At 40.3% G+C, this 126,989-nt stretch overlaps 8 protein-coding genes across 14 annotated transcripts; 3 read left to right on the top strand and 5 right to left on the bottom strand.

The window, feature by feature from the left end:
* Positions 1 to 14,779: 14,779 nt before the first annotated feature.
* ethe1 (ETHE1 persulfide dioxygenase) lies at positions 14,780 to 19,489 on the top strand. Its single transcript, XM_040118819.1, has 7 exons — positions 14,780 to 15,387; positions 16,496 to 16,640; positions 17,400 to 17,548; positions 17,893 to 18,022; positions 18,245 to 18,334; positions 18,896 to 19,012; positions 19,208 to 19,489. Exons 1-7 carry the CDS (start codon positions 15,178 to 15,180, stop codon positions 19,252 to 19,254), a joined length of 888 nt encoding a protein of 295 aa, XP_039974753.1. The 5' UTR covers positions 14,780 to 15,177; the 3' UTR covers positions 19,255 to 19,489.
* A 4,089-nt stretch (positions 19,490 to 23,578) lies between these two features.
* On the top strand, positions 23,579 to 49,365 carry phldb3 (pleckstrin homology-like domain, family B, member 3). 2 transcript variants are annotated; one of them, XM_040118811.1, is made up of 15 exons: positions 23,580 to 23,896; positions 32,534 to 32,683; positions 32,916 to 33,026; positions 33,735 to 33,872; positions 34,322 to 34,450; positions 36,383 to 36,565; positions 39,652 to 39,762; positions 43,156 to 43,257; positions 43,673 to 43,760; positions 44,307 to 44,472; positions 45,343 to 45,424; positions 45,801 to 45,950; positions 46,850 to 47,060; positions 47,397 to 47,482; positions 48,615 to 49,365. In XM_040118811.1, exons 2-15 carry the CDS (start codon positions 32,537 to 32,539, stop codon positions 48,747 to 48,749), a joined length of 1,839 nt encoding a protein of 612 aa, XP_039974745.1. In that variant the 5' UTR covers positions 23,580 to 23,896; positions 32,534 to 32,536; the 3' UTR covers positions 48,750 to 49,365. The 2 variants fall into 2 exon arrangements, 1 of the variants encoding a protein (XP_039974745.1); XR_005706491.1 differs by lacking the exon at positions 48,615 to 49,365 and having other exon boundaries at positions 23,579 to 23,896; positions 46,850 to 47,116.
* Positions 49,366 to 52,160: 2,795 nt separating this feature from the next.
* On the top strand, positions 52,161 to 58,032 carry LOC120784010 (myelin-associated glycoprotein-like). The gene is made up of 10 exons (XM_040117416.1): positions 52,161 to 52,206; positions 52,326 to 52,694; positions 52,784 to 53,080; positions 54,018 to 54,275; positions 54,361 to 54,621; positions 55,613 to 55,879; positions 55,973 to 56,269; positions 56,364 to 56,451; positions 56,684 to 56,753; positions 57,706 to 58,032. Exons 1-10 carry the CDS (start codon positions 52,161 to 52,163, stop codon positions 58,021 to 58,023), a joined length of 2,271 nt encoding a protein of 756 aa, XP_039973350.1. The 3' UTR covers positions 58,024 to 58,032.
* Positions 58,033 to 58,070: 38 nt separating this feature from the next.
* Positions 58,071 to 77,624, bottom strand: si:dkey-24p1.1 (uncharacterized protein LOC556718 homolog). Of its 4 annotated transcripts, none has more exons than XM_040118454.1 (18): positions 77,519 to 77,624; positions 71,773 to 71,847; positions 71,266 to 71,676; positions 69,290 to 69,568; positions 68,105 to 68,353; positions 67,626 to 67,886; positions 67,200 to 67,496; positions 66,014 to 66,304; positions 64,684 to 64,959; positions 62,885 to 63,145; positions 62,615 to 62,696; positions 62,451 to 62,514; positions 62,172 to 62,311; positions 61,901 to 61,958; positions 60,509 to 60,603; positions 60,354 to 60,423; positions 59,922 to 60,044; positions 58,071 to 58,178 (listed from the first exon to the last, which is right to left on the bottom strand). In XM_040118454.1, the coding sequence occupies exons 2-18, from the start codon at positions 71,819 to 71,821 to the stop codon at positions 58,170 to 58,172; spliced, it is 3,015 nt and encodes a 1,004-aa protein (XP_039974388.1). In that variant the 5' UTR covers positions 71,822 to 71,847; positions 77,519 to 77,624; the 3' UTR covers positions 58,071 to 58,169. The 4 variants fall into 4 exon arrangements, with proteins under 4 accessions (XP_039974388.1, XP_039974387.1, XP_039974385.1 ...); XM_040118453.1 differs by lacking the exons at positions 58,071 to 58,178; positions 77,519 to 77,624 and adding exons at positions 71,968 to 72,063; positions 72,826 to 73,007 and having other exon boundaries at positions 59,320 to 60,044; XM_040118451.1 differs by lacking the exon at positions 58,071 to 58,178 and having other exon boundaries at positions 59,320 to 60,044.
* Positions 73,310 to 76,474, bottom strand: irgq2 (immunity-related GTPase family, q2). The gene is made up of 2 exons (XM_040118455.1): positions 75,665 to 76,474; positions 73,310 to 74,445 (listed from the first exon to the last, which is right to left on the bottom strand). The coding sequence occupies exon 2, from the start codon at positions 74,441 to 74,443 to the stop codon at positions 73,310 to 73,312; it is 1,134 nt and encodes a 377-aa protein (XP_039974389.1). The 5' UTR covers positions 74,444 to 74,445; positions 75,665 to 76,474.
* An 874-nt stretch (positions 77,625 to 78,498) lies between the features above and the next one.
* Positions 78,499 to 96,711, bottom strand: LOC120784011 (hemicentin-1-like). The gene is given in 20 exon segments (XM_040117417.1): positions 78,499 to 80,112; positions 80,649 to 80,718; positions 81,386 to 81,494; positions 81,594 to 81,875; positions 81,987 to 82,314; positions 82,454 to 82,472; positions 85,830 to 86,215; positions 87,166 to 87,235; positions 87,340 to 87,451; positions 87,629 to 87,910; positions 88,013 to 88,288; positions 88,644 to 88,964; positions 89,162 to 89,455; positions 89,726 to 90,136; positions 91,185 to 91,263; positions 94,610 to 94,712; positions 94,801 to 94,906; positions 95,520 to 95,936; positions 96,269 to 96,376; positions 96,681 to 96,711. Coding segments are annotated over 19 exon segments (4,122 nt in total). The 5' UTR covers positions 96,330 to 96,376; positions 96,681 to 96,711; the 3' UTR covers positions 78,499 to 79,716.
* A 4,231-nt stretch (positions 96,712 to 100,942) lies between these two features.
* Positions 100,943 to 104,495, bottom strand: LOC120784591 (sialic acid-binding Ig-like lectin 14). Of its 2 annotated transcripts, none has more exons than XM_040118513.1 (5): positions 104,381 to 104,495; positions 102,722 to 103,132; positions 102,158 to 102,451; positions 101,542 to 101,641; positions 100,943 to 101,445 (listed from the first exon to the last, which is right to left on the bottom strand). In XM_040118513.1, the coding sequence occupies exons 1-5, from the start codon at positions 104,466 to 104,468 to the stop codon at positions 101,337 to 101,339; spliced, it is 1,002 nt and encodes a 333-aa protein (XP_039974447.1). In that variant the 5' UTR covers positions 104,469 to 104,495; the 3' UTR covers positions 100,943 to 101,336. The 2 variants fall into 2 exon arrangements, with proteins under 2 accessions (XP_039974447.1, XP_039974445.1); XM_040118511.1 differs by having other exon boundaries at positions 101,542 to 101,644.
* Positions 104,496 to 109,430: 4,935 nt separating this feature from the next.
* On the bottom strand, positions 109,431 to 117,169 carry LOC120784449 (myelin-associated glycoprotein-like). 2 transcript variants are annotated; one of them, XM_040118291.1, is made up of 10 exons: positions 117,124 to 117,169; positions 116,597 to 116,965; positions 115,672 to 115,968; positions 114,395 to 114,652; positions 113,185 to 113,445; positions 112,516 to 112,824; positions 110,989 to 111,088; positions 110,269 to 110,365; positions 109,945 to 109,998; positions 109,431 to 109,645 (listed from the first exon to the last, which is right to left on the bottom strand). In XM_040118291.1, exons 1-10 carry the CDS (start codon positions 117,167 to 117,169, stop codon positions 109,487 to 109,489), a joined length of 1,950 nt encoding a protein of 649 aa, XP_039974225.1. In that variant the 3' UTR covers positions 109,431 to 109,486. The 2 variants fall into 2 exon arrangements, with proteins under 2 accessions (XP_039974225.1, XP_039974226.1); XM_040118292.1 differs by lacking the exon at positions 109,945 to 109,998.
* Positions 117,170 to 126,989: the final 9,820 nt, after the last annotated feature.

The raw sequence follows: 126,989 nt of genomic DNA on the forward strand, positions 1-126,989 counted from the left end.
TAACGTGCATTTTACTCACCCTCTGCAGTGGCACAGGGGGTCGTAAAAAGCACCAAGCTCCCCAGTGACTGTGTAAAGTTATGCAGCTGTCGGGCACATTTGAGCCGTCGGTATTCAGACAGGACTCCATGTGAGGATTTCAGATGAGCCTTGTTGAAACCTGCTCCATCCTTTCTATCAGAATGGTGCAAAATATTACTTACTACTAAATAAATACCGAGATTTGAAGATGTGAGGTGCGTGCATATATGTGAGTGTTTCTACTTGTCTTGTTACCTGACTTACAACTCGAAGGCAAATGAATTGCTTGCAATTACCAAACAATAAGACACAAATGCGGCAGTGAACCCCCCTAAAACCTCATCATGCTGTTTTTACACTGAGGTTTTTGTCCAATTTAACAATTGAGATTTGATGTGTTAACTATTGAGCTGATTTTTTATTTCTGTATGACAGAGATAGACTGGCTGTTTCCCCTCGCTTCCAGTCTTTATGCTAAGCTAAGCTAACAGTCGTCTGACTCCAGCTTCATATTTAACAAATAATCTTCCCATCTAACTCTTGGCAGGAATGGAAATAAGCGTATTTCCCAAATTGTCAAACTACTGCTTTAAATCCCATTACAATCATTTTTACACTATAATACCATTCAATGCTATTAGTAGAATTTCAAGTAGCCAAATCGCAGCCTGTGGTGAAAACTTTAAGAAAAAGAAGCAGAGGTCATCGCAGGACTTTGAATGTAGAGATAGTTTTAGGTACCTGATGTAGGAAGTTGAGAAGAAAACCTACAACCTATATCATTCCATTTACTAGCTTTAGTTAGCTTGAGCTTTCGACCACAACTGACAGTAACGAAAGATTCATCCCCCCAAGCGCCAGAAAGTTTGACTGTCACAGGAGAGAATATAAATGTCTGGCTTATTGTCTGTGACTGGCAGCTTCCTGACAGTAGCTCTGCTGTCCCGTCAGTAAACCCCACGGATGTGCCTCTGCACAGAATAAAACAAGTGCTATTAAGTTGCAAATGCTGCTGCACCCCGAGGGCTGCTGCGGAGAAGCTGAGCTAGAGGTCCTCCTCTCCTCCCTTGTCTGATACCACGAGGAGGAGAAGCTGTCGGAGCCGTGTGTATCTGAGGGATTCAGATCCGTGCAAGTTGCCAGTCAGCCTGACAGGGGTAAACTAGGACTCCGACACCGGCACAGGCTCAAATGAAGCCTGCACACTCTCTTATTCATCAATTCGGTCAGTGTAATGGGCAGGTGGGGGGGATAATACAACTCGCTCCCCTTGTGAACAACAAGCAAGCAATGCAGACATTTTTCAGATGTCAGCACATGTTAGTGTTTGGTTGTATTAAAGGTCCTTTATCTGGGGTGGCCCCAAAGTACACAAAAAAAAAAAAAAATTGACAGTAAAAAACATAATCAAAACAACAGCAGCTCAGGAGATGTTTTAGCAAGACTGAAAAGATAGTGACTACAAGAAAATAGAAAACTGAGATTTTACAGAACAAAATATTAACAAAGACATTTCACTAAACAAATATAAAAAACAGAATTACAGAATATTGTAATGCTCGCGACATGGATTTATCACATCACTGCTAGATTGAAATCCACCAATCAGCTACAATATTAAAACCAGTTACCGGTTTCAGTGTTGTGGCTGATCGGTGTATCTCAACAACTCTTGGATGGACTGGCACAAAATTTTGCACAGACATTCATTGTCCCCCGAGGATGAATCCTACTGACTTTCCCTCCATGGCCACAAGGGTTTTCAGTTAAACGACCGAACAACTATTGGATGGATTGCCCTGAAATTTTGTTTCAGACATTCATGTTCCCCTCGGGATGAACTATAAAAACTTTGCCGATACCCTGACTTTTTCATCTAGTGTCATCATCAGGTCAAAATGCCAGTTTGTCAAAACCAGTGATATTCACGGCAGCTTCAGCTGTACTTTGTGTTTATTGCTAACCAGCAAATGCTGGAATGCTAGCCCGCTGAACTAAGATGGGGAACCTGCTAAACATCAGCATTTTAGCATTATTGTCAATGTTAGCATGTTAGCATGCTGACATTAGCATTTAGCTTGAAGCACTGCTGTCCGACATACAGCTTCACAGAGCTGTTATAGCATGGCTGTAGACTCTTAGTGTTGTTTTGTTTGGTTGGTTGAGCAAGTTTTAGGTGTTTGCTTTGTGAATTTTCTTTTCTGTTTTCTGTCTCGTGTTATGTACATAATTTGTTTTACATAAAATATGTTTCAGTCTCTCTTGTCTGTTTGTGATGTAAAAAGGCATATTTTGTTGTCGGTTTTGTTGTTGTTCTAGGAAAACATGAGTTTCTGTCTTGACTTATGCATTTTTCAAAACTCTTTCAGCTCTTGTGTGTTTATTTCTTGTTTTTTTGTTTTGTTTTGTTTTTTTTTACACTCACAGCCCCCAGGTTGATCATTCTGTAGACATACCTGTCCACAGGGGATGCAGTCTCGTCTCCTGCACCACGCTTGATCTCTGAAGTGAACTCAGCAAAGTGACCTAGAAGATGCTGAGTAACACCTTGACTGGGGTTCCTTGTCACTGCTAGCACCTTGCACTACGCAGTAACATGATAAGACACACAAAATACCCCTGATGGATGCGCACACACAAAGACTCATACACATAATTATGCCTCTTCAGATTCATTATAGGACTATAATTGTTGGATACCTATCTTTCAACTATGTGTCTGTCTGTGCTGCCATTATGCTCCTCAGTGCTTGTGAGTGGGAGCAACTCAGCGGTGCGGTGTACATTACCCTCTGTTGTTAAACTCTGACCCAAGATCACAATTGTCCCCATGCATATTTCATAGACGCCCGATGACAAGAGTGCACATATCCATTACTGACCTGACTGCTGTGGAGCCTCACCTGTTCTGACCAGAGGAGAAAGATTAAGTTGGAGAGGGAAGAAGAGTAGCCTGGAAGGAGAAAGAGGACAGTGATGAAGGGTGTGACACAATGAAAGGATTAAGTGGTAACTGAGGAGAGGAGGAGGAGAACTGCTGAATCGCAAGAGAAGACATGATAAACTCTTAAAAACCACTGCAAGCTGTAGATGATGGATTGACAGTACCAGGCCAGATATCTCAGGATAAGAGATGCAACAGAGCAAGCGGGCATCTTCAGAATCTCGTCACTGATGGTGCAGCGGTGATGTATTTGTTTTCCCCGCCGTGGTGCACGCCGGTTTAATAAGTGGAGGAGACACACTGGGATGAATCCCACGCATACAAATGAGGTCGACTCATGCAAATCTATACAGCTGACATTCAGGTGAGAGCTCTTGAAAACTTGTTTAGAGTTGGGAAAAGATGCGGTGAGATGGGAAGACGTGATACTGTCATGGAGGGTGTAGTATATCGAACACTGTGTCATCAATCACAGATGTCCTTTCTCGCTAAGTTATTAGAAAAAGAGGTTAAACAACTTTAGTTCTATAACTCAATTCTTAAGTGAGTACTGTCTGTGGCTTTGTTTTGCATTTGCTCATGAGTTTTTTGGCGGGGGTTTCTTTTTAGATTTATTAGTATTTTCTTCAGAGAAAGCTTGTATTTGGATGTTATTCGAGTCATCCTTTTAATTTCTTTTGGAAAATCAGTTTGTCTACATCTCATAATTAAATTAATAATTTAATTATCAAGATCAAATCTTACATTTGTTTAAAAAGAAGTCATTAAAAAAAACTGAGTAATGTGAGTTAATGAAATGCAATTTAAAAGGCAATATTAGACTTATTGGATGTTATGTGAGACTGGCAGCACTCAATATATCAAAGTTACTCACAGATGCATTATACCAGGCTTATGTTTGGTTGTCGCTTTTGTTTCTTTTGCAGGATTCAGCTGAAGTTTCAAGGTTTCCTTCCATTTCTGTGTTTCTCCTCTCAGCTCAGTCATGTCTGAAATCCAGCTGATCTTACCCTGACAAAAACGTGTGTACAGTTAGTCATCATCCACAAGCTACACAATATCACCCTGCGGACCATCAACCCTGACTGTAAACACACTCTACATTTCACGACTTCTACCAGCGACGCTACAAGCATGGATTTGCAGGTCCAGACCGGCAGCACCAGCACTTCTGATGCACAGCATCCAGTTGTTCTGTCAATCTATCCCTCCCCTGAGCACTGGTCATCAACATCTTTTCAAAGTCCAGCCAGTCATGAATTATTGAGCATATCATCTCTGGTCCCTTCTACAGTCCTCACATTCATGCCCCACTATAAACCCACAACTAATGGAAATTTATACCCAGAGTTTGCATCCTTTTCTGAAGTAACATCAGAGCCTCAACTTCCAGGGACTTCATCCTCTCCCACTGGTTCCTCAGAGACCCAGGATCAAAAAACCCTGACTCCCGAGGAAGTTAAGCAGAGGAAACCATCAGATGGGGGACCCCTTGAGGAGGGATCCGTAGGTCTAATGTTAGCCAAAGATCTCCCCGATGCAGAGCCAGGTATGGTAATGATTAAGGGCATTTGTTCAAAGAGGAGTTTTGATGTGGCCCAAAAAAAGCCAGGCCCTACAGCGATTCTGTTTTAAACCAACCCAGGCCCAAAGCACAGCAGCATATAACAAACTCGTATGTAATTAAAACACAATTAACATAGAAGAAAAACCACTACATGGCCAAAGATTTGTGGACCCCCAAACATTACACCCAACCAGTATGTGTATCTGTATTTTGAACATGTAATTCCATAACCATGGACATTAATCACCTGCTCTTCTGGTAAAGATTTCCACAAGGCTTTGGAGGAGGCTGCAGCAATTTGCTCCCGTTCAGCCACATGAGCTAAAGTGAGGTCAGCCACTGATGCTGGAAGTGATGGCAGGGCTGATTAATTACTTTAACTTCGCCCTTGGATCAAGACACAGGAAATTAATGCCTGGATCCATTGGGTTTGCTTGGGACCAACTGACCGCTCTGAGAATTAGGGCTGCATTCTCAATTTATTCCATGATATATTTCATTTGCACCTTTAATTAAAAGCAAAGGTTTATGTGAAGGTGGCAACGCAACATCCAACTGCACAGTTTGGTCCGAAAAATGACTTCATTTTTACATTTGACATACAATTCATGGAGATGCTTTACACTTTGATTACTGTTCTTTTCTTTTTCCATGTTGCTTTTAAATGAAACTGATCATCAGCTGCTACATCTCAAATAGTCAGTTAGCTGCTAAATACTTTAGTCTTCTCAGAGTTGAGTGATAGCAGCCACTTGATTGATTTACACTCATCAGCCTTGCACCACGAAAATCTGATCTGTGCCTACAGATAACTAGTCCCTGTGGATGAACTGCTCAACCTCTATATTAAAACAAAAACATATAGTCGACGGCCTATATGTAAAAAGTTAAATATTCTCTCAAATCATAAAGTAAAAAATGTCAGTGGCTATTTTGTTTGATGCACTGAACACACACCCAGGTTCTTCTTCTGCACAGACAGGCCGGTGCATCCTTTTCCCCTGGCTGTTGTTGTCTTTTCAAGTGATGACATACAGGGCTTTTATCCTTTATAGTATAATAATAAACAGAGAAGATCTGGCCCAAGATTTCATCACCTAGGATATAATGTAGGTAATTTTCTCCCGCTCGCCAGTTCTTCAAAGGTGTTAGAGAAACTTCTGCTCCATCTTCTTTCAAGATCCTATTGATACAGTGTCCCACTGTCAAGCCTCATTTCTCACACAAGCATTTTCCCTTAAAGATAAATCACTGGTACTTATTGCGTCCTGTTCTTTTACTACTTGCAGTCTGTGATTTCTTCATGCTTGGTATTTCCTGACTCCAGTTCCCCTTCTATCCAAAGTCCTGTCAGAACGGTTTCTTATCAGCTCTTAGATGAGATAAATACAATAACATTTCTCAGAGTTTCTCCAAAACTCAGAGTGCTGGAGCAGCTGTTTCATTTTTAATAACACCGTAATGTGGCATAGTGCCGGTGTGCAGTCTATTTTATTGCTATTTGACCTTGAAGTGGCCAATACTATTGGTCATAATATATTTTCAAAGGCCAAGTACATGGTGTCTGGGATGTCTTGCACCACTGTAAATTGGATTGCTTCATAATTAACTAATAGAAAAAAACAAGATTAATCTACTGGCGAAATTGTTTCATCATTCCCCAGAGGTCTATTCTCAGACCTAGAGTATAAATTATCCCCCTCAGGTGTGTCATTTGCTATTTTAATTGTGCTTTGTACTACCTGTACTAAAAAACTCTTCCCTAATCTGATCTTTTACCTCTTGGTTATTTGGAAAGAATGATAAAGAATTAAATGCTTGCATTTCATTGTCTCTGATTTGTTTTAGCCAATCCACTCTGTCTCAGCTTAACACACATAGTGGAGGATAAACCTAGTTTATCAGCTTATGCTCTGATTTCATTTAAGGAACCGTTTTTGTGATGATTTTAAGTTTTGTTTTTGTTCATATATTATTATAGTGTACGTTTATAGTGTAGGTCACATTATGTAGCATCGAACCGATTCACTCACCTTAATATTAACAAAAAAACATCACTGTCAGTCTCCCTGCTGCTGTAGAATGTAGCCGTCAGGCTTTTATCATTAACTCCTGAGAGGTTCCACCTCACACCAGAGCTAATCCACCTCAGGTGGCTGTCAGTCATGCATAAAACTGATATCAAAATTTTTTACCTACAAGGCATCGTATGCCGTTCATGCTTTACCTCATATTATGGATGTATTGTGTCCTCAGTTCATTCAGGCTGCGTATTTATATATTTGAAGTTCTTTTATATGTGCTTTTGCTTGTACATGCTATACAAATTATGTTTACTTACTTCCATGGATAATAAATTCTCATTTTATGGTGGAGCATTTAGCAGATACAGCTCTCCAGAGTCAGTGGACAAGTAGACCAAAAATAGAGCTAAAACGGATTGAAAACTGGACTACTGGATGTATGAATGTTTATAAATTGTTTATTTACATAATCTCCGTGTCAACTTAAAAGGTGTTTATATGTCAAAAATCAGTTATTGCTTTGCAAGTCCAATCTGTACATCTGGAGCTGTTTGCGCCAGCTGTTCGTAAGTTAAAACGTTGCTCAGTTGTAACGTTAAGTGTTTACTACAGTACGTGGAAATGTGCACACCTTAAAACACTCAAACCAACTGGTTAAGTTACGTATAAAGAGATTAGCTTTCATTATATCTTCCCACTTACACCCAGTAACTACCGGGTTTAACTGTTCTGTAGCTAGCTAACTGAACCAGCTGTTAGCCTGGCTTGCTAACCTGTGCCCCCTATAGACTGCAGAGTGAAACAGATTAGAGTATTGCCGACACAACCGAACCGACACTGGATAAAATGCTGGTTAACAACGATGTAAACTGGGAAGATATTAAGTAAATTAATAACATAACTCAGATTGCAAAACATTTAGCCGATGACGTTAGGTTAAATGACATCAGTTAGGTTTCCAAATTTTCCCACTCATTCCAAGCGCACATTTCAAATATTTGTCCCTGCATAAAGATGCAAGTAAAACAAAATAATACCTACATTTACAAAAGATGGGCTGTTCAGTTTAACCTATTTTTTGCCACCCTTAAATTGTAATTTTTGTGACTTGTGTGACTGTTTAAATAACGTTAGTTGATTGGACAACATCCTAACAATCCATTTATACATGGCTTAGGTCTTCACTAGCTAGGACACTTAAGTTTTAACAGTGCAACCTGATTTGAATTGCTAGTTGGAAAGTAGCTAGTAATTACTAAGAATTCATAAGGGACTTTATGCAAAAACTGGATTCACGAATAGCTGGTGACACCGAATCCTGGGCCTAAAAATGAATGAAGATGATGAGTTGTCTTGCAGCTCAAGGCCTCCTATACATTTATTCATAACAATTTATTTATTGGATTGTTAATTTTTTTTTTTTTTTTTTGTTGTTGTAGATGCACAGTCTCAAGCCTGTTCACCTCGTGACTTGTTACTGATTGTGAGCTTCCCTGTCATCGTCATCCCTATCATCACCTCTGCTCTATTAGGTAAGCCGCTGTGCCCGTCTCCATCAGTGGCCAGATTTTACTTGTACACAGGCTCTAATGTATTGACCCAATTAAGAATGCGCTAGCTGCTCTATTAATGCACCATTACTACACTGAGTTCTGCAGGTAAAAACCGTAATTGTAGACCTCATCTCATGTCATCACATGGTTGCCACTCCTATTACAAACGGACAGAAGGTTTATAGTATACCAAACAACATACAGTAAATGCACAGTACTTGCACCAAGGTCATAGAGTTTAATTTCTTATGTCGTACATTAGAATACATCACCTGAGTATAACAGGTTGAAAAATAATCTAATCTAATAATCCTACTTTAATCATTTCAGTTCATATTAGTTTATTTTGGTGCTGACTGAGTTTTAGATAACACCTCAGTTAGCATGCATATTAAAAGGATAAAATTTAAATGAAATAAGGAGAGATTCAAACTTAATTAGTTTTGCGAATTCAATACGATAGTTATTACGTCCCCAATGAAGCGTTTCAATGATTTGTCAGTAAATCTGAGCCAGGGGGCAAAAAAACTAAAAAATTTGCATTCTGTATTTTGCAATTTTTCACTTTGCAATTTTGCACTCTTCAGAAGTTGTTGTGTGATCAAAATCATCTGTTGAGGTTCAAATTTAACCAGTCATGTCCTTATTTATAGAAACAACATTTATTTCAAGATTAAGGACAGAAAATAAATGTGTGGGGCGTTACTAGCTTTGGTAATTTTACGCCTGTGAAGTTTAAATATTCACTGTCTCGCTAAGTTAACTTACTGTGTCATCTCACCGTTCTTCCTGTCTCTTCCTTATTAGTCAAATTCCTGGTATTCCCCTCTGAGTCGGGTGAATCTCCTCCGGCCTGTGGGGTGAAAGGGAACTGCAGTGTCCCAACTCAAGTGTCTTTTCTGTCTAAGAATCCAGTGAACCAGACAGGGAACATCACTGCAGGTGAAAGAATAAATAAATAAATAAAAATCCGACATATTAATGTGTGGGTATGCGCAGGGAATGGGGGGATGTAATATTAATCATTACTCATTCTAATTCACTACCTATCTTGTCTCGGACAGAAGATGATAATTACATATCCATCAACTGCCTGGCAGTTATGGCCCTAAGTTTAATAACCTCACCGTGGAAAAAGTTTTAATGGAATATTACCAATAATCATTCTTTATACTAAACTGCTTATATACTTTTACTCAATTCAAAAATCTTTGTGGATAGCTATAAAGGTACATCTTACAAGTGTTATCGCATGTTTCTGTGTTTTCTGTCTTTAGCTATTTTCTCCTAGCATTCTCGCCGCCTTTGTCATTATTTTCTCACACCCAGACTGCACAGTTCTGGTCAGCGATGGCCGACGTATTGTTGGGGGGACGTTGGCGGCCAATGACAAGTGGGGCTGGCAGGTCAGCATGCACTGGAGAGGGAAGCACGTCTGTGGGGGTGCCATCATCTCCCCCCGCTGGGTCATCACTGCAGCTCACTGCTTTGTTGAGTAAGAGGTGGACATGGGGAATGAAAGTAAGGAGTTAAGGTAGAAAACAAAGTGTACGATACTCAGGGAGCGCGACGTTGGATGCACCCAGTTCATACCACAGCCGCGTATCCATAGTTCTCAGTAGGAAATAAAGACCAAATTAGTCAAGTTCAAGATAATTCCATATTCTGATCTTTTGGGGTTCAAGTCAAGTGCAGGTCAAAAAAGAAGCTGAAGCCAAGTCAATACCTGCATCGGTGCATTTTGAATCTAGAACCGCACAATTTCTTGAATCTCTGCAGGGACTCTCTATTACGGTGGAACAGTTAATTTGGATTTTGAGCAATCAGTCCAGAGACATTTTGAGTGATACTTTTAGCAGCTCAATAAATTGTTTGTGGTGCTGAAGCAAAAAAAAAAAAAAAAATCATTGTTGTCCAGAAAAAAAGTTAGGTGAACTATGATTTACTTGCATTTATTACGCAATTATATAAAGTATTTGAAACTACAGGCCATACATCATTTTTCCCTTCTGAGAACTCACAACACTGTCAGGGGCTCTGTTTTTTCACACCTCTGTACCTGACGAAGAGGCACTTAGAGATGGAGTAAATGCCCTTTTGCTCATGTAATAAAATCATCATTTAACAACATTTAAAAGGGGGGGGGGGGTCAACAATCTGTGCTTGGCACGCGGTATTACGATTACATATGGGGTTCGGGGCTCAACATTTGGACGCATTTGTGCGTGTGTTTTTCGCACTGGTTTATTTTCAAATAATTCATGCCAATAACACATACAGTACACATGACAATCAGCAGTACACATATCAAGACCAGACATCATCAGAGTAATAACATCATCAGCATTGTAGACAAATCACACAGGATAAAACCTCAGTGCACACTGGGGCTACCTGAGCTGAACTCAGACCACAAACGTCTGTGTAACGCTGCTGTTTCCGCAGGAACGACATGCTTGAAGTGGCTGACTGGCTGGTGGTGGTGGCCACAGTCAGCATCGCAGACAGCTCTCTGGGGAAGCGTTACAGAGCACTGCAGGTCCTCTACCACCCCCGCTTCAACACGTACAACAACGACTATGACGTGGGCCTGCTGCGCACCATAACTGACATCGACATGAGAGGTAAGAGTCTTGAATTCGTCTTTTCAAGACACAAATCTATCAAGACGAATGAGTTCTAATATGATTAGAAAAAGTTTTTTTTTATTTTTTATTTTAAAAACACAGCGTAATGGTGCAAATTAATTGTAAATAAAATTTCGGTGGTCAGTCAGGTACCTGCAGCAAATGCCAAGTAACTATGCAATTTACTCATTGTTTTCAATATCTGTTATTATTTTTTATCCTCCTATATTTTCCATATTTATAGTACTTCCAGACAGGGACGGTGTTTGCCATCACTGTAGTATTGCCAAAGTACATATATTTTACAGAAATTGGAAACATCATGGATTAATTTGAAATACAGATTTCTCCAAAAAGTACCCTGATGCAAATTAAAATTACACAATTAAACCCAAGACAGCCAGATGTAAACCAATAAGTGAGTATGCAGTTTAAAATAAACATCTATTTCAGATACATGTTTAAATACAGCTGATTTGTGTGGAATATCAATAATTAACTTCTTTCAATAGCGCTATTCAAAGCACGTTCAAGACAAAATCAGCTGTAAAAATGTTAATTACTAGTAAGTAAAGCAAGATAAGTGACACATACTTTCTAAGTGTGTAGAAGAACTTGGAACCTGTGTGATAACTTTTATCTCTTCATTGCTTGGCTTATAAATGTAAGATTATGATTCAGACTAATTAATGTGTGCTGTTTGTAGGTAGTGTCCGACCGGTCTGTTTACCCGGTCCAAGTGAGTCCTTTCCTCCTGGAGCGCCCTGTTGGATCACAGGCTGGGGATATATTAATGAAGGAGGTGTGTTACACTGACACAAACCCTCTCAAATTGTGCTTTTTGTACATGACAGCAACTCCTTTGGTCCCAGTTCTTCCGCCTTCTTAGTTCTTCCCTTTCACTGAAATACTTTACAATAAAGGTAAGTTCTCAACTGTTTGTACATCCCATGATCTTTATGGCTGACCAAAGTTCAAGACCTTCAAGTCATTGCTTTTTTCCAAGAAATTATACGCAATAGTTTCACAGGCTGCAAATATTAGGAGCAAGAGTCAGCTATGATTGAAATCAGTGAAGAGGACAAATGGCACACTGGTTATTTTTAAAAAGATATACTTCTAATACCGTTTCCTTCTTGCAAATGAGAAGCTCTGAGAGAAAAGTATTTCATAAGCATAATTTTAAAAATGTACATGTGTGAAAAGAAAAGTGAAAAGACTTCCTTCCTGCCCCCTGGCAGCTACAAGGCCTGAAGCAGCCTCTTCCTTTGCGAGGGCGCTGTTAAACTTTTTGGCCGTGCACTTTAATCTATTTTACTCCATTTGATTTATACACCTAGATCACAGTTCCTGCCTCGTCTTTCGTTACTCATTTATTTCCTTTTTTTTTCTTCAGGCTTTGTGTCAAATGAGCTAAGGCAGGCACAGGTCAAGGTGATAGCTCAATCCATCTGCTCCCGCCCGAGCGTCTACGGCGGCCACCTAACTCCTCGGATGATTTGTGCTGGCACGATGGACGGAGGGGTCGACTCCTGCCAGGTATACACCCAACGACATAAAGTCTCCTCATAGACCTAACTAAAACACCGGTTTATGAAGAATATTTTTTTGACTTCACAATAGACCACCAGCTAGAAACTTACAATTTCAGTTCAAGTGGGCACACATTTGATGTGCGATCTAAAATGTTTACTAAATGATTTGTTTCTGTTTTAAGGGAGACAGTGGTGGACCTCTGGTCTGTGAGACAGCCAGTGGGGACTGGAGGCTGGCAGGGGTGGTGAGCTGGGGAGAGGGCTGTGGACGGCAAAATAAACCAGGCGTGTACAGCAGAGTAACCCAACTGATCCGCTGGGTTGAAAGATATACAGAGGTACAGTATTAAGTAATATCCCAGTCTGCCCCTGTCTTGTCTTTCCTCATATGAATGCATCATGACCACAGTCAGTCAAGCTTCATTTTAGGGCTGCAACTATCGATTACTTTAAGGATCTGCTGTTTTCCTCGATTAATCAGTTAGTTGTTTGGTTTTCTAAATTGTCAGAAAATAGCACAAAAAAAAATGCCCCCCCAAAATTTTCCAGTCTAAGGTGATGCCTTCAAATGTTTTGTTTTACTTATTTGTTTAACCGTCTAAAACCAAAACACATTCAGAGTGTGATGAAATAAAACAGGGAAAAACTGAAAGTCCTCATGTTGGAGAAGCTTGAAAAATTTCGCTTGAAAAATTCCTCAAAACCCAGCAGTGTCAAACACATTGGATTTGTTTATTTGCTTTCAAAAATCAAAAGAAAGTGATATCAGCTTATATAGAAGCTGTGTCAAAATTGCGTTATATTTATACCCTGAACTGTGAACTCAGGAGAGGGAACAATTTGTCATCTGTCACGTGTACTCCTATAAAGTAGCAACAGAGATGGCTTAAAAAAAAAAAGAGAGTAAGTACTATCTTTTATGTGTCCATCCCTCGCAGTACCTGCTGTCCGAACCGGGTTATGCACGCCGCAATGTTGACACATTTCAAGAAAACCGTTCAGTGAGTGCAAAAATAGCTGCGTTAGTAATAAATAAGGGGAATACAAATCAGTTAATACAGTAAATACACTCATTGGATCAGTAAGGTGTGCTGAATGGGAGCACTGAGAGTCATGTGTTGTTCAGACAGAAGTCCTAGTGTAACTTTTTATACCTTGGATTTCTTAATTGGCAGAACGCACTCAAACAATACGATACATTTAAATCCATTTCCTTCATGGAAATATGAAAAACCGTATTTTAATGTTGATGCTCGAATTTTCACTTTTCTACTTTTTGCTGCAGGAGAAACCAGAGGAATTGGAGGAGACCACCACAGCCATCACAGAGACTTAACAGCTACGACAAGTGACAATAAGACAGCAATCACCTGTAGCTGCTTGTTTTTGTTGCTGGTTATAGAATGAACAAAAATCACTATAATATTATGGTAGCAGGCTTATATAAGTATAAATCGACCAGGCTGATATCTGACAACTATTTTCTCTAATAACTGATTGATTATTTCTATAAAACGTAAGAAAATAGTGAAAAATGCTCACCATTATTCCTCGAAGCCCGAGCGGACAGATTGTAATTAGTTTTGTTGTCTGAGCATGAGTCGGAAACACAGAATTGCTGAGTGAATGTCATAGAAAGCTGGGAAAGTAGCAAATCTTCCCATTTGAGAACCTGGTACCGGTGAATTTTTGTCATTTTTGCTTAAATTAATCGTTTATCAAAATTGTTGCCAGTTAAATTTCTGTGAGTTGACCCACCGATTAATCAACTGATCATTTCAGCTAAAGAGTAGTGGTTGGTTTCTGGGTGCCAGGGGAAATACTGAAACTGCCATGCTCAGAGATGGTCAACAGGCGACCAACAACAATTTTTTTTTTCCTGGGGCCCCTCAGGATGTTATTCCGCCCGTGAGAGTCGCCAGTCGTTTGTCCACCGAAGAGCACCGACAAGTGTGTCTTTCAGTTGTAGTGTCCCAGTCAGTGCACATCTCTGTTACAATTTAAAAGTAAGAAAAACATATCTACGTAATAAAATGAAATAAAGAAGTAAATAAATAAATTCAAGGGAACCTTGAATATCAGCATTGGTATTGGCACCAAAGTAACATACTATATAGTCCTCAGTGAAGAGAAAAAAAATATTTTCTTCTTTTCTTCTACGTTTTGTTTTATGGATTTGTTCACTCTTGACACTGAATATGTCTACTTCTATATATTTGTTTAATTACTTAATATTATTTCCCAACGAAGGAGTTTTTATATGTTAGGTGACCGGACTTTTTTTTTTCTTTTTTCTTTTTTGGCATTGTAACGTGGTTTTACTTTGCTTGGTCTGGTTACGCGGCTTGTCAGCAGTCACGTAGGCCACCGCTGTGGTGTGTGTGTGTGTGTGTGTGTGTGTGTGTGTGTGTGTGTGTGTGTGTGTGTGTGTGTGTGTGTGTGTGTGTGTGTGTGTGTGTGTGTGTGTGTGTGTGTGTGTGTGTGTGTGTGTGTGTGTGTGTGTGTCATGACCAACGGACGGCGTTAGGGCGTCTGTGCAGCATTGACCTGCCTTGTACTCCGGAAGGAGGACTGACCTGCGGGACTCGGGTGGAGTAACCAACATTTCTGTTGCTCAACAACTCAAACATTGGCAATGGCACGAGTTACAGCCGCAGTAAAAGCGAGTGACACCGGGACATAGTTGTAGTCTCGAAGTTCACACAAGGTGAGAGTCTGGGATTCCAAACAAAGCTAAACTCTTGAGTTTACCTGTACGAAACTGCCCCGAGGAAAAGCGCGGCTGCATACCGTTACCTGCTCATCGCTGCGGCCACTCGGGTGCCTTACGTGCGGCTGTTGGTTGTCCGCGCATTCGTCCCGCTTCAGGTAACTGTCTGGTTGTGCAATCAGGGGAGAAATAGACAATGTGCTCGGCTGTAACCAGAGTGAAACCAGTCCAGGGGGTTTTGGCTCTCACGCTTCGCCTCAGAACAAACACCGAGGGCTCGAGTTACGCAGCAGCCGGGAGCAGGCGCTTCTGTCCCGGCGTAAGTACCGGCGTTGACCCGCTACGAGCTACCACTGGAAGGTATTGCTCCGGGATGGCGCAAACCAAAGGACTTATCTTCAGACAGGTACGTTCACATACATTTGTTTGTTGTTTTGCTTCAGTTAAGGTTATTTTATCAGGGCTGACACATGACGAAAAAGCTGTAATGTTTCTAAATAGTTTCGCTTCTAGCTAATGCTAGTAGGAAGTGAGCTAGGTGGAGTTAGCCGTTAGCTTAATTATCACTGTTGCTACGTTCAAAGTTGTAGTTTGTTTAAATTTAAAACTAAGATAAACTAAGGTATCGGATTCATCTTTGTGAGTTTGGGGCAGAGTTTCTCAGGCAAACAGATCCCTTACTCTTCTCAGTCCGCTCAATGTTTTTGCAGTAACGTTGAAAACGTGTTAACATATGTAAAGCAGTGTTGTGGCTGTTATCACGGTGACACTGTAGTGGAAGACGAGGTGTGTGTGTGTGTGTGTGTGTGTGTGTGTGTGTGTGTCTAGTCTGAAAATAGCGTTACAGCAGAAGACAGATGTGTTGGGAGTGTTTTTTAGCTTGACAATTCACTCTTGACTTTGGCAGCAGCAGCAGCTGACAAACCCAACTCAACTCAAGGTGCACTTACTCTACCATGTCACACGGTCGTCATCGAAAGTTTGAACATCTGCATTTCCTGTGACAGCTGAGCAAAATGAACCCGCTTGTTGTGACCGTGTGATAGGTTCAAAAGCTCCTGAACAATTGAGTTGAGGTTGTTCTGTTAACTGTATAGTTTTTAAGTAAAGTTGCCCTCACAAGTAGGTATTAAACACCAATACTTTGGTTGTAAACACTCAGTATACATTACTTTGAAAAAAGTGAGGAAGATGCTTTAAAAAATACTCGAATGAATAGTTTTTTTTTAATTTATCAGTTAAGTTCATACTAAATGCAGTAAACAGAAAAAAACCTAAATGAAATCAATATTTGGCGTGACCAGCCAAGATACCCAGAGTGTAGGTTTTTCCAGGTATTTTGGACAAGTTGTATCTTCAAATCCTAATCTGTTCAATCTCTATCTTACTTTATTACTCCCTCTCTAGCTATCTCACAAACACACAGACGTACATCATTACCACCTGTTGCCACCCTTTGTAATTTATTGCTAAGTCATTCCAATGACCTTGCCTTTTTTTTTTTTTCTGTTCAGCTGTTTGAGTCGCAGAGCAGCACGTACACCTACCTGCTAGCAGACACAGAGACCAAGGAGGCTGTCCTCATCGATCCTGTGCTGGAGACTATCAACAGGGACCTGAAGCTCATACACGAACTGGGGCTCAATCTAAAACTGGCAGGTATCTAACCTCTTGTGGCTGGGCTAAACATGTGATTTTATTCCATAAATTCAGACAACTTGAGAAAATCTTTGTCCCATCCTCTTCATTGTCAAATACATTTACAAGCAAATTGCACACTAGTGTATTAACTGTAATAGGTTGACTCAAGGTCAGTGTAGCCCTCATACTGCAACAAGTAGCTTTGGGCAACCTTCTCAGATTCTGTTGCTAATTCTGTTTAGTACAGTATCAACTATGACAACTTGTTGTCACAAGTTTGCTCCGGAGCTATTATTATATCCCCAAAATAAACTCACATCTATATTTTGTGTGCCTATGTGACACTTATTTGTTCCCAGGACTAAGAACTCAGTCAGGCCAGGCTCATAGACTACTGTACATTGTTGCTTACTCATGTCAAAAGACTCCCAGGGCTGGCCAGTTTGTTTTGAAATCAATATCACAATATTATTAAGAAAACTTTTCCACTATTGCCATTACTATATGGGAAATGTATGCAAGATTACCTATAAGATAGTAAAAGTGATCTTCAATACAGTGACATGTTCCATGGTTATCCATTACAACAGACAAAACAAAAACCTTAATTATTATTTTTCTTGAATTAGAATTAACTTGGAATCATTCATATGGACAGCAAAACAATAACATGATATGCACGTCATTACGAAAACCACCAACTTTTAGGCTGTATATGATAAAATGAAATTATTGTCAGACTCTATGGTGAACCCCAGTACCCTAAACCTCTGACAGTAAACACCCACTGCCATGCGGACCACATCACGAGCACTGGGCTGATGAAGAAAAGGCTGGTTGGCCTGAAGAGCGCTATCTCCAAATTCAGTGGTGCGTCTGCAGATATACTCCTGTCGGAGGGAGACAAGATCACCTTTGGAAAACATGTAAGAAGGTCATGTGTAACACATTACACTACATTACATAGGATCAATCCATACAACCCTCACTTTAGAAAGAATGATTGTTTGGGTTTAGATCTATCAGTGTTCCAAAATGTTAACTGAAATATAGTAACTCAAGTCTTTACAGCATCTTGTATCTTGATTTGACAGTCTTTCAGCTTCATAATGTATATGGTATATGCATACTGTTTTATCTTTTGGGGTATTGTATTTTGGATCTGTATCATGTGTTTCTCTGTAAAGAACTGAAAGTTTTTTAGTTGAAATTGCTTGATAAAATAATTTTTACATGCCCTGAGTTGACCTTTGTCTCTCCTGCCCACTAGTATCTGACCGTGAGAGAGACACCTGGACACACTGATGGTTGTGTGACACTGGTGTCCAGGGATCAGAGCATGGCTTTTACTGGGGACGCCCTGCTCATCAGAGGCTGTGGCAGGACAGACTTCCAGCAGGGTAGACATACATACATACATACATACGTACACTTTTACTTTGCCCAAATAATCTCATATCAAATACCTTGTTTTTCTGGAATTTTTTTTCCTCACACAGACTTTCTGTAAGCATTGATTTTTGTAATGTTGCAAGATGAACACAGGAGGGCAGTATTGCATTAATTTTTTTTTTTTGAAAACCTTTGTGAAACCTTTGCAAAATGATCTCTTTCTGAATCAGGCTGCGCCAAGAAGCTCTTCCAGTCAATCCATCAGAAGATTTTCACCCTGCCTGACCAGTGCCTCATCTACCCAGCGCACGACTACTTAGGTTGGCTAAAAACCCACACATCTGAATGTTTCATATCTCAGAGGGTCACTGGTGTGAAAACTGGTTATACAAATAGACAGATTTTAAGCACCACTTTAGTGTTGTAAAGCCATTGCCTGCATTTTCCCACCCATAGTAACCAATACTGATATGATACACATGTTGTGCAAATGCAAATACAAACAGGTCAGGCTTTTCAGACATGCCTCTTGTAATAATAATATACCCCTATTAGTTTTATTTTACTGTCAATTTGATAGTTGTATAAAGTGAGAAAAGATTTTAAAAATGCCAGTTCGCAATTTGTCAAATATCAGCATTAAAAATGATATTATACAATATCAGTTACTATGCTGATACTTTATACCAGTTCATACGCTATCTTTCAATAAGTATGTACAGTGCATCACTTGTTGTCATGTCTGCCAGCACCATGTGATTTCTCTGCAGTTTCTGAAACAGATATTTCTTTCAATCGATCATTGAGTTTCAACATCTAGTAAGCACGGAGACAACAGTGACTGTCTGACAAATTAAGCTGTATCTGTCTCTGTGTACCAGGTCAGACGGTGTCTACAGTCGGTGAGGAGCGCAAGTTTAACCCACGCTTAACCAAGAGCCTGGAGGAGTTTGTGAACATCATGAATAACCTGAATCTCCCCAAGCCTGCGAAAATAGGTATCAAGAACAATTTCCTCTGCAGTCAGCATACAGTCCATGCTCTGTTAGTAAACATAGTTCTAATTCCTGTGCCAAACAATTTCACTGCTGTGATACCTCATTGCACAGCCTGACACAGAGCGGAATGAAATTTCTTGCTTGTTAGCACAACTCTCCTTCTGAGAACAGTTTGTTTTTCTTCTTCCTTTGCAGATATTTCAGTGCCTGCTAATCTAGTTTGTGGGGTACATGAAGTTTGAATGTCCTGCAAAAGGGAGGATTCCAATCAAATCATCTACATCATATCAAAGTGATTAACATTTACATAATTGTATTTAGCAGGATTAATCAAAAACTATTGACCATAAAATGATTTCCGGTGTGTATGTATGTAAATTAAAGATGTATATTTTATTAGCTGTGGTCATTTGGAGTGCAGCAGATGCCATTATTGTGATCATGCTTAAAATAAAAATGCTGTCATTTATATTTTAACTGTTGGAAATGAGTGCTAAAAATCTGTAGATGAGGGAAAACCACTATCGCAATTTTTTTTGTATTTTGATTTCATGTAAATGTGAGTATTCTTTACTCTTTTTTTTTTTTCTTTTTTTTTCTTTCAGCCGTGTCATTGTGAATTGCAGAATTGCGAAGGAAATTTATCAGAAGGAAAGCTCAGATTGGAATGTTCCATTCAAAGTTTGGTTTAGTATTCATGAATGCTTAACTGGGACAATTGAGTTCTTCCACATGGCCTTTCCAGTTATTCCGGACTGCTTTAGCCAAGGCCTCACACACACCACCCAGGCGGCTGCCAGCCACGGCTTTTTTGCATAGCAGGAAAATGAAACTACGCAATTTGCATTCAGAATCACTGAGGGCTAAGTTTCCATTGCAAAAGTTGAAATCATGTCATGCACGTGTGCTGTCAACTCTCATCTGTTCTCTAGATGTCTAACAGATAAGGGTGTTTATTGAAATGTGTGTTATTATCTCAGTAGGATATGAAAAAGGGCATCCATGTCAGGTATCAACACAGTGAAATCTGCTTCCGGATTTCCAGACGTCCTTTATGTGCTGCTCTCAGCCGGCGTTTAACAGCTTGTCAGCAAGTAAGACAGGTTTGTTTGGGAGTGTCGGCTTCTGACTCAGCAACATGCCTTTATCAGAGAAACTTGAACATGTGACAGTAAGCTGTGCAACAGTATTGGACTGATCATGAGCTTCTGAGGGCCAGTAACAAAATGTACCTACTGAGCTGTTTAGAATGGAATCAAACTACTCATCCTCAGATTTTTACCCTTGCCGGGATTTAAAGGAACACTCCACCAATCGTACCTATGACACTCGGTTACTTGTCATGGGGAGCACTACTCTGGAGCTTTCTAAAAGTCTGAAGAAATACCTTGAGTTTGAAGGCTAAAAATAACAGCGAATCATAAGTTACAAACTTTGAGGGATGTAGGAATTTACCAGCAGGAGAGGGTCTAACAAAAGAGTTACAGTATTGGAAATGAAGGATCCAGCATTTTGTGTTGACTCATACTAGGGACTAAAAGTCAGGATATCTTGGCCTCTGTGGCATAGCTTTTTGACCATTCTTTTTTTCTGTCTCACGAGTCCCCCAAATTTATGGAAGTGCAGTTTTAAATGGCTGGGGTACAGCTTAAACTTTTAAATTATTACGGGACACCAGAATGCTCCATAGCAGCTTTTACTATTGAAGTTTTTTTTTGTGTGGATTATAAAATATTGAACTCCTGTTGTGCATCTTAAAGAACAGGAAAACTAAAGACTAAGGTATTTTTGGAGAAAATTATGAAACAAATCCATTGTAAAAAACTTATTACAGGTCTTTTTTTGTAGTAATGGACAGGAAGGATCTGCCATCTCAGGAAAAGTCTTGTTTGTTCATTAAGAAATAGATTGATTTGATTGGCCAGATCGCACCGATACTGACTTCATGAGGCAGATCAAGTATTGGACATTATGTGACAGATCCCCATACAATAACCCCTAACCCAAAAATACAATTATTGTGTCATTGCCATTACAAAAATTCAGTGTTTCCTCTGTCAGTTACATTTATTCAATAATTTTTAAGAGCGGCAATCCCTAACCTTGTGTTACCTTACTTAAAAATGATTCTAATGAGTTTTACACAGTGAGGTACACAGATTTTGAATTTAGGGAATAGAGCACTTATAAGATCAGTATTAAGTGGTAGCAGAGGCATCTTGTGTAGTCCTGCGGTCGGGGGGGAAAGTTCGATCGTTGTCATTATCTGGGTGGGACCTTACATGAACACCTTTGATGTTTTGGTAGTGAAATGCCTGCTAGGTTTTAAACTCCTGAAAAGATGCACAAGACTTATCTTAGGAACGAAGGAGTGGGAGAAAAGGTCGTATGTTGGAGGGTGTTGACTGGTGAAATGCAGGTTAATACTGTTAGCTCCCACAAACATAACATTTACCAGCTGTTTCTGTCAGCATTTGAGACAAACAACCCGTCTGCCACACCTAGTGTTCTCGCTGACACACTCCTGCTTTTTTTTTTTTTTTTTTTTTTTTTCTTCCTTCATTCAAACCAGGAGGTGGGTGTGACCGTTGTCGTCAGCAAGCTGAAGATAAGTTGCTTTGGAGGCACTCGGTCATTTCCACGTGAAGCGGCCTCATTCTCTTGATCCCGCCGGGAAGCGAAGGTGCCAGCTGTCCTTTCACCCAGTCTCTGTCACCCATCTGCCAGCCCTCTTTCAGTCTCTCTCTCTCTCTCCCTCTGCCCACTTACACTGTGCCACCGTGAGCCTGCTGTCCATTCTCTCACACCGGCCAAATGTCACTGGACAGAATCTATTACACTATCAGCTCATTCAGAAAGAGCTGTAAAGAGGCCTGTCAGGGTGATAAAGCCCCTCAGCAGAGTTTTCCCAACAGACCCTATGGAAACTACTCCTATTGAGACTTAAAGTGTATCCTGCCCGGTATTTTAAGTGTAACCCACTACTGTGTACTCAGTCGTGACTTCAGAGCGGTCTTGTACTCGTTGAAAATGTCGCTATCACCTGCAGCGTCGATAACGAGTGAAGAGTTTTTGGTGTTCTCAAATCTCTTTAAGAGTATCACTAACATTCCTGCAGGAGTTTACAGAACCGCTGTTCTCAGTGGTACATTTACAGTGACTGTCTTAATACTTTATGGTATTTTAATCTCTATTGGGATCAATGTAAGACTGCCATTGGGACTTAGAATGTGCTTGAGGTGCTCAAGTGTTCTTAAAGCACTTTATATGTGTACATACCCTCAGTCATCCAGGTCATGGGATTGCTATCAGTAATAATTCACACTGCCTTGATGGGAATGGAATATCTTCCATCTTCCATTACATCTTTTATTCATATTAGTACGTTGTTTGTATTAGACAAGTTAGAGCTGCTATATGTGGAGAAGTTTCTCTTTATGAACACTTCTGTCCTGCAGTCATAGCATCGAAAAAGGGAAGTGTGGCAGACAGCCACGGATGCTTATTGGTCATTTATGTGTTCAATCTGTAAAAGTTGTTCTTCAGTTTTAATTTACCCAAACACTTACTGCCTCTCGAAACACATTTTGAGAGAAAGTCAAGACATCCAAAGACACCTCGTGCAGTAGTTTATAACGAGTAAAGTTCTCTGTAACAGGACTGACTGAAATAAATGTAGGTGTCAAGGGTTACATATTTGCCGTGTTACAACTGACCCCCATGCCATGTTATATTTGACTATATGCTTTTTGAATTGTTACATTGTAACATATTGTGCAATTTATAAATTAAAAAAAAAAAAAACAAACATTGATTTTACTGTATTTTCCCATGGACGGAGTAATGAAAACATTGCTGACAGGCACAGGCTCAGGGGCCCAATGGGTCAGGAGGCCTTGCAGCAGAGGCTATTTATATCTCTCATTGCAGTGTAAAAGGGGGGGGGGGGTCCATCTGAAAAACTGAAGGAAGAGAGGAGCCATGAAACACCTTCAACCATCAAAGGGAGTTTTCTGTAGGACGTAGTGCGCTGCGTATATTTACAACTCTGCTGAGAGAAATGTAAAAAGTCCACTTTTCCACCTGGGACCAAATGACTTGTGTTTTCAAAAAAAAGAAAGAAAGGAAATGCTACCCCTGCTCTATTTTGACCTTTAAGGCCAGTCTCCTAGCATAGCACTACAATATTAAAAGAAAATCCATTGGGAGTTCGTCATTAAAAGTATTTAAGGAGCCTTTTGCCTCGCAGTTCACTGGCCCAATGCCTGGATGACTCGCGAGGAAAAAAAAAAAAAAAGCCCCGTCGGTTACCAGAATAGAAATCTCATTTCGGTGCAGGGACGTGCAGGGAACTCCGACTGTCGTCTGTCACCGCACGGGAGCAACAAAAAAAAAGGGACACGGGTCTTTCGTTTATGCCCCACACAACCAACCGCTTTTATCAGTCGGTGCCCGCCTCCGTCGTCGTCGTCGCCCTGCTCCACATGCTCTCATTTGAATCTCACCTGTCGACGCCGACGAGCCGCTCACATTGACCTGCCTTCTTTTCTTTCTTTCTTTTTTTTTTTTTTTGTCCTGGGAGGGATTGAATCAAACCAGGTGAAGATAAAAAAAACAAAACAACAAACCCTCCAGAAAGCGGCGATAACGACTCCGCCGGCTTCGCAGAAAAAGCCACCGGTGAATTCGCAGTAACTTTTTGCGCGATCCTGACTTGTGCGTGTGTGAAAATGAAAGCGCTCTGAAAGTTGGCCCGAAGTGACGTTTCGCGGGTTTCTCCCCCCCCCGTCACTCCGTTTCGCTTCATTTCGTCCGGCTCCGCCACCGTGTTATGGACCGGAGGACCCAGAGCTCTTGTCGCTGAGGTCGGAGCAAGTTTTCCAGGTAAGAGGTGGACGTTTTTCTTCGATTCGCTTTTCCTTCTCTTTCGCAACCCGAAATCAGCAGAGACCCTCAGACCTCTTACACAAAGCTTATACAGTTCCTGTCGCAAATATCAGGTAAAAAGAAGAAAAAAAGAAAAGAAAAAAACTCCCCACACAGGAACAAAATATGCTCAAACGGAAGCCCTAACGTTAATGTGCGTGTAACTGGAGCTACCTGGTATGGGAGAGTTTGGAGTCCCTCTTTTTAAGGCTTCTGCGCTCATAACTAAAGAGGAAACAGTAAAGCTTCCTGGAACTGAAGGCATTTTTCAAAAGCAAAACTGGCCTTTTTTGCTTGAAACTAAGTGAATTCTTTTTGGCTGTGATCTTAAAATAGCCATGGTTCTCTGATACATACACCATCGAGTTTTCATCCCATCCTGTGGCCTAAACACATACTTAAGATTATTCATCTCTTATCTGTGAGGATATTCAAAGCAACGTTCTCTCAGGGCTAAATTGCCGTTTCCCAGTCAAACCTTGTCCCATGACAGTAACCTCGGTTTACATAAATTCCCCTTTTGTTTACAGCGGCACTGGGAAATCTCACCTTTTTATCCCCTCCATCAGCCCATACTGGGTAAACAGGGTGGTTGGGAGTGCAGGTTGCGGGAGGACTGCGAGCAGTGATTGCCCTGGGTGGGGAGGGTTTGCCGTCTGGGGAGTTCTGCCTTTAGTTATTCTGCCTCTGTCTCTCTCACTCAAAAACACACACACACACACACGTCTTGCTTTGACCGGCGCTGGACAAATCTGTGTCTGAGCCCCGCGTCCTCGGCTCTCATTAATGGATCACTCTCTCTTGCATCACAATTCCGAGAGATTTACTCAGGCCAAAGGAATCTCGGTCAGCGCAGCAGAAGCCGTCCTGATGCTGGGAGTTCCACACAGTAGACGGCCGGGAACTGATAAGTGCCCCGAGGGATTTTCTCACATCATACCTTCGTCTGTGCATTCTTTTTTTTTCCAACTTTGAGATTTTTCTAATATGTAGCCCCCAGATAAAGCCCTAGAGGTAGATGGATATGTGGCTTAAAAGATGAGGAAGTCCAGCTTTTCTTACATTTCTCTGTCTCTGATATTCAGTGCATTTCACGTGGGCTGCACACGGCAGACATTTTGACCTGTCATTAGCAAGAAAAGCACAGGTCTCACTAATAACATTAACAAGGCTCGGTATTATTCATGTGTTATTCATGGTATTATTCACATTTTAGTTTACACATCTAGTCAATAAGTGTCACAGAATAGTGTGTAATAGTGCCCATTAGAATTTTTTTTTTTTTTTAAACGTACTCACTTTCCTGCAGCTGGCCTCCTACATTTCCCAGAGTGCCATGTCACTATTCTTCAGGGAGACCTGAACTTGTGAACGTCTGGCAATAACGTTGGCAGCTGAAGTGGAACAAGATACCGATTCGGACACAAATGCTGTGGTTGCACTGCATCCTGGTCATTAAAACTCAATACTTTTTTTTTGGTTTCGACCAAATTTTGTCCAGAGACCACAGTACAAAAAACTGTCAAGCACTGAAAGCTGGCATCCGATGTCTCCTTTACTCCTTTTTTGATCAGATAGTTCCTGATTTGAGTCATGATTGTCACTATTTTAGACCATTTTAGATTTTATTAAAGCAAAGCTCTTGTTTGGCTGCTTGTGTTTTAACATTTAACGTTTTTGTGAAAGTTTCTGTCTTTTGTTAAATGAAAAAGAGCTCTTATCTCTTACAACGAGGTCTCAAAAAGGTATTTATTTGGAATTAGTGCAGAAATTTGAATCCCATCTGCACCAGTTTAAAAATTTTCAAACAATGTCCATGCCTAGTTAGTTGTGTAGAAACCAGTATATCAGCTTCCTCTACACTGGATTTCTCCTAATCTTTAAGCCCTAGATCTGGAAAAGGAGTCTGACATTTGATTCTGTGGGACTAACGCCAGACATGTACAACTGAGGATGGAGACCGCTGAGAAATCTTCTACTTATAAAAGCTGCTGTTGTAGTAAACTGCAAAACACTTTAAACTGACATCAGCTCACCAACCAATTTTCCACAGGAACATAGGAAAATAGACCACAAAACAACAGAATGAGCCCAGAAATGCAATATCCACTACCGCTAGCTTTTTTTATTACAGTACTAAAGCGTTTTCTTTTTATAGCATGATTCATTCATTTACTCACTACAGTCAATTGCTTGATTCAGGATGTATAGGCCTACGTTGTTCCTATGTTCTTGCAGGTGACACTGAGCATACCTAGCTGCGTGATTGCTTTTCTAATATGCGTTGTCACCCGGGTGTCGGGCAGGATTTGTCACACGCGGTAACACAGCGACAGCTGCGTGACAGCCAAAGCGGCCTCCTCTCCCCTGCTCTTCCTGCTCCCAAACTCGGACTGCGATGACGGCTTCCTGCTCCTCGGCGCGGAGCCGGCAGGAGCCACATGCAGCAGGTCCAGAGGTCCCCCGCAGCGTAGTCCACAGCATTTAAGCTGTCACATGGCAGTGTGCCCTTTGCCCAAAAGTAAGGATGGGTCCATAATATGTCAGTTTTATCTGTTTTAAAGAAGCAAAAAATTTACACACATAGCATGTGCTTTGCCGTAACTGGTATAGTATAGCATAAAACAAAAGGTTTTTCATTCTTGTAAACTGAGACCCACAATTAAGTGTTTTTTTCTTTGATTAGAGCCAAAATGTAACAGAGCCAGAGCAAGAAAGTGGCAAAAAGAGGGACCTCTGTGTCCCTACTTTGACAATAAAAATAGGAAAATTACTTACACTTTCTGGAAACATTGTGTGCATAAGATACTGATGTGATGATGTCAGGCCTGCTCCTGAACAGAGGGTTTAAAAGCCTGGAGATTTGGTGTGTTTGACTGAAGCCACAGGCTGTAATTGTGGCCATTTAAAAAAAAAAAAAAGTGACTTATCCTGCTAGTTCATAAGGCTTAATAGCCGGTTTTGGTCTTATGCCTTCTGCAGATGAGAGCCAACCGCTTACATAAACTAAAGAAGCATTTCGTCATCTGGATTGTAGATAACCCCCTGGTCAGTGTCACGCCGCTGTGTTTAGGTTAATGCAGCACTTGCACAGTACACCGAGGTCACAGTGAATGTATGTTGTGGTGAGGATGACTGATTTCACAGCTCCCTAATCTGAGAATGTTTGAGCCTTATAGCCTCACAGACAAGTTTGTCGAATCAGAAGCTCTGACTGTGAAAGAACCAAAAAAAACCCTACACACCGTTGATCTCTCTCTCTCTCTCTCTCTCTTTCAGTCCGTAGACCTTCCTCAAGCAAAATCCACACAGGTGTTGTTTGCGCGTATGAATTTTAGCTGATGATGTAATGTCATAAATAAAGTGAGTACAAGTGATCGACTCTGTGCAGGATTCAATGGAAAACAAAGTGGAGCTTTTGGAGATATAAGTCATTCTCAATTGGAGATTCCACTTCAGCCCACAGAGCTAACACACATTGCCTGTCCAGTGTTTACACTGGTAGTACACAGTAACCCAGAGATTAGTCCCTGTCAAAGATGGGTCAGTTCTCTTTCCACTCATTCAGTTAAAAAAAAAAAAAAAAAAAAAAAGTTTCCACTTTTTCCAGTCTTTCATTAAAAGAGAGTTCAAAAAAGATTAATAACGTAGACCTTAACGTGGACTGGTGGGATACTGTTATTGTGATTATTCAAACTGAAAATCAATTCTTGAAAAAAAAACTCATTGTAAAAAAACAAAAAACGAAAAAAAACTCCATTAATTTGTAATGAAATGTCACTGTAGCTGTAGTGATTGATTTGAGAGAGCTGAGAGTGACTCGACCTCTAAGCCCGGCCTCTGTTGATTAACTCTGCATCGTACATTGCCCCCCTCTTCACAGGGCAGGTTTGCTCACGCGCTCCCTGTGTGACGTGTTTTCCCTATAGTGCCCTTGCACTCAATGCATAGTGACAGGCAGCAATCAACATCCACGCCCACACAGAGCATGCCACCGTCAGACCTCTTTTGTCCTGTATGTTGCCGGTGGAATATGGCTGTTGTCAGCGTTGACTTTATGGTTTTGAGTACACAATGCTTGGCCCCACTTTCTCCTTTTCAGCCACTCACCAACAAGGGGTCCTGACAGGGACGGGGTCATTTTAAAGTGCCACTGTGTGTTGTTGCTGCGATTTTTGGGGGCTGCATTATGTGATGTTTCAGGGAACAGATTAGTCAAACTTTAAATACGCTTAGGCCAAGGTTTTAGTGCAAGTGGGTCACAGACATACTGACGACATACCAACATTTTGCAAAGGCAGTAGTACAGTTTGTTTAGGGGGGGCACATCTTAAAGGGGCACTCCACCAAAACCAATGACTGTATATAAAGATGGACGACATGACAGCTCCCCCAAAGAGAAGCCAAAACATCTCAATTGCCCCCATTGGTGGCTGGCTTCGGATGGGACATGGGCTGAACTAAAAAAGTCACATAAATTTTTCCCAAAGATGGCTTCTGTCATTTTAGGTAGTTCTTATCACGCTGATGTACGTTCAAGTGTTTTTTTTTCATAAGTTTGGGTTTAATTAGTTATTTGATGCCATAAGAAGGGCGTGTGACATCATCATTGACAGCTATGTGTGTGCTCGCGGGCGGGTGCATGGGCGGGCCCTCGATACCGCGGCTCGAACCCGCCCACCACTGCTGCGCAGACTTTGGCTCCAAGTGGCGTCACCAGGGCAAGATGGCAGCGCTCGTACCTGGAATATTTTCGCTTCATTTTTGTACAGTGGGAGGAAGGGGACACGCGTCGTCCGTCTTTATATACAGTCAGTGATGAAAACAGCATAATGTCTTCTGTGATTTCTTCGCTGGCTCCGCAGGAAGCCTTCCAAAGACTGAAAAAATGACCCTGATGGTTTCTTCAGGGTTATCTGAGCTTGGGTCGGAGACGTAGCGGGGAACATCACAGATTTACTACTAGTACTACTTTACTACTTTGCAAAGACATATTTTCCTCTTTATGACATGTTCTTATGACACGCCAATAGGCTTCCTTCGTATGTCATTTGGTACACTGTGTAATACCTTAATTATACCCAACATTTTTTTTGTCAGAGCTTTTCTTGTTTAAAAATGAGAGAAGTTGAGTCATTATCTTGTAAATGATCTAGTTGTAATTTACTGTCTGTGCTTTCAGAGTTAAGGAAGATCATCGAAAAGTCTTATTTAGTCACCTCACCTTTTTAAATAGTAAACAACCGGGCAGCTAATGAAATGTTCCTGATAAAGTCAGTATCTGTGTGAGTTGGCAAACTGTGGGATTTCTATCTTTGCATCAGCAAACAGTTAAAACAGACCGTGTGCATAAATTCAAGTGTCTAGTCTTGTTTGTATTTACTGGATTAAGTCAGTTCTTGCAGCAGAAGACGAACTGTTTATTGACGGACTTCTGTCTGGATTAGTTGAGATCAAACACACAAGTCACATGGGCGGAGATGGCTGAAACGTCAGCGGAGCCTCGCAGTTCAAGAAAGTGTGATAAGACTTGGGTGATGTGAGTCGATGGTGAGATAATATGACACGAGTAGCATGCTGTTGTGGTGCTGAACATACATAACTCTCTCACAGTGGCCCGCCTGTATGCGTGCGTGCGTGCATGCGTGTGTGTGAGTGTGTGTGTTATGGTGAGTCAGCTGTTGCTGGTTAGTGCTGATCTGTGGCTGATAATTAGCATTGCAGACTGATACAAAGAGTCCTGAATTCTTCTGGGATCAGTTTGAGAGTTGAGGGTTTTGGCTCGTGTTACCTTTGGGAGGTCATTACATTATACAACACATACACAGCCCCACGCACACAAAACTCATGTGCACAAACACATGCAGACTTGATGAATCTCCGTTCATTCCCTCTCTGCTATCTTATTCTCCAGAGGCACTCCCCTCCCCACAATCAAGCCCAATTATTTTGGGCACAAAACAGTTTTTTGTGTTTTGATGTGGCTCTCAGGCTAAACTTTGCCTTCTTTTTTTCTTTTTCTTCATCTGTGGACTTTTGATCTATAGTTTGTGCTCTTCTTACTGTCTCATTCTTGTTAGTGCATTGTGTTTGTTTAGGCTTTTGTTTGTTAATTTGACAAGCCACTGTGTTAACACTAAAGCATGGACTTTACTCCTGAATGTCTGTCTGTCTCTCTCTCTCCGTCTCTCTCTCTCTCTCTCTGTCTCTCTCTCGGCTCTGCTGTGTTGACAGTGTATCTGAGCGGACTTTAGCTGGAGGTCAGATAGCACATGCTTGCACTAATGTTTGTTTGGATGATAATGTAACTCAGTGTGAAGCTCTCTGCCTTTTTTTTTTTTTTTCCCCAAAAGTGGAGAGCAGTAGTTCAGAAAGCACCACAACACAAACTAGAAAATGTGCTCAGTAGACCTCCGCCAAGGCCAATTTCAAACAACACACACCAGACTACAGAGAAAAAAAATTCAAATTCATAGTAACTGATCTGGATCCGCCCCAGAATTGAACGGATCCTCCCTGGCCCATGTCCCATCCCTCCACAAAGTTCAGTGCAAATTGGTTTCGGTACTTTTTGTGTTATCCTGCTGACAAATAAACAATCATCCGCCTTGGCGGAGGTAAATATTAGGAGCAAGACAAATGGTCAATACAGTATTACACGGACCAGGCACAACATTAAAACCAGTTACTGGTTTTAACTGGTTTTAATGTGGCGGCTGATTGTCAGAAGTTCTCCTAGGATGCTGAAGTAGAGATGCATGGTTTCTTTACCAGACATTTGACCTCTGAACTCTTCTGCTTTCTGCCAGTTCAACCTTTTTACACAGGAACAGACGACTGTGTTAGTCTGTAAACTTTGTCTTTTATAACATTCAGTTGTATATTATGCAGTTTTTGTCATTTAATGGATAGATTTTCTTCTACAGTTTTACTGAAAACTGTCTTACAATGAAAATAGTATGTGTTGTAGAATCATTTATATTATTAAGCCATTGCGCTGTGGGCATCAAATTGTCCCTTTTCATGTCTGTTGCCACTTGCCAGCCAGTGAAGTATTTTCCATGACCTTAAGGCCCTTTTTAATTGGAAAATACTTGTTTCTGATTGGCTAGCAAGTTATTTTTACATAGAGGGAACCTGGTGGATGAAGTGCAGCTAAGTTGCATTTTTTCAGATGCATCGGGCACACCTCTATTTATTTGGTGTGAGTGCTTTTTCTTTTTAAAAATAGATATATTTCCATGTACAATTAATGTTACTTTTAAATAGCTTTCTTGTCATGGGAGTCTGTGTCAGCATCATATACTCTAACTGCATAGACTATGGAAAATTGCATGAGACATGGCCCATTAATGGGTTTCTTTTCCCCTTTATGAGAGCCTCATTATGAGAGCTTTTTTTTTTGTTTCACGTGGTATTCAAGTGTATGGATGATGGACTAGTAACGTTAATTCTTCAGCAGTGATGTGACAGACTGTAGCAGTTGAAAATTACAAGCATAAAATTATAAATATAGGAGAAATATGTATCTCCTAGGAACATGAATGTATTCTATATCCATGGACAATTCTCTGAAGCTGTGCAAGACACCGGCCTCTGACATTTTACACTCCACTTCCTGCCGTTCTCTGTTCCCTCTGTCTGTCCGTGGCTCCCCTTCTCTCCCCCTCTCCCTTTCTCCCTCTGTCTCGATTTCAGTGTGCCAGTCGTTGTTTGGAAGCCCTCACTCATATCCCCACTGTATATTTATCTCTGTGCCTCCACTCTGCCTGCATTCCCTGCAGCCTAATAAGGTCTGGATACAAGGAGAGAGGGAGGGCACAGAGGGAGAGGGGAAGATGGTGGGAAAAGGTTGGACAATAGGAATCAAGTATTTTCCCACAAATTGGTTTTGGTGTGTGCACACACGCGAGTTTCTGCTAGCATACATGGTTTTGTCTGGAGAGACCACACAGATGAGGGTGAAAGGGTGAAATAGAATAAAGTGGCCAGGATAATATAGGCCTTTAGGTTAACATGTTAACATGTTAACAAGCACTTTGATGTAGACAAGTGCAAACACTATCATAATATTTGCTCTGGTAAATGCACTGCAATGAATCTGACAGACAGAACAAAAAGTACAACATAAAAGTACTTCAAAGTCTGGGCCAATGTTCTTCAACATTTTTGCGGGCGATTACTCATTGTCGTATTTCACCGTTTGTTCTAGTTCTTTTCATTTACTGTCTCTCTGCTGATGCACAAAAGCCTCCAACTGAAAAGACTATTATTTAACACACTCGTGTCGACACACTGACACACACCGAGAGTCCTTCGCTAGGAGAGAGACCCTGAAACACAACCACAAACGACCTTGGGTGGGTTAAAAGAAATATAAATATACAACGGGGATGTGAGAGAGGGCTTTCGAACAATGACTGGCACACTGCAGTATTACTCCGCTGTGATATCCCCTCTGTGAAATGTCACCTGACCCTTCGAACGCCTTCAACCGTGCAGCAGATTAGATTACCACGATATTCACTACAGTCAGCCAGACCCCCTCTCCGCTCTGTACCTCTCGTGAAGTGCCTCCCCTGTCTTGGCTTTCAGAAAATGCCCCAACATAACATGGAGAGCCCCAGGAGCCAGTGGCAGCAGGGGCTACGGCCGCCGTGGATCACCAGAGTGGCTGGAGGTCAGAGTCCCGCCTCCTCGGGGGCGGAGTCGGATACAGAGAGTAGCAGCACGGAGAGCGAGAGGGTAAGTGAGGCTGTTGATGATGGTGATTTAGTCACTTCCCAGGCTCGTTCATGTCAAACGAGGCGGTGGTGGCACGTGAAACCAGCTTTTTTAGCTCCTGCATGTAAGAAGAAAGATGCATCTTCTTCCAAGCATTTAAACCAATGATTCACATCGCATTTCCAGACTGGTGACTGCTTTGAAGGTTGCATCTGCTGACTTTGTCTGCTTTTATATTATTCTTTTTTGTCAGTCCTGCATTAAAAAGCTGGAGGTGGGCTCATTGAGGGTCCTGCCATCGCCCTCAATGCTCCAACAGCGAATCACAGAGATCGACCAACAGAAGGAGGAACTGAAGATTGAGGTGAGACTGTCAGACGACTGTTGTCCAATCACAGATTGGCCCAAAAACATCTAATCGTCCTCAATTTGCCACAACAATGTGAGAGCTGAAACGGTTAAATGATTTATCAGGTCAGTCAATGGAAAATGGAGTTGAATGAGAGAAAGTGTACTGGCAGCTATTTTCAAATAAATCAAATAGTATCAGTAGTTTATGGAATACTTGCAGGTTCCAGCTTGTCAAGTGCAAGCGTCTGCTGATTTTTTGCATAAATGTTAGGTAATTGAATATCTTTGGGTTTCGGACTGTTGTTTGGAAATATATGAGCTATTTAAAGATCTGACTCAAGCTCTTTTTTTCACAGTTTTATGACATTTCGTAGACAATCAGTTGAGAAGATAAACAAAAAATGAAAAATAATCACAGGTTGCAGCCCTAGAATGAATTAAAGAATATATAAGGGGAAAATGTTACCATCTGTTGCACAACAGGTGGTTCAGGTTTTATTAAAGTTTTTTTCTTCACTATGACTGCTGCAACAAATTAACAACCAAGGCAGAGTGTTCACGGAAACAGTGATTTCAATTGTGTCTCGGCTGAAGTCTGCATTTTTAAAACTCCACGCCATTTCCAAACAACACCGCCGTCACGGTAAAGGAATGCATATCTCTGACTTACTCAAACTCTGGTCAGTATGATTCAGCTCGGTCGTGTCTCCTGTCCTTTCAGCTGCAGCTGGAGATCGCCCTACTGCAGGGCGAGCTGCAGACGGAGAAGAACCAGCTGCACAGACACATGCAGAAGCTGCAGGCTCTACAGCACGAGGCCAGACAAAAGGCGAAACACAGACACACCGACAGACAAAAGGTGAGACGTGTTTTTTTCTATGTCATGTCCTCATGACAAAACATTACCAACTGAATTTCTTTCTTTGAGACAATGAAGGCTACTATGCGTTGATGTTACATTTAACGGCTTAGTGTAGTGTAGGGCTCGCAATCACAACAGAAAAAGTAGGCTTATGGGATTCCACTGAAAGGTGTGGGCCTGGTAATGGTCCACTAACATCAACACAAGATCCTTTCCAATGATAAGTCAGTTCCCATGAAATGATTGTCGGATGTTACAGGCTCCAGTACGGAGCCGGTTGAAGATAAATGTCTCCAGTTGTCCCAAACCAACTCTGTGAACGTGGTTTTAAATTAGACTTATTTTTTCTCTTTTCAAGTAGTTTTTGTTTTGCTTTTGAAAATTCGGTGATGACTGTACTCTTGCTTCACCCCACCATGCTTTTCTCGCCATGCCTGTTACTGCAGGAGCGAGAGAGTCTGGAAGAGGAGAGACGCAGGGTGGAGGAGCTGAGGAGGAGGTGCGAGGAGAAGGAGAGACTTATCCCCAGTCAGCCAGAAAGCCAGAGAGAACAGCTAACCCTGCAGCTGCAACAGGTGAGTGACTGAGTAGCATTTTCAGAAACGCAGCATGAATGGCAGCAGAAAGAAACTGTTCGGGCGAAGACCATACGATCCAAAAAGTTCAGCTTCATCAAAACATCCACAAAACTAGCAGAGAAGGATTCATGATCATTGCCTGTGCATCTCCGGAAACTCTTTTATGATTATATACTGAACGCAAACATACACTGCCGACACAGCCTGTACAGCTGTACCCTGACAAATAAGCTTCCTAGAAATCGTGGTAATCAAACTAGCAAGGTGTTGCAATCTAAACACAGAATCCATTAGATTAGAAGTGACTCAGTTACCAGTCAAAACCAGAACAAACATGACTAGTGTCAGCTTCCTACTGTAAGAGGGTTTGGGTTATAAATCACACTTATGTACGTACGCACGTAAAGGTGTTACTCTACTAGCGAAGATTTCACACATGGCCCAAAAATTAACTGACAGTTCGCAGTTCTCTGTTCATAATTCATTCTGCATGCGGAGTATCTAACCTTTCTGAGTTTTTTTTTATTGAAATATAATGATCCCATCTCGGTGGCAGCTATCCAAATGAAACACAAAACTGCAACTGATACCTGCTGTTTTGGTAAATGGCAGTGTCTCTCAGATACAAGGTCCGCTGACACGTTGACATGAGTGTTCACTGCTATACATAATGTTGTTTTTTTGGCAGCACAACGTGGGATTGTTCGGTACCTGTTCAACCAGATGTGTCAGTGTTCCAGAAGAACACACACACACACACACACACACATACACACACAAAGCACACAGGGATGTGTGTTGTTTTTTGTGAATGTGACAGAACAAAAAGGAAAGGTGCGCTGTTTTAAAAGCAGCGTTTTAATGACAGGTTTGGTGCAGTCCACCAGCAGCAGGCTGTTAGTTTTATGTTGTGACATGTCAGATTTATTTGAAAGAGATTTTGGAAACAGGTTTGGCACAAATTGCTTCACACAGAAAACCACACAGATGCACACAAACAGAGGAATCATGTACACACTGCACAAGAAAAAGACAGCAGGTATTCCACTTGCGAGACACAGAGGCTCATAAATGGAATACTGGTTTATGTGTTATGTGTTGCACATGTGCTTATGAGTTTTTACTTTCGCTTGCACTTTTATGTACTGGACATGTCTTGACTCTATTTGAAAACGTTCCTCAGGTTCGGTAGGAATTAAAGCATTGAAACCAGGGCTTATACTGACAAAGTTCCATGAAATGCAAATTGCCAGAAGTTGTTTTCTGAATAACAAAAATGTAAAATTTGACGTCTTCTTTCTGTATGAAGTAAGTGATGTACCCAAGCCTTTGATTTCATACTGAGAGAGCCACTACCTTGAAACAACATCTGCATGCTGGTGCCAACAAACCCTTCTGGCATGAAAGTAAACATCTGTAGATTATCTTTTAAATTTTTAGCTGTCTTCTCCTCTTTGCTCAATAATATATTTTTTGTGCAAGGGATCAGGTATGTTTTATAATACTGTTTGAGTACTAAAAGCAGTTAAAGCATTTGTCAAATGAAGGTGTAGCAATTTGGAGTTAAATCTATTTTCACACAAATTGATGAGTGAATTGATGCCAACCAAATTTTAAAAAATGTGGCACAAAAATGTCTGGCAGTTTTGCTTGAAAATGACTTAAACAGTTATCAAAATAGGTGGCAAATAAGTTCCTGTCAATCAACTAATCAATTAATTGACTAATCATTGCAGTACTACACTACTGGGGACAAACAGTAGAGGCTTAGTACTTTGTTAGCCAACTGTAATGATCACATGTAACTTGTAATGACTCATGGATTCTACGAATCTTATATGGATTTCCAGAGTTTTAGAACTAAACCCTTGAAATAAAAACAAGGGCTGTTATAGAACTGGTTAGAAGCTTTTTCTGTCTTTAATGCAGGAGGAAGAGGTGATGGAAGCAGCAGTTCGGGCCTTTGAGGACTGGGAGTTTCGTGTTCTGGAGCGGGAGAGCGGCATGGATGAGGAGGACGACACGGCGGCGGACAAAGAGAAGGAGGGAGAGAATGAAAGGGAAATGGAAAAGGAAATCTCACGTCAGCAGCATGCGGTCAGCACAGTGCAGGTAAACAACATGACCGGGAGGGAAGTTTTCAGAGAATTTCACAGCTGCTCTCTGACGTGTTTGCATCTTATCTTGCCTGTCATGCACCTCGTGTGATTGTTTGCCCTCGCCGGTTAACGTGGGATTAACATTCACACGAACTTCCCTTCAATTCAGATACGTCAGGTCAGAGTTAGAGCAGGTGGACAAAGTAATGGGAACGCCCCGCAATCTAATGAAACCCAGCACAATAGACTTGCCAAAAAAAATCCCATTAGTGATGTTCATAAAGCTCAGTTTTTATTCGGACTGTGTCATAGACATGTGGTGCATTTTTAACAGGTTATTCTACATTGTAATGTGTTTCTGTTAATGTAACCACACCAGGGACATACACAATGTATTTATTATATCTTAATAGAAGATAAGGTAAATGTTCAGCTTATCTAAAACTATCTCTTGACTTCATGAAAGTTTGTTTCTTTTGCTATTTGTGTAGAAAACCAAGAATAATATTGTGGCATTAATTAGCCATGACGCGCATCAACCTCTGCTCCAGCCATCTGCAGCTTCCTCCCACCTCTATTATTTGTGACCAACAATTGTCACAAAAAAATCATATATAAGTCATGACTCTGACGAGTAAGAAAAATCATCGGAGCAGAGGTCCAGCATTTATTAAGGCTAAAGTTGCACCGTCCTCTAACTGGGAGTTTGCTAAAATTCATTTTCTTCTTTGGATAGTTAGAAAAAGGAGAGGGCAGACCAGAAACTGAACTTTAAAGCCACAAACCTGTGCTTCTCCTATGGTGATGAGTTGTTGGCATTGATCACCGAAGATATAAGTCTTGCTCAGATATTATTTTTGTGCCTTGGCACAGTACAAAATGTCGTCATTTACTTACTGCTCATTAAGGACTAAGCACCACATTAGATGGCAGGTCAGGATTGGAAAGAAAGTACACACACAACACACTCTCCTTTCCCGTCACAGTCCACGGTTGTCATTGCAGGTTAAGACCCTGACGCTGTCACATGACTCTGTGCAGTCAGCATAATTACATCAGAGGCCACCGTGAGAGAGGAATCGAAGAGCAAGACAGAGGGAAAGCAGAGGAGAAGAGACATCGGTAGAGAAGATGGAAAGATAAAGCAGACGATGGGACTTGGGAAATTGTGGAGAAAGTCTAGGCAGTCATGGCTAAAAAGATAATCAGGATTATTCTGTTCAATATTGAGATTACAGTTATTTATCATTGTTATTTTGGTAACAAAATACAGTAGCTATATTGCCCTTTGGCCCCATCATCTGACCAAATAAAAATAATTTACCCATACAGTACACCCGCCTTAAGTTTAGAGTCAACTGGGGAGCAGATGTTGGTTGAACACATGCATGAAACCAATGCCTGTGATTCAGCAGTTGATCGGTGAATAGGGGGGGGCTTGATGGACTCACGAGAACAGGGACTCTGCACAGAGACAATATAGCACCCATCTCAGTCTGATTTACTGCGGAAGCCAAGATAATTCTGTTCATAATTCATTTTGCAGCTTTGTGATGGAGAGAGTCAAGAAATGGAAACAAGCTGGGAGGACGTAAAACTCTTCAGATCAGGATTTTCCGTGGAAATTTGAAGAGGCCTAGATCTTGTTGGCACTTGTGCGACGAATGCTAAATTTACAACCACAGCTGTTGAAACACTGGCACCCAACTGTGTCCTTTGTTTAAAAGGTGATTTATTGCCTTGGACATATTTTCTTCAATCTCTAATTCAGTGACTGAGCTTCAGAAACAAGTTTATGCACACAACCACTCAACATGACAGTGATGACGCTCACTTCAACATTTTCTCTGTTGTCAAGTCATATTTACAAAAGGTGTCACGATCAGGTGCTTCTGATTCTGAAATGTGGAGGAGGGGAGGAGGATGCGTTAGGTGTTAAAGTGTTGCGAATTATTTCTTTGACAATTTTCTTTGCAGTATGAAAGGCACCAAGAGTCTTACAGAGTTTAATGTTTACCTCGTTCACCATCTTAGTTTAGCGTGTTAGCATGCTAATTAGCATCCCCCCACACAAAGTACAGCTGATGGAAATTTAGTTCTGCAGGACAAATACAAATTTTAAACTGATGATGGGTGCTAGATGAAAAGTCAGAGTACCATCAAAGTTTCATGGCAACCCCATCCAGTAGTGTTCAAGATATTTCTCTCGAAACCACAGTGGTCAAGCTCATGGTGGTGACAAAATATAAGTCAGGGGATCACCAAAGTCAAAGGGATCCATCCCCTGGGGACCATGCACGTTTGCATAACATTTCATGGCTATAGTAGCTGAGATACGTCAGTCTAGAGGTGGGCAATGAATGCTAACAGAAGCTTTGTTGAAAAAGTTCTATTGCCAGAGGGCAAGTGGTCATTCTCTCATGAAATGACTCCAAGGGCCAGCGGAACGCCTCTTTAAACTCGTGCATCTAAATTATTTCTGAAGCTGCCACTGTTCCCAAGTCTTTTATAATAGCAAGTGAGGGCAACTGTGAAATCTTTTAAACCTGTGATTTTTGTTTACATTCTGACATAACAAGTTCCGTGTCAGATTCCAAAGAAACGTATAAATATACACAAACGATAGATGATGTAAATGGTATCGAATTGCTGACCAGTTGGCTGGAATATGTAAGAGGAGGAGTGCAGAAATGAAGAGAGGGATTGTTTGACAGGGATGGTGGTTGACTCAGCTGCAGTGTGGCCTCGCTGCCGGTGACAGCTCATCTCTAAACCCCCTGTCTGTCGGCCTGTTTCTCACTGTGTCACATTTGCTGTCCTAAGGTGCATATTTGATAGCAGCCCATGTCTCTCCCATGCCTCTCATTAACTTGCAAAGTGGACGTTTGATTTGCATTGTGCCTCGGGCAAAGAGATCGACTTGACTCAGGGCCCTGCATTTACTCACGCAACACATACGCGGTCACATCAGGTATATTTACCCAACAGCATAATGAAAAAATAAAGTATCGGCTACAGCCCGTGACTTTTTTTTTTTTTTTGAGGAGAAGAAACCAGATGGCAGTCCATGCTGACGGGAATTATGTTCTGAATTGTCAGGAGCGAGTCCAGCAGTTAGAGAGAGAGCTGAAGGAGATGGAGAGGGAGAAAGAGAAGGACCTGAATGCCTTGAGGAAAGAGAAGAGAGAACTCATCCACACAACTCAAATGGTAAGAAAGATTGGTAGTATTTTGGACCATCAATACTTAACAACAAACACTAATATTTTTTTGTTTTTTTATTATGGTGGTTTTTCATTCATTAGTCTTTCAATGATATTTGATTTAGCGTGGAAACACCATTTGAATTCTGCAAAAAGAAGCGAACCTGCACTTATTACCGAAGATGGTGGCCGTGTAAGAAATCAACCGCTGATTGCTACCTAGGGCACAATATTTACATTCTGACTTTTTTTTTTTGAGTGTCAGAATTATTGGTATAAAATGTAATCACTACATGCTGCCCTCAAAAATGTCCACAATGGAACAAACGCTTCACCTTAGATAAATGTGTACATGTTTTATTAACACGATACTACACCTGTCAGTGATTCTGCAAAATGCTAATTTTCTGCTCGGCGAGAGTAAACTATTTACTAAGTTTACTAAGTGAGTGACCTTATTGAAAATAATTGTGACGTATCCCAAATTTTTGCATTTTCAAAGCCAATGTCTCAAATCACTCCCCATTTAGTTTAACATTTATGCTGTATATTGTCCCCTAGTGTAAGAAATCTAATAAGTAATGAGTCTATTGAGGGTTTATCATATATGGAGTAGTGAATGAGTGAACAAGGGAATGATTTTGGACACAGCTAAACACTTGCGAGTGGGATAGGTGAATAATTCCTAATTCCAAGCGGAAAAGTTCAAGAGCCTTTTTTTTTTTTTTTTTTTGAGGAGTGCAGATTTTTACCAGCTAAATCTCTATGCGTCACGTAAAAGGTGTTTCCCGTAGTGACGAACCCAAGGAAATGTATCGCACAACTCTACAGTTACCCTCAGCTCTGTGGAGCATTTTAAGATCTTGTTTTGGTTTTATGTCCCGCAAGTGAACTCAAAACTGTTGTGGTTCACTCTCGACGCTCTCATCGACCTCAGTTTGAATCACAGCAGGGAGCTTTTATTTAAGCATAAAAGCTCTAATAAACTCTCCGTACACTACCTTCTCAGCACCAAACAGCAGACTTGCAAAGTCAGCGACTAGCTGATGACCATAGTGGAGTATTTAGCAGCTAAAGAGTCAGATATTTCCCTGAGTAGTTGGTGGGAGACCAAAATGGAGCTAGAAAAGAGAGAATACTGGGCTTAAATTCAGCAGATGGCTGGAGACCAAGCTCCAAATTACTGCTAATGTTGCTCCCTGTCTGTAGGACGCGTAAATAGGCAATTGTTTGCTAACAAGTTTGCCATATCAACTTTACGAGGTGATATTATGTAAGCTAGTTGCGCTGCCCTCAAGTGGCCAAAAAAAGTTTTTTAGCAAGCTAACTAATCAGGGTATATCGATCAGGTGTGCTAATGAGCTAACCTACTGAAACAGGTATGACGGTATTTCATTCTTAGTACTTAACTGAAGCTGTTAGTAGTAATATACCCTATATAGCAAACTTGGACACATTGTATTCTTTGCAGGATGAGCCTCTTGAGATTAATCATATTGTGTTCAAAAGGGTCCTGACTTAAATCTTCCCACAATTCGACATAAAAAGTAGTGAACAGTCAACGGTCACTACCCAGGATACACCCTATCTACCTCAATACATCTTGCAAACAGAAAAAAAGGTAAATTTACAGTGGCTCCAGAAAGTATTCAGACTCCTTCCGCTTTTGCGCACTCTACTGTGTTGTATATTTAATTTTGGATGGATAAAATTGCCATTATCGCCCATCCACCTACACCCAGTAACCCATGATTACAATGTGAAAACTTGTTTTTAGAAATGTTTGCAAAGAATGACTGTGGCACTCCAAATTGATCAGGTGCAAACCGGCCTGTTTGCTTTCATTTTAATAATTGTCATTATGGGTTGTTGAGTGTCGATCGATGAGGAAAAAATTATTATAGATTTACAATTAAATATGCCACACAATAAAGTCTGAAAAAAGTGAAGTGGGTCTGAGTACCATCCAGAGGGAATGTAGATTTTTGCTTGAGTAGAAGAAGGATCTGAGTAGTGTCCAAAATTACTTTTTGATTTTTGCCATCCAATGCACCACATAGTCCTCATCGCAAATTTGCTGTGAGGTGGATAGTGATTCGACTTCTGGACACTGTCTTTTCAACTATATCTCCGGTTCAGTTTTATCAAAGACATGCAACGACTGTTAGTAGGCTAAAAATTTGATGACAGCCCACACACTGTGTTATCAGTGTTTATTATGAATACTTGATGTTCCGAATTATGTGATTTACTCAGTCACTGATTAAACTGGCTTTGTCACACAGCCAGTGGTTTTCCTTTGATCAGACTTGTGACCGCACCAGTTAAAATGAGGACGAGCCAAGATGTGAATGAAGGAAAAGGAAATCAGACATGGAGAGAGAGAGGGAGAGAGAGAGAGAGGGAGGGAGAGAGGTTAACTCAAGCTGGAGGGAGGGAGGGAGGGAAGGGATAGAGGGAGGAGTAAACAGCGTGAGGGAGGGTGCTGCGTTTGTGAATGTGTATGTACATGTGAGTGTGTGTGGATGTGTGAGAGGGAGAGAAGGAGAGCTGGGAGAAGTTTCACATCCTTGCGGCGAGTGGTAAGCTACAAAAAAATGCACTCAAAATGATCTGCATGGCTAACGGGCGTCAAACGGGTGTTTTGTCAGGAAACTGCCTCAATGTTTAGTTCATCTGCTCCTCTAAATGACAGAATAGATACAGCTGGAGGGAGGGCAGAAGGGAGTGGCAGTACAGAGGAGGAGAGCAGGACCAGACAGTGTCAGACAACATGACCAAGTGTGTATGACTACAATATGACTGTGTGCAGGATGTGGCTTACATGTGATGTGTAGTAAACTTTAACGGCGAGAGCCCATTGTGTCCGAGAGAAAATGACTTGTAAAGTGGATAGTTTTGGAAAAATGATTCTGATTGGATCTCACTGTGGCAACAAGGGACACTGGAAGCTTTTGTTCAGATTTTTTGTCTTAGATATGTACTGAATATTGGAGAGAACTGTTGCATAAAAGCTTTTAAGTCTTCACTGTCCACAAATCCCCTGTGGGCAAGCAGTAGGGTAGAGTGGGGAGAGAGACAGATAAGGGTTAAACACTGGACTGCATGCGGCGACTGAATTGCTCATGTGTTTGTGAGTCAAGCGTGGAGGGAGGGTTGGAGGGAAAGATAGTGAGGCAATGATCATTTTTTTTAACTCATTACGATCCATCATGGAAGCGGCGATTTCATTCTCAGCCAGTTGCGATACGTCCAACGCCGCAGCTTTCGGCAGTCACTGTGTTCGTCTTCGTCCCCGCCGCTACAGTTCACCTAAGCCGTCAGTGTTTGTTCCCTGCAGCCACTTTTTCATCGAAGCGATGTCGCTGAATTTCAACTGAAATTGAATCTTCTCCTACAGGTTCACAAAGAAAAGAAGCCGCTCACTGATTGGTTGAACGTCACCGGCTCTGCCCCCTGCATGATGTCACTTTCCCCTCTGACCGTTCACAAGCCCCCTCAGGTATGCAACCTGTCGTCATGGAAACAGCATTTATTTATAGCAGGGCTGCAATTTACACTTATTTTCATTATCGATTGATCTGGGGAATATTTTTGTAGATTATTTTATCAATCATCAATGTCTATCACAATTTCCCGGAGTTGAAGATTACGTCGTCAGATGTCTTGTTTTCTCCATCCACTAGTACAAAACTCAAAGATACTATCATAGAAGACTAAGAAAACAAGCAAATATTTCAATGAGTTTTTAGTATTTGTGCTTAAAAATGTACTTAAACAATCCCTTGATTATCATAATAGTTGATTAATTCTCTTACGAGATACTAATCTTTTCAAAGTTTACAAAGTTTTGAGATGTAGATGAAATTTTTTTTCTCACACAGTCCACATGTCCACTCTTTTCTCTTATTCTGAAGGAGCCTTGCAAAGAATCTGCCAGTTTGCCCAGAAGACGGAGCTCGCATCGCAACAACAAACTCAACGACAGGCCGGTCTCAGCACATGGTGAGCCATCGCTGGCTCTCTCTTTCTATTTTCTATTGTGCCCTTGATTTGCCTAAGCTGAGAGCACCGTGATATAGAACAATAAACACTCTCTCTCCGCACTCATGTCCTCGTTTTGTCTGACTGTTTGTTCAGTTCCCTCCCCTTTTAGTCAAACCAGAGGCGTGTCAGTAGAGTCGGCAGGTTGTTGTTACGTATGTAGAAAGCAGGATTTACCTGTACGGACCGGATGAGTTAGAGAAGCGCCCCCATACTCAAGCCTAAAATCTCCTCAGTAGTATCTCTTTTTCACAAACACCTATCTGTCACCAAAGTGCAGAGTAGCCTGATCTGCACGGTCATGTCGAGGTGTTGCCAGGTATGTCCTCCACCTCACCTTCACTAACAGTAATCTGTTCTTGAATGCTGTAACTTAATATCCTTGATCTAATGTGATTTATCGTCTTGATACACTTGTCACCACTTGCCACACCCTATGTGAAGCCATTTGCGCTGACCGGCTCCTGTTGTTCTCCTGTGTCTTTCTCTATCTCCTTCCTCTCTCAGCGTTGGTGAGAATGCTTCCAGACAGCCAGGCGCCAGAGGCTTTCACTTCGCCCCTTCCCTCCCATAGACTCAGCAATGGACACGGCGGTGGGCACAGACCTGGGACCAGCAACGGCGGCGGGCACCTCAGTCCGTGCGACAGTGCGACGAGCTCTCGCGCTGCCAGGTCGGTTACTTTGCTCCTCGTTTGATGAACGCTTTTTGTGAGAGTGACATGCGGAGTGGCTTCTTTTTAAATTTGTTTGAAGAGGTACTTCTTAACAATTTACGTGGAACAGCAGGGGCAGGAATGTAACTGGGGTAGTTTATGCCTTTTATGCCTTGGCTCAAAGAATTAAGAAATTTTGAGTAGCTGAAGTGTTTTTTTTTCGGAATACAAATACAAATGAGGATCACACTTCATGTAAGGTGTGCTTAATATTAATGATTAATTCTGGCGTGTTACAACTCAGGTTATATTTTGGTACTTTTGGCCACTATTCGCATTTGTTATGATAACATTGCACTTACCAAAGTAATTGCTGAGCTCTGGAAACACGCAGCATTGCTGCAGCAAAGTCTGACAGGGCAACAAACATGAGCAGTTAGATGTTCAGACAGGGATTAAACAAGCCAAGATTTTAACCCGATTATCTAAAGCCCTTCATTTGGAGGTAAAACTAAGAGGGAGCACACCTGAAATGTCAGTTATTACTTTGTGCACACACGTGTGACAGGTCAACCAGAGGAACCATTCATCGGGAGGAGTAGTATACATTTTACAGTGAACGCAGTATAAGTTTTCACAGCAGTATAAGATAAGGTCATATGTAAATAAACATCAGTACAAATAGTGTAACAAATACAACCGGTGCAAATGTAGAGTCAATGCAAAGTAAAGTGCAAAAATGCAACTCGTGCTTGTTTTGTAAAGAGGAAATGTTGGCGTAAATGACTGAATGCTCATCGATGATGTTTTATATTTTTTCACTTTATTTGACCAATTCGTCGATTCTGTTCCCGTCAGTAGTGAATATAACTCCTCTTCCCCTCACAGCCCCTGCCTTTTGGATCTTGTGGAGATCGAGAAGAAACTGAGGGAAGCCAAGGCAGAGAGGGAGAGGCTGCTCAGGGAGAGGGTGAGTCACCTGTCGTGGGAAACACTAGCTGGCACCTCTAATCACCCGCAACACACTCACTGCATTAGGCATGGCTGCCTGATCACTGACAACCACTCGGCTCGCACATGATGCTCCGAGAAAGCTGCCAGCAGATGCGTGGATGTGTGTAATGCCTGTTTGCAGCATTGGGAAATGCCCACACCGAAAAATGTGTACTTGGGTTTCTGTGGAGTTTGAAACTGGAAGGGGGAAATAAAATATGGATGCATATATAAAGGAGTCACTGTACATGTAACTTTTAGTGCAGCATCATCATTTAAATTTGTTAACCTAAAAGGGGGTCGTCGCGTATTTTGGAAGATGGCTAATCATTTTCAATGATTCATGCATGCAGGAAGAGCGACGGCGGTTGTTGTTGGAGGAGAGAAGACGGGGAGAGCTAAACTCTTCCAGAACAGAATCACTGGAGCCAGAAACCCCACACAGGCCAGAACCAGAACCAAAGGAGCAACCAAAGGACAGCCCCCCCCCAAACTTGCCCGAGGTACGTATGAAACGACAGCCGTGAGGCAGGGTTAGAGGCCCCTGAAACATAGTTTCTCAGTCAGCCTTTTACTGTGAGTGATCACAAACATTTCAGCCACAGTTCTGGTTAGTTCAGATGAGAGATTTCTGTCTGTGCAGTGATTTAGAGCTGCAGTGGCAGGAGATGGATTAAAAAAGAATATTTTAAATAGAGGCAACAGAGACTGAGGTAGCCTAACTTTTAGTCTCTAATTTTGGTCAAGCTCCGAAAACACTGTATGCTACATTTCCCATAAGGCAACTATACAGCCTGTGCCTTTAGAGTCTCGATGCCAGGTAAACACCCATGTCTTTCAAACTCTTCTCAGTTTCTCAACACAGGCTTTCTGTTAACCAAGAGATGTCAGTAGGGTATTTTTCTTAGACCTGATGAGATCCCTCCACAACCACCACAAGATATTATATCTGTTTTCACAGGTTAAATTCACTTCGATAGGTAAAACGGACAAAGTGCCCATTTTTTTAGCACAGCGCTTTTCTGTTTTCTGCGTTTCTTGTGCTGTTATGCTTTTGCACCTTTAACCCTTATCACTGGTCACTCATTATCTGTGAACGGTATCAGAAATATTAAATTAAATCTGTCGTGTTGGGGAACCAGGAAAATGGTAAAGCAGATACCCATTCAAGTAGATGTACAAGAAAAGCACGACAGATCTTTTTGGGCCAAACAGACATGTCCAGTATCGTGATCCAGTACAGTCAAACTTTTATCATTTGATCCCGGAAGGCCCTGTCAGAGACTCAAAAACAAGTGTAACCATGATAAAAGGACCCTGAATGCTAATAATGCTTCCTCACGTTCCATGAAAAACGGAGCGACTCTTTTCCACCACATTTAAACTCCGTTTGTCTCTGCAGCAGCGCAGCCCGCCCCTCTTCCTCTCTCCGAACTTTGACCTCCGGGCTCACGTGGAGTCTCTGGGTCACGGGGTGGCCGGCTGCACAGACCTGAGGCTGACGTCTCGGCGCTGTGCGGGCTTCCTGACCAAACGAGGGGGGAGGGTCAAGACCTGGAAGAAGAGATGGTTCCTGTTCGACACAGACCACAGAAGACTAGCCTATTATACAGGTTAGACTAGCTGGAGGGCTGGTGTGTGCACACAGTGACTGCTTGTTTGCATGAACGTAAGCTTGTCAGGCATGTTTTAAGATAATATTGCATCAATAACATTGTTTTCCAGCCACCATGTCTCCATGTCTTTTGCATTAAGAGAAAGCAACTTAAATAGTAGTTTAAGAATTTTATTTAAGTACATGCAACCACTATATACAGTGGAGGAACAAAGAGGACTTACAATGATAATGAATCTATTTTTAATTCATAATAAAGTCGCAGGGTAGTAATAACCTTTATGAATTGATTAGATCGATTGAGTTTGTTAACTTGCTACTCCCTTTGCTGCAGATTGTGATGAGAGAAAGCTTAAGGGAGTCATCTACTTCCAGGCCATAGAAGAAGTTTACTACGACCATCTGCGAACAGCCACATCCGTGAGTTCTCATACAGTACACAAAGTGGCTTAAAGTCTTGCCGGGCGTTTCGTCCAACTGAGAGTCTCTGCCAGATCCCTAGACTTTGAATCCACAAAGGAAACCGTTTGATAAATGCAGTTTAAACTGGGCTTCAGGCCACACGGTCTTTGTCATCGTGAAAAGGGTCTGAAGCCTGGAGTCTTATATGTGAGCCACAGGCTGGTGTATCCCAGTCATGAGTCCCAAAAATCTATTGAAACACTGAAAGGCGCCTTTTTGCGCAATGTGTTTTCAGCACTAACATGCATGGCCGCCGTTGAACGTACTGTGAAAGATATTGTTTTAAATCAGGAAACAGGTGAGAGGGCTGTAATCTTTCATCTTTTCTATGCCACCTGAAATTGAAGCACCGTTTCAACAGTGGGAATTCCGGCCCCACGTGTCTGTTTATTGCCACGTGTTTACATGACATGAGGTTTGTTATGCTGACTTGAGTTTGCTCCATCTCCAAATGGGTCAGTTGGGTAGATTATAGACCTGCCAGATTTGCACAGGATTAACAACACAAATAAACCCCCCTTAAGTATTGCAAATCAAAGAGGGGTCTCAGGTAACACTAGTACTGTTGAGTAGAGCTTTATTTGCTGCTGGCAGGTCTCAGATCTTGAAAAAAGGTGTCACATGACACCATAGGTTCAAAGTACACCACGGAAAGACCCCATTATTTGTATTCAATGTGGATCGGTTATAGCTGCTCAAGTAAATCAGCAGAACAATTTGCCTTTAGGACATTTTAATGTTGGTCTAAATTTGTATGAAACATCTAATGAGCAGTCGTGATTAACACAATTAGTTGTGCTTGGAAAAAAACAAGCTGAGAAATGTGCTGTAGTTTGTTTATAAAAATCAATTTGGATTTCCAGTGAAAGACTAAAGACTGTTTTTTCTCCCTCTGAGGAAAGTAAAGTGCGAGAGCCAACTTAAAAAGCTTCAAGTGAACAATCGTAACAAATTTAGTAATTTTTTTTATTTTTATTTTATAACATTTTGAACGAATCGATCACCATCATGGGGGGGGGGGGGTCACGTTTAAAAAGCTGCTCCTTCTTCGTGACTTATCACACCATCACTGTGTGTCCCTTCTCCTCAGTCCCCGCGGCCCAGTCTGACGTTCTGCGTGAAGACGTACGACCGCCTTTTCTTTCTAGTGGCCTCCAACGCAGTATCCATGCGCATCTGGATGGACGTCATCGTCACGGCAACGGACGAGTACAGCCGTTATTGACCTCTTTTGCAAATGTGACCGTACGATCCTTGAGTAAAGCTACTGAGCAGTGAGTCACTGCCCCCCCAGTCTGAAGGGGGCCGGTCTGGCCGGGAACCACCTCAGCGGCCCCTTCCGGTACCTGGACTCATGATGTCTCGGAGGAAGCTGTTGCCGGAAGACGGACGCTGCGGTGGCGGCACAGGTTCACCGCCGAGCCAGACTGCAAACCGCACTGGGCGTCTGTTACCGGGAAGTTTCGCCGTTTGAGCCCGACCTCCCTCTGCTGGTCGCAGTCCAGCATTACAGGTGTACCGGTGTACACCGCTGCGGCGGAACACACCGCGACCGGGAGTGGACACAGTCATCGCAACACCTGTTGAGTGTAATGCAATCCAATGTAACAGTCCAGCATTGAGATGACCTTCGTTAGACCTTCAGAGAGGCGTTGAGGTTGAACACTGTGACCTTTTTTTTTCTTTTTCTTTTTTTTCTGCTGTATTTTGTGTTGAATTGCTTTGTATACTCAGGTGTTGCCGTTAATATGTCTACATCCTGTATCTTTGTTTTCAGTAAAGACAGATTGTGCATAAATTTTTTGCTGAATTAAGTTATTGTCTGGAAATTTATATGGGTTTAATATTCAAATAAGCAAAAGGCATACTCTGTTAGGGATGCACTATTAAATGTTTATTTGTAAAAACAGTTGCTTTAGTTTGTTCTCTTTTTTTTTTTTCCCCAACATAAACTTTTATGGGCGAGAGATTTGCAGTAACAACGGCGGGATAAAAAAGTCTGGGAAATACACTGACTTTTTTTTTTCCACCATTCATGTAGTCTTGATGGATTCGTATGTAGCTCCACAAAGATGTCGCCGTTTTGAGTCTCGTATAATATACATTTTTTCGTCCAGTGGAGCTTCTTGTAGTCTAAAGATATGTGTCAGTTTTACGATCAAGAAGATTTTTTCAGTAATTATTAGGAATTGGTTCTGGGCTGGGCGCCATTTTTTTTCTTTTTTTTTTTTCTCCCTGATTCTTCATCAATTTTTTTACTTGCTTGCTACACTTTCGTCAGGGAAGTTACAGGGATAAAGTACCATACAACAGCAACTCATTTATTTTTTGACATTTACCAAAAAATATCCATTACATGCTGGACAGTTCATGTTTCATAATCCGTTGTTCGGCTGAACGATCGTTTGGTTTTAATATAATAAAACCAAGAGACAAAAAAGACACAGCAAACACAATGTACAGTAACTGTGTAGTAAGTTGTAATATCCTCTACATGCATCGGCACCAGTTTTGGAGCCTCTTAGGTGATTTCCTGCTCTTTCGAGTTCCACCGCTAAAGACTGATAAAAATCTTCTCAGGCCTCAAACACTTGAAATCTCCTCGGTGAAACCAGGTGCTTGTGGGGAAAATTCAACCATAGAGACTTGCGCTGTTGTGAAACAGCAGTCGTCAATCCACCTCTGTTCAAAAACATGTCACACAAAGCGCACACTGTCAAGCAATTATACTGCAGTATTAATATATTAAGTAGTAATATTCATTGAAAATTGCCATATCCAACTTTACTTTGTATTTAAGTCATCATACATTTATGTGATTACTCACACGTGAAACTTACTAGGTTTTCTTTACTCCAGCCTTATTGCAGCTCTGTTTTTTCCTTTTCGCTTCCTCGTTACTTCCCAGTAACAGGTGATGAGACAGTGAGGCTGCAACATTTGGCATTTTTAATCTGCTTTACTCACATTCGCAAATAATTCACCTTATTGTTTGAATCAACCAGCATTGCATGGGTGTACTGCTGCAGGTTCATTGTTAAACAAATTATTCTTATCTTAAACCTCTCACAAAAAATAATATCACACATTTGTATCGTATTGTAAAACGCTGCTTAGGGTTAAGTATGGTGTGATTGCCTCAGAAAACAACTGGGGAGATTTGTATTACTGTAATGTGGAGAGCGAGCATCAAAACCCTGTTGTGCTGAGCGCCACTCCCCAGACAACTCTTACAAGAGCCGAGTGTGCCCACTAGACGCGCCACCAGTCGGACATGACTCTGTCGTTGGATTATCACCACTGACCCTTCAATGCTGGTAAAACCTTTATTAGCTCCTTCTTCAATTTTAAAAAACATTGACTACCAGTATGTACTTATTACATACCGATTATTACTTAAAAAAAGGTCAAATATTTTGTTTTAAAATCTCAAATATGCTCTTTTTTCCAGAAAAAAAAAGACACTGTGTGCTAAAAATCATCGTTGGCTTAAAGGTAAGACTTGATCTTCAGAAAACTTAAATGATTGCCAGCTGTAAAATGTTATCACATAACTGACTTATTATGTAAATCCTTGAATTATGAATCTGTTCAGGTAAAATAAATAAATAAATAAATAAATAAATAATATGTATATATATATATATATATATATATATATATATATATATATATATATATATATATATATGTATATATATATAACTCCTATGAAAAATAATTATTATTCTTATTTCTGTCACATCGACTCAAGTGTTCTACTTGAGAACAATTTTGAAATACTTGTTAATTAGTGAGGTATTCATAATTTTCAGATCTTTCACGCTTTTACTCTGCTAAATTTCATCTGTTGTACTTGTTCATGTTGTTGGTTCTGATTGCGGCTGCTTGTTACTTTCCAGAGTACCGCTCTGTAAAACATATGCAAAACATTTAATCACTTTTGGTGAGTGATCCAGTGAGCTGGTGTCAAAGACGAGAATACGCTTCGTTGTCATACACTATTTTTCAGTGTAGACGGCAATAAACATCTTCATGTTTGTTCTTTTAAATCTTCATCTGTGCACAGTTTTATGATGCATGATAGGTTTCACTTTCCCCTTTCAATATACTATCAGTTAATTTTTAGTAGTTACCCCAGCAACAATATTATTACACTGCACTATAAGTTAATGCATTAATGTTAAAAGAACAATTTTGTACAAAGAATACTTTAACTTTTGAAAGTTCATTAAATTTTACTGCAAGTAATATTAACTGAATAAAATGTTTATGGCTTGATTTACTAATAGAAGCAATATTCCATTGAATTATTGATATTTCCACCTTACATATTACAGGGCAGTCATCTCCACCCTTTGCAAGCTTCAAAGAATGTTCATTAAATAATACTGGGTATTACGTGAAATAAAATACTAAAAAAAAAAACAACTTACTCATAAAAAAAAATCAAAAGTGCATAAAAAGGAATTGTTAAGAAACACACTTTTACTCAGACCAACATAATTTCCTTCTAAAATCAGGAGTTATTTTCCATTACTCTGTCTTAATTATGTCTGCAGTAAATGACAACTAACCAGGGAATAATTTATAATTAACTGATATCTTTGTAGGATCATCAGCGTGACAAAAAAGCATGACAGGTGCTGTAACGGTTTTCTTCATATGCTGTCTACTTCAAGGTAAACTATTCCACATCTGAGGTCTGACAAATATTTAAATGATCTGTATTAAGTATTGCAAGATACTTATTTTTGTGTTTACCCTTACAGATATTTATTTTTTAACTGTGTCGCCTCAGGTAGCTTATGCCAGCACTGGGAAGCCTTCATGCCCCAGACAGTAGAGGGACTGAGCGGATCCTGTGTGATCATCCCCTGCAGTTTCAGCTTACCCTCAGAGTGGGATCAACACCTGGATGATTCGTGTAAAGCCATATGGAAGAGAGGCAGCTGGAGTCGAACACAAGTGTTTGATTCCAGCCTCACCGGAGCCAGTGCAAACTTAAACATCCTGCAAGGGAACCTCACGGGGGTCCTGCGCGAGAGGGACTGCACCACCATCTTCAACAACCTGCCATCCAACCATTATGACAACTATTACTTCAGACTGCAGTGTGACAACTCACTGAAGTTCAACTTTCAAACAAGTGTCCTTATCACCGCTCAAGGTTTGTGTCGTGTCCTGTTACTCTCGTATACGTAAACCCGAACCTCTTCGTGTTTCTGTTGACAATTCCTTGTTGTCTCTGCTCCTCAGATTCACTCCCCAGGCCTGCTATGAATCCATCCAGGCTGGAGGTAGAAGAAGGGACTCCAGTGAGGTTGAACTGCTCGGCTGTTGCTCCCTGTCCGGTTCTCCCTCCGTCTCTGACATGGACACCCAGTATAGGCGACATTGAGGAGAGCATAGAATCTAAATCTGTGACCTCTGTTATGAACTTCACCGCTTCTTACCTCCACAATGGACAGAAGGTCTCCTGCACCACTCTCTACAACCGACAAGCTGGCAACAGCGACCTACTGTATGAAAAAAGTTTGACCATACGTGTTCTTTGTAAGTATGTTTTCAGCATTTCCATTGCTTATTATTGTGTCGGGTGTTATTTCGGCCCACACCATTATCACGTTATCTAATTTTTATACAATAGGATGCTATGACATGTTGTGACAAATCCATTTGGGTTCCATTTATTCTCCTTTAGCATAACTTCCTCCAATAAAAGCTTTGACCACTAACTCTCTGGGGAATCTGTGCAGAGAATCTGAACCAAAATGTAAACTTGTTAACATTTATTTATTTAAATTTGTTCTAAGCCAGGCTAATTACTGATTCATAAAGCCTTTATAAATGCTGCATTAACATTAATAACATAAGTAGTTACAACTCGTAAACCTCCTATAAAGCATTCATTATTACAAAAAGACTGGCATGTTCCACGATAGGATGTGTTCTTTAATGGCAAGTCATATGTTTTAAAGGAACAGTTTGACATTTTGGGATGTACAACTGTTCACTTTGGTGCAGAGCGTTAGATGCAGCCAGCTTAGCATAAAGACTGGACACGGGGAAACAGCTAGCCTGGCTTTGTCCAATTGGTGAGAAACTCCTAAAGCTCCCTAAAGCTCACAAATTGATGAATTTGTTTAATCAGCGGGGTCTCTGCTGGTTTCCTGGCAGCCTTCAGTTTTTGTACAGATTGGGCAAACGAGATATGACAATAATTAGTGAGCTCTAGAGGTGCTGGTAGGCGGATTTCGTTACAGAGCCAGGCGAGCTGTTTCCACCTGCTTCCACTCTTTATGTTAAGCCAAGCTAATCATCTCCTGGCCTTGGCTTTGTAATTACCACACAGACATGACAGAGTATGTCCGCAGAAGATACTTAGAAATCGAATCAATATATTTCCCCAAATGCCAAGTGGCCACAAAATCTATTTATGCTGGTTTAAAGAACATTTTCATTTTCAAAAATTTTCAAAATTCTCTTCCAGATCCTCCAAATAACACATCGATCAGTTACCCTGGTCCTGTTCAGGAGGGCAGCTCGGTGACTCTGACCTGCAACACTAATGCATATCCAGCCGTGGACAGCTACACCTGGTACAAAGTGGATGGAGATCAGGTGACAGCTGTGGGTTCTAAGAAGAGGCTTTCAACCACAGTTTCAGAAGTCGACAGCAAATTTTACTGCAAAGTCAGTAACAGATACGGAACCCAGAACTCTTCCATCACTCAGATAGATGTACAATGTAAGTCAGACTGAAACAGAAACACAGATGACAAATATCGGCCAACGACATTAACTGAACCCATACTTTGTGTTTGTTTTTCCAGTTGCTCCCAAGGACACGACAGTAATTGTCGATCCTGCTGGTCCGGTACTGGAGGGCAGCTCTGTTTCTCTGCTCTGCGATAGCCGTGCCAACCCACCTATGACCAACTACACCTGGTACAGAGATGATGAGGAGGATGAGGAGCGGGGACCAGTCTTAGATCTAAACGGTGTCGACCCAAGCGATAGCGGTGACTACCACTGTGAAGCAAAAAATGAGCTGGGAGAAGGAATTTCAGCGACAATTCAGCTGGACGTTCAGTGTAAGTTCATTTAACACAGTAAAGATATTGATTTACACCGATTAAAAAAAACAACACAACTGTAAGTTTCCAGTGTGCTCATATGCTGAATATGGCTCTACTGTACCATATATCCAGCCCAAACATGATCTGGGGCCAAGACTCAGTCACAGAACAGGAGTGTCTGGACCGTGGACAGTAATGCATTGTCGTGTTGCGTGACAGCCTCAAAATCCTTTCTATGTCAGTGGTCCATCATGACTGAGCTCTGCTGTGAGTCCACATGTGTGCCAGTGTGTTAATATATGTGTGGATGTTTTGTTTGTTTTGACATCATTTCCAACCACAGAAAATGACGAGGTTGTCTCTGCTGATTGAAAAGACAATTCGGTCTTATATAGACTTTGGAAGCGTTTACATTTAAACCATTAAAGTGTAAATTGTGTATCCTCAGTTCCCAAATCACAAATTGTCACTGTGTGTGTTTGTGAGCCAGGCACTGGTACAATTCGTTACAACTGGAGGTTTGAAAATAAATATCACTTTATGGACTTTTTCTCCATGTTTGCTTAAAACTTGAGATCCAAAGTTCACGCATGACCTTTGAGACACCAGTTGAGAAAACCTCATGTTCACATCAATTTTTTCTTGAAAATTGAACTGCAGTTGGAGCAACACATCTGAGATACTTATTTTTTTTGTCGTGACATCTGGTTGTTTTTGCTTTATTGTAAATCTGCTTTTGTGCTGCAGAGAGACTGCCCTACATGGGTATACAAAATTTTATGTTTTCATTCCAGTCTCAAAAAAGTGAATATTGTAATAAACTTCAAATAAACATGTACCAAATAGGACTATTATGGAATATAATAGGAATATTTATGAATCACTACACCCCTAAAACCTGCACACAAACAATCCTTAGAAGTAATTTGTCGGGGTTAAATTTGCATTCCCCTCAAATAAGCAGTGACCTTGGATGCAACACTAACAGGCACGCTGTTTCTTTCAGATCCCCCTAAGAACACCTCAGTTTTGGTTGACCCCTCTGGTTCGGTGCCGGACGGCAGCTCTGTGACTCTGACCTGCACAAGCATCGCCAATCCAGCAGCGATGAACTTCACCTGGTTCAGAGTAGCTGGAGGAGAAAACGAGATGCTGGGTTCTGAGCCGGTATTCACCTTCAATGTGACCAAACTCTCCGAGGATCAGTATTACTGTGAAGCTCTGAATGTCCATGGAGCTGAATACTCAGAACCTGCCAGTATTGATGTCACATGTGAGATTCATTTGCTTGTAATTGAAAGCTTTACATTTTCCCCAGAAGTTTGATTGAGCATGCACAAATAGCGACATGCCTTATCCTTCTCAGTTGCTCCAGAGATCCTGCCTTCCTCCCGCTGCATCAAGATTTTATCCCGTTTTCGGTGTGCCTGTGACGCCCAGGGGAACCCGACTCCCTCCCTGGTTTGGGAATTGGCTGGGGAGCCGGTCAATCACTCTGCTGACATCCCAATCAGGGAAGTTCCACTGGGGAGCGCTGGCATGAGGAGCATCATCACTCTGTACCGTCTGGACAAAGACATGCCCCCTCTAGTCTGCCTCAGCATCAACTCACTGGGCTCTGATAGTATGGCCTTCAATGTGTCCTCCAGCGAACCTCAGCTAGGTAAAAGAATCGGAAGTATGCTGCATTTACATTTGGTTGCTTTTCTTTTGCCTAATTTGCTTTTTCCTGATAGAGTTTTGTGGGGACTTTTTAGGCCTCCATGCTGCGTCTCTGCTGATTGGCTCTGCAGTGGGAGCCCTGGGGATGCTGCTGGTGTGTGTCCCGCTGTTGCTCTCTTGCAGGTAAGGAACACAGAAACGCAGCTGAAACGACACCACTGTTAGCAGGACATTTTGGTAACAGGTTGGAAACAGCAGAGACACATTTTGCTGTTGGGGGTATGACTCAAACATCAATGAGCAACCACGGCAGATAATTGCTACAGTAAATGTGATCATGAAATGAATAATAAATAATTTTAAAAAGAATAATAAAAGACTTTACATATACAATGACTTTTTGTGTTGGTTTTAGGAAAAGGAGAGGCAGCCTTTCCCCCAACCAGGCACTGGTGGACACTTCAGACCTTTTAGTCACAAATGAGGTGAGTTTACAGTACGTCCTCGCACAAAGCTATGTATATAAAATGGGTGATCGCTTACAGATACACCTTCGAGAAAGGACCAAAAGCATTGAATTTTACTCACCAGTTAAACATTTCAGGAATTTAGCTTCTTTGTTTTGTTTTTAAACCTGCTGTCAGATGAGAAAATTGGTATTAGCGTCATCTCTGTGTGTCCAGTGATAGAAATAGGTGGCAGAAATAGGTCTGGGCGAGTTTAGCTTAGCACTGACTGGAGGCAAGAGGAGGCTGCTAGCCATAGCTGTGTCAGCAACAATATGCCATCCAAGAACTTAGGTGACTTATTTACGTGTTGGATAATTAGAAAAACGTACTGCGTACCACCCAAAATCTGTCATTTGAGTATCAAATATTTGCTCACTGTAAGCTTGAAACATACAAACAGGGCAGCTGTGCAGCCTGAGTTCATGTCGGTTGCAACGGATTGCAGAGGTGACAGTGGAAATAAACTACGTTTCAGTCGTATTACTGTAGTATCCCCTTCTCTCCTGCCCATCCTTATGCTTACCATGTTCCAAATGGCTTTTTTTTGCTGAATAGCTTAATACACTGCTTTCATTCATCTCCCTGCGAGCGAGCTGGTCGCTGGTCGCCGGTGCGAAACCAGGAAAGAGCTGTAAACCGCAAAAATAGACAGTTTGTAATTCCACGGTACAGCCCTTTTTTGGCATATTTTGCCAGGTTTTTGCACTATCTACCTAGAGAAAAATCTAGGTGACTCTTGGATGTATTGGGGAGTCTTGCTTTCAAGCTAAAATGATAAATTGTTGGTTTAATGGCAAACAAGTTTATTTCCCAGAATGGTGAAGTGTCCTTTCAATAGTTGGAGGAATGTCATCTAATTGGGTAAAAAGAAATTCTTTTCTTCTTTTTCTCTCCAATATTGAAGCAAATTGCTCTTATTTTCCTGTAGACCGACTCTTCACAAGTGGTTGTCATTCATGTCAATAAAGCCATTCCGGAGGCGGAAGTAGGAGGAAGTAAGAAGGACCCACTCCACTGCGCTAGTGGGGACTTTGAGAAACTCCCAGCCAATACAGAGGGTAAGCTCGGGGAAGTGCAGGTCAGAGGCCTGGCCCCCGAGACGACATATGCTGAGATCTGCCTGAACTCCAGAGGATGCAATGGTGAAGGGACAACGGAAAAAGAAACAGTCGCGGACACTCATTTTGGACATGGTAAAGGCGTTGACGGTCTTATGAGACAGGTCAGTGACAAGGTGATGGCTTAACTTTAGCTGTGGCTCTGGTGGTAGAGCGGGTTGTCCACTGATCGCAGGATTGGCGGTTCGTACCCCGGCTCCTCCTGTCTGCATGTCGAAGTGTCCTTAGGCAAGATACGGAACCCTAAGTTGCCTCACCCGTAAGATTCTTTGGATCAAAGCATCTGTAAAATGAGTAAATGTAAACTTTAGGGGAAATAGTAGCTGAAAGACAGGATTCTGGCCTTTAAACACCTACAGAACTTTACTACATCGCTCTTTAGTGTTCAGCTGTCGACAGCTGAGAATTCTGAGTAGAAAAACTTCTTAAAGCCCGCAGCCCTGGAGGTAACATCTGCACTGTAGGCACCATTTTTTAAATCGAGCAACAGTGATGCCACACACCTGTGGCTTCCACTTCAGCTCGACTGTTGTCTCTGTAACTTTCAATCCGTCTTGTATCCCTTTACTGTAAAATGCCTAGCATAGGAAAAAAAAAACGCTATAAAATTATTTTTAAATACATACAGTAGATAGTTACCTCATGATACAGATTCCAGAGCTAACCTGTATGCTGGGGTTTAACCTTCAACCCCCCACAATCAAACGTAACAATAAATGTTCCCTTTAAAATCTTCTATGTTGTTTACTACTATAGATAAATGCTGCCACATTAATCATGCTACTGTTTGTATTCAATATTACAATGCTAACTTTTGTCTTACAGTTCTGTTATTTAAAATCTTTCTGCAGAGTGAAAAAAAGCAGGCAAACATTGTGTGATATTTGTCAAATAGTTTTTTTTAATCAAAATACATAAATATGTTTGTGCTTATTTATATAAACAAAAAAGGCAAATCTCCCTGCACTCGTAGGCAGTCATACAAGAGCTACAGTCAAAGCAGGTTATGGAATGGAGCATATTTCATATTGTACATGATGGTTCAACATGCATACTTCAGAAACAAGCCTCATTACAGCCATGTCGTTTTGTGCTGGAGCATGTTCACCAACCTCACGGTAATTTAAATAAACTTTAAAGTACATTTGTCCCCACATATTTGCTTTATAATATAGGACTTTGAAAGAAAATCTGTTGTAACTGACCCATATTTACATTTCAGGTGCCGTGGGTTCGGCTTAAGTTCACAACACTGGAAAGCAGAAATGCACTGAAATTTTATTTAGGAATTTTAGGAATAAAAAAAAAAACAATACTGTAGAGCAATGGTTCCCAGCATTTTTTTTGTCTGATGTACCCCACAGTCCGGTCACATGAGCTCGAGTGTCCCTTCATTGACACCATCCGTCATCTTGTAAATGTTCTTATGAATGGGTTATAAACTACATGTTATTTAACACCATAAAAATATATAAAAGAGGTATTGTTGTATCATTTTGCATTCGTATTACTGCCATTTTAAGTTGCAAAAGTCTGGACATTTCAAACATTTATCCCATACATTTAGCCATTTCAACTGCTTTGTTACTTTTAGCTCAGTTCAACGTTTTTTTCATTACTTTTAGCTAAAATTTTTGAAGGTTTATCCATTCCTTTTAGCTCATTTCAGCTATATATTACAATTTGATATTTGAATGATATATCCATTACTCCCAACATGTTTTATAAATAAATCGCAATTTCTATTTTTTTTAGTTTAGTTGAATTAGTTTGTTGAGCTCTCCACGTACCCCCTGTTTGGGAATCACTGCTGTAGAGTAATAAAACCCTTATTTACCATACTAACCCTTATGATTGATTATGGCCATAATTCAGGATATCTCAGGCGCAAGGTGGCTGTATATGTAAAGTAGGATAAGAATATCCTAAGTCAGAGTTTGACGTCAGAGTACTGAATGTCATCCTCGTCAGAGGTGCTGGAGTCGCTGTTGGCCGTCTGATGTCCTGGCTTCGCCGTGAAGCTCACCTGTGTGTAGTTGAGCTCCACTTCCTCTTCACTGGTGTCTGTGTCATCGTTTAATGGATTCGGGGATTTGAGTACATGTGCTATTTTGACGTTTTCATAGTCCTCCAGCCTTTCTTGTTCTCTCTAGGATGACAGCAGAGGTAGTTGCTAGATTATTTGTATCATGTTTTCTGACAGTATCTGGATGTGATGCAAAGAAAAATTCATATAAAATCCACTTTTGATTCTTGTGAGGACTCGAAGACGTTGTCCTTGATTTAATCCTTTCGTTTGTTACACAAAGTGACTTTCTAAACAGGAAACATCCTCTTTGCGACTGTATTGTGGGCAGACACATACCATACAAGACATACTTCTTCTAAACAAAACGTTTTTTTAGACTGATGTATAAACTCAGCTTGACACATGAAAAGAAAGGTCATGTTTTCTGACCTTTTTAGGTGGATTTGGCCTGGACACCTTCGCGTACACAGCAACCTCTTCTGCTTTCACCTGTTTGTTCCTAGAAAAACCAATATCATCATAAAATATGCCATGTAATAATACCTTTCTTGTCCTGTTATTATTTGCAAAACATAAATTCTCACTCTGGCTTATCCCAAAAGTGCAGAGAAGCATAGTTGAGAGAATCATCCTTTGTTTGTCCATCTTGCTGTCTTGTGGGTTTTTCTGCAGTGGGAGCCTGAGCAGATGCAGACGGAAGACAACGGTTAATATACAGTAGGAACTCAATCGGTTCATTCATGCTTTAAAACGAGGGCTGTAGGTTGTCCGTTAGTTCGTGGCTCCATAATACTGAACAATTAGTGTACTGACAGATAGCTACTGACAGGAAGAACAGCGAGGGCAGAGCTGCAGCAGCTGGATCACTGAAAGACGCAGCCGCCTGTCTAAAGCAGAGTCAGACAAATACTGACACTCGTATTTTTTGGACATGTTAAATTGAAACTGTAAGGAGCTCTAAAAGTCCTGAAAGATGATCTTGGTCATGAGGATTTTTTGATCTTACGTGCACAAGTTATTATCTTGTTTGAGATCCTTGTATTTTGGGCACTCAAGATAAGAAAATAAGACATTTTGAGACTTTAAGGGGGTTTGTAACATTGCCATTAAAAATGTTTAAATAGGAGATCATATTAATTGTCTTAGAAATTATTAGGACTGTAATCACAAGGATTTAATATTTCTCCTTAAGTTGTAACCTTCATGGTTTATTTAAATCCATCATAACTACAGGTAGGTAGGGAAAACCTTGGGTACACTGGGCCTTTGCTCATTAAAACATCACTGTGAAGTTAATTAGCGATTTTTTTATTTTATTTTTTTTTTACAGTTTCACAGTGTTTTTATGTGGCTGCTTTCAGAAAAGAAGCTCTACCATATTGAAGCTGGACATCACTGGAGGACTCGCATGAAACTGTTAAATAATGGTCAATAGCGATGCAGCAGAGGCTTAAATATCCTGAATTTTAGTCCCTAGACTGAGTTAACCACCGTAAACGATGTTTCCTACGATTTCAATTACGCGACTCGGTAGCATCTTCGATTCAACCCAGTCTGCGCGGTCAACGGCCACATCTTGCATACTTGTTTCCAGTGCATTCTTTTTTATATACATCTGAAGTTTTCAAGCGCAAGTTGAGGTAGGGAACCCTGAATACATCACCCGAATTATTTTCTCAGACTTTCTTAAAAGGAAAAAAAAAAAAAAACCTCCCTACAGAGCCACAGAATAATTAATTTATTTAATAATTAATAAATAATTTTCATGACTCTTCACAGGGCTGAGTAGCACTCATTACAAGAACTAATGTAAAATTGGTTGAGTGATCCTTTTATAAATAAACTTTAATAAATACCAATAAAGCTTTACTTTTAAATATTGATTTTTAGTAAATGCTTCTATACACACCTGCTCTCATTTATCGTTTTCTTAATTAAGTTGTTGTGAAACTTGCATTCAGACTTGCTTGACTCACTTGATTTACGGGGGGCAGATTCAAAGTGCTGTAAACACTGCAGATGTTGGATGCAGGCCTGTGGAAAACAATGGTGATTAAGAATAAAAACATCAGTACTCAGTGACTGACTATAAATAAATGACAGGGCCGAGTCACATTGTGCCATTCGTGTCTGAAGGATCTTAAATGGATGCTTTGACCCCAGCGTGAGGAGCAGCCCATCTGACTCTCTGTCCTACAGAGCGTTCCTTGTCCTGGGTGGGGACAGTGTGTGCGGCTGCTGTCTTACGTGCTGTCTGGATTTGGCTGGTGTCCTTGGGCCTCTGGATGGCACCACTGGTCTTGCAAGAGGTCATCTCTGCTCCTGAAAGGCTCTGCCAAGGCAGTCTCATTTCCCAGATTCCCCCTCCCGGTGCCATTCCACAAACCCTGAATTGGTTTACACACACATACACACACACACACACACACACACACACACACACACAGACGAAGATATGTCATTTGTCATTTTTGTCTAGATGTGTTCAATAAGGAAGTAGAAAAGTCTGCACAAATGATTCATCACCAAAACACCAAATAAGGGTTGTGTATTCCTAGTTCCTTGTTGAATTGATTTTTTCCTCTTGTATCTGGAAACATAAATAGACACGACAGTGGTTACACAGGCCAAATCATTTATGAAATTTAATTTTTTTTATTGATCAAAAGCAGTTTTCATTCCTACTTTACCTGTAAACTAGGAAAATTGCGAAAATAAGGAGCAGGATAGTGAGACAGAGAAAAGAGAACTTCAGGATCTTCATAAAGTCTCCTGTGGTTAAAAGAGACAGAGCATCAGTATACAGATCCAGAGTTAGGAGCACGGTTTCAAACTACTGTGATTTCATGGGAAGGAAAACTGTTCTAGGGGGGTCAGATATCACAAGACCTCCGACATGTCTCCTGTATGAAAGCAATACACAATAAACACGCAAACACATGGCCTTGAAATTCACTCACGGTTAAACAGATGGACTGGGTCAGACGATCTTTTATCTATTTCATTTCCTGCACTGCAGTAGTAGACTCCTGGTTTGTCTGAGAACACTGTGTAGTTCTGAAGATTAGACACATTTAAATCATTTCCATTTATCCTCCTATACCAGATATACTGGTTAACTGGTGGATAGCAGAGACTGCTGCAGCTGAGCATCACAGAGCTCCTCCCATCATGCTCTTGCCTCACTGGTGCTCTCAAGATGTTTATTCGTTTTGGAGCATCTAGGAAATTCAGGAGAGAGGAAAACAGGAGAAAAATTGTTTTCTCAATATCTTAGTGTTCAAGGATCATATATGAATCGCGCCACAAATGAAAAGATACTATTGCTGCCTTTAAAGCCACAGTGTGTACAATTATAAATTTTCCTTTTGGCACCCCTATGTGGTCGTTTCAAAAAACAGACGCTGCAGCAAAGCAATGAACTGCCCACAACCTTAAACTTATGCCAAAAGAACAACTGAAAGATGCTAAAATCCTAAAAAAAAATTCTACATCAGAGTGGCTTTAGATACACCTGGTGTAACTTTGTTTTTTTTCTCTGCAATTTAAAAAATATAACCCTGTAACAAAGAGTATAGCGGTTGCTGTTATTTTTATTTTGGAAGATTTAAGGGTAGAAATGTGATTCAGACATTTTTTCATGTTTAAACTGATTTGTGGACCAACAATTATTGTCTGCATCACATTTAAAAGTACCCTGTGGAGTTTTTGAGATCTTCTAGTGCTATGGACCAATGTTTTTATGAGGCCACCCTTTTTTGTTTTGTGTGAATGCACACGTGTGTGTTAAAGTGCACAGTGACACAATGCACATTTCTGCTATACTGCAGGACACTTCTGTTACGGACAGTTGGTAGTTGTAACACATCAAGAAATGTAGCAATGCACCAGGAAAAGTATGAGAAAAAGAAGATTCTTGGTAACACAACATGGATCTAAACAGATTTAAGTTATTCCATAAAATCGATATGTTTGTTTACAAGAAAACTCCACAGGATACCTTTAACATCAATCACTGTCACAGCTTCCAGAGTATCTCTAAACATTCCAGTTTGTATTAGAAAATAGCTTAAAGGTGCTATATGTCAGTTTTTGCTATCCCTACATAGCCAATGTTAGCATTAACAGCTGTTCACTTACCAGTCTAGAAGAAACATTGAGTTCAGCATCAAATTTCATTCCTTTACTCACCAAGAGCTGTCTCCAGCGGTGGAAAGCAACGCAAATGTTAACGCTTGTTTTTCTTCTATTTCTATAACCATCTCGAAATACCGCTTTGCGATAGTGAGTCACTGTAGCGTCCAGGCTGCCCTCGGTCCAACATGAGAGGATGAAGCACTAGCGAGTTAAGGGATGAAGTTTGATTTGATGCTGAATTCGCAACATTTCTTCCAGACTGGTAAGTAAACAGCTTTTAATGCTAACATTGGCTATGTAGGGATAGCAAAAACTGACATATAGCACCTTTAAGTCCTATGATGCCACGAAATTAAAGCTCGATAGACAGCATGCTTTACATGTTCTGGTAATTAATTTTTTTGTTTTCACAAGAGTATATGTTGTATCTACAACTTAAAATGTTTGTGTGTTGTCTAATTCCTTTCTGGTTTGGGGGATAAATAGAATAAAATTGAAGGACTTCTATATGTTATCCTTTTGGCCCTAGACGTTCCAATCAGTATTTACAGTATACACAGTAATGTAGTATATTTCCTCGTTGTTTATCCATACACCATCACGAGTGCATCATTTTACTCACATCTGACTTTAACCTCAACTCGCTGTGATTTTCCACTTCCAATTTCATTATGGGCTTCGCAGCTGTACAGTCCGCTGTCAGAGGGACTGGCAGACCCTACGATGAAGGTCAGAGTCTTGGAGCCCCGGATGGTTTTATCTTTCCCATCAGTCACCTTCATCCAGGTGACAGAGGTTACTGATGGGTACGACTGGGCATTGCAGTGCAGTTTCAACAGCGTATTTTCATTCACAACAAGACCAGGCGGACCTTCTACTTTCACGTTTATGGGAGTATCTGCATTTAGAAAAAAATATAATAAAAAAGAGAATTGTCAGATCTAAACATTAGCTGATTATGTCAATTAATAATGCCCTCTGTAGTATTCTCTATCATGACACCAAACATTTAATAACTGGACATCATCATAATAATTGCTTAATATACATTTTTTTAATAGTCGGGGGGGATTCAAGGTAAGTCTATGTCCATGAAGGTGGCAGACTATATATACAAGGGAGGCCATTAACATGTACACCTGTAAGATACAATACATTCTTGTGCATAATTACCCTTCAAATTGGAGAGAAGGCGATTTAAATGTTGTTTGAGGCCATAGTTTGTGGTGGTGGTGCCGCATTACCTACCAAGGTGGTGTTGTCATTTAAAACTTCACAAAGTTACAAAAGGTCAGTTTAAATTGAATTATATTTTACATGATGGTGGAAGAATTATTGAATTTTAATACTCCATTACAAGTAAAAGTCCTGAATTCATAACTTTACTTAAGCAGTACAATGGTATTAGAGGGAAAATGGACTTTTAATTATCAAAAGTATTCATTAGGTGGCAGAATGGCTCCAGGCAGTATTGTATTATATTACTGGATCATTATTATAAATGCATACTTTGTAAGCAGTTTTTTAATGTTCAGTGTGTAGATCGAAGTACTTTATATACTGATTTGTAGTTTATAACAATGCATCATATTTTCTAAGCTGATTATATGTTTTGTATAAGGAAATACTCAAGTACGGTACATGTACCTCAACATGGTACGCTCTGCAGTACTTGATTAAATGTACATAGTTACTGTCACTATTTTCTCAGGTGTTTAAGCCATTGCATCCACCTCATGTACATTATGATACGGTCAGAACCAATTATCATCTAAAAAAATGGACACATACAGAAAATGACTTACTTTCACATGGAAAGAATAGATTAGAAAGACCTACTTTTGCCAATGAAGTTTGTTTTTCAGGATAAAATGCCTATAACTCATGTAAAGTTTTGTTTTGATATAATCCGTTTGGTTAGCAAAAAGACAATGTGCCACTGAATTACTTACATTTCACCACCAACTTCCTTTGCTTGCTTGTATTTGAACCTTCACTGTTGTTTGCAGTGCAGGTGTAAAAGCCATCGTGGGTTGAATTTACAATAAATGTATGGTGGAGTTTGTTGATGCCTTGCGAATAAATATCGTGGTGAGTAAATATTGAAGGCTGATGATTATAGTTGGGAGTCCTTGTTAAGGTGAGAGTTGATGGAGGGAAACTTTCAACAGTGCAGGAGATGGTGATACTCTGACCTTCTGTGACCTCAGCAACCAACAACAGTGTGGGTTTGGTGGGAGGATCTGTAGAGATGAAGCAGCCGGGGTCTTGATTTTCAGGATGATTGATTAATTTTCATAACATGTTGCATGACATTACACCAACGGTTCATGAACAGGAATTCATCCTCTGTCCTGAAAGCTCTAACACTTAAGGCTTTGGCGTTTTATAAAATGTTTTGTGGCAGAGCGTTGAATAGGTCATCTGTCTGTTAAATATATGACTGCATGGCTGCAGCCAACAGGAGGTTAGCTTAGCTAAGCTCAAAGACTGGAAACAGATGGAAACAGCTAGCCTGAATCTGTCCAAAGGTACCCAGTCCACCAACCAGCATCTCTGAAGTTCACTAACTGACACATTATATCTGATGTGGTTACTGTGAATAGCAGCTGAAGTGTAAAAATGACAATCTGATATTTTACATATAGTTACAGTGGGGTCCAAAAGTCTGAGACCACTTTCCTATTCAAAGTGGTCTCAGACCTTTGGACTTTTGGACCCTGTTATTTTTCCACTTCCATTTTTGTATGGATCGAAAGAGACGTACTAATTAGTGAGCTTTAGCATTGCTGGCGGGTTGAATTAGTTAAGCCAGGATAGCCGCTTCCCTGTTTCCAGTCTTATGCTAAGCTAAGCTAACAGGCTGCTCGTTCCAGCTTTGTGTTTGTCTTCTCATCTAGAACTACACCAGAAAGTGAATAATAATAAGTATTTCCAAAAATTGTTGATGTATTCCTTTAAAAATATGAATAGACATGGTGAGACAATTATAAACTGATTTTTTTTTTTTTTTTTTTTTGGTGATTGTTTGAGTCAATCAGGTGTAAACAATATTTTTTTTAAAATATTCAACGCCATGTAAAAGTTTATAGAAACTTTAACATCATAGAACATGGTCAACAGAACAGAGTTACTTACACAATATTTTTATGCACAACGACTCACTATCATCCCCTGTATCAATGTCGTTGGTGGCGTTGCACATGTAACATGCTTCATCTGTTCTTTGTGCACTCAATTTTAGTTGATTTTCCTGAGTTGTTTTGGAACTCCACCGGGGGAAGTCAGTCTGTTTATTTTTGTTGTAACGGTACCAGGAGTAAGTCTTCGGGGTCGGATTGGCATCGGTGTCACAGGTGAATGTGAGGAAGCTATTAGCTTTCACGCTTTTGCCAAGAGAGCCAGGGATGGAAATTCGTGTCTGCCTCGGCCTGTCTGGAAAATAGAAATAACTGTCAGTATGCTTTTGATGGTGATACAATCTGTGCAGCATCTGTTCTGTTTTTTTCCTTTCTTTTCTACACCATCAAGTCTTTGACACATACAAGGAAGTGTGAAACTCACATTGAACCTCGATTTGATGTGGCCTTGATATTCCTTTACCCACACTGTTAGTGGCTGTACATTTGTAGTTGCCACCGGCCTCAGGCCTGATATTTTCAATAACAAGTGTCTGCTCCCATCCGACTTCATTTTCATCTCTCAACCAAGTGTAGGTGCCGGGTTTTGGGTTACTTCTCTTCACATCACATTTTAAAATAATTTTATCTCCTTGTTTAACTACCGACACAGGTAGAGTCATCTCGATCTCAACATGAGGCACGTCTGAAACAGAAGATGTCACCACTTTTTACAAATACAATGGCAAAATGTTAAAGTAGTACTGAGGGTTAAACGAAAAAAACTACAGCGGCAAGTTAAAATTACTGACAACAAACTACATGCTGAAGTGGATATACAGTATGACAAAATATGGTGATGAAATATGGTGACGTCTACAGTGGAGGAAATTGCATGAATTCAAGTAAAAACGTAGTACTCACATGTAACATTAATAACGACTGGATTTGATTTAATTTTTCCATATCTGTTCTCAGCTTTACAATAGTATTCTCCGCTCTGTGAATCATTAATTGATGGGATGTTCCATTCTGCCTTTGAGGACTGCAGTTCTTCTTCCTTAAACCAGGAAAGGTTGGGGGGAGGACTTCCTTTGGCAGAGCAAGTGAGAGTCACTGACTGTCCTTCCTTGACATTTTTAGAGCTGTCAGTCTGTATGTCTTTAGGAGCATCTGTGGCGACAAATTCAACACAGGTAAGGGAGTATCAGTCTACACACAGCAAGCATGGCCGGACTGTCAAAGGAAATCAAATATGCATAAACACTGGGACATTCTTGGCAGAGCCATATTTAAATTTAGTCCCAGCAAAGAGTTATCTATACATTTAAGAAAGTACAATAAGACAGTCCAGAAACCTGCCTTCAAGTTGTCACACAAATAGCCAGATCATGAGTTTTGCACAAATTATGCACCATGCATCTGTGAGACTTTAAAAATTCAGATTTTCTAACATATAACTAAGTTGTTGGAGTTAGAAAAATATTATAGCATGGAAACTGTGCTGCTTGATTTCTAACAATAAGTAACAGCTGCCCAAAATATACTCATATTATAATTACAGTACGGTTAAGAGGGCACATGACTGAGTAATTCTGCTCTGTAATTCTGATGCTAAAATAATGATGATAGTAATAATAATAATAATAATAATAGTTTATTGGTAGTGAATTTACCTCTTCCACAAGAAGTAGGTGCAGCTTACAAGGAGCACCTGAAGGGATCATTAGTGTTCTTTTCCAAAACATTAAGTGTCTAGTTTAAGAACAAAACATCATTACTGAATGTTGATGATTTCTAAACTGAGGTCACCATTTTGGTTAAAGATCTAATCTGTATTATTTTTGACCACATGTATTAGAGGCATATAGTTTGAGTTATAAAAAGAAAGTTTTCATTCTGTGCATTCACCAACCGTTTTCCGGCAAAACAAAACACTAATAACTTAGATTTCAGTTGTTTCCAGTCTTAGCTCCTGTATTAAATGACCTGTCAGTCAATATGAGAGGCTTCCAAACTTGTGTTTTTCACAGACTGAATGTTTGTATCAGCAGTATCTATTACCACTCTAACAGCTGAATCATCAGTAAACTCCATTCATGAACTTACATTCAACCGTTACACTGATATTCCGAATCAAGTATTTGTCCATGTTATCCTTTGTTGTGCATGAAAACACCTTCCCATCATCCTCCAAGCTGGCTGTAAATGTGACTGTGGTGGTTTTACGTTTCCCCTGAGACATTGAGTGTTGTGTCAAGGGAGGCTGTGTCAATTCTTCAATTTGTGGGCTTGAGAGACATGTGCTCAAAGTGGAGCATGTGAGTGTTATCGTGTCAGATACGTTCACAGCAGGTGGTTTCATAAAAGTGAGTGGGCATGGATTTTCTGAAAATATGAAAGAAAGACAATATCAGCGGAAATGTAAGGAGCAATCGACAAAACAGCCAGTGCTAGTAAATTATGATAATACAGTATCACTATCAATACATGTTTTTGTTTTTTTTATAGAAGCATTCATTTATACTTGGCATACGTGGCTGGCAAACTATGCAGAGTGGAGCTTTAACGAAACTGCTCTGGATTAGAGCTGGAGATACACTAGATGGTATTTTCTTACTTTCTCCTAGTGTGTGACTGAAAAGATCTCATAACTTATATAGTAAAATTATAAAGTCCCATAATTGTGAGACAGTTTCTACATAATTTTAATGCACACATCTTGTGATTAGGAGATCCTTAGCCTCTTACTAGTGTATCCGTATAAAAGGAATGTTTTTGGTTGTTGTAGCAATCGGATCATTGAGCTAAACATTATTGGCCGTGTGTTGCTGTTGAGTGTAACAAACATGCAGTGAGGGGATCAAAAGAGACAGCTGCTGCATATTGAGTTTTGTCCTTTTTTCAGCTTATACACAACAGCTTATAAGATCAGACGATAGATGAACAGAACATAATGGGGAGGTAAAAAGATCAGATCATGTTGAGTAATCTCAAAACTTCTCTCTTAGGAAGTGGTATGAGATCATTTGTCTTGCTGTGAACATGGCGTCTGAAACCAACTTATACTCGCAAGAGGGAGGGAGAGCTGAGTAGGGGCATGGCTGTCCCTATTCTGATTCTTTTTGGTGATATTCGGCACTGTGCAAAAGTTATAGGTACTTCAGATGTTCAGATTCGTATTCACCACACAATACCGTCAGGGAGGCATCGGATCAGCCCTGAATTCATCCTGCAGCAGGACAACGAGCCCAAAGATACGGCCAGAGTCACAAAAATCTATTTTCAGCGACAGGAAGAGCAAGGAGACCTGCAACAGACGGTCTGGCCCTCACAGAGCCCTGATCCCAACATCATCATCATCCCGAGTCAGTCTGGGATCACAGGGAGAGGCAGACGACACTGAGAGAGAAGAGCTGTGGCAAGGTCTCCAAGCTCTTTGGATCAACCCACCTGTCAAAAAACTTGAAAAACTATGCTCAAGTGTACCTAACGGAGAACTGGTGTTTTAAAGGATAAGGGTGGTCACACCAAATTTTGATTTTGATTTGATTTAGGTTTTTTCTGTTCACTGCACTTTGTATGACGTTAACTGAAAAAATATGAATGGAATTTTAAAAGCATCCTCATTTAACCTTTAGTGCCTAAGCCTTTTGCACAGTACTATATATTTGGAAATGACACTCAGAATTATGTTACTATGTTTTGTGACTATGTTTTGTCAAAATGTAATTGATTTGACATACAACTTCCTTTCCAAATCTAAAAATACTGACTCAAAATATGACTTTGAGTTCTTGTAAAATTACAAATGTATTTTTTTGGTGTGCTTATTATTCTCTCGTAAAATCAAGACCTTAGTCTTGTGAACGTATTACTTTTCTCTCAGCATTACAAATTTTTTCTCCTAATGTTACATTTCTTTCCCTCAAAATATAAAACGACATATTCTTAATTTTACCTTAACTCAGTCAATCCGGTTATTTCTGCCTCCAGACTAACTCATCTCCCAATCTTTGCATAACTCATTTTATTGCAATGTATTTTTTGAAAATATCTTTCAAAATACACATCTTTATACATACCTTTAACTGTGAGGGTCGAATTTTTTTTAGTCGCCCATAATGCTTTTCCTACAAATCTGAAAGAATACTGTCCGTTGTCAGCTTTCGTCAGGTTGCAGATGAGAATACCACATAGTGGCCCAGATGAGGATGCATACTTTATTTTCCTACTTAAAGATGAAGAGCCGATATATTGCACTCTGTCTACAAAGTCTGGACTGACAGGACGTTGTGAGATATTTGTGCTGTAAATAATAGTGGCAACATAATCTTTGTCAATATATTTTGCATCCTTCATCCAAAACCAGTATGCATCCTCGTCGTCAAGATCACGTATGACTCTGCAATTGATTTCAATGCAGGACCCCTCTGTAGATGTCAGCTCTGTGGTCACTAGTTCAAAGGGAACTTGCATATTCCATGCAGAAAAATCTGTGACGGTGAAAAAACGAGATAGTAAATGTTACTTTAATGCAAGTGTTGTAAAAAGCAAACATCGTTGTCGTAGTGGATTGATAAAATTCCTACTTTTTATTAGGACCAGAAATACCATCCACCCGACCGTCTGAGCATCCATTCTGGTGTAAGTATAACGCTTGATATCTGAAACAAGCAAGAAAACACAACAAAAAAGATTGTGTACATAATTGTATATAACATAACACCACAGAACCTTTTTTTTATTTATCTATTTTTTTTTTTACTGTAAACTAGCATCGGTACCAGGTAAGTTTCTTTTTCATTTCTTCCTCTTTTTTACTTTTTCACTTGTTAGAGTGGTCTCCGTTCTCTTCCTCATTTCAAGATGATTGTCCGCGTCTAGTTAGAGAAATTTTGAGGCATTGAAAAGAAATAAGTTATCCTCTCTCTCAAAGCCTAAGCGGCAGAAGTTGTCATCTTGTTTTAGGAAAAAATTAATTGAAAGAAAAATATTTTATGATGGAATATTTAAGTTGCGTGTTTTTTTTTTTTTTTTGTAAATCCCAGTGTACTGTAATTGATTCATTACATTACAATTACAATTACATTACAAGGCCTCAGGTAAAGGTTCAGTTTCTTTTTCCTTTAATACCTAAAATGTGATTTTTTTTTTTTTTTTTTAATTTGACATCAGCTTTTTGCTTAAGTCACTTCTGTCTGCTTCAACATGCATTCAAAGAAGACCCATAATACACCACACACAATATATTTACGGTGCAAACAGTACAGTGCCTTTATGGAACATATTTGGTCATTTATTCCCCCCATATAAACCTAATATTGTCAAAAATAAATTCTGTGGTTTTTCAAAGGTTCCATATACAGTACACAGTATACAACTACTTACACATGCACCTGCATTCTTGTGGATACAACAAGATGACTTTTTCCTGTTTAGTGTTTATCCTGTTGTAACATTTTTCCATTCAACTGAGATGCATCTTCAGAAATCAAAACTCAGCTTTCTATAGAAACAGACACCGTACCACCTTTATGATTGAGATGAACCTTTACAGACAGAGGACTTTCCGCAGTTAAATTAGGTAATCAAATAGAGGAGATATTTTAGACCAAAAGATACAAAAACACGCTTGTTCTTACCTCAGACAACCCACTTATAGCAGTATGTTGCACACACCAACCCTCTTAGAGTAAAAATAAGATTTTAAAAAAGGAAGTTTTCACAGTTGACTTAAAATCTTAAAAGAATTTGCATGGCCAATCAGGCAAGCCAGAGAAACCAAATCTTTAGATGTACTGAAGGTGAAAAAGTGTTTCTCTTCAACTTGCCTGAAACAGTATGCATGCTGTTGAACTTCCTCCCACTTCCTCTATTTAATACTTTTGTTAAGAGTGAAAAGTGAAAGTGTAAAACCTACTGTTCAGGGTATGTGGTGAAGTCTTTTAAAGAGACACAGAGCAGCTTACAATACTTGACAACTATTTGCAACATTTATGCTTACACAGTATTTACAGTGTCCCAAAGATTTATGAGGAATTGTATAAATAATGAATTTACAAAACATAAATGTGAAGGGGAATCCAGTGTCAACAGGAAACATCACACAAAGAAAATCATTTGAGTTCACTTCCCCTCCCCAAGAGCAGCAGCAACTATCTTATCAGCATCCGTCGCCATTTCATCGATGGCGCAATTTAAAGCTTGCAGCATGGCAGTGAAGGAGCGGCTGGCAGAACGGGCATGTCTGGGTATCGCCATCTCCACCAGCTGCGACGAAACCGTGGCCAAGTCCTTTTCTGCTGCCGCCAGCCGCTTCTTCACTTCCCCTTTGGTGACCTCCACGGACAGTACACAAGTCCGCAGCCCCTTAAGTGTTGTGGGTTCCATGCCTCGCTGTCGGGCCAGTCGCTCAACTGATTCGTCATCCAGGCACAGAGATAGTTGTGCTTTTGTCAGGATACGCACCGCTACACTTGAGTTCACCATGGAGGCCACCAGGGGAACAGGAATAGCCGACATCCCACCAGACAGCGAGGCAGCTGCCCATACTAGTGCTTTGAATGTCTCCTTTTTCCGTGCGACCAGGGTTGAGGTGAGCGTCGGTAGAGCCATGAGAAGGGCGTGGGCTCGGATTTCTGGAAGGTCTCTGCCCATGTCCTCCAACAGACAAGGGAAGTCACACTTCTCCAGGGTGGAGGGTCTGACCAGATAGACTTTAGGCTGTGTCACACCCTGTGATTTCAGTATTTCCAGACTGGCTTTCCTCTTTTCTTCCAGGCCCTTTTCTGTATCTTCCACTGAAGCTAAGAGAATGAAGTATACTGTCTGCAGTGAACAAGCCTCCAAGAACACTTCCACACTGTGGGTTTGGGGTGTATGTGTGAATGTCATGAAGACGGCATTGTAGCGGAGGAATTTAACTCTATCCATGTATCCCCCAGGTTCAAATGGGGAGGCGTCTGGGACAGGTGGTAGGTCCCACAGACGAAAGTCAGGGTGTTTAGGGTTCGGATAGCCTGCCACCTCCTCCGAGGCTACAGGGGATGAAGACGGAGCTGCCCCCTCATCCCCACGTCCGAGGCCACGGAGGGAGTTCATGAGGGAATATTTTTCATCCCCACGGTTACCCACCACAGCTAAGTTGATCCTACTAATCAGGAGATCTTCCACTGCATCCTTGACATCTGATAACTTATTGCTCTCTATGGATTCTTTGAGGGTCTCAAGGAGGTTTAGGCCTCTGAAAACATCAGCCATTTCTGTGGAAAGATAAATATTGCAGTTCTTTGAAAATCATGACAAGCCCTTTAAAATAGAACAAACACAAAAGATCACCTGAACATTTAAAGATATATGCAAACAAAGAAATTTAAAACTAATCTACTTTAACATACTGGTAAGTATAACAATAGACATAATGACATCTAACGCTTATAAAAATAAATTAAACTGGCAACTTTAACTGGAAACCTGAACCTTCGCAGAAAGGTTAATCTTTTTTCCACAGAAAAACAGCACTGTTGTACAGTGGTGGAAGGTAACTAAGTAGATTTATTCCAGAACTGTACTTTAGTAAATTTTAGGTACTTGTACTCTATAGTATATCCATTTTATGTTACTTTATACTGATACTCCAATACATTGCAGAGGGAAATATCGTACTCTATGCTCTGCTACATTTATTTGACAGATATAGTGTAGTCACTAGTTACTTTACAGATTAAGATTTAACATTAAAAAAAAGGTTATAAAATGCAACAAATTGTTAAGATTGAAGCAATGGTTCCAAACAATTCAGCTTGCAACCCCGCACAGTATCTAGTTTTCAATTACTTTCAACATCTCAGATGTTTGCTGTTCGAGGCCCAAAGATCCAAAATTATCCTTTATTTGACAAAAACAAGCAAAAATTGGAGAAAAGCAGATTTGTACCAGAACTTTATCTTCTCTCAGCGTAATCAACTCATGACCCCCCCCCCCCCAGATTTATCTAGCTATTCTTTAGGAGAGTACCTGACCCAAAAGCTATCTGATTGTATCTGAAGTAAATAAACTAGCTCCAACTCAACCAGCTACAACAGGAAAATGATGCTTAAACATTGATACATCAGCTTAAAAAAAAATCTAATGTCATATTTAATAATATATCATTCACAATGAATATTTTACTGCAGTATGAGTACTTTTACTTTTTATACTTGACTTTTACTTGAGTTAGAATGCAAAACTTACTCGTAATGGAGTATTTTTACATTGTCTTATTGGTACTTTTACTCAAGTAAAGGATTTGATTACTTCCTCCCCCACTGCTGGTGTATGATTTGGTTAATACCTGGACCTAAGGTTTACATGGTCAATAATAGAAAGACATATCTCAAGCTATGGTCCATCTAATAATCATAAAATGAAATATTAAATATTAGTTATTAATCAGTTATTAATATGACTGTTTTGGCTTCCATTCAACACAATACTTACACGTCTGGAGTAGAAGCAGCCCTCCGGTTGAAATATGTGTTCCCAGTTGTTGGATGTTGATTATTCCGCAGCTTTTCAGGACTGACAGCGTCAGGTTGATCTATTTAAGGTGTTTGTCTAGCGAGTGGAACATTCTAATCCTTTTAGCTCAGCCTTAATCCAAAAATCACTTCAAGCACATTCATGCACACTCTGTGTATGTGTGCAGCTACTGCCTTTCATGTATAAGCCTTCGAGTATGTATAGACATTTACAAGCACCTAAACAAAAACATACAATTATACATTTTGCTTTTTAATGAAGAATTCTTCGTTGGACATTGATATTTAACTTTAAAGACAGCTTATATTATTTGTCAATACTTACAGCCAATACATCTCAGTACAATGCAATACAGCTAACAGCACCAAAAACTGCAGCCTCCAAAATGATCATGAAGTTGAATTAATTGGTTCACAGGGTTGAAGATGAGATCTGAACAAATGAATCTCGGTCTTAAACAAGTGGTTTTAGTTGTGTAAATGTAACTATACCTTTATACCATAGCGGTGATCGTTGGTGTTGGGTGGTGCTGACATGCACATGTTGAGTTATTTTTGGAAGTGGGTACGTCTTTCAGTGTTGCCAGACAGACGTCAAAATCAGAAATATGACATTTTCTTTTCACTTACTGTGAAAAGTGTTATGAACTGTGAGTTTCTGGGCAAGACTTTTAGAAAGGTATTAGCCAAATAAAGAGGAATATCTTAATATTAAGTTGAGGGAGCTATATATAATGTACGTGATAACATCATGAAGCAGTCTGCAGCATCTTCCTTTTCCTCTCTTTTAAGAGGAACCATGCATGCAAACCATCTGACACTTGTTTGGTACAATAGATGTTATTTCAGGCATATCCTCTCACATAATTTCTCTGTGTCTGTTTGACAGCAGAAAACCGTGTTTTTTCTACACCAAAATGCACATGAGCTAATCTCAAATGCAGAGTATTGGGACCTGAAATCAAAATTTAAAGTGCACAGTTTTAAAGGCTCCGGTTGTCACAAAATATATGCCTGGTTAAATAAATGTAATAAACAGAAAAAGGAAAACTTTCAACAACACTTTAGCATGTCAGATTTTCTCAGCTGTGACCAACTGTAACAGCTAGGCGCAGGGATTCCATGTTGTCACTGTGAGGTTGCAACCAGCACATAGCTGTGCCTCGGTACCTATTCTAAAACAACAACTTGTCATTTTTAGATTCCTCTTTATGCACGGAGTAACCACACAAGATATGTGTTAAGTAGTGAGCTTTAGATGTGCTATTAAATCGATTTTTTTTTTTCAACTTTGGACATAGCCAGGCTAGCTGTTTCCTCGACCTCCGGTCTTCATGCTAGGCTAACTGGCTTCTGGCTCTGGTTCCATACTTAACGCAATGACACGTTTGATTTTGCTTGATTTGACAAGATTGCAATGAAGCTGCACACTGTACCCGTGTTAGCATTGTTGCCTCTCACAGCGAAGAGCACAGTCACCCAGACAAGAAAAAAACATTCTGTTTCAATGAACGAGACATTTAGTCTCTCCCTCCACAGGACAAACTTTCTTTCAAAAAGCACAAAAATTTTATGTAAGAAGTGCAATAAATATACAGGAAGTTTGGTTCATCATACTGGACCAGAAATAACTGCACATATGACAGCACAGATGTTAAAACACGATGTCGCATGTTTATCTATTCCATATCTATGACTAAATTTGACTACCACTTTCCCCAGGGGCCCCCTTTTGTCCTCCTGACTAATAAATAGATTTCATTTAGAAAAACTTCTTCTTTTTTTTTTAAACGAGGTATATGTTGTAAATTACCTGTTTGTCTTATTTTCCCGCTCACTTCTCTCCACGGTCCTCTGCTGCGACTCAGCTCCTAATTGACTCAGCCTCTCGTCACTTTCCTAACTCTTCCTTCTTTGTGCAAAAATGTTCAGTGCTGAGTATTGTTGTGCCTCTCGTCAGACTCCCACAATTTCACACTGTTAGAGTATAATCTATCATCATATATGCTTCTGTGAATTTGTGCTGATACAAAACATTTAGAGAAGGGAAGTTTATGAATAAGAAAAGAAAATCCATCTGCTCATCTTGAGAAACCCACCAACCAACTGGCATCTTTTCTTTGTATGTCTGTATGACTCATTACGTTTTGTACTATGGAAATCGTTGGTCTTATATAGCTTTCATTTCATTTCCCTTGTACAGTATATTGCATAACAGATACTGTGCAAAATGTGATGTGCCCAACAGTGTAGAACTGACTCATCAGGTATCTGCAGGTTGACTAGTGATGGTCAAAGAATACAAGTTTATTCATGTGTGAACTTTTGTCACTAGTAAATGCACTAAATATTTGCAGAATCAAATGCAAAGTATCTGTGCTCATCATGTCTCTCCATTTTAGCACCATGCAGCCTCTTATAAACCACTTAGGTATTTGTGGAGTTCTCATATTTGTAGGTTCTATTCTCAGTAAAGTCAATGTAGGTATTTCCTTAAATTTGCATCAGTTTTTTTTTTCAGTGTCTCTGGTAACTTCCTGTTGTCATGATTAGGCACTAAACTTGAACTAACATCTGTGAAATCATGCCCATTTAAGCTTCCTAAATTGTGTCAGACTGAAAATGAAGAATAAATACTGGTGACACTTCTTCAGCGCATACGGTTTGGGTTCGTTTTTGTGTCAAGCTGAGAAACAGCCAGAGGGACAGAGTGACGCTTAGGCAAAGAGCGGGACAAAAAGTTGGACATTTTTAAATAAATTTACTGAATTCATATAGCACTTTAATCACAGTAGGGAATGTAGGCACAAATTCACCTTATCTCAAGGTGCGCGGAGAAGGTAAAAAAGTCTGAAGAGGTCAAAACTCTAGCAATCCAAAGCGCTTTATAATTTGCCTCATATTCACATTCATGTTGATGACATCAATGCGCATGCAATGCGCTGGCCTGACCATCGGGAGCTATTTAGGTTTCAGTGTCTTGCTCACGTACACCTGACATGGTCAGCTTTTCCTTGAACACGGCAGAAATCTGTTTGGAGCAGTTCAATCGAAAAACATGCAAAAAAGGACACAACAACATTTTAACACGGAAATTCTGTGCGCTACATCAATGTCTTGATAGTAGTTACACATTAACTCACAGTTTATTCAAAAGTAATATCAGCTGCATTTATTTCTAAAGAGCGTAACTGCTACATAAAGCTGTTGATTCTCCCTAAAAGAGTCTCTATGAGTGAGAGACATCAAAGCATGTTTGCATACAAAGATTTCTACAGCAAAGTGTAAAAATATTTCCTTTAATTTGATGTTTTATTCAAACAGTTTTTTACTTTTGCACCAGGCTTATGTTTCGAGTAATTATACACAGGGTGGCTTGATGGGGGATCAGTCTTGTAAAGCTGCAGTAGTATGGATTTAATATTTACATGAAATGTGCATCATTTGATATTGTTGTCAGAATGGAGTGGTAGTTAAGTGAATGGAGTTGCACTTATTGACGTCTCAATAACGTCCGCTAATCCCAGGCTAAAATGACAGTGATGTGGTAAAAAACCACACTCAGAAGTGTGATTTACATGTCAAACTGAAAAGCCGTCACATCAGTACATATTACATGAGAAACTTCTCTCCAGGAATTCAGTCCATTCTGCCATCCCACCTCCTTTCTGCCCAGAACCCTTAAAATACACCTCTGTCTAACATTTGTCTGCATCTTTTTTTACATATATCATTTCTATATCATCCTTTCTGTAAAAAAAAAGGGGGAAAAAATCTACATCAGCTTCGCAAACACACAAGCATGCAAAAAAATGCCCATATCATTCTCCTAACAGACCACCCTGCATCATATCTGAACTTTAATTTCTGTGCTACATCCACCCCCGTCTTGCTCTCATCCTCCATCCTCTACGCAACGTTATGTTCGTCTCACTCTATGCTTCAACAATTTTTACAAAAAAAATGAAATGTATCCTTAAGTAACTCGACCGAGCTACACAGTCGTCAAGTCTAAGCCATTATTTCATTCACATTAGAATACAGCCCCACAGCCTCGCCACCCTCCTCTGCTTGCATACACTGATGTGTCTCCCTATCCTCCCCTATCATCGCCTCCTCCTCTTCGTCGCCCTCCAGCACTTCCACCTCCTCGTCGCCATTGTCTTGTCTCTCCTGTGTTACTTCTCTCTTGATTTCAGCGTACTCCGTCTCTGTGGGTTCTTGTGTCTCCTTGGCCCACGTGAGACTCTTCCTTTTCATCATGGAGAAGTCGATGTTGGAGTACTCTACCTCTTTTGGTTCCATGTCACCATTCGGGGCAGACTTCCCAGAAGCCTCAGCTCTTCCCTCAGCTGCCTCTTGGTCATGGGTCCCATCATCATCTTCAACTGCTTGACCATCATCGATCTGTCAGACACAACGTAGTAATGATGAGTCATTTGCTATCTCACGCATCCCAGACAATTGTAAGCCTCTGTACAATAGATACAATTTCTCCTCTCCATTAGTGACACTAAATATTTTCATCTGTATTTCAGTCTGTTTCAGTCTGATCTTCCAGGCTGCACCTGGTTTCTATTCAATTCCCTTTGTATTGAAAATCAGCATGTAATGATGTGAAACATGCTTGAGATACTATAGGTAATCCATCAAATGATCACGTCTGTCTTTATTTTAGTCCTAGTTAGATTACTAATTACTAATGCATATACAACTGCATTACAATGCATCAATGAGAGTAGTGTGACAATAAAAGCAGACGTTTGGGATTACATCTCTCAAACACATTTTAGTCCCTGCAAGTTGATCTTTCTTATTCTGTGAAAAAAAAAAAGATGGAAGCGCATGTGTTAACACAAGACTAATATTTTAGCAAACATTTAATTATAATTGAACTAATATATCGTAACAAGCTGTTTTGCTATAAACAGTAATATACATACCTGTGGAACCGCTTGATTGGTCACCATCTCCAGGTTCTCAGCCAGATTTCCAGATATCCTCTGTTTTTTCCTGGGGAGAAATGTAATTAAACAGTGACAAATGTTAACAAATAACAAAGCAATTAATAAGCAAGTATTATGGGAATAAAGTCACTCTTAGAACAGCGTTTTAAAAGGACCACGCCTGATGACCTTTACATCATTATAACCTTTATTTAATCAGGTAATCAGGACTGACGACCATTTTCTTTTGATGTTTGTTTACTTTGTAATAGTCAGGTGATGTGTCCAAAGTGTACCCCACCTCTCACCCACCACCTGCTGAGATGTGCTACAAAGAAAAAGTTACAAACCCACATGGACCTGAGCAGAAAGCAGTCTAGAAGCAGTCTAGTTCAGATTGACTTGTAAAATCTGCATTGCGTTACGAACACAATATTAAATCCATGACAAAAACAGTAGCAAACGGGATTTTTCTAGAAGTCTCTAGTCTCTGCAAGCCGATTGTGTATACTACATGTGTATGGAAGTATATGGATGTATGACTGGATGTAGGAAGAACTCATTCAAAAGTAAATTGGCCAAAACATGCTAAAACACTGGTATGATCCTTTATCACTGATCGTAATAAAGGAATAAAGGCTGACATTCTTGTTGACAAAAAAAGAGAAGAAAGGCAATGCATGAATGTCAAAAAGAAGCTCAGTGATGCAAGGATAACAAAATTAAAAGTGTACCTGTGGCATTTTCTAGGCAAACAGCAGATGGTTGCCAAAAGTATCCCAATCAAAAACGCAATGATGACTTGGGGCTGTTTAACAGTTATTAGGAATTTTGTGAGTAGATCTGGAATCAAGAGGGAAAAACATAACCGAGGTCACTGCTGTTTTTTCTTGGATTTCAGTGATAACTGAAAATGTCAGCAGAGCAGTTGCGAAGACTTACCCTCTTGTCTTACATCATGTATGGTGATCACGATGTTCTCATTTGCTTCCCTCCCGTCAATGCTCTTGACCCACTCAACAATAATGTTGAAGTCTTTTACAGTTAGGGTGATGGTGCTATCGACTGTGTGGTTGGACACCGTGGTAATGACTGAGTACTCAGTCTGGTTCCCCAACAGCGGCCATTTGATGGTGGGTAAGGGCAACCCCTCACTGATGCACACAGGGGTCAGGACCTTCGACTGATTCATACATCCAGAGCTATTCGAGATCTTTGGACACACTGCAAAAAAAGCAGAATCTCTGCATCAAAGAAAGTATCTACTTATTCCTTAATGTATAAAAAATATGCAAATCATTTTACTTTCTAACAAGATTTGTCTACAGCACTTACAAGTCACAGTCACGCCGATCTGCATGGTCAGAGTGGGGCTCGGATATTTTGCTGTGCAGATGTACTGTCCGGTATCTTCTGCTGTTACGTTAGAGATGACAAGAATGGCCATTCCGGTGTCATTCTGCAGGGTGATTTTGGTTTCATTTCGCCGGTTTTTGGAACAGCCTGTAGTCCACATAGTTTCAGATGGCTGGAAACCTTTCACACTGCAGTTCAGATGTAGAGTATCTCCCGCGTTAACAGTTGTTATTCCAGCGATCACAAGTTTCTTCCCATCTTTAAGACAAGAATTAGAATTTATCTGACAAAATAGTTCCTTATTATTCTAAACATGTGGCTCCAGACTGAGGCCGAAAACTACGTGGAACCCTTAAAAATGTCTTAATAAATGTAAGACATTTTTTTAAAAGGATTATTTTGGTTAGAGTCCAATCAACTACAGGATAAATACACTGTTATTAGACTTGATAATGATGAAGATATCTGACAATGAAGAACAGAGAAATTCAAAGAAGGACATTTTGATTATGCCATTATGTTTTTTTCGTCAATGATATTGCATGTCGATATAGTCACAGGTAGTGACGCTGCGGTCTCGGCATCTTCTCATCTTAGTCACGGGGGGAAAAAAAAAGATCATTGATAAACAGTCAATGACTGTTTTCGTTAACGAAATTAACACTAGTTCAGATGCCTTGCTGCACAGATGTACTGTCCAAAATCGTCTGCTGCCATATTAGGGATGGTAAGAGAGGCTAGTTCCTTGTGTTTTTGCAGTTCATTTTCATTTTTCTCACACATGCTTTTGTTAGAGCCAGACTGAGTCTATTTAATAAAAGAGGCAGGGAAACTATCAATGCCACAGGTTAGAGGTTCCGCAGGAACCTGTTAATGAAGAGAGGGGGAAAAAAGAAAGAAGTTTTAAATAGAGAAATAAGAGATAATGGACAGATATTGTGGATCATCCTAGTTTTAACTAGCTACAAAACACAGAAATTAAAATGAATGGGTATTGGTTTAACAAAATATTTATATCATTGAAAGTGTCATCAGCAGCTTCAAAATATAAATATCCCGGATCCTAACAAGGTAAGAATAAAGATACAGACTCTACCTGTGCCAGTATTATTGCCTCTCACAGATAAGAGCAGGGTCGCCCAGATGAGAACGAACATCCTGCTTCAACGCTTCAGAAAGTCAGTCTCTCCCTCCACAGGACAAGCGCTTCATTCCAGTAGCACACACAAAAATGACACGCAGAATGCAATCAGAACGCAAAGTTCAGGTGATGAAACTGGACCGGAAACGCTCCCACGGCTGACTGCACAGATTTTAATACAGGATGCTGCATGTTCTAGCGAGTCAGTAGTTATATTAATCAATTTAGCTACCATCCTTCTTTACAGACTCTGAAATGTTTTATTTTGGAGCACGTTCCAGAGAGCTGCCTAATAAATTAGCTTTACTTATCTTTAACGGCTCAAAAACAGCTTTGAAATAAAAATCTATAGTCGCCCAAATCCTAGACTTTCCCGACTGATTGTGCAAAGATTTCAGAAAAAGCATTTTATTACCTTAGTTAGGGAAGCGTGAATACCCTCTACAGTTTCCATTAACAATTTTAAACTTTTTTAAAAATAAGGTAAATGTTGTGTCTTACCTCTTTCTGTCTCTTCTCTCCTCAGTGATCTCTGCTCTGATCTGACTCTGACCTTTCTTCCTCCTCCTCCTCCTCTTGCACTTCTTCCCTTTGCGCTACAACAAGTTTCCAGGAAGTTTATCTAAACACTGTTGACCACTACTTCCTCTCTCCGTAGACTACCACAGCTAAAACCTCCTTATATCACATTATATAAAATATATCCAGTTGAGAAAGTGCAGCTTTAACACTCAATAATGAAATGAAACTAGTCTTTATTTTTTAAGATCTTAATGGCTGTAAAAGGGTGAGACACTTTGAAAAAAAGGGGGAACCATACATATATGCCTAAACGATGATTAGTTTAATCATCAGTTTGTTCATGTTTGCAAAAAGACAACTCCCATCCTTTATTAATTGCATTAAATACCTGCAGATTCAAAAAGAAATTATTGTTTCATCCTAGTTGTTAATTTCAACTGCATGCAGCCTCTTTGAAAATTACATCTGTATTTGTAACAGTATGTTTTTTTTATGGTCCACTGGTTTATTGTGCATAGTTTTCTTCACAGTTGTGTTTTCAGAAAAGTCACTCAAGCGATTCCTCATTTAAATATTGCCCGATATAGCATGACTGTAATCTTTAACAGCTTCCTTTTCACACAGGCAGTAACTACTATAACTACGAATTGTTGCCGTCCCTATCAGTTACTATATGCCGGCATATTAAACTCTCACTTAACTCGCACAGAAGCTGTGGATATTGCAGATTATAAGAAAGGCTTTGTTGTCTCTGACAACTCAAGGTTTTAGCCCCAAACACAAACGTGTTTTCTGTTTAAAAAAAAAAAAAAAAAACCCAAAACAAAGCAAAAACTGCTCCCTCTGAGTACTGTGAGTCAGTCCGATTCAGTCTTAACACAATTTTCAAAAGGGGAAGCAATTTATTAACAGAACTATAAAAGCAAATGAGGCCAATCAGCTTGCCCAAAAAAAAATTAAATTAAAAGATAAAAAAACTAAACTAAAAGATATTACACTGATTTGTAAATAATCCCTAAAAAATAAAACATAATTAAAATATAAATACATTTGTGAAAACTACTGCAACTGAAATATCACTTTACTATCTTTTTAATACAAAATTTGTTCTTTGTGTTAACTATCCCTCCACTGCAAATCAATAGGAAACAAGGACAGAAAGAGAGAACTTTATATTACAGAAACAAATTTTGGATATATATTTGAAGACACCCACTTGATTCGTCTAACTCAGACTGCTAAAGTTTCATAAAGGTTGATGTTTGAATGCTTTTTTTGCACCGAATGAGGTCCGTAGGTGGCAATGCTTACATTAGAACTACTTTAGGAAGGGATCTAACTCTTTCAATTGTACCTGTGGCCATGTGAGTATTATACTGAGATAGACTTGAAAAAATGTCAATTTACTCCTAGAGTTTCTTTGCTGTGGACACTCCAAGTGAAAATGAAACAAGACTAAAAAGTCTATAGCCATGACAGCGGCTCTGTGAGCCAAATTCTAATGTCAGCATGCCAACAGGCTAACAATGATAACACATGCTGATGTTGACTTTGTACAATGTTTACTATATTCACCATCTTAGTTTAGCATGTTAGCCTACTAACATTCATTTATGAGGACTAACCACGAAGTGCAATGTAGGCTGATAGCAATGATATTATTTTTGCAGCACTTCGACATGAACCAGAGTATTGGGCAAATACAAATTTTAACGACACGATGGCGCTAGATTAAAAGTTAAGGGATCACCAGAGTTATTACAATTCATCCTGTGGGGAAAGATAATGTCTGTACAAAATTTCAAGGCCATTTGTTCGATAGTTCAGATAATTTCGTCTGAACCAAAGGCGGTGGACTGACTGTTGCAGTAACACTTGAATAAGGAAATTCTGCCCAACTTCCGGTCCACCTTTGGTTAAATAAATGCAGGTGCACAGCCCCTAACATGTAGAGGTGGGAAGTGACTCAGTCACAGTATATCACAGGCTGAATTTGGCGTTTGAAGACCATAGCGCTGGTGGTAGAGACTGTTCACGGGAATGTCATCCATTCATTAGAATAAAATTCCATTGTTAGTCCATCATTTCAATCCATAACATCTGATGAGGGCAAAGAAACTTTATCCTCAAGCAACTCCAAAATACAACATAATCCTTACATGTCACCCGTTATACCCTCTACATTGGAGTACACTGATAGGTCCTCCCCTTCCTCCTCTTCTGGGACATGATTCGGCTCCTCATCACCCTCTATAATGGCCTCCTCTTTGCACTCCGACTTTTCACCTTCCTCTCGACCATCATCTTCTCTTTCCTCTTTTACTTCTTTTTTGATTTCGGCATACTCCGTCTCTATGGTCTCTTTCTGCTTTGCTACCTCCTTGGGACTCTTCCTTTTCATCAGTGAGAAATCAATGCTGGCGTACTCCACGTCTTTTGGCCCACTGTCGAGTTCAGGGGCTGTTTTCTCTGCTGCCAAAGTGTCGTATTCGGCTCCCTCTCGGCCCTGACTCTGATCATCTTCTATTGCTTGACCATAACATATCTGTCAAGTACAATGTAAATGATATGACTCATTCGACAGCTGCTACAAGCCCAAAAACTGGGTGCACTATGTATGAAGTCTGTCTGTCTGGGATATTTACATTACCGCCAACCGTTTTTCTCAAGTCATAACCATGTTCTGTTCTCCCAGTCTACAATGAGTCCTTTCATTTTTGAAGGGTTTCTAAATCAGCTCAAAGCAAAACTTGAAACTTACTGTTATCCATCACAATGTATGTTTGCTTTTTTATGAAGGCTAGGTTACTGTTACGTAGTCATCCAGGGCAGTCTTTTCAAATCAGACTGTACTTACAAGTGAAATGCAAAGCAGCAAAGACGGAACTATGGCCATTAAAGAATATATGGCGTTGACTGTGATAGAATATTCAGTGTCTCAAGTTTGCAAGTTTCAGCCCACTGCAAGTTGATTTTCATGCATGAAGTGAATGAAGCATAGAATTAAATAAAGGCAGAGCACTGAAGCAATGCTTGCATGAGGTGATTGAAATGAGCTGCTTCATTCAGACTTCATCATCAGTGGCTCATTCATCAACTGCTTGGCTACGAGCTGACTAATGACGTCCAATCACCAAAATGCAGGTGTACAAATCAGCCTGTAAAACCTGACACTTGTCACTATTAATCTGCTGATGCTGCAGCTCCCTCCAATGTAACTGTATTGCCATTTGTTAATTATGGTCAGTTCCTTGAATAAAGTATCTATGACTGAAAGGGTAAAAAATGAAAGCCACATTCACAGATCTAAAATACACACAGTTCTCCAAAATGATCAGCAATATTGCAATGTACACATTTCTTGAAGAAAATGGACTGAAACATGCAAAACACTTTAGAAAGAGAGATATGGATTATCTCAAACTATTTTTAACACTGGAGACAATTCTGAAGAAAAGAATATATACAGTATTAGATGAACAGCTATATAAATACCAGTGGATCCTCTTGATTGGTCACCATCTCCAGAGTCTCATCCAGTTTTCCAGGGCTCTTCTGTTTTTTTCTGGGAAAGAAAAAAAAATTTAAATAGCAACAAATTTAAATGTATGCATAATTATTATCCAGTAAAAAAAAAAAGGAAATTAATTAATGGAATTAATAGTGTACCTGTGCCAATGTATTGCCAAACAGCAAATGATTGTTGAAAGCAGAACACCAATCAAAAAGGCAATGATATTTTCCAACCGTGAAACAATTTTTAAAAACTTTAGGGACGAATCTGCAATAAGAAGGAACAAAAGGAAAAAATGCTGATGCCCATGTTTTTCAAAATGACAATATACATGCAATAGCTTGCCCAATAGTTGTCTGAATAAAGGAGAGGTAAAAGTGGTACTAAAAATTTCATAAAGCAGTGGTCTAAAGTAGCACAAGTGCTGTTGTAGAGAACACGTACTGTTTTTTCCAGGCAAGTTTACTCGGGTGATGAGGTTTTCTTTTGCTTCCGCATTTCCATTACTGCTGACACACTCAACCGCAATGTCACAGGGGTCTTTTACAGTTAGGATGATGGTGCTATTCACTGTGTAGTTGGATACAGTGGTAATGACCAAGTACTCAGTCTGGTTCTTCAACAGCGGCCATTTGATGGTGGGTAAAGGAAGCCCCTCACTGATACACTCACAGGTCAGGACCTCTGACTGAACCTCACAGCCAGACTTTAAGATCTTTGAAAACCCTGTAAACGCACAAGCAGGATCACAACATCACAACAAAATGCTCATAGTGAAAAATGTGAACATAAACTTCCTTTTCAAAAAGATTATCACAGTGTACTCACAAGTCACAGTAACATCAGCATATTGAGTCACAGTCATGTCCAGGTGTTTTGCTGTACAGATGTACTGCCCAGAATGTCCTGCTGTCACATTAGGGAGGATAAGTGTGAGGGATCCAGTGTGGCTCTGCAGGTCAGTTCCGTCGTGAAAGGTTGTGTTGAAGCCAAGTTTAGTCCACGTTATAAGAGATGGAGGGAAACTTTCAACGCTGCATGTCAGGTTCAGAACATCTCCCTTCTTAACAGTTGTATCCCCAGTGATCCCAGGTTCTCTCATATCTGTGAAGCAAATTTTAAACAAAATATTTGAACTGAAGATGAGATAAAGAGGTAGAAAACAGATGGATGCACTGTACCCATTCTGCCAGTGTATTTTTTTTTAATTCTACCACTGGAGGGTGCTGAAGTCTACAACATTTCAAAACGTGGCAGACTGGCCTTAACGTATAACACCAGTTTTAATTATTCTAAACGTGGCTCCAGTGAGGCTGACAACCAAGGACTTCTGTAAAAATGTAATTAAAATAGAAAAACTATAACAAATACAGTAAATGTCAGTATAGTAGTAGTCCTGCAATTTAAAAAAATAAAAAAATTAAATTTACTGTCTGAAAACGTCATTCAATGTACTTACATATCACTGTTACATCAACATTTTCCCTCAAGGTGATGTTCAGATATTTTGCTGTGCACATGTACAGTCCAGAATCATCTGCCGTCACGTTAGAGATGGAAAGAGTTGCCATTCCACTTTCTTCTTGCACGTAGGTTTCAGTGTCGTTCTGCAGGTCAGTTAATGTGTCATTCTGCAAATTGGGTTCTGTTCCATTTTGAATGTCGGAAAATTTAGCCCACATTATACGTGACGGAGGGAAACTTTCAACACTGCAGGTCAGATTCAGAGTCTCACCCTCCTTTACACTTGTATTCCCAGTGATTCTAACTTCCTTGACATCTGTGAGACAAAAAGAAATGTTGCACAATCACATAAAATTGCTAAATTCTCAACTATCCTGCAAGAACACAGCTGATGTTGTAAAATCCAGCACAGTTCAGAAAACCCTCAGAAATGACACAAGAGCACATCTCTTAGCAACCATATTAGAAAGTAAAAACATAATGTGAGCATGAAGTACAGTGTGTGCTACTCACAAGTCACATTCAGAGTCACTGTCTCCTCTGTAGTCGTGTTTCCTGTGAAGCTGACCTCACAGGTGACCTCCATACTGTGGTGTTCAGCCGACAGGTTAAAGGTCAAAGTTGAGGTATGTTCCTGATTGGCTGTGATGAGTCCTGTGATGTGAGAGTCCATCTCTCCTGCTCCTCTCCAAGTCCAGGTGATTTTAGGATCAGATCCAGAGCAGAGACCAGGAGCAGTGCAGGTCAGTGTGGCCTGCTGTCCCGCTGTCAGCGGAGGAATCATCAATGTGGGCTTCTGACTCAGACCTAATGGGAGACCGGTCCATGATTTGAATCAGTTGAGCACCCTCAAGGTCATCATTCACTTAAATTTGGGCTAAAATCACCTGTTACTTTGTTAAATATTTCAATGGGGCAACCAGTAGGAACTGCAGCAGTTCCTACTGGTTGCCCACAGAGGTCGACAAATGCCAAACATTGCTTTATGTCCCATTCAGACTGTAGATACACAGAATATGTCAGTGCAGTTCATAGGCACACCAATTGACTGTATATATTTGTTGAATCTCTTCATACCGTGAACAGAGACAGTTGCTCTTTGAGCGTATGTAAATCCATCTGCTTGTCCACTCACGACACCATTAACTCTGAGTTGATATAATCCAGAGTCTGACTCCTTCAGGTCATTGATGATGATGCTGCAGTTTTTCAAAGTCACATCAGGCTCCAACAGTGAGACTCGTCCTGTGAACCCAGGCTGAACCTTTCTGTTGTTCTTTTGCGTGTGGAAGATTACGTCTGAATCACCGCATCTTTGTTTAGTTGGTTCACATTTGTACCAAACTATATGTTGGGGTGTAAACCAATAGTAAGTGGTGAAAGAGCACGGTATCACAACACAGAGACCAGCCTCGGCTGTTATTGCTCCATCAGTCAGAGTGATACAGTATGGACCTTGACAGACTTGTCTTTCCCGCACTGATGCACCTGTTAATGAAAACAGTAAGAGAAAAACAGGGAGGGAGGATAATACATTTTGACAACACACCATGATATTTAATAGATGATGGAGGGAGGCTACTAGTCCTGACAATCAGCAAAATTGACTGTGTTTGTTTTATATAACTGCCGTTGTCAGCAGTGTTGAGCAGATACAACACAATGGAATTTCAGCATTTAACATGCTTCTTTATCCATAATATCTTTGGTTAACAAATGAGGAATTTAAATAGCTATTTGACCTAAAGTTTCTAATAATGTGTAATTAGCTGGTAAATTCTGGGGGGAAATCTTAATACATATAAATGTAAAGCTTTTCAGGAGGACATTAATAAGGACAGTTATCATGGTAAAGTATTGCTAACTATTTTGCTCATTTCTTTACAGTTGGCATCATAACAAGAAAACAGTAAAGCTGAATACCTGTATCAGCATTGCTGTTTCTGACAGAGAAGAGCAGAGTCGCCCAGATGAGAACAAACATCCTGATTTGATGGTTGAGACAGTTAATGTCTCTCTCTCAGCAGGACAAACTTTACGCTAAAAATGCAGTAAACATGCAGAATCTGAACCAAGGGAAACTTCACAGTTGATATCGTTATCATTTTAAAACAGGATATTGCATGTTCAGTTATTGCATAGTTGCAAAATTAGCACACTTTACCCAGGCGTCTGACCACCATCACCTTTTTTTTAACGGTAAAGCACTTTGTGACATCTGGTCTTGAAAGGTCATGAATAAATGAATTTAACTACAATAATCTCTACAACAAAATCTCTGAAACAATAAATATCTCTAATCCCTGCCATGTTCCAGGACCCCTGTCCAGCTTTGAGCCCTCTGAATCATTGACTGCACCATCTGTAAAAAGTACAGACTATCCTCAACCGTCCCATCCCCAACCACTCTTTCGCCAGCACAGCCCACCCTAAGTTTACCAGCAAAGCCAGGAATATCGAAAAGTATTGTTATGATCACATAACCTTTGGCAGTTCAAAAAGACATGTTACGTTTTAGTTAAATGGTGTGTTTTACCTCTGTCTGTCTCGTTCTCTCCAACGTGCCCTCTGCTGAGTGTTTCTGCTATGCACAGACCCTTCCTCTCCTCACTTTTCTATTTCTTCCCCGTTTGTGCAACACAGCAGTTTCAGGAAGTTTCCCCGCTCATTGCTGAGCAATACATCTCCTTTCTTGAGACTGAATTTCAAAATGTCGACAATAAAACCATTGTATGTCTAATTACAAATTTGCACCTCCTCCATTGAATAATAAAATATTAAAAGGAAGTTTCTCTTTTCTTTGCTTGTTCTTTTGGAATGGATGTGAAGTAATGTGTAACTTTCCAAAAAAACGGAACTACTGTAAACTGCGTGTTATCTTAACGAACTAGTGCATGCACTTGTCTCCTTTTAGACAGTTTAAGCAAAGAGAGAAATGTTATTGCCAGTAGAAATATGACATCACAAAAAATATGGAGATGCAAGATGAGGCCTTAAAAAGTGGATGAAACAGGATGAAGTTTAAACCCGGTATTACATTTAAAAGCTTACATTAACATATACAGTAACATCACATCTGTTTGGAATATATACAGTTTTTGCATATTACACAGTTCAGCGTTACATAAAAGCAAAGTTGAAAAATAAAAAAATCCAACTACTACTACCAGATTTGTACATGTTATAGGCCACAAATGATCAGAAATCATACTCGAGCAAAGATATGTGTTGATAACTGTTAAGTGGTGGGAAATAACTGGCTACATTTAATCAGTACTGCACTGTAAACAGTGCAAGTACTGTACTGAAGTACAGTTTTGAGGACCCTGTGCTCGAGTTTTTCCATTTTACATCTTCTTCACTGCAATTCTTGGGGAAAATGTCATACTTTTCACCCACTCCACTACGTTTTCTTTGATTGTTAACATATACTTATTTACTTTGCTTATTGAGATATTTCATATTAAACCTACAAAAAAAAATATACTGCAACTATTCAACATATAAAGTAGTTCACATCAGCTATACATATACTACAACGGTATTTTTTTAGGTTGATATTTTACAATTAGCAACAATGCAAACGTTTTACTTGTAATGAAGTGTTTTGTGCCCGTTTACTGCTACTTTTACTCAAGTAAAGGATCAAAATCTTTCCCTGCAGCATCATCTAATATTATACAGTAGTGTTATGCTACACACAGTCAAGGCGGCAAAATTTACCCTGAGAAAAGCCATGGAGCAGACAGGGGGAGGTGCGTTCCCTCCCACCGGGGTATGAAGACGATCTGTCCTTCATGTTGGCGAAATGATCCATGTCATCCATGTCCAACAATCATGTCGTATTATATCCGGACGGACGTGTAGTCTTCCAACATGGAGGCTCCGTGGTATTTTGGCCAGGTTATCCCAGTGCCCGACTCGCCCCTGTCAACATATGCGGTGCAGTTCTGAGTTGTGTTTCCACCTGGATCCAAGTTAGCATCGAAGGCTATCGCCGCTAGCTAACCTGCGGTAGCAGTCTTACAGAAGCACAGAGCTGATATCGTTCGCAATATGGAAAATTTGATAATTCTACTCACCGTTTAAAATTCAAATAATGTTGCTGTTTCTCAACGGTTTCTAAATTTTAATAAAAAGCAAAGTTTACACACGAGTTTTTGGTCATCCGTTTGAACAAAATGCAGCCACACCGACGACCTCTTTGACATGGTGTCAACTGGTTTGGAGCCAACTCCAAGGAACCGTTTAGTGAATGATCATAAACTTTAAAGAAGTTAGACCTAGCAGTCTCCATTAGATTGGGTGAGTTCAAAGTTGTGAAAACATGTGAAAAGAACGACCACCCTTTGATTTTAAACAGGACTAGTTTTCCTTTAGGTACATTTGGGCACAGCTTTTCAAGGTACTTGGCAGGTAGGCTGTTCCAAGGTGTCTCAGTATCTTCTGTCTCTTCATCTAATCCCAGACTGACTCAATGATGTTCAGATCAGGGCGCTGTTGGGGCCAGACCATCTGTTGCAGGACTCCTCATTCTTCTTGTCTCCGAAGATCATTCTTTATGACTCTGGCTGTATGTTTGGGCTCGTTGTCCTGCTGCAGAATGAATTTGGGACTGATCAGACACCTCCCTGATGGTACTGTGCGATCAATAAGAATCTAAACATCTAAATTGCCCAAAACTTTTGCATAGTACAGTGTATGTATATATATATATATATATATATATATATATATATATATATATATATATATAGTGTAATGACCTTAAATTTGCATAGATATCAAAATGGTCAAGTGATTTAAAAGTCTTAACCTTAAAAGTCTTAACTTATATGAATGGACATTAACTTTTACTAGAAGCAGTAAGTATATTGTTGTCATAGATTCACTGAGTTACACTGTAGGCTACAATTTGAAGACTTGTTTTTTTTGCCTGCACTTGTTTATATTTTGGAAATTAGGTAAGCTGAATTCACCGCTAAGAGTTTTCTGTTTGCTACGTAACATCAGATGTACAGACACCTATCAATGAATTACTTTGATACGGAAGAAAACTTAAAAACCTGACGATTCTCAGGCAAGTTCTGGAGCTATAAGGAGTGTCTTTTTACTAGGTGGATTTGTGGACATTTATTTGCCTTGGATATTAGAGATAATGATATCCGCGGAAAGGTAACTCACACTGAACCTAAACTACTACTTTAATTGCCTCCACGACCAGTCACAGCCACTGCTGCCGCTGGAACCGATTATGTTGCTGAGTGAGCCAAACTACAACTGCATGCACCTGTCCCTCACGCAGTGTTTGCCTCACAGCTCTATCCTCCGCGCCTCCCCTACAGTTTGAAAACCTCTGGAAAATGGCCTCACTTTTCATAAGTGAAAACCGCCCTAATGGTACATAAAGTAGCCCAAATTATAACAACACACCCAAATCAATTTTTACCTGCCCAGTCAAAGAAAAGTAGCCAACTGTGTCTGCCTTTAAATCTTAAAACACACTTTTAAAGAATTGCTTTTCATAACAACTATACTTTTTTATTGTGAGATGGCTTTTACATAGCTAGTTTCTTATTTTACGTATGTTTTCTCTTATCTTGAATTTTACTTGTTCTATGTTTTTTATGTAGTAATAGATTGCTGCTTTTTGCTCATGCAGCTGCCTCACGTGGTATGTCCTGTCATTGCCCTTTAGCTTCCTTAACCTGTAAAGCATTTTGTGCCTCCTGCCTGAAAAGTGCTCTTCGGGGAAAAAAAAAAAAAATTAAATAATTACTTTATTTGTTGAAGTTCAAGTTCTGCTGAGATTCATATTGATTGAATGATGGTACAGGAGCTTGAATGAGATTTTCATCCAAAAGTTATGAATTTCAGTGCAAGAAATAATTCAGTGAAGCTGTCTGAAAGTCAACACAGAAGACTATAAAGGCACGTGATGGTTGCTAACATTTGTCAGTTGAGAGGCCGGGCAATAACATCATACTCTGGTGATCTGTCCGTTTTCTGCAGTGACATGTAAGTTCTGTCCTCCAGATTTGGTGTCAGCTTCTTTCTTGATTTCCTTTGGAGAAAAAAAAAAAACCGGTAAGCCAACGATGTGTTGCGCTAACAGAGCCTCTATAGCGTAACATACAGATGTAGTAACATACCAAAAGAAGATCACACAGATTGTGTAGAGGATGTTCACACTGAGAGATACACCAGCAACGGCCCAGGGAAGGACTGCACTGTAAGGTGCACAATGTTGCACAGAACCTACCATAAGAAATTGCATAATGTAGATTGTATGAATGCTCAAGTGTTATAGGTTATGCTCTACATTTTGTGGTACATTTTTTTAGCCATAACCTGATTTGGGCAGTGTAAGGTTGTTGTAAAGTATTCAAATAGTTTGTACTAAAAGCCAGAGAAAAAAGAGATGTAAACAAACTTTTATGAACTGTAATTGCTCAATAATGTATTGTGCTTTGGATAAGGTCATTGTATAAAATAGTAAAACAATATGATCACACCATTATGATGGAATACCATATCTCCATGAAAGTCTATAAAAAATGTAAGTGTAAATGTACATTTTTTTTGTTATCCATACCCAATTAGCCCAAGATCCCAGAACTTTTTTTTAAAAACCAAAGCAAAATCCATCTTTAAATCCTGTAGTCGTAAAAATTTAATGTAAAATGCACAAACCATGCGATAGCCTCACATATGTTGGAAGATGCAGGGCTATGAAAGTTTTTCAGCGTGAATTTGTCAACCTGTTGGTAGTTTTCTGCTCTGAACGTTTACATTTCACTGTTCTGATAACCACATGACAGCTACAGCAAGAAACATCTTCTCTATGTATATTTGCTTTACCCCTTCATACCTTTAACAGAGACAGTTGCTCTTGGAGAGAATGTAAATCCGTCTCTCCCTCCACACGTGATACTATTAACTCTGAGTTGATACGATCCTGAGTCTGACTCAACAAGATCGTTGATGATGATGCTGCAGTTCCTTTAACTCACGTCAGGCTCCAACAGTGACACTCGTCCTACAAAGCCAGACCTAATTTGCTGAATTTCGCTGTTCTTGTTCGTGTGGAAGATTATGTCAGAATCGCCACATCTTTGTTTATTTGGTTCACATTTGTACCAAACTATAATTTTGGGAACGAAGCCAAAACCGGTAGTGAAAGAGCACGGTACCGCAACAGAGAGTCCAGCCTCAGCTGTTATATCTCCTTCAATCAGAGTGATACAGAACCCATCTTGACATTGTTGTCTTCCCGTCATTGATGCACCTGTTGAATGCAAAGAACGACACAATAAAAGCGACAGAAGATATGTAGATTTTGACAGTACCCTGTGCCCTATAATGAATGATAAAAAAAGAGAATACAATGATGACTGTTTCTGTTTTATAAAACTGCTGCTGATAACAGTGTTGACCCAACAACACAACAGAATTTCAGAATTGTACCTTTGGTAATCAAAATTCAGAGTGAGAATAATTAGGAAGCATGTCGGAAAAACTTTCATAAGAATATTTATTGTGGTACATTATGGATAAATATTTTGATGATGAATACCATTGATGTTGGCATCATAACAAGATTACAATAAAGATGCATACCTGCGGCAGCACTGCTGCCTCTCATAGAGAGGAGCAAAGTCACCCAGAGGAGAACAAACATCCTGATTTGATGGTTGAGACAGTCACTCTCCCTCTCCAAAGGACAGACTTTACAGTAAAAGTGCAGCAAATATGCAGGAAGTTTAGTTGACAAAACTGAAACAAAGGAAGCTCCACAGCTGACATCACAAATCCTAGTACAGGATGTTCAATGTTCAGTTTACCGATGTTGCATAAGTAAATTTGGCTGCCACTTTACCCGGGGTCTTGCTAACCTGACACTGTGAAATCTGGTACAAAAAGGTGCTATATGTATAAACATACTTAGAGCAACTCAACAACACTGAAAAATATCATATATTCAGTAAATATAAATATAAATGTATAAAATAAGATAAATGTTGTGTTCTACCTCTTTCTGTTTCTTTCTCCTGCTCTCCTCTCTAGTCTTTCTTCCCTTTCTGCTCTGAACTGACTCTGCTTCTCCTCCATTTTCTATGACTTCCCTCTTTTTGTCCTCTTCTGAAACTGACATATATGACATGACATTTAGAAAAAATATCACATTATGTACCATCTCTTTTTGGGGCCGAAAGGAAACAAAACCCTTTTGGTCTGCTTGCCTTTTTTGTAAGCTTTGTGTTTTGTTCTTTTTTTTTTTTTTTTTTTTTTACTTTCTCTCCATCAGTTTAGGGGAAACTGAAACTTCTTGAAAAAGGGAAGCCTGTGAGGCTTAAAATAAATCTTGTCATTTGGAGGAACCCAATAAGAAAAACCAAAAAGTGCACAGAGCACTTTTTCACACAGAATTTTTAAAAATATTTTCTTAATATGGGATACAAAAGTCTGAGACCACTTTCCGACTCTGGGAAAGTTAAGTGAAGTGTTAATGTTATATAATCATTTCTTATGTATGGCTTCTTTTAATACCATCTCAATGATGCACAACACATACTGTGCAGTACATAAACTGCTGCGTATCTCTGTAAATGGTCTGAACCATGGTTGGAAGTCTGTATCACTGGTAAAGTGAATTACATACCCGCAGATTCAAAGAGAAAGTATCTGAATCATATATCTCAATTTGAACAACCTGTAGAAAGCACTTTTGTATTTTAGAGTTTGTTTGTTTTGTTTTTTTTTGGTTTATATTGTGCCGTGTGGGTACTGCTCTGAGCAAAGTCACTGTAGTATTTATTGATTTAAATACTGGATTATGGCACTATGAAATTCCAAATTTCTGATCAATTGAAAAACAAACGGCTGAATAATAACTATATTCAGCTAAAGACTGTAGTTCTCTCATAACATACTATATGTCTGCATATTACACACTCACTGCAGAAACCATAGACATTGTAGAGTGTCCTAGTTGTTCAAAATGTTGCGTTGACTTAATCCCAACTACAACCAGTGTGTTGTAGTTACAACCTTTGAAGAGTCATAGGCAGCATACAGTCTGCTCACTTTTGTAAGTCCGGTTCATATCTGCAACCTATTTTAAAAAAGGGGAAGTAAGTAGTGACTTGGGCAAAATATCCATAGTTCTGAATTGCTATGATGACTTTTAATTATTTGGGATATGTGGCAAACATATGCAACTAATGAAGAAACTGTAACAAATCTACAAATCAAAATGGCTTTTAGCGTCACCAACAATTACTCATACTGTACCATACCTCAAAAATTCCTACTTTTCATGGAGAGAACCCACTCTTCATGCTACATTGTCAAACATAAAGGTGCAACCACAAGTTCATGTCATAAAGGGTCACAATTTTAAATTTTAAATTTTAAATTATTTTAAAAATCTGATTTAATTTGACTTTAAAATGCCTGTTTTAGATCTCCAGACTAAATCCAAGCTAGAATAGATGACTGTGACTGTACTGGAAATCGCTCAGGTGTGAGGGTGTGTGGTTTGTGAATGGGAGCAAGGTGTTGCAAAATATTGCGTGCTCCATCAGCTTTCCCCGGATAAGAAAAAGGTTTAAAATGTAAGCTATAAATCTTAATTTTTAATGCAAAATATAGGGTGCAGTTACATTTAAATGCCATATTCATAAAACCTTACTCATGTGGAAAATATGATTTAACAGATCAGTCTGTGTCCTCAGAAGACAGGGATTGGTACCACCCTCTATTACTCTTGTTAACGCAGAGGCTGAGCAATAACATCATATTCAGGTGATCTGTCGGTTTTCTGCAGTGACATGTAAAGTCTTTCCTCTTGATTTGGTTTCACCTCTTTTCTTAAATTCCCTTGGAGAGAAGGAAGACTGGGAAATGATTTGTTGTATACAAGTCTCCAGTGCATCAACAGACCCTTCAAAGGCATAAAATGGAGATGTAGTAACTCACCACTCAGGGACCCAAGGAACTGCTCAATGTTGGCACACAATCCGACGGCTTCTTCCAGTACTGCCCGGATCTTTTACAAACATAAACTAGCAGGGCAGGCGGAGTGTCCCGGAGTGCTTTTTTTATTAATAATTCTCAGTGTACTGATGTAAAGATCATTAAAAAAAACAAAAAACATTTCACTAGTGTTAGAACACCTCTCAATCAAGTGTTATACCTTCTGGCAACCACGAGAATTTTCCTCTGTAATGTTGACAGCGGCCCTGACAAACTCTAGGAAGTGATTAGCTGTTTGGAAAACTCCTAAGATGAGACCATGGTGTGGACAGTTTGAGGTTGAATCCTCAATAACGTTTGAGTGAGATCATCCATCCCCACCAGATTTGTCGAACAGGACGGAATAAAGCTTTAGTGATGCTGCACAGGTGATATTTTTACCCTACGATCCAGTGTTGACGCGTAGTGCTTTGAAAACCTTTGATGCATGTCGACAGTACACAGGTAAAATGAAGAGCAGGTGTTTGGAATCGTCTCTAAAGTGAATGCAGTGAGGCCAACAGGGCTTAACGGAGGAGGAAGGCTGCTTGCAGACATGGACTGATAGGAATGCAAATCTCCGGCAGTCAGCAAAGGTTTCACTTCCTGCGTCACCTTAAGAGGTTTCGCACGTCTTCAGATACCTCGATGAATTTTGACTGCTGCGTTATAAAAAGTAGGCGTTCACCTTATATGGCATCAATGTACTCTCAGTGTCTCTGCATAACTTCCTGTTCACACTTAAGGGCGTCAGTGTATCACTGTATACAGCTAAGAACTGGTTTTAAATTCTGTTACAGTCACTTACTATTCAACCACTGCAGAAACTGTCAACATGGCAAAGAGTCCCACGGTTTAGCTGTGTGTAAATGACAGGTCGTTGATTATACCCCAACTACAACCAGCGTGTTTCCTCCCAGATTGGGTCGTCCCTTAATTTTAAAATTTGTGGTTTGATTCCCTGCTCCTGCTTTTGACACGTCAAAGTGTTGTCTTGAGCAGGACAGTGAACCTAACATTGATCCAAATGAGCAGCTGAGTTACCATCCTGCTGAAGAGCCAGACACTGACTGCTCAGTTTTAGTTCTGTGAGTCATGTTGTTTCCTGCAATGCAGCTTTAAAAGGGGAAATAGAAATTTATGACTTGTTTAATACAAGCTACCGATACAGCATGATGGCCTACAGATGATGGTACATAAGTATTTGGGGCCGTGAAGCAATTTTCGTAGTTTTGCCTCTGTACACCACCACGATGGATTTGAAGCCATAAAGATGTGATTGAAGTTCAGACTTTCAGCTTTAATTCAAGGCATTTAACAAAAATATTGCATTAACTGTTTAGCAATTTCATCCATTTTTATATATAGACCCTCATTCTCAGAGGCTCAAAAGTAATAATAAATATGAGGATTATTTTTAATGCTTTGATGAAAATCCTTTGCAGTCAATGACTGCCTGAAGTCTGGAACCCATGGGCATCACCAAATACTGAGTTTTCCTCCCTTGAGATGCTTTGCCAGGCCTTTACTGAAGCCGCCTTCAGTTGCTGCTTGTTTATGGGTCTTTCTGCCCTCAGTTTTTTGTTTTTTCAGTTATTTCATCTTGATGGCTTCGGTTCAGATCCATTGTGGTGGTGTAAAGAGGCAAACTTACGAAAATTGCGTCACTGTCCAAATATTCATGTACCTAACCGTAATTCATAAAGTCGCCATCTCACAGCAGAGATTACAGTAAAGCCCACTTATTTCTTCTGTAGTTCCAACATGAGGTAAATATTTTATATGATACACGACGGAACCATAATGCTGATAATAAATTGTAGTTTGATTTTGTGGCTTGACATTAATATGCTCTTATAGTGTTTGTATCTGAAATGTCTTGATAGGCTGTGATGTAAAATTTGAAGATGTGAGACCCGAAGAGCAGCAGGTTCTTGAAACCCCACTGAAAAGAATAACAGAGAAATCTAATCAAATACTGAATTTCTCATAGTTTGTTTCTTCTCTGTTGATCTGATGGTTTTAATTTTCTCCATCAAGTTTTCGCTCCCACTTTTCAGGCTGATTTGAACAAATATTTTGTTCAAGGTGTGTTCAGGCACCTCGAACTGATGGGACAACTACAACAACTGCGCAGTTATAAATTTATATTTAATGCACAAAAAAAATCCATCCTCATTTTTCAGTGTTTTAAATCTGTGAAACAGGATAAAGCTTCAGTGGTTTGACTTTCCACAAACTCTCTGTAAGGAAATACATTGTCGGCCTAGGGGGAGTGAAACAGATGTTAATAGATGCAGGACTTCAGCATTCTACAGTGTAATAGATGAAAAGTGCGTGCCTGAAAGTGCGTGTTGTATGAATAGGAAAAAGGCCTTGCAAAAGAATGTATGCTCAGTTACCTTCCTCTGGATAAATTAAGGTTTATCAAATGTAAAAAAAAAAGGACTCTAGAAAGTCATATTCATGAAATAGCACACGTTGAAGTATGATTCAACAGATCAGTTGAATGTGCACTCACAGGGTATGGAAATGCTATCTTTGTAAACCTGTAATGCAGACATTCAAACAAACTGAATGACGCTACAGGAGCATCAACAACAAGTTTCCAGTGTAAGAAATCCTTCAATTAATCTGTCTGAAAGACATCCAAGAAGCCTGTAAAGACTAGTTAATTTCGAGGCCGGGCAATAACATCATACTCTGGTGATCTGTCTGTTTTCTGCAGTGACATGTAAGTTCTGTCCTCCTGATTGGGTTTCAGTGTTTTTCTTGCGTACCTTTGGAGAGAAGAAACAGCGGCCCATTATTTGTTGTCTGTCTACCGGTGGATCAAAAGAACTTTCACAGCATAAAATACAGATGTAGAAACATACCACAGGAACACTATGAAGATAATGCAGAGGACATTCACACTGAGAGATGCACCAGCAACGGCCCAGGGAAGAACTGTACTTGGTCCGTGGTGTTGCACGTCTGCTGTAAGAAATAGCATAACATAGCTCGAATAACTGTTGAGGTGATGCATTTCAGTTGTGAGTCACTTACAAAAGATACATACATACAAGTTCTCAAAATGAAATATTCTGTAGTATTCATGAAATACCCACTGTGGTCTGTATTAGCAACTCAAAGCAGAGGAACAAAGAAGGGAAACAAATAAAAGCACTCTAACTGCTGACATGATGTTCTGATGATCTGGACAACAGAATTCGGCAGAATCATAAGACAGTGTCATCATATCATTACAATACAATAAAGCTGATAAAAAAAGAATACTGAATTAGCCCCCAGCCCAAGCTCTCCGAACTATTTATGAAATCATTTTAAAATTTGAAATTAAATTAGAAATTTTAATGTTTTTCAAAACACATTAAATGGGAAGAATAAGAGGTCTCAGAGAATTTGTGAACTTTTAAACCACATGACTAATGTAACTCAGCAAGGTAAAATGTAAATGTGAGGGGGTAAAGTACTGTCTGCTTTACTCACAGGTCACATTCAGAACCACTGTCTCCTCTGTAGTCGTGTTTCCTGTGAAGCTGACCTCACAGGTGACCTCCATACTGTGGTGTTCAGCCGTCAGTTTAAAGGTCAAAGTTGAGGTATGTTCCTGATTGGCTGTGATGAGTCCTGTGATGTGAGAGTCCATCTCTCCTGCTCCTCTCCAAGTCCAGGTGATTTTAGGATCAGATCCAGAGCAGAGACCAGGAGCAGTGCAGGTCAGTGTGGCCTGCTGTCCCGCTGTCAGCGGAGGAATCATCAATGTGGGCTTCTGACTCAGACCTAATGGGAGACCGGTCCATGATTTGAATCAGTTGAGCACCCTCAAGGTCATCATTCACTTAAATTTGGGCTAAAATCACCTGTTACTTTGTTAAATATTTCAATGGGGCAACCAGTAGGAACTGCAGCAGTTCCTACTGGTTGCCCACAGAGGTCGACAAATGCCAAACATTGCTTTATGTCCCATTAAGACTGTAGATACACAGAATATGTCAGTGCAGTTCATAGGCACACCAATTGACTGTATATATTTGTTGAATCTCTTCATACCGTGAACAGAGACAGTTGCTCTTTGAGCGTATGTAAATCCATCTGCTTGTCCACTCACGACACCATTAACTCCGAGTTGATATAATCCAGAGTCTGACTCCTTCAGGTCATTGATGATGATGCTGCAGTTTTTCAAAGTCACATCAGGCTCCAACAGTGAGACTCGTCCTGTGAACCCAGGCTGAACCTTTCTGTTGTTCTTTTTCGTGTGGAAGATTACGTCTGAATCACCGCATTTTTGTTTAGTTGGTTCACATTTGTACCAAACTATATGTTGGGGTGTAAACCAATAGTAAGTGGTGAAAGAGCACGGTATCACAACACAGAGACCAGCCTCGGCTGTTATTGCTCCATCAGTCAGAGTGATACAGTATGGACCTTGACAGACTTGTCTTTCCCGCACTGATGCACCTGTTAATGAAAACAGTCAGAGAAAAACAGGGAGGGAGGATAATACATTTTGACAACACACCATGATATTTAATAGATGATGGAGGGAGGCTACTAGTCCTGACAATCAGCAAAATCGACTGTGTTTGTTTTATATAACTGCCGTTGTCAGCGGTGTGGAGCAGACACAACACAGAATTTAAGATACACTCACTGAGCTCTTTATGAGGAACACCGGTACACCTGCTTATTCATGCCATTATACAATCAGCCAATCATGTGGCAGCAGTGCAATCTTCACATCAAACATCAGAATGGTGAAAAAATATGATCTCAGTGACTTTGACTGTGGCATGATTTTTGGTGCCAGTTTGAGTATTTCTGAAACTGCTGATCTCCTACGATTTTCATGCACGACAGTCTCTAGAGTTTACTCGGAATGGTGCGAAAAACAAAAAACATCTGGTGAGCGGCAGTTCTTCAGATTAAAAGGCCTTGTTGATGAAAGAGGTCAGAGGAGAATGGCCAGACTGGCTGGAGCTGACTGAAAGGCTACGGGAACTCAGATAACCACTCTTTACAACTGCGGTGAGCAGAAAAGCATCTCAGAATGCGCAACACATCGAACCTCGAGGGGAGGGGTGTGGGGAATGTTTTCTGGGCTCACTTTGGGCCCCTTAATACCAATCAATTATAGTTTGAATGCCACAGTCTATCTAAGTCTTGTTGCTGACCATCTTCTAATGCCTACTTCCTGCATTGTAACAGCTATGAAACAAAGCAAAAGTCGTCTCCAGCTGGTTTCATGAACATGACAGTGAGTTCATTGAACTTCAGTGGCCTCCCCAGTCACCAGATCTGAACCCAATATAAACCACTTTGGGATGCGGTAGAGCGGGAGATTGGCAGCGTGAATGTGCAGCTGACAAATCTGCAGAAATGAAGCATGATCATGTCAACATGGACCAGAATCTCAAAGGAATCTTGTGGAATCCATGTCATGAAAAACCTAGGCTGTTTATGACAGAAAATGAAGGCCCTACACAGTATTAGTATGGTGTTCCTAAAATGTGCTTTATGAGTTTATTTCTTTACCATAATGTCTCTGTAAAACAAAAGAGTAATTTAAATAACTATTTATCCTGGAGTTTCCATGTACGTGAATCGATGCTGTGAGTAATGCTACTAATTAGTTGGTAATTACTGCTAACTACTTTGTTCATTTCTTTACAGTTGGCATCAAAACAAGATTACAGTAAAGTTGAATACCTGTATCAGCGTTGCTGTTTCTGACAGAGAAGAGCAGAGTCGCCCAGATGTGAACAAACATCCTGATTTGATGCTTGCGGCAGTCCATCTCTCTCTCCCCAGGAAAAGCTTTACACGCAAAATTGCAGTAAATGTGCAGGAAGTTTAGTTGCTGAAGCTGAAATAAAGGCAGCTCCACAGTTGACAGTCCACATTTAAATACACCTTTCTGCATGTTCAGATATTCTGTGGTTGTTTGAAGAAATTTGGCTACCACTTTACCTATGGGGTGGATAATATTCTATAGTAACAAATAACATTATCTGTTCTAGAGGTGCTATATGAATACACTTTGCTGAAATAAATTTTTCAACAGCCTAACAGATCTGATACAACCAATACATATGATCTCAGCCCTGTACCGGGGCCCCCGTCCAGTCGTGTAAATATTTAGTAACCTCGAACCCCCCAACCAAACCGGACTTTCTTTTTATGACATTATTCAGGGAAGAATGAATAACTTCCATCAGCAGTTTAAAAGCTGTTTATTAAATAAGTTAAATGTTGTGTTTTATCTCTCTCTGTCTCGTTCTCCTGGCTACTTCTCTGCAGAGTGACTTAATTGTGTTTCTTCCCTCTTTGTGGTAAAGGTTTTAAGGAAGTTTTCTTCACTCTCTTGACTATTATTACTCCACTGCTCAGACTACCACATTTTAATACAATTATAATATATATATATATATATATATATATAATGTTTGGGACACTGCACACCCAAAAGGAAAGTATGTATGTCTGTCCTTTATTGATGTCCTTACCTGAATTCACCTATAAAACAACATAGACTTTAAATTAATTACTTTATAAAATACACAATGTTATCAAAATCCATTGTACCATCAGTAAATCCAGAGTAAGCTACGCTAAGCCTTATTTTTGAAGGTTTTTTTAGTTTGACCTTGTAGAACTGGTCAAACTAAAAGTAAAAAGAGCATGGCACAGGGTGTCATTTGATGATGTTCCTTTCAAAACAAAGGAACGAAACAGCTTGAGAAACAGACGTTTCACAGTTTGTTCTTAACAGTAATCAACTGTTTCCATTTCATGTTGTTTTTACTTTATTTATGTTTGCATGGAACTGAAGACAGATGATTTTGCTTGAGGTGTGAAAGAGTTGTTTAAAACCAAGGAGCAAGCAAAGTACTTCACTGCAGAAATCCTACTGTCATTAACATTGCTAATTTGCAAAGAGATTGCAAAACCCTGATCTGAATTATTGTGTCAATCATATATATATACAAAAAAAAAACTCTCCATAATAATAACTATGATCACCACAAAGTAGAGTACATACAATTTTGCTTTACAACACACTGCCATAAGCTTAGGTAAGACTTTGATATTTTTACTTTTTTCTTAAAACTGACAAAATAAAAACTAAAACCCCAGATGAGGCGTTTTAAAGACAGGAACTGGTTACTGACTTTGTGAATACAGGCAATTTAAGAATGCTAGCCGGCATACTGTATCTGAAACCCTCCAACATCAATTCAAAAGAACAATGTCTTAACAAAAGCTTAATATGAATCCAAATAGCTTGTTGACACTGGCTTCGTTTACATGCACAGAGAACTGCATTTTTCACCTGTTTTGACTAGAAGTGTGTAAATAACGCTCAAAAACACTGATAACTAGCTTTTTGTATTATATACCAATACATCTTGTTGACCTGCTCAGGTTTTTTTTAAGTCTATTATATTTAGAGATTTAGAGTTATTCAGTCAATTTTATCACAATGTTGACGTGTAACATATTTCAAAGATGACTTGTAGGCAAGATTAAAAAAAGGGATTATGCCAATAAAGAGGTAAAGGAAAAAGTTTAAGGACGGAAACATGCAGCAAGTCAAGTGTTACAACAATAACTGTAATGTGACAGCTGAAACGGTGACAGTGGTGTCTTCACTCAGCTGCAGGTAAAAAATAAAAAAAAATCATTACAATGCATATCACATCGTCACATACAGTATAACATTGATGAGCATCAGGTGAGAGAGATCTCAGGTCTTTCACCTTTAGTTAACACACTCAGACCTGCACCACACAGCATTATGGGTATGGTTTGATGTCAGAAAAAGTATCGTATATACTAGTATCCTTATCATCTTTTTTTGCCCTATGTCAGCGGCAACCAGAGGCTCCATCAACATGGTTTATTCAAACTGGGGTTTTGGCAGAGAGAGATTCATTCGGGTACATGTGATCAGCTTAAACTTGATTAGTACTTACGGTATAATATTGTTTTTTTTCATATAGACATTGCTACCTGTGCACAGTCTATCCCTTATGGAGTTATCACAATCAGAAGCCTTTTCTGTACTAGTTAAACCATTGTTCAGCCAACTAGAAACAGCTCACGGGAGACATGCTGCTGTCTTGATGAACTTAATCTTTAATTTTAAATGAGTCAGCAACAGCATGATGTTGTTTCATAACATACATTTTAAAGCCTTGGTCAATGTCAGTACATGTCTATTGTGGAAGGGAAAATCAGTGGAAAAGCTGCATATTCGATGTTCAAAACAATGACGTTGGAGATAAAAAAAAAACTAGCTGTTACTTTCAGTATTTTAGAAAGCATCTCTTTAGGAGATAACAAACTAGGTAATTGTTTTGCATGATACATTTAGACAAAAAAAATTGTTTATCATGACTTACAATGTTAAAGCAATCCATCATTCAACAAAGGATAAATAGAAATTTGCTTTTTCACACCATATGTAACTGAATGGAAGTGAAAACGGACCCATTAAAGATAACAATAAATTACTATCTGTTGTCTGAAAATGACAGATCATGTGAGTCAATTAAGGCTGCAGTGTGTCTATGACCTATTTTAACGCACTTTTGAGAGAAACAGAGGCGAAAGCCCTGCAAGACGCGAAGCAAAGTGGAAGACGTAGAGTGGAGTGGGAGCCAGAGACGCACAGTAGTAGCCTCCTCGGTGGGTCTTGACTCTTCATATGTATTAAAGGGGGACTCCACGGACTTACTGACATAACGGTCAGGTATCAGTCACCGGCAGTACTGCTCAGCCTGTGAAAACAGTTGTACAATGTCCTCCGCCGCTCTGGATTAGCTTTCTAAAGTCTGAAAAAATAAACCCTGGTGATGTCATTATGTTTATCTAGACCTGAGCTTGGAGACTACAAATCTATAATAGACGGCAGAGTTCAAAACCAGGCGCATGGAGTTTGAAAGACATGGGCGTCTACCTAGCAGGGAGGGTTTAAAGAAAATATGCTATTGGCTTCATTATGGGTAATGTAGGATCAAACGATATTGGAGGATACCCCCATACTAGGGATGGCTGCTTCAATTCTGACCATTTCCTTTTAAAAATCTGTCTCCTGTGAGTCACACAATTTAATGGGAGTGCAATAATAAATTGCTGGGGTACCACTTTAATGGTTTGTAGAAAACATAGATTAACATACCAGGTATTATACTATTATAAATAAACTGCAATCACAATGAATAACAAGGTTACTCCCTGCATGTAAACATTCCCTCTGATTTCATTTTGACTATAGTGTGCACTAGTTAGAGGCTGGGTACTGTTTTCTAAGCTCATATCAAGACAGCAGTCGGGGAGGTTGAATGATGTGTGGTGAGACTGTTTTTAATTTGCCACATTGGCTTTTCATCATAGTTCAGTACTTAAATGTGTGCCTGCTGGCAAAACACTCATGTGGGGTATTTACTGTACATACTGGCATCCCTTTCACTATCAATATACATCTTATTAATATATTACTGACACCATCACTATTAAGTTAGACTATTAGTGAGTTTTGATATTACATCATGGGTTGATCAAATGTCTTTGAATAGCACAACCAGCTGGCTAGTCAGCATCACTTTTTGTCATTTAAACATCTGATGCAACCCTGCATCAGCTTCTCAATCGAAGTGATGCTCGAATTTCCCAAAGACCCCAGAAATAAGTGTCCCGTGATCTTTCAGCACAATATGAACACACGCACACGCACACACACAAGCGCACACACACACACACACACATTGTCTAAAAGAGATAACACTTTGGCCGCTCACGCGCAAGTATGATGTGCTTAAGGTCTGTGTTTTTTTTTCCAGATCAATCACAGAGCTAGGCCACATGCCTCAGGGAGAAGAAGCAGAAGATGAGACAGACATTTGGCGTTGGCCACGGTGCAATGCAAAAAAAAAACAACAACAAAAAAAAATTCTCAACACATTCTACAGGATGCTGGAAAGAAACTGTGACATTTTTCAGAACTGGACAGTGTACCACTTAAATTTACAAAACCTCTTCAATTATTATCAAAAGTGATGGTGACATTTTTTTTTTCCATTTATTATGAGACAATACTGAGTCACAGCACACATTAAATACAATTATGCGGAACCAAGATTCTGAGATGTGTTTCCTCCTCCCGCCTCAGTCAGTTATCTTCTTGGGATGTAATTAACCAAGTGAAAGAGAGGAGAGGGTTCGCTCTCGTTCGATAAACAACGCAGTAAAGATAATAGAACAAAAAGCACGGTTACTCCTTGCCCCGATGCTTCGACTGGCAGCAGACACAATGACAGTTACAAGAGACAGATGTAGAGGAACTAGTGAGATGGATGCAAGCACTCAGATGTCTGTCATTTGACACAAACATCAACAATCACAATGAAGAACATGGAGAAAGCAACAAAAACATGGTCGTTTGTTAACACTGCACGTTTTAGAGCCCATGTACTACAACTGAGGCTAGAAATTTGAATAACTTCTTTTACATTGTCCGGTGGGTTCAGCTCTGATCCAAAAAGTACCAGTTTTTTCCAAATGGTGGTGTATGAAGGGGCATCCCATGGAGGAGGGGCAGCATAATGAGGGGGGAATACTTGCATCAAGTGATGCTATATGTGACAAAAATGACAAATCTGAAGAAATGAGAAATAAGGACTCATCATATGCAGAGTGAAATCCAGTAGGGGGGGGGGGGGGTTATTATACAGTTTATGGGGCAGAGGATATGTGTGATACGGGGTTGCCACTGCGTCTCGCCTAGCCAAGGGATCAGGGAAGGATCGCGATTCATTTGGCTTTGATTTCCGTGTAGTTGCTGCCGTCATCCCCCCTCCCTGAGGCCCCCTCCCTGGGCCTGGCCCCGATAAACTCCAGAGCAGCATAATTCAGCTCTTGCCTCTCCAGTCCTGCCATAGAGCCCACAGGTTGATAATCCCCGTCTTCTCCCTGCAGACAGATGGACCGATCAGCGGCACAAATGGCAAGGTGCCAGTGACACCTCGGATGACACAAGAGTGTGACAGACACCATCAAGAAAAGATGTTAGTGGTTACTGGTCAACATACTGACAAGGAGACTGAGATGTTTCCTGTTAGTCTGGCAGTTTGTGTGAGCAATGAGGCAGCCGTGCAGAAGGCAGTTTTTGAGACAAATGGCAGTGTACAGAACACAGAAGCTGATATGCAAGGAGATGCATCTGTCACTGAGGCTTGTGCTTTTAATGGGGATTTGTTTAGGAACCTTACCGTAGTCTCCTCTAGAATGGAGTTAAACTTTGAGCCCAACAGCTCTGTCTTAAGCTGTGCAAGAGTTAGGGGAGAGAAAAACAGACAGAAAAATGCAGAGAAGCAATGAAAGCAAGAGAAAACAGTGTTTGGAAAGGTCAAGTTGGAGCTACTAGACTGCTTGTGGGAGAGATTCCTTTTAATACCTCATTTTCAGAGGTCAAAATGGGGTCTCATAATTTAAGACTTGTTTCATTACACAAAATACAACCCCAAACAATCTGAGAATGGTCATCCAACCCATCCTTCATTATAATCATAATCATTGACATCAGCATGTCTCACCACTTTCTTCCTCAGATTTTGTTTGTCCTTCTTGACTGCGCTGTAGTACAAAGCTGGGTTCTCCAGGACCACGTCCTGCCTAGGGTTGCCATTCTCTCTGGGGGACGGAGTCACATAATCAGACTCGGTCTTGACTGCCACTAACGCAGGGCGACACGCCAAGCCTGGGCATCCATTTTAAAACAACAAGCTCTGTAAGGTTATGCTGGAGGCCAACTACGGCTGTGAGTGACGGGGTTATTTTATGGGTTTAGTCGCTGAGCTCACACCCACCTCAGGGGTGATTTGCCAGAGAAAGCTTGCAAATTTGGGGGTCCAAATTTACCTTGAGGCTAAAATAAAGCACCTTGGTTATGAAGGCTACTTGGGTTGTATTTAGCGTAGCAGGTCAAGGATACAGAAGCAGTGTCAGAGCAGGGAATCATGCCTGCAAAATATAAGGTTAGTCCAACTTGCTAACCCACTCCACAAGGCAGCCAATGTGGATCTCCAAGGATTTCAACAGGGACTTGTCGTTGCAAATAAACTGCCATTGCTCTGGAGAAAGGATTCTCTCGTCCGCATCATTCCTACATTCACTCATATACAATGTGCATCAATGTGTTTTAGAATGGATGACTAGGCTTAAGTGTTTCCTTGGATTTCAGAAAATGCTTAGGGTGGAAAATTACTACTTCTGCCTTGCATTGGCCTATCCATTAGTTTGACATTTATGCTCACTTCTTGTTGTTGTGGCCAACGTATCTCACTGCTGCAATGATGAAGGCTATGACCGCCACTCCTCCAATGGTGCCAACTATAACAGCCATCATGTACTTTTCTGAAAAAAAAGGTGATCAAAATTTAAAAGGGAGGGGATACCACTTAATTACTGATTATAATTTTTAACTGCACATAGAATTGGCAAAATTTGTGCTATAACTATATAGTGTTATAAGACCATAGTCACAAAAGTCACCATATGTAATGAAAAAATTAGTACAGGGAAGAGGAGGAAGGAAAAAAATAAGGATAAGGCTAATGTTCATTTATATTTTCCTCACTGACATGATCCCTCGAATCTCATGAAAATCTCACGATAAGACCAAAACCAACAATGCGTTATGCCCATTTCAGACCAATCGCACAAGAGAAAACAGTGTGCAGAAGGTAGCGTGAAAAAAGAAAAGCAACATATACAATAATTCTACAAAGCAGCTAATGAGGACACTATGGAGTTAACTGGGAAGAAGCCTAAATGATCACAATATTATCGTTCACCTCTGGTACATATCCACATCCTCTCAAATATGTCTGTCATGCTCGGGATTTTTTACTCGAGTCCCAGTTGGATCAGAGAGCATAGCTGCTGAGGGGAATTCAGAGAATTTACTTTTTCACCATTCTTCTCTGACGTCAAAGTAAAACTGTCTCGTTGCCAGAATCACACTGGAAGTACATTGTGGAGGTCAGCCTATGTGGGGTCGATTCACTCATACATTGGTCACAAAACCAGGGGAAAAATCATTGTGTGCCTTGCGTTAGCTTGTGCAGCACAGTTTCTCTCTCCACTGAAAATAATGGCCTTTCTCTGCACAATGTCAACTTGTGTGTTTGGTGTGAAAGCCCCGTTAGTCTGTCTCTCAATACTCATTATCCTTTACCATGTCTGTGTCAATAGTCCATCCCTTCCTACATATAATGTAAATATTCAAATATGCAGTTTCATTTTTTGAAAAATAACTTCCTAAAATGGCTGGGCAATGTAGTTTTTAGCAGACGCTACTCAAAAAGGACGTAACTGTGCATTTATTAGGGACTATTTTATACCGACATTTAATTTATGGCAGCTGAACAGTGTATTTAGGATCAACTCATGATAAACTATACTGCCTATGTTCGTTGCAATGAAGGAACATGTCACCCAGCGCAACAGTGTGATGCCTTTTTAAGAAATTTTGGACAACAGTGGAGGTGTATGACACAGAGGAATACGTAGCTTTGGGAACACAGACATTACTTGCTAACAGGATCAATTCATTATCGGTTTTGGTCTCTTCATGGGATTTGGTGACGATAAGAAAAATTATCATCAGACGTACCTTTTAAACTTTACAATAATGTCAAATTAGTTTCAATATGGATAGATTGCATAACACATACAAACACAATTAGATGAAGATGACAGAGAAGAGGCAGGAAGAAATTCTGATATGATTTTATCAAACATAACTACAAGCATCGAAAGTAACAGGAGTTTCTACTCACTCTCCTGCTGTAGCTCCAGAAGTATGCTCTCTCTTCCATACATGTTGTAGATGCTGCAGTGGACGTTGACGGCAGGGCCGCCGTTGTCGACGCGCTCTCCTTTCTCCCGCAGCTTGATCATGCCTGTGGAGGTGTGTCCGTCCGTGTGCGTGTAGAAGTTGTACCGGCCATCTGTTTCGTTGATGGTGATGTTCAGGTCGGGCAGGTAGAACTCGATGATGGGTTCGGGGTTTCCTGTGGCCATGCAGACACACTGGACACCCTCCCTCACCACTGTGCACTTTGACTCCTCCAGAAGGACTGGGGCGTCTATTGAAGGAGGCAGCATGGTGAGAAACAACAATATCAGTAGTGGGTAACATGAAACATGGTGTTTTTTACACGTTACTGCTTCCTGTTTTGGTCTGGACAAGAGATGGTGTACATTAGATAGCTGTTGTCAAAGAAATAACAAGCAAAAATGTTTTTTTTAAAGAATTAATTAAAAAAATACTTATTTACTCAATGAAACTAAGGTGTTTTGTGAAATTCTGCAAGTGCAATATTACATAAGTAGAGTACTGTACTTAATACGATCATAACACTTTAGAGATGCTCACTGCAGATGCTTCTTTGTACTACTTTTTCTACAGAGCTTCTGGGTGAAATACAGAACAGTGATGCACTCACACTCAACAGTGATGTTGAGGGAACTGCTGGCTCGGCCGTGCTCGTTCTCGGCCAGGCAGCGGTACTGTCCATCTCCCTGCGGTGTGATCGCCATGATCTCCAGCACTGACAGCTCGTCAGCGGTGATGGTGCCCACCAGCTCCCCGTCCTTCAGCCAGGTGAGGGTCGGGGCCGGGCTGCCCTGGGTGCTGCAGTGCAAGGCCAGCGAGGTGCCCTCTAGTACTGTGATGGAGTTGTTTACCAGGGGCTCACGTGGAGGGTCTGCAGCGAAAAGTAGAGAAATTCAGGGGGGGTTTTTTCTTATCTTATTCAGATTTAGAAAATGTCTCTACATCATTCACACAATTAAAAATACACAATACAATGTTCTTTCATTTCAAGGGACACAATTTGGTTAAACCTGCAATAACTGATTTCTCTAGAAACTTGGGGGCAGCAGAAACCAGCTGTGAAGCAACACTGACATATTATCACCTTTTCAGTAGATATGTCGAACTTGACAGTGAAAATTCGCTTTTTTCACATCCAGCAGTTAAAGAGCAACATTATCATTTATTTAAAGTTATGCATCTGGCCACCTGGTGAATGTAAGTAAAAAGACGCTATGAGAATGGTGAGACAGAATCAAAAAGATAAAGTTGCGAGGCGGAGAGCTGGACAATGAGTTGAAACTTGCTATCAAGCTCCGTAAAGCCGAGGGCAGCGGCAGATTCAGATGATGATTCTCTGTAGGTTCATCGCTACAGATGCAAAATGAAATGCAAAAAGAAACTCACAGCTGCAAAAAGTAAAAAATGTGGGTTGTGGTTATAGATCTTCTGGAGGATCTCTGAAAACAAAAAGTAAAGTATTAAATCTTTAGAATCTGTTTTCTCTTTCTTATTGTGAAGTTTAATTGGCATTCTAAGGTCACAGTTATCATCTATCATCTAGTTGTCATCTGGCGTTCCCACAAAACGAAAAAGTACATTGATTTATTATACTATTAGTCTAATGGATTTGGGATACAAATCTGGTTTTTCCACAATGTTGCCAAGTACACCTTTTTATTGTTCTGCCATTGCCTTCTCTTGGCTCCCAAGCCCCACAGTGCATACTGAGATTTTCAATGGACTAATGTCACTTGCTGTGGCCTGATTCCCTACTACATATTAATTGTAAACAGTACGTATGATGCAGTAGGGACACAACTTCTGTCTCAGAGACTTACACTTGACGGCCAGGTAGAGTGAGGTGTTCATCATGCCGTAGCCGTTGTCCCCAACGCAGGTGTAGATTCCCTCCTGTGCAGGCGTCACATCATCCAGGGGGAGCGAGATGTTGGACGCCGTGTCCCACAACAGCTCCTGGTCTCCAAACATCCAGGAGATCCTGGAGGGAGGGTTACTGTCCACCTCGCAGTGCAGCACCACAGAGCTGCCCTCCATCACCTCTGAGGACACATTCACCCACACCGAGCGTGGAGCATCTGGCGGGACAAGTAAAATGGACGATATCATTTCACATTTGAGTATATTTAATGCAAACTGTAGGAATCGTAGCCTTTTTGGAAGAGTGGAGCAGAACAATAATAGGGCTACATTTCCTACAGGGTTCACCGGGTTCGGAAGCATACACAGTTAAATTAAAGTTAAACGTCTGCTATTTAAACTGAACAGATTACTACTAAATGCAGTGTCCACATACAAGGGAAACATGCAGTACATCTGTTGGTACGCTAACTACTTAGATTTTTAGCTACAGTGTGCTAGCGGCATGGTTTTATTGATGGCAATGTTAGTCTGTCTCTCGGCTGGTCGGTTCACGCACTTAAGTCCACAATTAAATATCTAAACAACTACCGGATTGATCAACGTGACCACTACTGGATGGATTCTAAGGAGATTTGGCGCAACCTCCTCGTGAATTGTTACGACTTTCATGATATTGTGTAGCACCATCATCAGGTCAAATTTTTTTTCTTTGTCCAATACTTTGGTTTATGACCAAATACCCACCTAACAAAAGTAATTTATTTCAATCAACATCAGCTGTACCTTGCGTTTTCACAGTGCTGCTAGCATGGCTGTAGACTCTGTAGTTTTGTTTAATCCAGTCTGTTTTTGTCTGGTCTTCTCGTGTTTTGCTGGATGTCAGGGAATTATTCTGAAAAACTGACTCAGATCAATCTGCCCTTAGTAGAGTTACTGTCACCTGAAAGCTAGCTTTGCTGTTAGCTCCACGTTTTTTAAAACTTAATTGTGGAAACGCTTAAGCCTTTTTTTTTGGAATTTAAATGGTGGCACTGCACGACACAAACGCTAAAGAAGATACATTTGAGTTTGGACAACCTCTGAGTCATTTGAATGAATGAATACTCATTATTTCTTTTGTTGGAACTCTACTATTGCATTTCAGACACAACAGTACCTTTGAGACTATAGATAGAGGTGGAAAAGCATCATTCTTACTCCTATGCCTTGTGGTATGAGGTGCTTTTTAACTTACACTTGATGTCTAGAGAGATAAGCCTCTCGTAAACCAGTGTCGTGTTGGGGTAGTAGACCCTGCAACCCAGGAGTTGTCCGTTGTGCATGGGTCTGGGTGTGAAGGTGAGGGTGCTGGAGAGTACCGCTGTGTTGCTCTCTTCCAGGTAGTCAGAAGAGAACTCTGGGTCGGGCAAGTAGTCGGTGTACATCCACTGGATCTCTGGTGTCATGTCAGGGCAGTTGTCAGGAGCATAACATGTTAGCTCAAGACTCTCATCACTGACAATCTCCTCTGGGACGTCGATGCTGGGTTGATCTGGTAGACAGGATGGAAGAGCCATTACTGGATTTCTTTGGTAAGTAATACTAAGAGGAACTGTATTTGTAAAGCCGAATTTTATTTTCATGCAGAGACGCAGCTTAAAGTTAAGCAGAAAACCAGAGCTTGGAAAACAATGTTGTATAAATCAATAAGATTTTAGAGAACTTTACAGATTAAATCGAAAGATCTCAGAAGTGTCTTCTTCAAAATACAAAGCAAGCTTGCATGACACTACAAAGTAACATGAGTTGAAATGTACTTTCTTGTATAGACAATGATTATTACTTTTTTCAGTTTCATTCCTCTAATAGAAAAGTTAAAACTTTTAAACTGAACTGTCAAATTTCATTCAACTTCAACTTTAACAGGTAAACAAATCTGGTCATTAATTATATTAATTATAAGATGTTAAAGCTGAAAGATGGATACATTTTTACTTACTTGGCCCATTACATAATTTCAGTCTCTGTGTTAAAGTAATAAAAGGCTATATTCTAATACTTATTACATTAAATTGTCATTTTACTGTCAGCTATAAACCACTTTTATATTTCTGGTTCATTAGCTACATTTGTATCAATAGTGTTTGTATCAATCACTCCGATCATTTACCGAGACCTACCAAGAACTTTGAGCTCAGCGAAGTCTGGGTACGTATACATGTTGGCTCCACCGAGGTCAGCGCGAAAATAGTATCTCCCTGAGTGCTCAGTGCCAATGTTGTTGATGAGCAGAGTGCAGTTCCTCTGGTGCAGGTCACCCAGCAGCTTGGTCCGGCCCTTGTAGCTCTCGTGCACGACATCCGTGCGTGACTTGAAGACCACAGGAGGGAAGAGTTGAGGGTAGGGCTGGCCAAAGTACCAGATACCGTGAATGCCACGGTACGGCCTGATGCCAGACGGATACATGAAGGTGCACGGGATGACCACGCAGGAGTTTGTCATGGCCGAGATGTCCCGAGGTACCCAAACGTTCCACTGGCAACTTGCATCTTAGAGAAGATCAGACACAAATGTTGAGTGAAATATGACCACAACAGTCCTCTTCAGTGCTGTAAGATCACTGCATGCACGGTGACAAGCACCAGGCATGATGGAAAAATACAGTATGTCGACTGTCAAACAAGAAAGAGGTATAGGAATTTATTACCGTTGATGATCAACAGCAGTGTTAAGAGCAGCTCCAAACACCACATGGTCTCTGCTCAACGCTGGACCATAGACCTATGGAACAGATAACATTCTCTCAGTTACAGTACATGCACCATCAAGATAGAAAAAAAAAAAAAGATCTACGTGACTTGTTCACAGCATTGGTGTTGCTGCATGACTCAGACACACCATCCACCTTTAAGAATCACACATATATTCAAAATGTTTCTGTGACTGAGTTTTAAAACAGTTTATACACTCAATATTGTGAGGAAGGCTGGATAAAACCTTCCATCAAAATAAAAAAATTTCTGCAGACTGTATTTATAAAAACAAGCAAAAAGAAAAACAAAGCAGTTTTAAACTTAACAACTATACATTGTTGAGGTTTCAGTGATTCCTGTAAGTAAATAAATAAGAATTTTCTCATCCCACTGAAGAAAAGCTAGTCCCTCAACAGAATTCATAAAATGAAAATAGCCAGAATTCACATTAGGAGATGTATGCATGAGGACAGCGATGTGTCCTTTTTTCCCCCAGAGTTTCTCTGCAAAACGAAACTTTTTTTTGCAATTACCAACAAGCAATTCCAATTTCATATGTTCATAACTCATCACAGGCGTCCCTGTATCAGTATTCGTCTTAGTACAGTAGTTCATTTCATGCCCCAGATGAAACAAATCTGATATAACACTGCAGCTGTGAGTCCAAAACGTATTTATCTACAAAAGACACCATGATACACTACCTTTCTCCCAGAAAAAACCCCACATCAGGTAGAAGAACAGGAATTTGGATTAGAAATGTCACCCAATATTTCAATACAAAACACACACACCACACAGTGTGGACACAGTATACTGGATCAGTATAACTGTAACAAATGACACAAATACTGAACATTGCCATTCAAAATAACATCAAAGATTTCCCCTTGTTATGCCGTAGATTAAACTTCAGGGTCCTCCTCTCTGCCAGGGGAATCAAGTATGATGTACTGAACTTTTTAAAAAAAAGTTAACAATGCTTGGTACTGTCTTAAAATACTGTGACTTGTGACTTGTGACTGTGGCTTTACCTTGAAATGCTGATGGTAAAAACAGACAGAAGCTCTGCAGGACAGCTTGTGAGCAGCTCCACTACGGGGTGTTCACTCACACCCAGACAGCTTGACAGCCTTCTTCTCTGTAAAAAAAAAAAAAAAAAAAGACAGAAAGAAAGAAAGAAAGAAAAAGAAAAAGAAAAAAGTGACATCAGCATCATCAGGCATTGACATCACTCAGAGTTGTAGTAAGGCACTCGAACACACAAACTCAGCGTCAGTCAGCACCTGTTTGCCCCCTCAGTAGAGTCACTCATTATGGTTGCCATGCGTAATTGTCCAACCAATGAATGACTCTCACTGTTGGCTGAGCTCGGACACGAAGCCAAACTCCAGTCACCACACATCATGTCATCATCAGATTACTGATACTATCTGTTCTGCATTAGAAATAAATCAGGAGGTATGCGAGGGACCCATAACAATATTTACTGATGACGTGTGTCAGCAAATGCAACTGCGTGATCCATTTACTAAGAAAATGAGCAGAATCAAAGGGACATTAACCATTCAGTCTCACGGCAGCATCAAAATATCGCTCCAGAAATCCTACAGTTCTTCACAAGATAGCTTTGTTAAGAGAGAAAACGTAACTACGATTTGTGTCTAGGTTGTTGTTTATTTCCCTTCTACCTGACTCCCTTTAAAGTCTGGAATATCAACTAAGTTTTGGATCCAAATAGGTGAGTCCATTTTAATTTTAATCTTGTCTATTACTAATCAAGTATCAACTGATTACTGTATATTAACCCTACTCTCAATTACTATCAAACGGTGTCCATAGATATCGCTCATGGCTAGGACTCAAAAATCCTTTGAAATCAGTCTTTTTTATGGACAGACCACTGTGCCTCCATCCCTCCATGGGCACAGGGAATAAATGTAAAGATACCGTAGGTGTCCATCTGTAGCCATGGCCAGTAACATCCCAGCCTCCGGGAAACGGGTGGAAGGTTGGCCTTCTGCCTGAATTTGTTCCACCACTGCGAGAGGAGGAAGGCAAGGTTGAACTCTCCTCTGTTACTGGGTCTTAAATCCAAATTTAGAAATACTGACATGGTAAGCTCGCCATTGAACTTCCATCAACCTCTAAAATCTGTATCTGTAAAAAGTAAGAAGGGCAAAACTTATGCTATCATACTGTGACTGGACTATAAGGAAGCTGAAATTATACATCATCATGATAACATGTGAAATAAAGAACTTCCGTGGTTAGCTACAGTCAGTGACTTGACATACTTAACAAGTCCATTCAGTCTTATCAACTGAAGTGTGGAGGAAATGATCACATGAAGCACAGCAGCAGAATGATAATGTTACAATATCAAACTGTTATCAGATTCGACTGAGCAAAAACTAAACACCCTCAACAGTGTGTTACAACAAATGAACTTCAAAAAGTGAAAACTCATAGAACTGAGCATTAAATCACAACAAAATTCATTTTAAGAAAGGATATTTTCATCATATTGCATGTCATTTTCTATTTCTCAAAAATGCCAAAATAAAAAAACAAATTTTTATAGAGGAATTCCAGTAAATAATAATTATAAAACTGATTTTGAAACAGCCCGACCACTGTAGGCTGCAGACTGAAAAACGTATTTGTTTAGCAATGATGCCTTCCTGCTTTATGTTCCACTGCAACATCTTGTTTCAATAGGAGATACGCTCACATTTCAAGTAAGTAAGATTATCTCTAAATGAGCTTGGTTATATTTAATTACTCACTTACAGTATCACAGACTGCTAATCTAATAACATTAAAGGTTTTTAATTCGCACTAGTTCAGGTGTTTTAGAGATTTCACTATATTTTTTTTGCTGTACCGTCCGTGTATTACACATCTGCAAGCTGATAACAAAGCTAGTGTTTTATAAAATTGACATTACTGGAATTTATTGTGAATGCTGTGAGGTTTTTGCTAGTTAGCATCAGGTCATGTTCCTGCCCTGCAGGCTGATGCAGGTGACAATAATGCAGCACCAGAAAATACTACATTTCACCTATTTACTTCACACTCATCAGTATAATGTTATGTAATTGCTTTATCCATTATTTTCTTTCTATTCACATTTTCAACACACCAACTGGCTTTTACTTATTACTTTTCTTGTTCTCAAAGAAATCTATATCTGACATACAAATAAAATATACACTAATACCGCAATGACTGTTCCTTTGGAATGGATGTATAATAAATGCATGCAGAAGTAGAAGCTAGAGGATTTAGCCTAGCGCTGCAGCAGCCGGTGTGTGCAGATGGCAGGCCTAAGAGTGGATTGCGCTTCAGAGCTTTGCGATTAACACATCCCAACATCCCCCAGAGAATCCATGACCAATATTAGCCTTGTTGACGGAGAGAAGGGGAAAATTCAGTTGGGTTGGCAGTGTATGAGGCCATGGATTTGTCATGCTGCTCATCATGCAGTTCGACAGCCAAATAGTCTCAAATTCAGAAATATCCTCGTTTAATAGCTGCCTTCTCCTTTCCCATTTGCAACTCACCTTTAAACCCGCAACAACTGAATTTTTTGGCCACCCGGGGCCAGCAGAAACAAGCTGTGTACACAATCACCATTTGGCGAACTTGTTTGCAAACAGTTGCGTATCTACAGATCAAGTAGTTGCGAAGTAACATTGTCATTAATTTTTCAGTTGTGTCTCTGCCCGGCTGGTGAATGTTAGTCCAATATTTATCAACTTTTAGCTCGTGTTTTTGGCCTGTACCAACTCCTGTAGGAAATATCTGGCTCTTTAACGGCTACACTATGTTCACCAGCTAGTGGCTAACCTTGTCGTTGCTGGTTGGTGCTGAGCAGGTAGTGAACAGTTGGTTTTTAGAGTGTTTTTGCTGAAAACAGCTGCCTGCTGCGTCCGAAAATGACAGTATGAGAGCGGTGAGAGTGAGCTAAGACCGTAAAATTGGCAGAGAGCTAAACAATGAGCTGAAACTTGCTCCACAAAACCAAAGGGAGCTGCAGATTTGGATGATAATTCTCTGTAGGTCCAGCGTTCCAACTAACCCTGTCACATTGTCATTTGGTACAAAAATACTGATTATAGCCGCTTTTAAAAATGAACATCTGTGATTCAAAGGGGTCACATTTTGACACTGTGGTCTGTGACAGTCTTAAGTTTTCTCCAATGTTGCGTCAAGCTCCACCATCTGCACTGCAACAAAAGAAGATCCAGGCGAGTGTGTCCAGGCAAAAGAGGTCGTGCATGAGCAACAGCGGGAGAGAATAGAGCCGAGCAGCCGGGCAGGGCCACTGACACCACCACCAACCCGAGCGACAACGGCCTCATTGATGGGGCAGACAAACGGCTGGCACAGAGCACAGAGCATACGTGTGCACACTTACACACACGCGACACGCACACAAAACACTTGCCTCATACCAGCCTCAGCACCAGGCTCCTGCTACCTCTCAGTCCTGACTTCTTCCTCCTCTTCCTGCTGTTTTTGTTCTCCCTGAGTTGGTCGTCTTGCTCTGAATCCTAGATGTCAGATTCTGTGGGAAAGGATAGAAAAGGGAGAGAAAGAGAGATGCTAGAAGGAGACAAGGAAAAGGGGAAGAGAGGGATTCTGTGTGAGCTCTGGTTTACACGTGTCGTGGGCAGCTCTGAATATGCGTTCAGGCATTTCTGGAGCTGTTCTTTGGCCCACTCGGCATTCCTTTTCTCTCTTCCACCATTTCCCTGAGCTGTCCCATGCGTCTGGATGCCTTTAACTCTGAGCCTGGATCATAATTTGCTCTGAGGTCAGAGCAAAACATGTTGACATTAACTGAACTTTTTCATGCTAGATCTGTCCAAGACACATGGGCAAAAGCTGGACAGCGAAGGAAGGATGACTCAGTATCACTTTGAGTGAGGCTGCGTTAGAGCGACATACATAGAGTAGGAGGTACGTTGAACTTGTGAGATGAAAATGGTTATATAAATTACAGATTTACATTAGTTTGATACAGATTTTGATGTTATAAAGGTTTTTTTTTTGTTTTTTTGTCTAAAAGCATGACTAAAAAAGCCTCAATCACACAATTAGACTCAAGATAGTGTGTGAATCTGAAGCCACGTCTGGATAAGTTTGAATTTCAGAAATGGAAAAAAGGCTTCAAGGCCTAATCATTGATCTTTCCAACCATATGCAGATCCAATATATTCCCTGCTGAGGAATGTTTGTAGGCAGGGAGCACGAGCATGGTTCCACTCAGAGGTCCACCTAGTTTACACATAAAAGTAACAAAGGCAACTTGTCTATCCGAGTGGAACTTTTTTTCCCATCCTCATTGTTACATGTAGGGTGAGTCACTGTGTCCAAAGGCCGTTGGGCCACCAGCCAAGTGATGGCATTGACCGAGTCGTGGCTAACCTCAAGGGAATCCCTCCGTAAACGGTCTGGAGACGAGCTGAAGAGGAGAATGCAGCATTGATGGTCTGGAACTGCGTACAAACGAATACGCGGCATGCCATAATCCCCCCTACACACAAGTGCGGCGTAGCACATGCCAGCACACTTCTCAGTGTGGGGTGTGCAGCTATGTGACCTTCCTCAGCATCTCCTCTGGGCTGTTCGTTAGCTCAGCCTGCTCTTTGTCCTGCTGGGACTGTAGTCATTGTATAGAGAGTCTGCGTACGTTAAATGTGTGAGAAGAGACGCCGCGAGCATTTGGCTGAGCAAAATTATATCATATTTGTTTCTGTGGCCTTTTACCACAAAGAAAGAAGCAAGAGGGACTTTACAGAGAACTGATTACCAATGCTTTAAAAGTAAAATTACAATAAAAAAAAAACATGTTGAGAAATATAATAAACCAACTGACAAAGCCTAGCTCAGTTTAGACTTGGAGATATGTAATCTAGAAGTACATCAGTGCATATTGACCTTTGGCTGAGGTTTTTGCTGCGGAACTGGAGCAGAACCTCCTCTTCTGTTATCTGAGGTAATCAAACCTCAACCTTATTACTGGTTCCTCATCACGCTTCATTGATACAGATGCTGTCTGAACAATCAGCTCTGCTAAAATTAGGCCACTACACCTTTTATGAGTCATTTTACGTTACTGATATTGCTCACACAAACAGTCAACTGTGCCATGAAGAACATTTTCATTGTGAATATCAACTGCGGCTCGTGCGCAAGAGCTTCACCGTGGCTCTTGGACGGGGGGAAAAAGAATAGGAACCTTATATGCAGAACACTGCCCATTGTGCGAGGGAGAAACTGGAGGAATTTTTCCGGAACAGGCCCGCTCACAGCTTGCGCTTTGCTGTTCGCCTGTGACGCGCATTGGTCCACCACAATATAAGGGCCCCACTAAAATACTTAGAGGAGCAGATGGTATTAAAACATGACTGCTCCCCCTCCCACACATGGTGCGCCGAGCTGCGATGAGTCCAGTGTGTCACACACACACAAGCACACACACACACACACACACACACACACACACACACACACACACACACACACACACACACACACACACACACACGCGCACACATAGACACAAGATACAAACATAAACACGGAGACATGCCAATATCCAGTCACACAGTCTGTCCAAGGTACTGCAGAGTGCTGGCATAAATCAAGGATTCAGACTTGACTTTGAGGTCAGTGCTCGCCTCTTACATTTAATACTCTTAAGTGTATGTACGGTGCATAAAATACCTGTATTCTTGTTTTTCTTGCCCAGAATGTATGCAGTATCTCAGTGTTGTAGGGTACTTTTTATCTATACTATCCCTCTATTTTTTATTTACCAACTGCTGCTGTGACATCATCTGAAGTCTTTCAAGGTAACTATGATTTGTTGGAGGTCTTCCTGCCTACATCACTTTGTACCGATGCAACATATATTTGTCCATTTTTTCATCGTCTACTCTAAGCATTTACCTGACACTTTGAATTTCCCCGTTCGGTTTGAACTTCAAATCAGCGTGCATTTTTTTCAATCTCCAGATAAGACCTAGAGGTATAGATCCAATTTATAAAAATAGATGTAAAAGTAGTCCTTTACCAAGACCAGATAAAATGAGCATGACAGAGTGAGATCCAGTTGGCAGATCACCAACATAACGAGAGACCAGGAGCACCACTAGCTTATTTCCATGTTTTCTACCTGGCAAACCCAATGACTCTTGCAATTCCCAGCCCAGTGGGCAGATGGTGAGCCACAGGCCTCCTCTCTCATTAGAGTGCTCTCCCTTCCGCTCTGAACAAAAGGGGGCGACAAACAGAGCTGTCACCTGTTCAGCCACAAAAGCAAATAAAGTGTGGTCCCATCCCGAAGCTCCCTAAATTGAGGAAGTGAGTATAAATCTGTCAGCCTTTGTTCGTCCATCAGCACTGGTCTGATTTTTGGTCAAATTTGGAAGGATGACGCAGCTTTGCACTGAAAAGAATTGGCCTGATGGGAGGCATTGGCATTCCTAAAGGAATGACGCTAGCTGAAATGTATCTAATGTTACATGACAAAAACTCAATGCACTGTGATTAAAACCTAAATAGTGCCCTAAATCTTACACTGAAAGTCTAAGTAGACAGAGAAACTTGCTTCGCAGGTCCACTGATTCTCGAAAAACACATTCATTGGCCTAAAAGGGAAGCTATAATGGAATGTCAAAATCTGAAACTCAAACGTGATACCACTGATATGATTTAGCTAACCCTGAAGGGGTAATGCCTTTTTAGGACTGTGATCTTATTCAATAATCTTCTGACGGCGTCATTAAAGAAAACATCTTTCACTCAACTGAAAACGCAGACAACTGTTAAATTACTTGTATGTATTTTGGTTGGCTGTGTCATCGGAGGCTTGTCTACCAGGCATCAGATGTGTGTATGGATGCAGTAATAAAATCTGGCAATTACAGGAACGGCTCAGTGCTAATGGCACAGGCAGTCAAATCTGTTCATAATAACTGGCTGTTTAGCAGCCCCCGCTAACATTGGAGACACACACACACACACACACACACACACACACGAAGAAAAAACACACTCGCTCACTCGTGTGTGCATGCTTACACATCATCAAAAACACATTCACCTGTGCACACATTCACTAAGGAACACACACGCACACGCACACACACACACACACACGCACACACACACACACAGACACACACATTCATAAACTAACTCAGTATAATCTTTGACTCATCCAACTCTCAATCTTTTACTCGCTCAGTCATCATCACCTCATCTTTGAACACTCATGCTCATCCTGACTGTAGGTGTTTGACTTTAAAGAACAAAATTAACAGAATTAATAGATGGATAGATGGATAGATGGATGGATAGATGGATGGATGGATGGATGGATGGATGGATGGATGGATGGATGGATGGATGGATGGATGGATAGATAGATGGATAGATGGATAGATGGATAGCCTCAAGCCTCAATGATATTAATGAATCCAGATGCATCATAAAAACCCCACTGTTGCTGCTCCCTTGAGCAGGGAATTCGCAGAACATCATTAGAAGTTATTGGTTATCATTACTGTTTTCCAGTTACATCAGTTCCTCATTCTGTCCTGCCTTATCGCTTCCTTCTTGCTTAAAAATCTCCAAATCCAAAAAGCTCCCAGTGGCATAAAAAAAAGACAATTCAGAAAAAACTGCTGCGCCTCACCTGCGTAGGTGATCGCGGCAGAACCCGCAAGCGTTCTCCACCTCCTGTATGAGCAGTGGCAGCAGCCTTCCCTCTGACACTCGCACGCAAAGCGTCACACCAGCCTGTCGCCAGCAAGACCTCTCGCCACTCTCTGTACCAAGCCCCAACGGTGGGGAATAAACCGCCCTCCCCACTGCCGCCACCATCATCATCATCATCACCATCACCCCTCCCATATGAAAATCAGTCCTTCAGTATAGCAGCATTGTTCTAAGGCTTCGCCCTGAGGCTAAGCCATTCATAAATACACACTGGGCCACAAAGGGCCGCACTGTTCCCCCTCACCCTAACAAATATGGATGAGGCTTTGAGCTCCGAGGCCTTTCTGTCCAACAACGCCGGCTGGTTTACGCTGGATGTAACTGAGCATATTTGATCATTTTGAATTGATGGAGTGAACATCCACATTTTTTTTGCTTGTTTTTGATGTCGGTGTAACAGAAGGCAGGAAGTGAGATTGGGAGGGGGTGATAAGGATGATGAGGCGGGGTAGGAACAATACGAAGGAAAGGAGATGAATTAAAATAGTGTGGGGGCTAAAAGATTCGTTTTGCCTTTTAGTCACATTTGTCACATTTCTCTCGATTAAAAACCCAAGGCAACACTTCCGAGGCTAGAAAAACTAAAAAGCAGAACAGAGCCTCTGCATGTTCCTGAGCATGAACTAATATTTATTATATCGATTGATAAAAATAGATTTTATAATAATATCAAAAAATAATATTAATCATAATCATAATATCTATATTTATGATTGCTATCATGTTCAGATGTGTTAATTCAATTATATGTTTTAGCACTAGGGTCATTGTTAGTGATGTGTTGTGCTGGACTACATTATATTCATAGGTGTTTGTAATATTCTACCCCCTCTTATACAGAATATAAATAACCTAATGTACCCCTGTACACTGCACTAACTATGGCCTCAGTAAATAAACGTAGAATTTAATTTACACATCTCTGACAATGTCAACAAAGACTGAACAAGATAAACTTTGTTAAAATAGATGTTATGGCAGAGCTGTTTTATTGAACTGAAGTGTACCTAATAAAGTAGCAACT

The sequence above is a fragment of the Xiphias gladius genome, chromosome 22 (assembly GCF_016859285.1).
Source record: "Xiphias gladius isolate SHS-SW01 ecotype Sanya breed wild chromosome 22, ASM1685928v1, whole genome shotgun sequence".
NCBI classification, from domain to species: Eukaryota; Metazoa; Chordata; class Actinopteri; order Istiophoriformes; family Xiphiidae; genus Xiphias; species Xiphias gladius.

What these genes read in the sequence shown, in the direction of transcription:
- ethe1 (XM_040118819.1), top strand. Translation starts at nt 15,178, where the DNA reads ATGTGCTCGGCTGTAACCAGAGTGAAACCAGTCCAGGGGGTTTTGGCT. An exon ending in GCTCAATCTAAAACTGGCAG is followed by an intron (nt 16,641 to 17,399) that starts GTATCTAACCTC and finishes AACCTCTGACAG; the next exon opens with TAAACACCCACTGCCATGCG. An exon ending in CCCAGCGCACGACTACTTAG is followed by an intron (nt 18,335 to 18,895) that starts GTTGGCTAAAAA and finishes TCTGTGTACCAG; the next exon opens with GTCAGACGGTGTCTACAGTC.
- phldb3 (XM_040118811.1), top strand. Translation starts at nt 32,537, where the DNA reads ATGCCCCAACATAACATGGAGAGCCCCAGGAGCCAGTGGCAGCAGGGG. An exon ending in ATGCGGTCAGCACAGTGCAG is followed by an intron (nt 36,566 to 39,651) that starts GTAAACAACATG and finishes CTGAATTGTCAG; the next exon opens with GAGCGAGTCCAGCAGTTAGA. An exon ending in CCCCCCCAAACTTGCCCGAG is followed by an intron (nt 45,951 to 46,849) that starts GTACGTATGAAA and finishes TTGTCTCTGCAG; the next exon opens with CAGCGCAGCCCGCCCCTCTT.
- LOC120784010 (XM_040117416.1), top strand. Translation starts at nt 52,161, where the DNA reads ATGACAGGTGCTGTAACGGTTTTCTTCATATGCTGTCTACTTCAAG. An exon ending in TGCCAGTATTGATGTCACAT is followed by an intron (nt 55,880 to 55,972) that starts GTGAGATTCATT and finishes TATCCTTCTCAG; the next exon opens with TTGCTCCAGAGATCCTGCCT. An exon ending in ACCTTTTAGTCACAAATGAG is followed by an intron (nt 56,754 to 57,705) that starts GTGAGTTTACAG and finishes ATTTTCCTGTAG; the next exon opens with ACCGACTCTTCACAAGTGGT.
- si:dkey-24p1.1 (XM_040118451.1), bottom strand. Translation starts at nt 71,821, where the DNA reads ATGGATGCTCAGACGGTCGGGTGGATGGTATTTCTGGTCCTAATAAAA. An exon ending in ATTTCTGGTCCTAATAAAAA is followed by an intron (nt 71,677 to 71,772) that starts GTAGGAATTTTA and finishes TCACCGTCACAG; the next exon opens with ATTTTTCTGCATGGAATATG. An exon ending in CCCAGTCCATCTGTTTAACC is followed by an intron (nt 62,697 to 62,884) that starts GTGAGTGAATTT and finishes TTTTAACCACAG; the next exon opens with GAGACTTTATGAAGATCCTG.
- irgq2 (XM_040118455.1), bottom strand. Translation starts at nt 74,443, where the DNA reads ATGGCTGATGTTTTCAGAGGCCTAAACCTCCTTGAGACCCTCAAAGAA.
- LOC120784591 (XM_040118511.1), bottom strand. Translation starts at nt 104,468, where the DNA reads ATGGACTGCCGCAAGCATCAAATCAGGATGTTTGTTCACATCTGGGCG. An exon ending in AAACAGCAACGCTGATACAG is followed by an intron (nt 103,133 to 104,380) that starts GTATTCAACTTT and finishes TTTCATTAACAG; the next exon opens with GTGCATCAGTGCGGGAAAGA. An exon ending in ATCTTCATAGTGTTCCTGTG is followed by an intron (nt 101,446 to 101,541) that starts GTATGTTTCTAC and finishes TTCTCTCCAAAG; the next exon opens with GTACGCAAGAAAAACACTGA.
- LOC120784449 (XM_040118291.1), bottom strand. Translation starts at nt 117,169, where the DNA reads ATGTGGTGTTTGGAGCTGCTCTTAACACTGCTGTTGATCATCAACG. An exon ending in TATCTCTCTAGACATCAAGT is followed by an intron (nt 114,653 to 115,671) that starts GTAAGTTAAAAA and finishes TTGTCCCGCCAG; the next exon opens with ATGCTCCACGCTCGGTGTGG. An exon ending in CCTCAACATCACTGTTGAGT is followed by an intron (nt 112,825 to 113,184) that starts GTGAGTGCATCA and finishes CTCCTTCAATAG; the next exon opens with ACGCCCCAGTCCTTCTGGAG.